This window comes from Mesocricetus auratus, unplaced genomic scaffold (assembly GCF_017639785.1).
Source record: "Mesocricetus auratus isolate SY011 unplaced genomic scaffold, BCM_Maur_2.0 Super-Scaffold_100011, whole genome shotgun sequence".
In the NCBI taxonomy this organism is placed as follows: Eukaryota; Metazoa; Chordata; class Mammalia; order Rodentia; family Cricetidae; genus Mesocricetus; species Mesocricetus auratus.
In genome coordinates this window covers 68,153,483-68,297,661 of record NW_024429195.1, presented here as the reverse complement: position 1 = coordinate 68,297,661, position 144,179 = coordinate 68,153,483, and the positions used below count along the sequence as shown (strand labels likewise).

At 40.5% G+C, this 144,179-nt stretch overlaps 2 protein-coding genes and 1 long non-coding RNA gene across 4 annotated transcripts; 2 read left to right on the top strand and 1 right to left on the bottom strand.

Annotated features, from left to right (window-relative positions):
• The first annotated feature begins 23,119 nt into the window (after nucleotides 1-23,119).
• Nucleotides 23,120-106,215, top strand: Kitlg (KIT ligand). 2 transcript variants are annotated; one of them, XM_040754986.1, is made up of 10 exons: nucleotides 23,122-23,316; nucleotides 58,585-58,698; nucleotides 69,862-69,924; nucleotides 79,790-79,960; nucleotides 84,713-84,869; nucleotides 85,581-85,664; nucleotides 92,652-92,761; nucleotides 93,432-93,499; nucleotides 95,054-95,129; nucleotides 101,941-106,215. In XM_040754986.1, the coding sequence occupies exons 1-9, from the start codon at nucleotides 23,302-23,304 to the stop codon at nucleotides 95,091-95,093; spliced, it is 822 nt and encodes a 273-aa protein (XP_040610920.1). In that variant the 5' UTR covers nucleotides 23,122-23,301; the 3' UTR covers nucleotides 95,094-95,129; nucleotides 101,941-106,215. The 2 variants fall into 2 exon arrangements, with proteins under 2 accessions (XP_040610921.1, XP_040610920.1); XM_040754987.1 differs by lacking the exon at nucleotides 85,581-85,664 and having other exon boundaries at nucleotides 23,120-23,316.
• Nucleotides 59,151-69,705, bottom strand: LOC121143301. Its single transcript, XR_005880508.1, has 3 exons — nucleotides 69,046-69,705; nucleotides 66,954-67,084; nucleotides 59,151-59,441 (listed from the first exon to the last, which is right to left on the bottom strand). It is a non-coding gene; the product is annotated as an uncharacterized LOC121143301 (long non-coding RNA).
• LOC121143300 (non-histone chromosomal protein HMG-17-like) lies at nucleotides 81,890-83,018 on the top strand. Its single transcript, XM_040754988.1, has one exon. The coding sequence runs from the start codon at nucleotides 81,941-81,943 to the stop codon at nucleotides 82,211-82,213; it is 273 nt and encodes a 90-aa protein (XP_040610922.1). The 5' UTR covers nucleotides 81,890-81,940; the 3' UTR covers nucleotides 82,214-83,018.
• Nucleotides 106,216-144,179: the final 37,964 nt, after the last annotated feature.

Sequence of the window (144,179 nt, the reverse complement as noted above, 5' to 3'; positions counted from 1 at the left end):
CCTCGAGGATGCTAAGGGAACAGGAAAGGATAGCAGTCATATCCTGTAAACTTGTGAATGCTGTTATAGTCCACATTGAAGCACAAGGTGCTGAATGAACTCACCTCTGGGTGACAGAATCTGTTTCCAGAAGAAGGCTGGAGCTGAGGGCTCATTGGTGGATGCCATGTATGGTCATGTGAAATGTATATTACTCTCTGTTTTCTCACCTCCCTGCAACCTGGCTATGCCTCTCGGGAAGGTCCCCAAGACTGCTAAATGCTGAACTTCACCGTCATGATGAGCGTATTTCTCAGCTGTGCTTTCCTTCTTTCTGCAGAGATGCATGTCTCTCTTCTGATTCTTCATTTTGTTTTTGCTGATCCCTGTGTAACATCCGAACTCCAGAAGCTAGGGTGTTTTTAGGTTTGTTCATCATTCTCCATCTGATAGAACTGATACAAATCCAGGTCTCAGAAATGTCTCCCAAATCTCGTCTGCCTTCCTGTTTCACTTTGAGCTTCCTCAGAGTCTCTCTCAGCTCACTCACAGCGTGGTGCCTTTCAAGCAAGCCTCCAAACCTCTCCCCCAAGTCTTGGCCACATGACTTATGGATAAGGAAATATGCCAACTGTCTGTACTAAAGGCTACATCACTATTCTTCACTGCTTCTCTTGCCTTTCTATTCACATCAGGCAATCACGGAATCCCAAGGAATACACTTAGAAAATACTTACCTGCTCTGCGACTGACTCAGCTTCCATCACTGTTATTGTGAGCTTGGACCACATTGAAAGATTTCCAAGTGAGTGTCCTAATGAAACATCTATTCTCCCTTAATCCCTAACATTTGCACTAAGAATGTTCATGCTTGTGAAAACACACCCACCTGCTCTGCCCACCTCCCCCAACACACCCCTACAGGTTTACTTCCTGCTTAATAGCCCTAAGTGATTTTCTATAACCTACATAAGATAAACACTTAACATCACTAAGATACTTTTTACCTCTGCCCCAGCCTCCGTTCCTAGCTTTATTTCTTATTGTAAACAAGAAAATTTCCTCCAAGACACCAGGATCTTTTTCATCTATGCTTTTAAAGTTGTTTTTAGATTTATTTTATTTCCCATATGTAAGTTTTTGCCTATATGTATGTATATATATATACATATATATATATATACATATATATATATATATATGTGGCAGGCCTGCTGCCACAGAGATAACAGGAGGGCATTGGATCCCATGGGTCATATGTCTTTCAACTGCCATGTGGGTACTTGGAATCAAACTCAGTACCTTTGCTTTTAACCACAGAGTCATCTCTCCAGCCACTTGTCTTTGTTTTGGACTGTTCAGTTTCCTCAGTCAGAAATGTCCCCCGTCTATTGTTAACTCCTTCAGCACGTATGACAAAGGTTTTTTCCTCTGTCCATCTGTGCCTACCCGGGCCTCTCTACAACCTCCTCAAAGATAGACCCAGCCTTTGTGTTGCTGCAACAGAGTTCCTTGTTCCTGATTTCATTCACTCCTCCTTTAGCCAACAGGTAATCAGGAATGCACAACTATATGGAGCAGTGCCATGGCCCATGTAATCATTTCTAAACCTTGATCATCCTAGTCAACTACTAATTAGGAACCCTGCATCAATCTGTCACATGACAAGAATGCCTTTGTCTACTCAAGGTTCCTAACAGCTACTGAAGCAATGACACGTGTCATCTGAACAAATTATAGCCCTCTCTCTATAAATGATGTTTATATTCCCTCTTACTAGGGTAACTGCTACAAAGTCACTTTTGGAACAGCATTGCCTCCTAATCCTGTCTTTTGGCATTTATTCATTAATTCTTTCATTTTTCCATATATTCCACAACTACTAAGTAGAGAGGGAATAAACATAAAAAATAGTAACAACCCCTATTCCTTAACTTTGAGTGAAAAAACAGTTCATAGACAAATATAGAAGAGTATTTCCTATTTCAAATAGTGGTGAGTGTTAAGGTGACAATAGGGACAAAAACAGGGACAGAGTATTAGGAAGCATGAGCATGTGCATTGTAGAGTAATGTCAAAGTACTGTTTTAGGGTGATATGGTTCTGATTGCTATTGTGCATCTAAGACAAGAAGGGTACATCATCTACTGAACCTGCTTTTTAAAATGGGGAGTCCATGAGAAAATGATGGTTGGAAATCCACAGTGGCCTCTATCTCACACCAGGTGGTAAGGCTTCAAGAATATGAGTGGAAAGAAATGGCACCAATCTGGAAATGAAGCTTTGGGTTCTCACATCCTCACGGGAAATCTGTGCATCTTTACAAGAAACACAGAACTCAGAACTTTAAAGAAACAGAAAGCTTAAAGCCTTGGGGCTCGTGGTTAGAGAAGAGCGAGGTGCATTATTTGGGACAGGTGTAGGCTGATTCCCTAGTCAAGCTGAGGTGTCCTGGAATGGCAGAGTGAGAAATTAAATGGGCTGTAAGATTGGGCAGAGTGACTTTAAATAAATATTTTAAGCTTTTATTAATCTTATTTTGTTCTACTCAGAAATAAATTTGAACCTGTACCAATTCTTTGGCTTCCAATGTTTTTAAATAATTAATTTTCTATATGGATCATTTAAAAAATCATGTCAGCAATTTCTATATCATAAGGCTGTCATACATCTTTAGACTTTACCCTACAGGTTATAGAAAATCAATTAAGGTTATTAGTCAGGAAGTAACATAGCACAATATTTTTAGAAACAAGAAGTTTTATTGCAAAATGCCTGGGATTGGGGGAAGAAAAAGACATCATGTAGCAACACTGGCATAAGGACCATTAATCTCTTCCAAATGAAAATGATTTTTCCAGATATATTTTCCAGGATTAAAGACATATGCCATTTAGAAAGTATTCACCATTATTTAGGACATACATTTCATTTGGAAATAAAATTATCAGATAATAATTATGTGATAATTCATGTTTAAACACTAAAACTTCCCACCCTGGCCTGTGAATTAAAGTATATGATATCCTATTTGTAAATGAGGCCACTTGATGTGATAGGTTGTCTTAAGGAAGCTGAACATTTACAGGAGGGAAGGAGGAAGAGAGAGCAGAGGAGGGAGACAGGCTGATTTATTTGAGTCATCTCATTCTGGAGCTGGTTAGAACAGACCACTCACTGTTTACACTGTTGGAAGCATTTCCATCAGTGACAGCATCTCCCTGCTCTCTATTTGTTGAGCTGTGTGTTTGTGAATAAGGGTTCATCAGAGGGAAGAGCCGGGTACCAGGGACAGGTACTTAGAAGGGTTCCTCAGGAGAATGAAAACATCAAATAACTCTTAGGCCCTTGGCTCCCTTTCTAGTAGATGCTCTTATTTGCCTTCCCCTTTTTCAATTTGTCTCATGGAGATTGGTTCTAGAACTTCACCGAAAGAACCGGGGAAAGACTACAGGTGGGACAATGATGAAGGACATTGCCACTTTGGTTTGCTTTTTGTTTGTCTGTTCATTTACTTATCTTTTGCTTGGTTTTGTGTGTCTTGCTGGAGATTGCAGGGGCCTCCTGCATGCTAGGAAAGGACTCTTCTGCCCCTAGACCAGCTGTCATATTATTTTCATACTTAGCCTGATATAAACCACCTCTCACCTTGTCTCTTGTCTCTGATCCCTGTCATTGCCTTCTCTGAAATACAACTCTGTAGATGCTGGTGGTAGCTGGCTCACATTGGCTTATTGAAATATAGTATGACTTCCAGCTTAGTGTTTTTAATGGGATTCCTGAGTGTGCAAACCAATGGGTCTCTGTTTCTTGTGCCTTCTCTTGGGTTCTTTTCTTCTGGTTGTTTGTTCTGTCCAATTCCAATGTTATTGCTGTGGAATATTATTTTAAGTAGGCAAACAAGTTACATTTGTTTATGATGCAAAATATTGCTTTAACTGTATAAAGGCATGTTACTTTTGTTTATCCACATTAGTTTAATGATGTAAGGATGTGTGCTTAATTATGTAAAGATGTTTTCACCTTGCCTGCCTACTGATTGGTTTGATAGAAAGCCGAATGGCCGATAGCTAGGCAGGGGAGAGACAAGACTGGCAGGTAGAGAGAATAAATAGGAAGAGAAATGTAGGCTCAAGAGAAGAAAGAACTAGAGAAGGAACAGGACAGAATGAGGGACATGCTCAGTGCAAGAAGCCGGGCAAACACCATCCAGTCAGTCAGAGATGCAGTGAAAGTAAGATACAGAAGTCATCCCCAAGGCAAAAGGTAGATTTTAAAAAGAAGCAGGTTAATTTAAATTAAAAGAGCTAGCCAGAACTATGCCTAAGCTAGGTCTAGGATTCAAAGCTAGTAAGTCTCTGTGTCATAATTTGGGAGCTGGTTGGTGGCCAGAAAACGAAAGCCTGGTACATATTACAGTCTATTCTGTTCTGTTCCATTCTATTCTATTCTATTCCTTTAGAAGCCTGTTTGTTTGATAATGAGAGATAGAAAAGGGATAGATCTAGATGGGAGGGGAGGTGGGGAGAAAATGGGAGGAATACAGGGAGGGGAGAGAGTAATCGGGATATATTATGTGAGAAAAAAACTATTTTCAATAACATATATGTGTGTGTATATATATTTTTTTCTTTATTGGTATCTATGCACACACACACACACACACACACACACAGATGTCAAAAAGGATGGAAATTTTAAATGACTCAAGTATCAGACTCAGCCTGACACATATAAAACACTATATTAACACTTTCAGAACATATGTTCTTCAATGTGTATATGAGATTTGGGTATATAAAACTTTTCTAGACAAACTGCAAACAAGTGAGGTTTTCAGTGACAGTTCTAGAAAACAAATACCGAAATACCTGAAGCAACTGGGGAATGGATAAAAACAACTTGGTCAAAGAGTTAAAGTATCTGTAGGATACTCACAGCATCTGTTTGTTTATTCCATTTTCAATTGCAGTAACATCAAGTCTCTTAATTCTAAGGCAGGGATTCTCAACCTTCCTAATGCTGAGACCCTTTAGTACAGTTCCTTATGTTGTGGTGACCCCCAACTATAGAATTATTCTCATTGCTACATTGTAACTGTTTTAGGGGGGTCCCTGTGAAAGGGTCTCAACCCACAGGTTGAGAACCACAGTTCTGTAAAGGTCAGGATGACCACAGGCAGCAGTTTCTTCTCAGTCTCCGGAAAGGACTTTGGCTGCTTCCACTTGAGGTCAAAAGCAAAGTGGCCTACATAAAGGACAAGGGACAGACTCATTTTGCAAATAATCTTCTCTTGTAGCTTCTCTAGTCCACCAAGAACAAGAGTTAGGTTCCTCAAGAGTTAGCCTAATCCCCTGAGAAAGTCCCAAGTCCATGTTAGAAAGCTAACCACTTCTTAATGCATCCCCCTCGCTTACCACCATACTTAGGTGCACTATTGCAACACATCACTCTGGAAATCCTATGAGATGCAGGAGTTTAATGGGGAAGTGGCATTCCTGCTGCAGCAGCGCTTGTTAATGTCTACTGTCTTGAAATTAGTCTGTAAATACAATGCAAGGATTTTGTTTTACATATTAAATCCAAAAAGGGCTGAAAAATCTGTGTGATAATGTAAATATTCCAAAAAAAGTACATGCAGACCTGAAGGAAAAATGGAACAAAACCAGATTTTTACAGTCTCAGCCTATCAAGACTGAGATTGTTGCTTTGGTAGCTTGACATTGGATATGGTGGGAGTTTTTATGTCAGGAGAACTCAAGCACACTACACACAAACCTTTTCTCTTCTTATGCTGACATGCTGCTCCCAAACTCCTCATCTAATAGAGTCAGTTGTTAGACAGACCTCAGATGTCAGCCATGGTATCCAATATCATCATATCCAGTGACTTCTCTTCTAATGATGTGCCCTTCATGTCAACTTGGCTGGGCCACAGAATACCCAAAATTACACATTGTCTATGAGGATGTTCCAAACAGAACCCGAAAATCAGTGCACTTAGCAAGGCTGATGTTTCCCAATGCAAGTATCTTCAACATAATTGAGGGTCTGAGTGAAACAGTACCAGGGAGAGAGGGACCCAGCCCTTGCTTTCTTCCTGATTGGGCTGGAAAATGAGACTTCTGCATTAGGACCTGAATTTACAAAACTAGCTCCTTTGGTTCTCAGCCCTCTAGACAAGCTAAATTCCATCATGAGCTTTTTTGGACCTCATCTTTCAGAATGTAGTTTGGAGGACATCTTGGCCTCGATAATCATGGTCAGTTCTTCATACTATATATAATGTGTGTGTGTGTGTGTGTGTGTGTGTGTTTGCCTATCTATTATTTGTACTCTGAGGAGAAGCCAAATAACTGAACAGTCTCTTAGACATGAAGAAAAGCTAAACTAATTAGTGTATGTCCATAATTTAAATATGGAGCAATCTGAGATATATTGAACTAGAGGAAACAAAACTTCAAAGATTTAATAATTCTTAGTTTACAGTTGTGTAAGAAGGCATTTTAGAGTATACCACATTACAATTTAAGATTGAGACCCTCATAAATATTTTCTATTTAGCAGTTTTTAAAAAATCCTTAAATAGTTATAGCTAATGTCTCAACTTAGCTACAACTGGGGCTGTTAGCACAGTATCCGGGTGCTTGTCTACCAAGCATGTGACCTTTCCTTCACTTCCTAGTATTAGGATGGAGAAAAGCACTAATATTTTTCTGTACTAAGAAATACTGTAAGACTAAACCCCAAAACTCATAGAAAATTAAAAAGAGGAGGCTATTAGAAGACAAAGGTGGTGACTACTGTGTTTTTGCTACAAGCTACAGAAAACTTGGAGCCAAGTGGCTTAAAGCAACTGAAATTAAAGCAAAAATTATCCCATAGGTCTAGAAGCCAGATGTCCAAATCCAAGGTGTCAACAGTCCCTAGGTGCCTTGAGGGTACGAGGTGAATGTGCTTGTGTATCTCTCACAGCTTCATGGCTCTAGCCTTTCTACTATAGCTACTTGTCTGTTGATCCTATTCCCTAATTTAGAGATGTTCAGGATTCTTGCTTGTCAGTGTACTGTCCAGAACTATTGCCATAGTATTGTTCCATCTGAGTGACTAGCTGTGAAACAGATTAGAAAAATCCAGTTTTTAATCAGGTGATAAACTTAGCTCTAATTTTGTATATACCTAGGTTTTTAATCAACTTAATAGAATTTACTTTTCTGTTTTATGAACATAGTTCATATTTATTGTACTAATGTTTTATTTTTAAATTAATATAAAATCACTATAAAATGTGTAAATACCTGGCACTGAAATTTAGAAAATGAAATATCCAACACGCTGTTCCAGTAGAAGCATGAACATCCTGCAGAGAATTTTATAAAATATGACACATCTTGCTGAACATCTAAATCTTAAGAACTACTCTTTGTGGATTTACAAGTTTTTATATGATTTTAAAGATTGTTTGAAATATCACTTTCTAAGCATCAACAAATGTCTATATAAATTCACTAGAATGACCAACATATTAAATATATTCAGCACAATAGAAATTTTCTCTATATAATTTAAATGTTGTCTCTTGACAATGTGTAACTGTATGCATTTATGGGGTTAAAAAAGTAACACAGCAATTTTTATTAGATATGGGATTTATTAGGGAACATATTAGGTGACTTTGGTGGAGTCAACATGGTATACATAACTTGTCACATGTCCAGGGGACCATGTGTGGGGATATATTTAAGCCTGTCAGTATTGTGGACAGGCTACATCTCAGCTAACATGTTCATTTTATGGTCATACAATCTAGCAAGCACGATACGCTACATAACCTCCTATTTCATTAGCAAATGAGTAACTATGCTGTAAGTAAAATAAAGGCATTAGTGACAGACAAACTGATTACTGGTCAACTTTTCACTATACAGTATTATATTGACTTATTTTTATAAATTAAGATAATAGAGCAATTTGAGATCTATAATGTCATCTCCAAAATTAGCTACCCACAGAAGGGCAAATGGATGCATTGCAGGAGGATGCCACATTTAATGCCTAAATATTAAGCAAAATTTGGAACTATATGCAGTAAATATTACGTAAAGCTAGTCAACTAAACAGAATAAAAATAAGGGCAAAGATTCTTTCTCGCATGGGTACATCCTAAAGTTAGGTACTAGAATATTAAATGACACCACATAAAAGCATAATTCTATAACTACTAGATGTTTTCATCTTTGTAATTAACCCTGATCTCTAAACCAATTGCTGAGTGTCCCCACATTGCATTAAATGAAATAAGTCACATGAAGAAAGACAACTGATATGTATTCTCTTTCATATGTGCAAGTTAAGAAAGCTGATCTGAATATAAACTAGTCATTAGTATACAAGGAAAAAATTGGAGAAGAGGGAGGAGATGATAAAGTACAAAATAAAAGAGGTTTCCATCACAAAAGGCTAGATAGAATGGAGAGAATTTACTCTTTCTTAATGTTTTATGCTTTCCTGAAATGTTTTAAATCTCCATTTGTGCCTCTATGAACTCCTATTTAAAATATTCTGACTTCATGTGCTTGGTGTACTTTTATGAAGTACAATTCCAAACATTATTTAAGATTAGAAGTTTTATTATAAAGCCAGCCCTAAGTTTAAATACATTTTGTTTATACTTGATCTCAATTTTTTTCAAAATAAAAGCAAGGCTGCTGTGTGAGGTGAGAGCGTGCAAGGTTGGATTTACTGGTCTTGGAAGAGTTTTGCTCTCATCATCGTTAAGGCATAGTCTTTTCTGCACTCCAGTGATCCTACCCACACATCATCTGTATGTGAACAAGAGAAGGCAGGAGAAACAGCAAAGACGATGAAAAGAAACAAAGTGGATTTATGCAATATTTTTATATTTGTGTTTTTATATTTGCATATGTATGTTCATCTTTGTGTCAATTAGAAAGTAGATTGAACTGTATTTCTAAGCTCTGTGTCTCCGGATAAGTTTCCTAATCTCAACTACTCTTCCATCATCTGTAAACTGAGATACTATCTTCAAAGAACTTTGCAGGAGGTTATTAAAAAGAAAAATGTGTGCAAAATTCTTGTCAGAGTAGCTCGTATGTATTAGAGCTAAATAGAAGTCAGCACTATACACACATGTCACCATAAAACTCAGACCCCGTCCCTCACATGCAGAGACTGTGGCTACCTCCAAGTGTTACTTGTTTGTTGGTATAGACCTGTAATGAGTACCTGGGCCTGAATTTAAATACGTCAATAGCACATAGCAATGCACTATTTCTCTCTGTATTTCTGTAGCTTTCTAAAAGTGTTTTAATATTGTTAACAAAACTTCAAAGCAGATACGAAAATATTTTACTTGTTAAAAATAAATATATTAAAGAAGCAAGACTTTTAGGCAATATATGGACAGTAATGATACTGTTAGAAATAGATATTTCAAAGAAATTTTAATAGGTTTGACATTCTACTTGCTGTGTCGCTCAAAATATTCCAGTTTTTCCCTTAGCTGTTTGGAGGTGAAAGTTTTGATTTGTTGTTTTAAGAGCTCATTTCAACATTTTTTCCAGAGACAGCAAAATATTTGGTGATTTTTTTTTCAACTTTCAAGGGTTGGAAATTAGTTCAAAGCTTAAAACAATAGTAGTACAGTTTGCTCAAATTTTTTGTTTTTTGTTGTTGTTTTTTGGTTTTTTTTTCTGTAACCAAATTCTACCCCCACCCTCTCTCTCTCTAAGAAAATAACAATTAAGCTAAGGCTATTGACAGAATCATGGACCCACAATAGAGAAGTCCATTTTCGTTGCTTCTCTCCTGTTCTTAGAAGTTTAGTCTAACTAAGCATAGGTAGGAAGGATGACAGACCAATGGGAGAGCAAGAATTTGGTGTAATTTGGACAGAATCTAGGAATTTATGGGTGTGCTCTGTTTTTCCTGTGTGTACACGTACTTGAGTATGTGTGTAGTGTATGTGCCTGTGTGTATATGGGTGTGGCATAATGCCCATTGTGTACAGAAGTCAAAAGAGGCTGTCTTATGCCCTGCTCTGCGTTTCATCTTCTCTTGAGACTGGGTCTCTCACTGGACCTAGAGTTACATTGGTGGTTAGTTAACAAGCCCCAATGGCCTTCTTGTCTCTGGCCCCAGCACAGGGGTTACAGTTGAATGCACTCACACCTAGCTAGAGATTTAAACACCGATCCTCATATTTGCATGGCAAGCATTCTTATCCCCTGAGCCATCTTCCCAGTAGAACTTAGACATTTGGATTCTATTGTGACTCCTCTACTGAAAATGAGATCTTCTCTAAATCACCAAATGTTTCTGGATTTCAGCCCCCTCCTTTGGAAAACAAAGGTGTGTGTGTGTGTGTGTGTGTGTGTGTGTGTGTGTGTGTGTGTGTGTTCTTGCTCATGAAACCATGGCTATGCTTTGAAATTTGGAAAAAAAGCCCTAAAGTACGGGATATTATTGCTGTATGTTCTCTGCTGTGGCTTACATACATTTTTTTCTCTACAAAAGTAAATATTGAGTAATCAGAGGCTTCCAACAGACTTTGCACAGAATTTATAATGTGATCCTAACACAATTGTGTTTATTACCTGGGTACTAAGAACTGGAGACCTCCAACATTGTTTAATCTTTAAAATGGTAGTACTAGATGGTCATTATTATCATCACTAAGGATCGTCAGCCCCATGAGTTTTGTCCCCATGTACAGGATGGAATTCTAAAGTTGAAGAGCATAAAGTGTTACTATCCCCTCTTTAGAGATGAAATTTCTGAGGCATGAAGTTTGAGTTGCTCAGAGTCACATACAAAGAGATGGGCGGGGTCCCACAGGACTTTGAGGACACTCTGAAGTTCTACTTCTCCTTCATAGAAAGTGAGGTACAGGCAGGTTAAAGAAGCTACGCCAAGTTTTCCAAAGAGGAAGCGGAGCGTGGAGATCTAATCCCAGGTCTAGCCCCTGCACTTCTGCTGCTCTTAATGCGGTGGAGGGGAAGGATCCACGTTAGATAATCAAGCCGCAGCTTCCCTTTTCATTTAATAAACAGCTGTAAAGTCTTGGTGTTGCCTTTTACAACGTCCTCGTTCACTTTCTCCTCTCTTCCTGGCTATGAAGTCTTTTACTCTTTTTTTCAGGGTCCGCTGGTCTCCAGGATCCAAACTTCTACTGTTTCCAGTAAAGAAGGGGTGTGGAACATTGCCTAAGCCTTTTCTCTTTTTACACCAGCTCTCCCTGTCTTTTCCTAGGAGTTCAAGGATTATCTTTCTAACAGTGTCGATCTTTGATGCATGAGTTTTAGTTGGGCAGCTTCAGCAGAAGGATGAATTGACAAAAACTTTTTAGTAAAGTTCAAATAATAAAACTTTGTACTTCTGAAAATAATCGGGTTTTTAGCCATCGCCCTTTGTTCCCAATGTCCTGGGTTGAAGGCTATTCTTTAGTGAACCTTCTCCCTAGGAATCCTTCCGTCTTCAAACACCTTTAAGTTCACTGTTGCTGCTTTCATATCTTATTTCTGCCCAACGCAAACTTTCTTTCATTTCTGCTTTTCTAGTTGGCACCATTGGAAGCGAGAAGAAGGCGGCTTCTCTCTCACTTTGCACCGAGAGTTCATCAAGATAAACCGCCAAACACAAAGGTTACAGAGATGATATTGTATAGGCCACACTAAGGTCGGGTAACCAGAAACCCAATATCAGGGATTAAGGGAAAAATCAGTACCAGTAATCTTCAGATTCCCATGTTCGCCGCCACGAAAGGGCTCAGTGCTGCCCTGACTATTGCCTTTACTCTACATAAAAGAAACTTGTTCCACTTAGAGACCTTCATTGTCATGAAATCAGTCATTTGAATCAAAGTCCTTAGGGACATTTTCCATGCTGAGAGCACTGCTTTGAAAGGTGTTTAATTATCCTGCAGTCCTGGGAGCTACCCAGCGTGCCTTAGGACTTGACAGGTTGCCTTTTTACCTTTCTGCCAGATAGGAAAACTCTGCAGTGGAAATACTGCACATTGTGTGTGTGTGTGTGTGTGTGTGTGTGTGTGTGTGTGTGTGTGTGTACAACATATATATGTATGTATATATATTCCCTTTTTAGTCCATCTATGTCTTGATTTGATATAAAGAATTATTACAGTGCATCATGCATCATTATGCAGTAAAACCTCACCATTAGATGACGGCCTTGAGAGTCCAATGGAATCCCAGCTCTATAACCTTGAAGTCACTTTACTCTCTTGTAGCTTACTTCCCTCATCTGTAAAACCCGATGTTCCTCACCCCACTGGTGAACACCATCATCCCATGTTTCTTTCTGTAAATAATGACCATGCACAAAGGACCTACCTGAAACAAAGTACCAAGAGGGTATTGTGTGGTATAACAGTTTCCTCCTATACTAAAATCCTGCAGGGGAGCTCCCAGAGCATGGAGGTAAACAACTTAAAACATACTTTAAAGAACTCCCTGAAACTGACCAGATTCACAGGCAATTTCCTCCCTGCAAGAGTAAACAGTAAGCCTCCACATGGGAAGAAGACACTCAGACAAGAAAAGCTGAGCTGTGAAGAAAACTCCCACAGAAGAAAAGCTACAAGGAAGACTGAGACCAGACCAGCTGCCTGGAAGAAGCAGAGACCAGCAGTGATGCCTGGAAGAGGTTTAGACCAACTGAGCCACCTGGAAAGGACAATCTTCAGCCTGTTGAGCTGCCTGCAGGCTGTGCAGTGTGCTCCAGGCTCCCAGCTTGGTGATGCAGCTGTCTTTGAGTCATTTCTGCTCCCGTAAATAACCCCTCATTCATATTCCTGCAAGTATCCCCAATAAAACATATTGGTTTACCGAGTTGGACTCTGGTGGTATCTGTACGTTGGTGTGTCCTGGGTTCCCTGTCTGGAGTGAATAGAGTTTCATTTTCCCAGGAAAAGTTTTGTCATACAACAGTTGAGAGGACTATTGTGCAAGAAATAATGAATGTTCACTGACACATATATAGTACCTAATGTTTGGGAGGTTTTCATAGACATTTGCAAACTGGCTTCAAGGTCACTAAGTATGCAGGACTCCTGGGTTCTTTGTGGTATAAATTGAAAGCAAATCATAGATTTAAGTGTTTCCACATATATAGACATTATAAATATTCTGATTATAAAGTATAAACTAGGTATGTAATGTACACAGTAAAATTTAAAAATAATTTCTCCATGTTTAATATTTTAATACATAGAATACATGTTTTTTCTTAATCCTCAATTGCAATGAATAAAGAGGACTTTCTACCATATAGCAAGTGAAGCCACTGTAGATTCTGGGAGAAGGATGAGGGTGTATGTGTGTTTCAGTGTGGATGTGCAGGAGCGTAGGTTCCAATGGCAAACATGTGGATGCCAGAAGCCAGCATCAACTGTCTTCCTCAATTACTTCCCCAGCTGGTTTTTGAGATGGGGTCTCTCACCAAAGCTGGAACCCTTGAATGGCTAGACTGGCTGGCCAGCAAGCACTAGGGACCTGGCTGCCTCCATCTCCCTAATGCTGCAATTATAGTCACTATAGGACTCAAGTTCTGATGCTTGCAGGACAAGCATGTTCTGACATAGCTAATGCTCCATTCCTCCATCAATATGGAGTTTCAACAATATGCGGTTGTGTAGACAAAGGTCAGGCCATATGAAAAATTCTTGGAAGATTAATTTCCAGACCTGGATTTGATTGAATCATTCCATTAAATTCTTGGATGAGCCAGCCATTTGTCTAAGATAAATATATCATTAGACATCTTCCCTCATCAGTAACTGGAGTATTAGAGACTATTTAGGGATCAAATCCCTAGTGTTTCTATTGCTAACATGTTTTGATCTCCTTGAATTCTCAGACTTTCTGGTTTGGGCTGTTTATTTACTTGCTTGTCTTTACATCCCAATTGCAGTTTCCCCTCCCTCCTCTCCCCCAGTTCCTCTCCTGCCACCTTCTCTCCCCCATCCACTCCTCCTCTTCTCTCAGAACTTTCTTAAGAATGACTACCTCTAAACAAATTTTAGCTAGTCCACCAATCCTCAGAGTTTTTGTTTACCAATGAAAGCTCTTTTTTGAGATTAATGATAATGACTGATTAGCCACTATTTTTCCCATCACAAACTTCCTACTTTCCCTTATAATATGCTCTTTGTCAATATGCCCACACATTCTTATTTGTAGTATATTTCCAGTGTTCACACATGAGATAGATCCCAAGATGGATTCATGTAATTGAAGTACTTACATTAGTGTGCTCTAGTACCTAGAAATTTCTAGTAAAACTTTCTGTCTACCTACCTATGGACTGAATTCTTATTTATTTATTTATTCATTCATATGTTTGTTTGTTTGTTTTTCGAGACAGGGTTTCACTGTATTGCTTTGGAGGCTGTCCTGGAACTTGCTCTGTAGACCAAGCTGGCCTTGACCTCACAGAGATCAGCCTGCCTCTACCTCCCTAGTACTAGCATTAAAGGCATGAGCCACCAACGCCCAGCTTATAGATTGAATTCTTATGTATAATTCTTCTAACAGTTGCTGCACACTACACAGTACCACTTTGAAAATGATAAGGGAAATGGAAGCTATTATAGCAACAATGAATCCAATGTAATCATGCGTCCTCTATCTTTAAAAAAATGCTCACTTATAAGTCAATGTTTATGAAAACAATCACCTTATTTTCATTCACTGTTTCACCTGGGTTATATGTGATTTTCCATGGGAGCCTCCAGAACATAGTCTGGATAGAACCAAAATGGGGGGTTCGTGTCACTAATGATGGAAGTTTCTGGAGCTGACAGTTCATTCTAAGCTTTAAAGCCCAAATACTATGACTTCCCTCAAGGCTTCTGGAGAGTTGGTTCAAGACTGGTCAAGCTGCACATAATCTCCAGAGAGGGAGCTCATTTGCTACCCTCTGTTTCTAGCTGAGAGAAAGTTCAGACAATAAGGCACATTGTTAACAAGTATCTTTTATCCAAACTGATAAGGGGTGTGATGACGTTGGAAGAACACATGAAAAATATGTTACTTGTCTGAGCAAGTTGCACATACGCTGAAAAGAAAAGAAAGAAAAAAGTGTCTACAGAGACCATTTCAGATTGTGGAATCCACAGTGTGATGTATAGCTGCTTTCATATCAGATCTATGCCCTACCCTACTCTGAACAAAAAAGAAAGAGAGCACCGCATACATGACATTGACCGTTTCTCTCTTCTCAGTTTACATTTTCTACTATTGTATTTATCTGCGGGGGTGGGGGCACCTGTGCATGCCACAGTGAGAACTTTCAGGCATCGGTTCTCTCTTTCTACCCTGTGGGTCCTGGGACTAGAGCTCAGCTCACCGGGTTTAACAGAACAATGCCTTAACCTTCTCAGCCACTTCCTGGTCCCACTTCATTTCTACAGGTAAATTACATCTTCAGCTAGCACATTCCAAAGTAGTACAATTATCTCTGCCCCTACATTCTTCATTAACTTTACCATTTCCAAAGTCATACACCCTGCGGAGACACTGGTGGCCTTCAATTGTCCTGATGAAAGAGCAATTTGGCTCCTGTTTAAAAAGAGAGAGAGGAGAGTCATACAGAACAAACTCATCAATTAGGTGATCATGCTCTGGCAACTTTTCATTTAAATGATTCTTTAGAGGACATATGTTTCAAATGCTGAATATGAGAAAAGAGCACTAGACTCATATGTTTCCTTATAACCAAATAATTGAAAACGGATAATGTCACTGCCCAAATAAATTTATCTAATGCACATAAAGTTTATCAGACATATAGAGGACAGAACTAAAATTATATAATAATGTGCAATTATATGATATGTCATAATGTCATACATGGTAATGGAGAAGAGTTATGTAATAAAACACATGAACGTTTTTGTAGAACTATAAGACATTTGAGCATCCAGAGTGTACACATACAGTTTTATATTGTGAGAAAATAAAACATATTAAAAAATCCTAGAATAACACATCATGTAGAAAATCAATTTCACCATTTCTTCTTTTCTGAAATTTGTTATATGAACAATCTTAAAATCACTAGGCCAGTGAAATGGCTTATTGTGTAAAGGCTTTGTCACCATGTCTGACAACCTGAGTTTGATCCTAGAACACATGTAACAAGGTGAGCATCCCCGCAAAGGCCAGGAAATCCAACTTCTTTGTACATGAACATACCTGCAGACACGTGTGAATATACTTCCACAAACACACAAATAACTAAATATTTTTAAAAAGAAACCATTCATTCCAGTGAGGTGGTACATGCCTGCTGTAGTCCCACCAATTTAGGAAGCTATTCACTGGAAATTAGGAACTTGAAACAAAAGTAACCAATATGAGGAGACCTTGTCTCAAAAAAATGTGCTTTTTGTTTGTTTGTTTTTAACCTCTTTCTGGAACAGAATGTTTTCTCTTTCATCTTCATTGTCAGCTTTACTTCCCGATTGGCTGGGTTAGTCCTCCTAAGTCAGGTCTAGACATGTGAATAGTGCCTTCATCCTACTATAAATGGATTCATCCTGGTCCCCAGAGTTTTGTTCTTTTAGTTGCTGGCTACTTGTGTAACTACATTTTACCAAAATTCTGTTTCAGGTTTTAACCTTTGTTCATGAAATAACAACAGTTTCTAAAATCTTTAAAGAGTAGAAAACAGACTACACAATAGGCAAATTAAATAAAATGATCACATTTCTTTTACCTGAAAACAAATTGTGTTAAGTTAAAAATAACATTACACTCAGTAGAGAAATGACATGAAGTTAGTCTTCATCAAGCCCTAGTTGTGTACTCTCTAGAATGTTTAATTCAGCTTTCCACAGCTCGTTTTATTCTTTCACTGTATCTCGAGCAATACTTGTTATTCTTCATGAAGTGAAGCTTATGTATTACAAATTAATGTTCCCATCAACAGTAAACCTAATTAAAGTTGTAAAGAATGAGCAACTACTCTGCTCCAAAGAGGAAGTGATATTTGAGCCAGGCTTCAGTAATGAAAAGAAGATTTCAGGCAGAAAACAGAAGAAAAGCTGCTTCGTGCTAAAGGAACAGTGAGCAAAGGAACAAAAAGTGTGAGAGAGAACAGTGTTAGATATCCAGTGGAACAGTTGGATGTCCAATGGAACAGTTGAAAGGAGGTGGATACAGCAATAGATGAACGAGCCCAGGAAGCCATCTGCACATACTGTGGCCAAATTGTGAGTCTTTACATTTTATTCCCCAGGTACCAAAATTAAAAATATGTGTGCTGGCAGTGAAGTGGCATGGTTGGATTTGCGCACATGTAACGATAAATCTGGCAGCAGAGTTGAAATGCTATCCACAGATAGGTGAGATTCACAAGACTTCTCTGAAGAAAGGCAGGGATAAGAATGGACAATGAGTTGGGAAAAATCATTAACAATAGTAAAATGATAAAAATGGACAATGAGTTGGAAGAAATTATTAATAATATTAAAGTGTCTTGGAAGAAATAAGTTATTGACTATTAATTGTTAATATTTGGGTAAAAGCAGTACCTTAGGAAAACATTAATTTTATGAAAATTTATTAATACTATATAGAGGTGATAAAGTATTTGCCAACTAAGAGAGCCAGTGAGTAAATAGCAAGTTACTTCTGTAAAATGGAATAAGTACTTCTGGTATGTACCTAGAATTTCTACACCTAAGACTCATTTCTCCCATAACTGGCTCATATCTGGTCTCTGTCACTTATGAAACTGGTATTTGGCAGTGTTGTACTCTCAGTCCTAAACACTGGAGATGAAATTATACACGCAGGAAGGTATGGACAGTCTTTGGTTTGGTGAAATGATCACAAAACCAAACAATGTAAAACTGCAGCTGTTTTGTGTAAGGGAAGGGATTCGTGATCCCTTTATAATAAGAGGTGTTGAGCAAATGGAAGCCCTCAGGAGCAGCTTCTCTGGGGAAGGGAATACAGGCTGCATTGATTCATCCCTAAATACTGAGCAGATACGTCCTAGGCGAAGATGAGAAGGAGAGCAAAGTGGTCTAAGCAGAGGAAGGGACCGTATGCAAATACACTAAGATTAGAGAGAACTGTGGGGAATAGGAAAATGGCTTACCTCTAGAGGACTTCAGGATATGCCTCGGATGCCTTAGAGGCTTTGCTGGGTTCTAGAGTCTTTATGACAAGAACAGTGGCAGCCACAAAAGGATTTTTAATAAAGGGGCTTCTCTTCTCAGAGAATGATTCTTTCCCTTTGGCCTGTTTTCCTCTTTAGTTATCTAAATTGGAAATGGATGGCACCCTTCTGGTGCAATTTGCTTAGGCAATGCAGATTTCAGTACAGGGTGCCATTTTTAAAAAGAACAGGTACATGAGGCTGGGGAGGTTGCTCAATGAGTAAAGTGATTGTTGCACATAAGTATGAGGACCTAAGTTCAAATCCTTGGTATGCAGGTAAACACGAGGCATGAACACATAAGCCTGTAACCCCAGCAGAGGGAGGGGAAGAGACAGGCAGATTATGGTGTTCAGCCAGGCTAGATGAAACTGGTATGCTTCAGGTTCAGTGACAGACCTTGTCTCAAAAAATATAAGCTGCCAGATTCCAAGTGTAGACCTCTGTCTTCCCACTTATGAGTGAGAACACCTCACACACGTGCATATATGAAAATATATCACACACTTGTGCACACACACACACAAATGTGCGCATAAAATCAATATACTATCTAAAAGAGGACAACCACAGATTGATTAAAGAAGAGAAGTTAGGTCCTGTGTTCAAGACAATGATTTGTAACATCTATTTTCTAAATTAAACATGCCTAATAGCAACAAAAATATTAAATTCCCCCAATTTTCCCATTAATTGTATTTTCTTTTAAAAATGCACAAAGAGCCAGGCGGAGGTGGCACACGCCTTTAATCCCAGCACTCGGGAGGCAAAGGCAGGCAGATCTCTGTGAGTTCGAGGCCAGGCTGGACCGACAGCCTTCAAAACAATACAGAGAAACCCTGTCTCGTAAAAAACAAAACAAAACAAAACAAAACAAAAAAAATGCACAAAGAACTACCCTACTAATAGCACCAGAAATACAGAAGACTAGATAACCACAGGAAGGTTTTCTGCCCAGCATGCTATTTCCTGAACTCTGAACTGTGTGGTAGGAAGCCTACTACTCCATGAGAACACACTCCTCTGGCCTTGTCTCCTGGGACATCATTGCCTCATCAATAGCTCCTTGTTTCTCTCATGATAAGGACTGCATGCCAACCTATGTCTGCTGAAAAATTCCAACTATAAAGGCTAATATTTCTGATCCACTTCTCAGCTTAGGATGAGCTGACCTATGATGTTCCATTTACTATCAGCTTTTCCCAATCCCTCTCATGTCTTTGTTCTATTTCCTTGACTTTCAATTCACTTGATTGGACCACGGAAATGACAGTGGGGTAACTACAGTTCCCAATGCGCTGTTTACTTAGACATTGCTAAGAAAGTAGACTTTAAATATTCCCAGACCTCAAATTATAAGTATTGAGAGTACAGACATGTTAATTAGCTTGATTTTAAAATTTCACTGTCATGTTAAAGAGATGGCTGAAATTTTAAGAATACATATTGCTCTTCCAGAGGACCATGATTCAATTCTTAGCACCACAAGGCAGCTCACAACCATCTATAATTCCAGTTCCTGGGGTACAAATGCCTTATTCTTGCTTGTCTGGTCACCACATGATGCACAAATGTACATGCAGGCAAAATGCACAGACATACATGCAGGCAAACACCCATACATGTAAAAAAAATAAAATTTAAAGTATATGTATATACATATATGTATTTATACATGATATATATACAATGTTTACTTGTCAAATATACTTCATTAAGAGAAATAAATACTTGACTTCAAAATGATTTTTAAATGTTTCCATTTATTGTTATCATGCATGCATATGTACAATGTGTGTGGGGGTGCACACATGCCACGGCAGCATATGGGGGGCAGAGGACAACTTTGTGGAGTTGATACCCACATGCCACAGTGTGCATGTTGGGGAGCAGAGACAACTTTGTGGAGTTGATGCCCTCCTTCCATTTTTACACAGGTTTCAGAGATTTAATTCAGGTCATCAGATTTGCACTGCAAACATTTTACCTGCTAAGCTATCACATTGGCTCACATAAAATTAATAATTCTCTAAAATATTTATTTTTACTTTTGTGCATGTGTGTGTGTATCTGTGGGTCTGCTACAGGTATGTAGGTGCCCATAGGGGTCAGAAGAGGGGGTTAGGTTCCCTGAAGCTGAAGTTACATCCACCTAATAATTCTGGGAACCAAATTTGGGTCCCCTGGTAAAGCAAGAAGGACTTTTAATAACTAAACTGCTTCCCCAGCCCTACAAAGTAACTTTAATAGAGGAAAACACATGCTTATGAGGAAAACACTTGCAAAGCACCAGCTATTCAAATTAAGCATTTCTTTTTAGTATCTTACATATTTATATTCATACCCCCCTTTCTTCTTCAACACAATCATACTATATAACCCTGTCTAGACTGGTACAAAGATTCACCTGCCTGTGCCTCCTCCTAAATGCTGGGGTTAAAGGCATGTACCACCAAGCCTGCTATTGCTTTATCAAGAATTCTTGATAAAGACAATGTATACAGAAATCATGTATTTGAAATCATTTGTTATATTCTGTTGATTATGCTATTATTAAATATACTTCTTAGCATACACTAATGTTGTAACAAAGTTCACCATTTTGTAAACCATGAACCATGTGAAGTCATCTCAGCGTTCCTGTGGCTATTTGTGCCTGCCTGGCTTTGAACCTTGGAGACAAGTTTTACAGTCTGCAGGGGAATCTGAAGGAAAATCAACTTTCCTCAACATCATCTCTCATTAGATCCTAATGCAAATTGTCGGGATAAAGCTCTTTTGTACATACAGCAGGTATTTGGGAGATTTTGTCTGATAAACCAAAGAGCCACCGAAAAGCTGTTTTAAGACCAGGATTGCCTTACTTTACCGATTTACCAATGTGGCTATATTTGGTGCCAATTTAGCTTTCTTGAGCTTCATCCAAATGGTTTGCTGCATCTTTTTGGTTGAAAGTTTAAAAAAAATCAACCAGTTGTATAATATTTTCAGCTTTTCTTCTGCCTCCCCCCACCAAAAATTAGTAATCTTTCTATCACTCTTCCAATTGGGAGCTCCCACAAAGGCTACACAGAGATTTACCTCTGCTCTCTTCTCCACAAACTTGTGGATGAGAGAAGTAGACAGGATATTAGCCCCTCAAGTAGTCACGCTCTGGTGTTTGGAATCTGCGATTCATGTTCCCTAGCACTTCCATCAAGAATCCCGGCTGTCAGTGGAATCACCTTTAAAGCGGAAAGATTATCCTGGATAACCCAGGTAAACCAATGCAATCTCCTAAAGCCTTAGAAGTGCCACAGGGAGGCAGACCAGAAGGTAAGCATTGTCTGATATGAGGCTCAGTTTAGCATTACTGGCTTTGAAGATAAAGGTGGCTGTGCGTGTACAAACCTGGGCAGCCTTAGAAGCTGGGAAAGACAAGGAAATGAATTCTCTCACTCAGCCTGCCTACAAGAATGTGTCTTGGCAACAGTTGACTTTTCCCTCAACAAGAGGCATTTTGGACTTTTGACCCCCAACACTAAGACTAACGTGTGATGTTTTACACCATTTTATCTGTGTTAAATTCTCACAGCCACAGTAGGCAAGAAGCACAGTGACTTTGGCATATTCGTTTTTTAACAGTGGCTACAGACCCAATCGGAGCACATTTGGAATACTCCTCTCCTATGAGAATGACTGGACTCCTAAATTTATGCAGCATCCTTGCTCCAAAGATTACTGATGGGGATGTAGGGTTAATAATATCGTCTTTATAAAAATAACCAAATATTTTTTTTACTATTTCTCAATTGAATGTAAAAATATTGAAGTGTTTTTGGAAAATCAAGAACATTCTTGTTTGGTTTTTTTTAAAGGCAATATATCCAAGGTTCTGGATTTAAACTATAACTCTGTACTTGACTGTTTGGGAAAATTAACGTCTTGAAGCTGAAGCTGTTTCTTATCTGTAAAATGGGAAACACACAGGCAAGCACCGCACCAGGCTCTACACACTAGGTCCATGGAAAAGATTTCAAGAGATAATTTATGCATAGTTCTTGCACAACACCTAGTATGTAATAATCGAGCCATCGCATAATGAATGGTGTTAGCTATTACTCTGACCATTGCATTATCGTTCCGAGTTTACAAAGTTTTCTAACCAAAAAATGGACCTTTCAAAACCCGTGCTGTGAGGACAGCTTGCGCTTTCAGTTACCTCTTTCAAGTTTGTTTTTTACAGGCAAGGTAGGAAATTCTTGAAAACAACATCTGCTTTAGTAACGTTTGACCTTGGCTCGATAATTTTCTCACTAAATGAGGGGGAAAGAAAGAAAGGAGGGAGGAAAGAAAAAAGAAAGAAGGGAGAGAGGAAAGGAAAGAAGGGGGAAGGAAGAAAGGAAGAAGGGAAGGAAGGAAAGAAGGAAGGAAAGAAGGAAGGAAGACTGCTTAAGACAATGGTTAAACCATATATTGTAATTAAACTTTTTTATTGTTGGTTCTATTTCCCCAAGGCGGTCACGGGGGGGGGGCGGGGGAAGGAGACAGGAGTCTTTGCTCAGAACCAGGTGAAGCCTGTCGCGCAGCACCGCTTCACCCTAAAGGACAGATCTGGGACCCTCTCTGAAGCCATGGTGTAACCTAGGTCCCCGACGGTGCGCGGTGAGCCTGCTGCTGAGCTGGGACTCGTGCCGCGCCGGCGGCCGCAGAAGGTTACTCAGCTGCGTCCCAGACGCCCCGCGCCCGGGTGGACTCTGGCCAGTACCCAGGCAGGGGACGCACGAGGCCCGATCTGTCCAACCTCTGGGACGATCCCCGCCCTCCAGCGCGCTGCTCGCCTCCGGGAGGCTCCGGAAGGGAAGGAGGCGTGTCCGGAGCGGGCGGGCGGGCCGGCTGGCCAGGGAGCTGTATAAAAAGCGCTGGCGGCGCAGCAGTCCCGGCTTCATTTGCTGTGTGCCACTGGGACCGGGAGTGCTGCGGGGAAGCAACGGCGGAGGACAGGGCGCTGCGCTCGGGCTACCCAATGCTGGGACTATCTGCAGCCGCTGCTCGTGCAATATGCTGGAGCTCCAGAACAGCTAAACGGAGTCGCCACACCGCTGCCTGGGCTGGATCGCAGCGCTGCCTTTCCTTATGAAGAAGACACAAGTGAGTAAGGCACGCCCGGGAGGAGCTCGAAGGCTTTCCAAGAAAATCGCGCCCGGAGTCCCGGGGAGCCCGGCGCGCCCTGGGACCGGCAGCCGGGCCATGTGGGGCTGCGCCCGCCGGGTGAGCCAGAAAGGTGCGGGGGAGGCAGGCGTGCTGTGCGAGCCCGAGCCTCCCCACTGGGGGGTGGTGACCCCGGGAGCTGGGGAGCGCCAGGGGTGAGAGGGAGCCGGTGGCAAGTTTGCAGCCACCGCAGCTAAGTTTGAAGCTGTCAGTCGCAAACTGCAGATGCAGGCTTCGCTCTTTGGCCCGAGAGTTCGAGTTATCACGGGGACGGCTTATTTTTTATTTATTTTTTTATTTTTGCACGGGAGGTCTTTCCCGGTGGATTCGGGGAGATTATGAAACAGCTTCCCACGCGCCACCCTCGCTCGCTCTGGCAGTCAGATCTATCTGTGCAGTCCCCAGGTGGGCGCGGGACGCGGTGCGGACGCGGGTGCAGCCACTGGAGTGAAGCCAACCCTGAGCTCCTAGGCGGCAGCGCCAGGCTGGGTGCAGAACCTGCCCGGCAGGCGGGGAAAACTTGGCAGCTGGAGAAGTCGGCCGGGTTCACAGCTCTGGGTGGGCCCTCCCGAAAGCTCTAGATGGAGTAGTAGCACTTCAACACTGCATAACGCCCTTTTCCATTACAAAACAGTAAAAGTTCTTTCTTCTTTTTTTTTCTCTAATGTGCACCTCCTAAGGATAGTTATTGAGATAATGCCCAGGATCGCTAAATTGCCCTTTATGCATAAAACATTGCCCGGGGGTACAATTATGTCTTTTCTTCGTTGACGCACATATCTGGCTGCGGGTTTGAAAGAGCCACTGTAGTATTCTCCTCTACAGTTCCTTTCACCGTCGCGGTTGCTACCTCTTCATGGTTCTTCCTTTCCAAATTGTTCTATTAGCTGCAGCAGGTTGGCTAAAGCTGCTTATTTACATCCCCACCCCCAATCTGTGGCTGATGGCAATTTCTGAAATGTATGGAAGGAGATGGGATTTGAAGGGTTTGTACTCATTTTCAGCTTTGACTACAGCATCAGTTGGTTGTAAGTAATTAATTAAATTACTCATATGGCGTCTTATTTTAAATAGATATCTAGGCTTGGAGACAGACCCATCAGGAAACACCAAGAATAAAGCACCTATCCCTGACTTGGAAAGGGATGGGGGAGGGAGCATGGCCTGGCATACCTGAGGTGTTCTCCCTAGAACACTCTCCCTGAGTCAGTGAGGTTGGGGGAGAAATAGAAGTCAGGAATCCGTTCCTGCTTGCAGGTTAGTTTTTACCTAGAGCAGCACGCCTGAGATTCCTCTGGTATCCTCTTTTGAGATGCGGATGTTAACGATTCCTGCAACAAAGAAAAGTTTTGCTGTGGTTGCTTGGTGTGTGCGTGCCTCCTGCTTTGTGCAATAATAAACAAGGGCGGGGTACCTATTTGTTTTTTGTAATAGCATCTGCTTGAATGAATAATAGTGGCGGGCCTGTGTGGAGCAGCCTCTGATTCAGGAAGAGAGCCCCAACCTTCTTATTTAAACAAGAAAACAGGAGACAGGCAAGGTTAATGTCCAACACGCCAAAGCCCAGCAATGTGCTATGGAATCACTTTGAGAGTCAGTAGGATTGATGATCCTTGCACCATCTTTGCAAAACAAGCCCGAGATCTGTAATCGCCTTTAGCGCTTTGATGAAATGGCTGTGTAAATAGGATTACATGGAATAATTCCATTGAAAACTAGAAAGAGGTAGGTCTAGCCTGAAATACTGTGGCACGAGTGACTCAGTGCTGCCGACCAGAGATATTTGAGACAACTTAAGTATTTTAGAAATGTGACCTGTTCGGACCAAGTTAAAGTGCAGGCCCTTTTGGGGGGAACTTGATGCTGATAAAGGGTTTGTAGGCAAAAAGAGGGCAGTGCGCTCATTGAATGAAGGCATTCATTTTCTCTAGTGACCTTCAAGGTTTCCTTTAAAGGATACTTCTAGCGATTCATATTCTTGTCCCTGAAAAAGAGGACATTGGAAATAGCACAAAAATCAATAAAATAATCCCTGGCAATGAAGGAGGGGATTAGATTCTCTTTCCCATTGTCACCTCTCCTAATCCAAGAGTTGCTAAGGAATTTTCTGCACAGCTCTGAATGTGTAGGGCATGGTTGAAGAGAACTGGATGCTAAGAAAGATTCAGTTTTCTTTTTCCTTTTAAATTTGGTGTTATCTGTGTCTGGAAGAAAAATATTTTTATTAAATAGTCTACTGTAAATATGGGATCGATACCAACTTCCCTTATTGCCTCCTTGTTCAACTTACCCAATAAGTTGAAAAAGAATTTAGTGATAATCTCTTAAAGGACTTTAATTGAAATTATATAGCTTTGCAAGAATCATGGGGACACCACGCATTTTGAGCCTTCAGTCAAGCTAAATAAGTATGAAATTCCATTAGCAGCCACTTGGGGCTTGATGGATGTCTCTTTGATTTACTTAGTACCAGTGATAGACTTCTGTATTTAGAAAATAAGTACACACAGCAGTCATGCTGAGCAATCAGGACAAGAAATTATGTCTTAAGTCTAATGAAGATTGTGGTTTGTATTTTTGAGGTTTGTCTGTGTGTGTGTGTGTGTGTATGTGTGTGTGTGTGTGTGTGTGTGTGTGTTCCCATATTGTATGAATTTATGGTATCTAAAGAAAATTGTGACCCTGGCTTAGAAAAAGTATCACTCTCAATAAGTAACTATTTTTAAAAACACGGGACTCTACATTGTAATTGAGAGGCCATATTGCAATGCTAGTCGTGTGGTCATTGTTCATGTTTATGCTTGTTATGCTTACATTTTAGTTTCCCAACAGGTTTCCATAGCTGTTGTGAGTACTGTCAATGTCACAACTACTGAGACAGGAAAGGTCTGTCTTGAAAACAATGCAGAAAAATCTATTTTAGGAACACTGAAGCTCTTGGAAGCAACAGATAGAATTTTAGCTTTTACTATACTAGAAAAATACCCTCTTGTTTTGCCTATGAAATATTTGTCACATGGGTGACAATGGCAGCTACAATATAGAAAAATTAACATATTTGTGAAAAGAGCATTTGCAGTCACTCAGTTTGCAGTGTGTGCTCCCAGTAGTCCTAATTTATGTAGCTTTTAATTGATACATTCTGCCAAGACTTCGAGACTCAAGTGCTAAGTCGATTACATTTAACATAAAACAGGGAAAATAACCATATGGAAATCTGAAAGTCGGAGCCAAACCAATTAAAATTGCTAAATTTTATTTATGTCTAACTGCTGATGGGAAGATAGCAAATTGTGAGTGAGCGTTTGTTCTTTAATGACAGGTGATTGAAATCTTAGCGCCTCCTTAAGTAACATTCAAAATAAAATCCCTGCCAAAATAGCTTGGGAAGTTTCTTTCATGTTCCTTTTCCTCTCTCTCCCTGTTGGTGGAGAACCTAAAATATGGTAGAGGGAGGACTCTAGGCTCTAACCTGTGAAGACGTAGGCTCTAATTCCTGTTTCACCACTTGGGAGATAGATGACCTTAGGCAAACCATTTTGGGATTTCCGTTTTGTAATCCGTATGATGCTGGTGAAATGGTTATAAAGATGTTTCTCAGATGGTGACTAAAAGGACCAAAGGGGATAGATAATAGTCCTCGTCCCAGTACAGTCGCCCACTGTCACTGCAGTTTGAAATACATTTCTGAGAAGGGAATGGTCTTCCACCACCTTAAAAGCCAGAGGAAAATGACCTCTAAGGATGAGGCTGAGCTGGCTTGTCTAAACCTTTGATTCAGTGCCTGGCCTCCCTTACAGGCTGACATCTGATTATCAGTTGTCCTTAACACGGGTCAAACTAGGAATGTCCAGAAACCAGGATGGTGTGTGGACCTGTGTGTGGGAAGTTCTGCTCAAGTTTTCTTTCAGGTTGAAAGTGAATGACAGAACTAAGGTGGGAAACAGAAGTGGGGGGGGGCGTTTCTTTCATTTACTCTCCAGTTTGTGTACTTTCGCCAAGTTCATCTTCTGTGGTTCTGAGGGTCTGTCTTCCTTAAGACTAAGAAGAACTTCTCAGCTTCCTCTCATGCTGTTGTCATTGCTCTTCTCGGTGAGGATGTACATTCATTCATTTCCTCTCTGTGGCCTCGACCAGGCAACGATCAGTGATATCCCCCCATATTATCCACGTTTGGAGACTCCACCCACCTTCATCTGTAAACCAGGGTAAGGCATTGGGATATAAATCTCTGAGTAGAGATCTGTTATCTGCTCAGGAGCATGAATCACCAACAGCTGCAGGACTTCTGCGTTTGGACTTAGTCACCTGTGTGGGGAGAGGGAACATGAGGACCAGATACCTGAGCAGTGCTCAGCTCTGAGGGCTCTTGTATGCATACAGTCTCTGCTTCATGGAAGCCTCGACTCCAGCCCTGCTGATTTATAGATGCGGTGGATGTTTGCCTTTTGACTTAATTATGGGCATACTGAAAACTGTTTACAGGAGCTAGGACTGGCAGTATCATTATCCCTCCCTACCTATTTCTGTCTATCCAGAAAAAAAGAAGAAGGTGGGGCGCTTTTCATGTAATTAGGCCTCCTGCTTCTTTCTCCCCACCCCCAAAAGCATGACATGTGTCATCCAAGGGAAGACTGATGTGCTGCCTGTGGCCTTTGGCTGTATTATACAGGTTGTTTCTAGGCTGACACACTGGCTTGGCTGTTAGGGGACTGTGTTCTTTTCTTTTTTTTAATCTATTTATTTATATTTCATATGAATTGGTGCTTTGCTTGCATGTATGTCTGTATGAGGGTGTCAGATCCCCTAGAACTGGAGTTACAGACAGTTATGAGCTGCCATGTGGATGCTGGGAATTGAACCTGGGTCCTTTGGAACCAGTGCTCTTCTGCTTTCTTTCTTAACCTGAATACTGAGTTGTCTTTGGGAAACCATTTGGACCTCTCTGAACCTGTGTCCTCAACTGGAAGAAGGGAAAGTAGGACCAGTTATTTCTAAGTCCTTCTGCTTCTAAAAATCCTTCTTTTCTAAAATACTTCTAAGAGAGACGTTGGAACCAGATGGCGTGGGAGCTGCCTTTGGTTATGAGATTTACGTGGCCATTGCTTCAGTGCGAATACTGGGTATTACCATTGTTTTATGATGATGCACCAGCTGATGGGGGAACATTAAGATTTAAGTTTAGACTTCTTCTTTAGGAATGCCTCCTGCTGCTTGCTATTTCTCTAAAACAAGGATGGTATTTCTAATTGAAGAAGACTTCCACTCTTGTCTCATCTTTTGAGTTCTCTGAGTGAGGAAGAATCCTAAAACAGAGTCAGACAGCCCCCACGGTGTACATTTTCTGAGGTGGTGCTTCCCTGTGTCTTCCTGCCATGTTCCAACATCTGTATGGGGTGAAAACAGAAAGACAGATCTGGTGATGTGGCAGAGAGAGCCAGAGGAAGGGGCTTTGTTGTCTCTAGGTACGTGACCTTGGACAAGGCACTAAGTCTTAATATCCTGAATAGCATCTGAGAGTTAATACTGAGAAGACAGTGGAAATGAGAGGCGGTAGCTGAAATGGACAGAGCTGGGAGCCTTGGGGGAAGGCTAGGTCTGTAGTGATGTTTGCCAAGTCCCTGCTTGCCTCAGTGCTTTCCAGGGTCCAGAGCGCCTCCAGAGCAATCCCCCTCCACCTCACTTCCTTGGCTAATACTGGATACAGGACGCATAGCTGGCAACAGATTTTCTTTAGATGTCAGAAGGCACGGTTCTCCTTGTTGACATCAGAATATTTAAAAGCCAGCTGGACCTTCCTGCAGCCAAGAGACTAGAGATTCCTCTGAAAAAATTGTGCCATGGCCATGGCAATAATGCTCAATTCTGAGTGCTGCCAGAGAGTAATGAGTTGCCTATTAAAAGAAAGCTTACAATCGAGGCAACACTCCAGACAATTGAAAAACAAAGACAGCAGTAGCAGCCCTTTGGTTATCTGGATGCAGACTTAGCCCTTGACTCGGCACCTGTAGCTCTTAGCTATGCTTGGCTCTCTGGAGGGCTGCGGATTAGAGCCTGGCTTTGTTGGAAGGGGAGTGATTAGGTGGCCTTTTTGTGTGTGTTCTCTGTACACAGACTGCAGCTGAAACATCTCCTAGTTGCCTGGCAAAGAATGCCTTTGCTCTCTAGGGTGACCATGAAAGAGGGTGGGAGAGGAGCACAGGGCAACCCATCCGTCCACAGTACCCACTTACAAAAGCAAGGCTGGGTCATCTTTGCAGAAAGGGCATCCCTGGTGTGTCACTGTGTCCCTGTGTAAACCCTGGAGGGAAGAGCTGGGGGAGAGGGGCTAGGGATTTGCTTTGTACATACATAATTCTGTTGCCAAAAGAGTTCATCTTAGGAACAAAAGCCCATGGGTACTTAGAACCTCTTTTTCACCTTGATATACATGAAATCCCTAAAGCAAATGACCTTTTCTATTTTAGTTTGCATACTAAACTCCATGGTGAATCACATCTCACACACAGATTGCTGACCTGTGTGTGTTTGAGTGCATATAGACAAGATTGCTACCCACACTCAAAACTGTGTCGTGGCTGACGCATGTGGAGGGGCCCTAGGTAGTCTAAGGTGATGAGCTATCTGCTGTATCCTGGGGTATCCTCACCCCCTCCCCATCAACAATCCTGGGAGAACACACCAATTGCCGGGTTTGGAAGGGGAAAGTTAATGCTTTTGTTCTAAAGGTCTTGTTACCTCCTGGGGTCCGTCCTGTGTGGACACTGTGTGTTAAAACTCAAGTCACTGTGGAATGATAGTTGGATGAGCCCTGGGAAGGGAGAGTAGAGGTGTTTTCATATAAAATAGTTTATAATATGATCTAGAAAACCCAAGCCCAAGGATTGCAAACCAAACCCCAGGAGTCATATGCAGAGCCATTATTTATGCTTCAATATAAACTCACACGTTAGCACTTATGAAATAATAAACACATGAGGCATTTCCAGTTTTCATGACCAACTCAAACCTCTGTGGCTGCCTTGGCCTGGATCAGTGACACAACTCAAAAGTTGTGTTTGGTAGGCCTCGCTGGAGACGTTTGGTGCCTTCTCCTCGGTGGAGCCCCATCACACAGGCCTCTCCTGTTGGAAGTTGCGACTGTGTAGATGAAGGACTAGCGGATTTTGTTTCCAGGTGGTCCGCATGAATGGCAATGGTCATGAGCCATGAACAGGAGCCATGATTAACATGAGGTTTTTAATGTTTAGATGAAATTTATTTTGTGTAGAAGTACAATTCGCATAGTTTTTCTGTTTTTGCAACAAATTAGCAGTTGGTTTTTTTGTTTCATTTAAGTCCTTTCAAGGAGAGTGTTTTTAAACCTTTTGTTTATGATTATAATGTCTAAAAGCCACAATGATCTATACCCTCACATACTTACAAAACAAGAGAAACCTCTTTTCCACTTTTAGGATTATGTTTGGTAATTTACTAAGCTGCAGTGTTTTATTTCATGTAAATGTACATTTCACTGTGAAGTTTTAACTTTCAAAAAATCGGAAATAGTTTAATACTTACAGCTAGTTTTGAAATCTACCATTCACAATGTGAGGGCTCTAAGTCCTTTATATGAGTCAACATTTTAAATCATTTAGACTTCTAAATGCAAAGCTGATTTGACCACTTATGGTTGGTACTTCTGTGCACATGCCCATAGAGGAATAGCTCAGCCTGAAGGATTGAAATTTGCTATAATTCATGTATAGTAATAAAGTGTGAAGCTATTTCAAAGCTCCTACCATTGTTTTAGAAAATTGAACCATTCTGGTAATAAATAAAACATGGCAAAGTGGGGCTTAGTAGGAAGTAGTTCCAGAATTAATTAGTTTATTTCACTTTTCTTCTGGGAGGTAGATGTCATTTCTTTTTAAATTTCGTCATGCAGATGAGGAACCTGAAATAGGCATTTCCTCCGTGAGTGTGTGATATTGCCACTGTTGTCACCCAAAGACTTAGTGTGGCTTGTTCAGTACTTTGGAGACACAAACTCTGTTTATAGGGACACTGAATAGAAAGCAAAAGCGATTCGGATAGTGAAAACAGCTGCCAGGAATAGAATTTGGACAAAAAGTCGTAGTTACTGTTGCTTAGCAGAGTGGCTCATGGTACATGCTCAGTCAACACACAATGAAATAAATGCATGTCTGATGATTTGGGTTGTTGACAATTGCAAGATTTTCTTTTTGAAAAAATACTAAATAAAAAAAATATTACTCATCTCATATGCAGGTAACTCTAGAGGCTACTCTGTCCACAACTTACAGCAATAATTTTCAGTGAGTAGGCAATTCATTCTTTACTAAGGACTATAATCCTCTATCATCAGAGACCATTTGAGTGAAGAGAGCTCAGGATGGGTTACATTGTTGTTTTCATTGTTTATTGGCTTTGTGGCCCTCAGTTAGTTTTTCCTCTCTGAATTTTACTTTCCCCATATTTAAATGGGCAGAAGTAACTACAAGGTAGGCATAACCATGGCAAAAATCGAATGATAGACTATCAGATGTTCTAGCAAGTGATACTTCACATATTAACCATTTCTGTGAAAGGTACCCAAAGGGTTAGCTGTCTGAGAAGTGCATGAACGGTTTACTGGGTAACGATAAAAAGACTAGTTGTTAAGTCAGTGTATGTTGAACTTAGCATGAAGGAGACATTGAGCCACAAACTACACGTGATTTTCAAGCAAAACTATTTGTGAGGTACATAATACAATGGCATGATGAACACCCCCATCCTTGCCTTTTGCCAGTCCTGACTTTTTCAAAATAAATGAAGTTCAGAAAGATTCAGAAGATCTGCCTGAGATTAACAGGGGAAAAAATAATGCAAGGAAGTCTAAGGATGTAGAACCGGAAGCCCCACCTATTAAATCCTAAAGACTAAATCCCTCTTAATCACGGACATGTCACACACCCATGTTTACACACATGCTTAGAGACACCACCTGTGCCATAGTGCTGTGTTTCCCCCCAGGCGAGGTTCTGAAGGCTGGGTCCCCAGCTGGAGTGCTGTTGGGAAGTAGTAGAGCCTTTACAGGGTGGAAGTTAGATCACTTAAAAGTCCATGTTCTCGGAGGGAGTACTGGGGCCCCGGAGCCCCCATTTCCCCTTACCTTTTGCCTTCAGGCAACCATAAAGTGAACAAGCCATGATATACTGTGCTAGCACAGGCCCAAAGCAAGGATGCCACGTGACCATGTGCTACATACAGTCTTGGAAACTCCAAGCCCAAAGGAACCTTTCCCCTTAAAAGTTGATCATCTCAATGTTCCCCTCCACAGCTATAGGAAGGAACATAACTTGTAAAGGATTGAGTGGCTGCTGCTGCTGCCTCCTCCTCCAACTCCTCCCCTGGTCCTCTTCCTCCCCTCCTCCTCCTTCTCCTCTCCTATATCTTTCTGAACCAGGGAACCTGAGAGCAGGCAAAGTTGAGTTAAAGCTTCCAGCTAAGTGGAAAATGTGTTCTGATTCTAGCTCCTCAGTGCTGGCCACAAGTGTCAATGCTTATGTTTGAACAGGGCTTGCTAGTCAGAGTTCCTGGTCTTCACAGGCAGTTCTCCAACACCACCACTACCCCCACCCCTCCCAACCATCATCCCCATACCCCCACTCCCTACCCCCCCCACACTCCCGGTTTCCGGAACTCTTAGATGGAAGCTCTGTACCCAAGCCTTCTGAAGATTGTGGGAGAGGCCCACTGTAAACCGTAAAAATGCCATTTTACTGGATGGACTTGGCATCTTCCGAATGAACAGTACTTAAAAGGCAGAAAGCAGATTTTTAAATATTTCTAAAATATGCTTCTAGATAACTCATTGGACAAAGAGAAGTGCTGCAGAGATTATGTTTATCAATTTCCTTGGACTCTACTTTCATGCTTTTTTTTTTTAAAAAACAGACAATCTTAAATGTCTACAGACAGATAAGGAAATTCTTTCATTAAAATGCCTTTATGATTATGTCTAGGTTTTAAATCTGTAATTCTTTTGTGTTGTGTTCTTTAGGATTCCTTACTTATTCAACAAAAGACCTCAACACAATTAATTTAAGAGATTTAAAACCTAGCACCCAGATTATGGGCCTGCAGCTCCGTGCCTGGCTTTTTATGTGAGGATCTGAACTCAGGTCCTCATGCTTGCACAGAAAGCATTATTCTGACTCAGTTTCTTCCTAGGCCCAAAGTGATAACTGTTTACAATTATTCTAATTCCTTAGCGACAGTATCACCATGTAACTAGTTTATAGTGTAATGCATGGTGTACAGAGGCTAGGCCAGATGGCAGCAGATGGTCTGCTCTTTCATGTAATCTTCCTGCCTCAGTTTCCCCTTTGTCAAAAGAGGGTGAACATTCATTTTTCATAGGACACCATGAAGAATGAACCCCACAGAAAGAACTTGGACCAGTGCCTGGTAAAAAGGAAGCACTGAATAAACACCCAGGGAAGTTACTATATTAGCACCAAGAAAATGGGAACGGCGTGTCCATCTGTAGTCATGGCTCATTACCTAAAGAAATCAGTTGTCAAGCCCTGACTGTCAGGGTGAACCGGAAGAGTAGAAGCTTTTATCCAGTCTCAAGAGAGTTTACCAAGAGCAAAGTTCCTTTTCTGTCACGTGCCCAAGGTCACAGAGCTCATCAGTGGTGGGCTGGCTTATGAACCAGAAGGTCTGTATCCAAAGTCCACATGGGTAAGCCTGGTGCCTGAAACCTGGGGTGGTCAGGGGGTGGGGGGGCTCATTGTTAACTTTTCCCATTTTGATTCAGAGTGTGATTCCGTGCCTTTTTTTTTTTAAGCTGAGAGATGTCAGTTTTAGCATCTGAAGAAATCTGCCTAATTGCTGAGGCAGAGTGGGAAGAATGTGGCTTTTGTGTTAAAGGCACCTGGGTTTTCCACTGGCTCTGACTCTAGGTTGCTGTGGGGTCTTAGGCAATGTGTTTAACTTTGTTTAACCTTTCTGTAACCTTAGGCGAAATGGAGTGATGAGACTTTGTAGTTTCCCTTTCTTCCTCCAGTTATTTGTTTTTCCTCCCCCCCCTTCCTTTCCTCCCCTCGTTCCTTCCCTCTCCACCCGCCCTTAAATTTAGAAATACCAGGTATGTGAGGAACTTTCTCAGCATTGTTCTATGCTAAGTATTTTGCAGAGCTGGGGACATTCAGCTCAGTGGTGGAGTACTAGCCTAGCCTGGGAAAGACCCTAGCTCTGTCCCTAGCCACAAACAAGTAAATAGAAAGAAATCTTTCAGCATTTAGCCTGCAAATTCTGTATTTGTGGTGTTGACTGGAGGAAAATGAGGGAGATTCAGAGCCACAATGAGGCATATATCCAACCTCTGTCGATCATTTATGCCATATACGATTTTCTTTCTTTCTCCAAGCCTCATAGCTTCATCTAGTTCAGAGGTTCTCAACCTTCCTAATGCTGTGACACTTAAATACGTTCCTCAGTTTTGCGGTGACCCCCAACCATAAAATGATTTTTTTGCTATTTTATAACTATGATTTTGTTACTGTTATGAATCATAACGTAAATGTCTGATATGTAGATGATCTTAGGTGCCCCCTGGGAAACAGTCATTCCATGCCCCCCCCATAGGTTGAGACCCACTGATCTAGATGAAGCATGATCAGGGTCATTTACAGTTAAAGCACAGGAGTAAATGAGGTAGTACAGGGAAATTGTCCGACTTAGGTGCCGCTCTCTGTAAGGAGGTGAATGGTCTACCTACTCTGTCAGTTTGTTTTGTGTGTAGGATGGCTGTCATCATTTAAAAGCTGTTCTCATTGAAAAGCAGAGCAAGATTGTGGGCAGTAGGAGATGTGGGCTGTGTCATTCATTACGAACAGCCTGGCAAAAGGCGTGGATGTCTGTAAGGATGCTGACATAATTTGTTGAGAGTAAAGAGAGCCAGTGATGAGTAGTAGGGTAGTGTTTTGTCCTATTCTAGGGCAAAATGGCAAAAGGTATATTATTGTGAACTTAGAATGAGAAGAAAAATTCAAAACGCTATTTAGATGCCAGTTCGTTAATGTCTTTCAAAATGAACCTTAAGTTTTTCTTTCTTTCTTTCTTTTTTCCTTTTTTTTTTTTTTTTTTTTTTTGGTAATAGAGGCTGCTCTTAAAATTGAGAGACTTTGAGACACCTTGTTTTTCTAATATTTAGATTTTCTCATTTGTAAAATGAGATAAGAGTCTTAATTCCTAAGGTGGGTTGGACCATTGAATAACTAAATACATAAAGGGTTAGAAACTGGCTACCAGAAACCTAGGTAACTTCTTCATGTTTCCAGTTAAATGTATTTTGGGCAGGAGTGTATTGTTGTTTAATTTTTACTGTGTTACTTTAATAACTGTAGGAGACATAGTTTCAAAATCTCCCTTATAAATTAATTCATGTTCTGTTTCTTCTCAGTGATTTTTTTCTTTTTGATGCTGGTGATTGAACCTAAGGACTTCACACATGCTAAGCACATGCTGTATCTGCTGTATTGTTGAAGTAAACTCCAAGCCTTTTGCCAGTGGCTCTGTTGAGAGCTTGAGGCCTTAATTGTGCAGGTTACTCTTGGAGTAAGTTTTGTATCAATCAAGGCAGACACAGTTTCTTTTATCAGTCCATTACTTCAGGTAAACAAGTATTCCTTTCTTTGACTGAACATTAAATTGTTATGTTTCTTTGATGGTGTGCTGACTTGTTCAAAGCACTTGTGAAAGAGAGAAAACGTCTCCTGCTTTCTAATCTTTTCCAATCTCAGTTGTTTTTAGGGGTTCTTGCCTGAATCTTTGACTACAGACTTAGGATGTCTTGGACTAAACTCACCAAGCCACAAGTATAAAGTCAAATTTGGCTCAATGCAGAGGAGGGTCTAACACAAAAAAATCCAACCAAGGAAAAACAGATGGGAAATCTCCCATGGATGGTGGTGGTGTGGTAGGGGTTGTGACTGGGGGTGTCATCGATGAGGGTGGTAGTGGGTGTTGTTGGCTGTGGATAGTAATGGTGGGTGGTCGTCTTGGATGTTGGTGAGTGTTGCTGGTGGTGGTGAATGGTGATGGTGGTTGGTAGATGTTGGTGAGTGCTGGTGGTGGTGGTGAGTGCTGGTGGTGGTGGTGGATGTTGTTGTTGTTGGTAGATGGTAATAGCAGGTGGTGGTGGTGGTGTATGTTGGTAGGTGTTGCTGTTGGTGGGTGGTGGTGGTGGTGGTAGGTGATAGTGGTAGGTAGTCTAGTTGTGATGTCCTCCCCTCAATGAAGAGAACAAACAAGACACTCTGACCATGTCTATAAAGGCCTTAGGAGCAGAGTGAGGTTTTTTTTTAAAGAGCTGAAGTTTCCACTTTTTCCCAAGGGTCTGGGTTGTTCTAATTTTTAAGGGAAAACTCAGGAAAAGCAGAATAAGAATTTGCAAGGCAGCACAGGAGACTCCCTTCCTAAATTCAAGTGTCTGGTATTGGCCTGTAGTCTGTCACAGAGAAGACATCCATTTCATTGTAGGCAAAAGGAATAATGGGTTCTGGAACCTTGGAGGTTCTCTGTAGCATGGACTGTGCAGGGTTGCCAAGGCAAGGCTAACCTATGACTAATGTGGCTAGACTCTTCCACTGGTCTTTGTAGGACCAGGATAAAATCCAAGTCTGTAGCACACTATGCAAGGTCTTCTGTGGTTTGGCTCTTGCTTATCTCCACCACACCCTGAGTAATAAATTTCATTTCGGCATCTTCTAATTATGACAGAGCGCATGAACATTCATGCCATAGCAAATGTTCTTAAAGGCTCCATGGCTCATTTGCCTAATGCAGATGAATCTTTCTCCAGGGAGGCATCCAGGGGGTCCATTTGCCCTTTTTCTTCCTCTGCTCTCTCTGAATTCCTGCACACACACACACACACACACACACACACACACACACACACACACACACATGCTATTCACAATAACTTGAAATTCTTTTTTACTTATTTGACTAAACTTTCTTATAGTAACACACTGCCAGCATCTTTGTGAAGATTTTCTTAACTATGATTGAAAAAAAAGATTTTACTACATTTATCTAGTGAGTGCATAGTATGGCGTAGAGGTCAGAGGGAAACTTGCCAAGCTTGGTTTTTTCCTATACACCATGTGGCTTCTGGAAATCAAACTTATGTTGTCAGTGGCAGCAAGTTCCTTTCCTTGCTGGACTCTCTCAACAGTCCTGAACTAAGATTTTTAGTGAATTATGCCTGGTTTCCCGGGGAAATCATCCACCTCCAGTAGTCTCGGCATATGGATCTGGGCATTTAATAGTTTCAAGCCCTTACATGAGTTCACACATCTTGGGCATCAAGGAGGCTAAGGTGGAAAGTAGGAGGAAGTGAGGCTACTACTGTTATGCATTAGTGTCAGTGGAGACACATGAAACCATGCACATATCAGTCCCCTGCATAAACACATATGTCACCCAAACATAATTCTGCTCAGAGAGAAAAATGATGAGTATTCCATTGAGGTATTGGGAGACAGTGGGCAGTTGTTTGCCTTTCTTTAAGGCACTGGTTCTCCCTCTAATGATGTGATCCTTTATACAGTCCCTGGTATTGGGGTGATCCCCAACAAGAACATCATTTTTGTTGCTACTTCATAACTGTAATTTTGCTACTGTTATAAATCCTGATGTAAATAGCTGTTTTCCATTGGTCTTAGGTAACCCTTGTGAAAAGGTCATTTAACCCCCAATGGAGTCTTGACCCACAGATTAAAAACCACTCCTTTAAGTGTGATAGCTTGAAAGGCGAGTACCAGCTTCAGCTGATTCGGGATATATGGAAGAGTTAAGAGCCAGTCAGGGTTTTAGAGTGAAACTGTTCATTTTGTATGCCAGATTCTTAACTGGGAACTAAGTGTGTCATATACTTTATGTCCTAATTTGCCTCATCTGTGAGAGTGACAGTGTGACAGCTCCTTTGTACAGGAGAGGAATATGGGTTCAGAGAGGTTGGGCAAGTTGCTCAGCATTTTATAACTGTCATCAAGTCTCATCTATTCTCAGTTTCTTGTTTAGTGGCGATACTGTGCAAGGCAGTTCCAGCAAATGGATCCCCTCCCTCAGGTTACCCGTATGCATCATGCTTCCTTCAAAAAATCCTCAATATGTTAGACTACATTGTAGGTATCCGAGGTTGCCAGTGCAGTAGACATGCAGACGATGCTGTGACTATATGTACTGGTTGTGATGCATGTAACTGGCAAATGGTGTGAGAAGTTGTAGATGGTTCCATCTGGGCAATATTTGTGAATGAAAGGCAGATTAAGGTTAAGGAGTCTATCAGAACAGTATTTCCACAGTTAAGATTAGAGATGACCTAAGTGTGGAGTGAAGCTCTCTGGAAAAGGGCTTGCAAGAAGGAATGTTTCTAGGTAGCATGTGCCCATAGAAGGCAGCATCTTAGTGATGGATATGGTGGTATATGCTGCAATGCCAGTACTTAGGAGTCTGAGGCAGGAGGATTGCTGCAAGTTCAAGGCTTAACTTAAGCCATTTAGCAAAACTTGGTCTCAAAACAAAGAAAGAAACAAAAACTTTAGCAGTTCCGAAAACAGTGCTTTTTCAAACTTTGGATACAAAGTTCAGCTCTTGCCTCAGTTTGCAAGCAGACTTCCAGAATGGACCATTAGTAAAGGAGGCAATAACAAAGAAAACTAAGCTCTGAAGCCTGTGTACAAGGTCAGCGCAGACTTGGCACTTGGACGCTGTAGCAGCTGAAGCATGTCGTCTTAATTTCATTTAGCTGGATGCTCTGCTCACAAGCCCATCTCTCCATTTCCTGAGGAAGGCGATCCCATCCCCATTCTCTGCCATCTGGTGAGAGAGTCTTTGCTTTCCAAACAGTCCCGTGTTTACATTTCTTTCTCCATCCTCTGTTGAATCCCCAGCAAAGCAGCTGCATTGAAGAGAAGCCGATGGTTTACCGTCTTTCCTGCCCATCAGAGAAACTTGCCTTCTTCTTCTCCCAGCAGGACTTAGTGGGGGGACTTGAACTCTTGAAGTCCGTTGTTCTTATTCTTCTCATTTCTAAACTTAGATTAATTGGTAATCTTCCCCAAGTAAGAAAGAACTTAGAATATCAGAAAAAGAACACAAATACAGAACCTTTGAGAAGTTTTGGTCATGCCTGTGAAAGCAGAGACAGGTGGAGCTCTGTGAGTCCCAGGCCAACCAGGGATACACACAATGAGACCCTGTTTCCTCAAACAAACAAACAAACAAACATTTAATAATAGTAATAATGTCTGCCATTACCAGCTGTGCTGATAGATTCTAAAACTAATGTCTACTTCTTTTTATCTCGGACATGCGTGACTTTAGAGTATCCTTTAGAATCTTATTATACAGAATGCTAGGTATAATTTCCCAGGTGTCATGGTGAAAAAGAAAAATGAATAGAAAAGCTTAAAAGGTGAGCTTGCCTCACTTAGTTATGCTTATTAGCATGAAAATGCAGTAATGCAGCCGTTTTTTCTATGGGGGGGGTGAGATATCAGCATGAATTATCTGGCATGCCACTTTCTGCTTCTTATGAGAAGTCATGTGAGAGGGGGTGCGTCAGCACACTATTCCTCATGACCTTGAAGAAAAGGTAGCTAGTGTTGTTCTTGAGTCAGAGTGAAAATTGGGCTGGCATACCAGCATGCTATTCTGAGTCTTTTTTTTTTTTTTTTTTTTGGCCTGCTTCTGTAGGGATGACAAATAGGTAAGAGTCATCTCAAGCTTTTGGGAAGGGATGTGATTAGCATTTAAAAGTTTAATCTGTGTCATCACTTCCAAACAGCTCTGTCTCTGGGTGAGATCTTGCTTCCTGTGTACTCTTCCTCTACAGAGTCACCGCCATGAATAATTTTTTTTAAATGAAGTGCTGCTTTAGAAATTTGGATCGATGATTGCAGCTCATTTATTTGCTTTATAGGGAGAAAGGTAAGAGCTGCATGGAATTGTAGCTTGCTTAGCAAGATACAATCACACTGTAGTGGCCTTATTTGCTACCACTGTGTTGAAATGATGTTCAAATGAACGAAGAAAGTTACTTTACTAGGTTGTCTTTGCCCACTTCTTCAGAAGGGGAACTCCAGACCTACCCTTGGATTTACTGCTTTCCTGCACCATCTACTAGAAGAGGCATTTTCCAATGGTTGTTTATTCATGAAAACTTAGTTTCTACTCTGTTCTGAAACCCAGAGATCCAGTAATAAGCAAAACATTTGAAATGTTTTTTTTTCCTTTTGGTTACCATGGAGTGTGCAATCTGCTTTTGGTTTTATGTACTGATTTCCTGTTTACCTAGATCAAGAGAAATTTCAAGGTAGAAGGAAAACTAGAGGTTCAAGCAGAGAAACAGTCTGTTAATTGATCACTTTGCTCTTAGAATTCTGCAGTGACTAGACTCGAGAGTAAGAGGTCTATATTCAACCATGAGAAGACTCTTCTGACATTCATTCATTCATTCTTAAAATATTTGCAAGAGGCTTTTTCAAACTTGACATTAGCCAACCACCTTCCCCAGAACAGTGAAAAATTTGAAAGCCCTGTCTTATGGTGCTGACACTCCAGTGTGGGAGACAGATAAGCAAAACTGGTTAGGGATGCTGCAACTCAACCCCATTGTGTAAATATGGGCACCATCTGCTAAGGAGTGAACTAAACACTATGAAATGTCCATTCTGTCCATTTCACATACTTAGGATTATTCTCAATATGGTTGTGTTTTGTTATATGTTAAAGTTTCTATTGCTGTTGCAAAACATCATCACCAGAAAGCAAGTTGGGGAGTAAAGTTATTTGGCTTACACTTCAGCATTGCTATTCATCACTGAAGGAAATCAGGACAGGCACTCAAACAGGGCAGGATCCTGGAGACAGGAGCTGATGCAGAAGCCATGGAAGAAGCTGCTTACTGGCTTGCTTCCCATGGCTTGCTCAGCACAAACCCAGGACCAACAGCCCAGGGATGGCACCATCTCATCCCTAAATGAGAAAATGCTTTACAACTGAATCTCATCAAGGCATTTCCTCAATTGAGGTTCTGTCCTCTGATGACTCTAGCATGTGTCAATTGACACACAAAACCAGCCAGTACAGGCTGATGAAGATGTTGCCACCTTCATGGTCTACACGGTATAAGAGAATTCAGTTGTAGGAGAAGAGTGTGTGTGTGTGTGTGTGTGTGTGTGTGTGTGTGTGTGTTGTTTTTTGATATAGTATTTTGCTGGCCTTGAACACATCATGGAACCTAGGGTAACCTTAAACTCGTGGCAATCCTTCTGCCTCAGACACCTAAGTGATGGGATTACAAGACTACAATATCATTCCTGGCATTTCACAACTCTTATAAGTAGTAGACATAGTGAATAATGCACACACCACTCACAAGTGTGAATGAGTATAAACTATAAGGAGCAGGTTAAGACAATAGGAATAGTAAAGCCCTCAATCTTAAATTGTATATAAACTCACTACAAGCGGCAGATGGCGGGTAGACCTATAAAGTTATCATGGTAATTTCTGTCATGGTTGTAACAGTGACAGAGTACCTACTAGGTATATTTTCTATGATGTGCAAAGAAGTAAGCAAAAAACAACCATTTATTTGAAGCAGATGTTGAGGCTGAAGCAAGATTGTCATGAGTTCGAGGCCATGTTGGACTACATGCCTTGGTTACAGAATGAGTTCTGGTCCCAGATATGCAAACATACATGGAGAAACACAGATATACATACACACTTGTACACAGACACATTCACATACAAGAGACATGCACACAGATACACATACACATATACACAGAGAGGTACACACACAGAGCCACACAGACGCATACATTATACATACACATATACATCATATACACAGAGATATACATATATACATACATATTATACAAACAGAGAGAGACATACAGGCACACATATGCATTATACACACACATACACACACATCATTTTGGGTAATGGAAATTACTTTACTGAGAAGAAAATTGGGACATGGTTGCCAGAAAGACCTCTTGAGATGCTACATTAGTACCTTTCTGTTGCTTGACAGAATACATGACAAACAACTGATGGAAAAATGATTTACTTTGACTTTCGGTCTGAGTCTTTCAGCCCATTATGGCGGAGTTGAGTTTATGGTGGCTGCCATGTGTGGCAGAGACTGTTCTCATCATGGCTGACAGGAAGCGGAGAGAACAGAAACAGGGGGGTTAGAACCTTTCAGGCTCCTGTCCTTAGCGATCTTCTGTCACCAGTTAGTCTCCGCCTTGCAAAGGTTCTAGAGCCTTCCTATAGAGTGCCCACGAGCTGGGGACAAGTACTCAAAAAAAAAAAAAGCCTGCATTGTACATATTATATTTAACCATATCTAAGAACCAAACATTGAAAGGTTTTCCTGCGAAAGTGGTTCTGATACCCATGCTGCAGATGAGGAAACTGAGGCAGAGAAAGATTAAATAATTTTCCGAAGGCCACAGGTTAGCTGAAGGCAGAACAGAGGAGTGTCTGGGCAGTCTGTTTCTGAAATAGGTGCTTCCCATATTCCTCTAATCCACCCCGCCACCTGCCACCCGCCACCCCCATGAAAGAATAAACAAACACTTGGTCTTCACAGGCTGTCTTGGTGTTGCCACTGAAGCTGACATTGACTTTTGAAGTTTCTATTTAGGCTAACATTCAGTTACTGCCCAAACAAAGCCGTCACATTTTTACAGCAGGTAGGCAGGAGCCTGCCTCCTTGGGGATTGCTGATCCAAATCCAAACCCAGCAGTGATTTCACAACTTTTTATCACTCCTAGGTGCTGGTCTTTAATCTACAGGGAGGCATAACCTGCCCAGAAAAGTATCTTTCACTTTAGGTACAAACTTGTAGATGGCAACATTTAAGGGATTTCTTACTGCTAATAAAAGAGCAATTGGCATTAACTGTCACATAATGGCCTCATACCTGCCACTCCTTTTATGGGTATTTTCCTATAATGCCTTTTTCTAGCTTTAAAAAAATTTTTTTAATGTCATTTCAGGAAAACCAAGGCCCAGAGGGGGCTTCATAATAAGCACAAAAGCGATAAAACCAAAATTTGAACCCAGGTCTTATTTTGATGATGCTCTACTTCAAGCACCATCACTTTTATAAAAAACAGAAACAGCACCAACAACAAATCCCTGCCCTTGAAATTCATACATATCCCAGGCATGTCAGTGAACATATCCCAGGCATGTCAGTGAAGCTCCTATTGAAGTGTCTCACCACAAGAACATGTCCCTAGCATGTCCCTAACATGTCCCATAAATGTGTTACTATGCTCAAGTAGCAGATGTGTATTAAAATCCTCGAGAATTGACCACCAAAAATTCCTTTTAAAAGCATTTCAAATGATCATTGTTTTACATTTTTAACTGTCAACTGGTGATAAAAAGTTCCCATGAAAAATTTTAGACCAAGTTTTTTGAGGCTAAATGCTTAATAACTTCGTCTTTCAATGTCAGATTTCTGCAGATAATGTACAATGGCTGGAATAAAACAGAAAGGGGCCTGCTGCAGTGCAATGGGTGATCTATAAAACCATTGGAAGGACTGCAGGCAAGGGGTGTGGGCTGAGCTTGGGAAAGCCTCCAACACTCAGAGCCCAGTTAAGTCCAGCGCTGTCAGTAAGGCTGTTAAACGCTGCCTACAGAGCTTTGGTCGCTGCCGTCTTGCTCAGGTGCGGCCACCAGGCACATTCAGCCTCTCTTCTCCATTTCCCCTTCTCATAAGAAATCTTGCAGAGCCATGTCCGATAACGGAAGTCACATCTGCAAGCCTAGCAAAATAAGCAAAGGCTCAGAGCTCTCGCTTTCAGCTTTCTAGGCATTTTGGACAGGAAAATGCTAGAAGAAAGGTACATTGGGATTTGAGAGGCCAATCTTGTTATAGTCTCCCACACTCACTGTACTTGTATCAAGTTGCTCTAATCTCAGGCATCCCCCTGGATGGCTTTTGAATGGGATGAAACCCTGTGTACCATTTTAGAGACGTGTGTGTATTCTCCTTAATCATATTATACTTACTATCTGCCTAAGACAGTGTCCCAGAATTCAGAGAACGTGTAAGAATCACATAGAGCTTGTGATGCACAAGCCTGAGATGCACCCTGTTAAATCTGGATACCCTGTGACAATCAGGAGTCTGCATCTTGAGTCAACATCCCAAATGATTCCATTTCCTCTCACCATAAGAGAGCCGGCTCCCCCTTCTCCACATGGGACACAATCTATGAAAGGGGATTGTCCCTGTAATTTACATAGCTCAGCAGAAGGCAGTCGGTGTGTCCAGCACACATTGAGCAATCTGGAGCGCTAGTCCCCCTGACTTGTGTGTGTCGGGCCTGTCATCCGATGTGATGGAGGAAATGGTCAGGATTGTGAATGTTCATGGAGTTCCTGCCCTCATCCCTGTCAGTTTGGGGGATTTTTGGAAAGTACTAAACCAGATTTTTTTTTTGATTTTTCGAGACAGGGTTTCTAAAGTTGATTTTATCATAATAGAGTGAAACACCCAGGAAACAGAAAACTTTGGGATTTTGGAGACTGCCTGATCTGCTTCCTGATGTGACTTTTTAAGTGTTTTTATTAACATCAGTAACCATATGCATAGCAATGGGTTTGACTATGGCATACTGCATTTTAGTTTATACCAGCTCCCCCTTTCCCGCCTTGTCGCCCCTCCTCTTGCTAGTCCCGTTCCTCCTCCCAACTAGCCCCTTCGGCTCTCACATCGTTTTCTTCCTTTTGGGGGAGGGTTGGGGGGCCACTCAATGTTTCATTAGAGTTGTTTACAAAAGTATGGGTGGGTGAGAGATTTGTTTGCAGCAGCTTGTCTTATCAGACAGCTACACTTCTAACGAAAATGTCTATCCCTACTAATTAACCATTAACTGCGTCTGAGTCCTTAAGGTTGATGTAGAGCTTGTTAAAAATGAGATGGCCCATGAGCCGCGCCCCCCCCCATGCCACCATCTTGGCAGCTAACCTGACAATAATTCACATTTAATTACATCCCTGGCAGGAAGCACAGGAGGTCCTAGTGTGTTCTGGGCACTTACTTCCAGACTTGGTGGGAGCTCACACCCCTTTCCCACCCGTGAATTGTTCGCAATTGGGAAGATTTTTTTTACAGATTTTAAAGAGTTTCAAGTTCTTGATTTTTCACAAGATAACTCATTTCAGGATCCAGCCTCCTCTGTAGGGTTCTGCAAAGTGCAGTTCATGATTTTGTTTGGCGTGGCTGCAAGCCTCAGGTCATTTGCACATCTGCACCGTTCAATTTAAAGAACAGCTAATTGGTATATGATTGAAGAGTGCCATCGTCCAAGAACCAGTGCCTGTGGGGGTCATGGACATTTCAGAAGGGTCAGGAGGGTTTTGTTTATTTGTTTGTTTGTTTTTAAATGTATTTCCATATTCTGGCCAACTCTGGGAACTGTTCCTCTGTTTTGTTTTTTTTAACTATATCCAGAATAGTCAACGACAGATGTACCATGCTGTGTTCAGAGTCTTCTTGGCTAATTCGGTCACATGAAAATGAGCTGTTACTTCCATTTTCTAGAGGACTACCCAGCAGAGGTCACCCCACCCCACGTTTGGTAGAACTGATAAAGAGCCGCTAGTAGGAGAATGTCATGACCTGCACCTTTGCTGTTGTCTTTCGTGGATTAGGACACACACCAGCACCAATGCTGATCACACAGGCACTGAAAATCACAGCGGCAGACCTTGAGCACTGGGGGGCCCTGGTGTCTGGTTCCTCCTCAAGGTCAAAACTTCTGAGCCGAGGTGCTTTTCCTAAGCCACAGGTGAGTCATCCCCTCTAGGCCATTTGAAAAAGAGAATTGCTGAGGCTGTCACTTCTGCCACATTCTTCCCCCTCTACCAAGGCAGAGGTGAGCTTTCTACCGTTCCAGATGCTTTGTCCTTTTATGACCAGCTGTGCCTCTGCTCACCTGTGGTCCCTCCCCCACTCAAGTCTGTGACCTCTCCTCTGTGGTCCGATTTCAGTTCCATCCCTGCACCGTCCTCATTCAAGGTCTTCCACGCTGTGATCTGGGTTAGGAACTGCCGTGCGTTTGACCTCTGTTCGTGCGTATCTTAGTCATCTCCTCCTGCGTGTAGCTCTTTCTTTTCTGTTGGCCATGGGCCATTCAGATCAGCTTCTCTTCTGCTCCTGTATGTGTCTATACGGCTCCGTGAATGCTGCCGATTTTTGCTCACTCAGCCAGTTTGTAACCGGAAAATCAATTGTACCTTCCCTTTGCCCCACTCACTATCTGTTGGTCAAGAAGGCCCTCCATTCTAGTTCTGTATCATGTGAAGCTTGGCCACTTCTCTCCACTATAACTGACACTGTCTCCCATCTTGCCCAAATATGGACCAAGTTGCCAGAGCTTTCTTTATGGACCCTCCTGCCTTTAAACTTGTGATGCCTGACCAACTGAGTCAGATCTTTGTATCTTTCTAGGGCCACCAGTCCCTTTATAGGGAAATCAGAATGCTTGTCTTTGCTTGGAGATGAACAGTACCCTTAGCCCTCATGAGAGAAGCTCCCAACTGAAGTAGGTGGCAGTTAATGCACAGACTCACAGCTGGTCAGTCTGAGGGAAGTAAATGACTTCGGAGTGACTGGCCCTGAGCGTGACATCTGTATTCATCCCCTCCAAGGCTCAGTTAACTCCTTGAAAGAGAGTGAGAAAAGAATGAAGGACATGTCCGGGAGGAATGCTGCCTCTTCTGGATTTGACCTGCCCATTGTGCTCACTGGAGCACCATTTCATCTTGTGTGGGAGAGGGGTCCACGTGGTCCCAACCCTCACTGAGGGATTATGGACAGCTATGGCATGCTGGGGGAGAGGGCATCATTTTCTTAAGTGTTGTAACCACTGATCAGTGGCCCACATTCCGTAACAGCCCCACCCCCACTGCCTCGCACAAGTGGCCATAACTGAACTCAGTTAAATCTCTTAACTCTGCAAACATGGCATTCTGTGACCATTTCTTGTCCCCTCAGATCTCTGGGTACTCTCCTCACAGCTCTTTTTCCCCTGGCTATCTCCTGTATACCTTTGAAGATAGCTTTGTCTCCAACAAGCCAGCTTAGAGGCCCTGTCTCTAGAGGATTTGCAGACATTGAACATCTCACTCAATTATAAGTTGACTGTGGTCCTCATCCCAGCCCCTCCTCCCTCATTCCCCACTCCCTGCCCTTTCCACTCAGCTACTTTGTGAGTACCTTGAGCTTTCTCTGGTAGTTCCTATCTTGACTGCTTCTATCTTATCTACTTTTCAGATACTCAGAAGTTGGCTTGTTAAATAAGTGGCTTTGAGAGGGTTTTTAGAAGTCTGTATTTGTTAGTCCCAAGATCCTTCCAATTTAAATTTTGGGTTTCTCCCTTGCCTCTAGGTATGTAACTTGTTTCTTTTAAACTACTGGCTGGTTTTTGAATACTCCATTTACCTGCCCTGCTTGTTTATTTCAGCCTTGTGGTTTTCTAGTGAGGAACTCATTAAAGAGTTAGGGGTGGAGCTTACTAGAGCACTTGCCTGGGAACTGATTAAGTTAAAGGAAACTGTATCTCTCCCACTGCACGAATCTTTACATAAAACTTAATGGTTCGTTGCATGTAAATGAAATCAACTTTATTATCACACTGGTCCAGTATTTTTCTTTGCAGCATAGTATAGTCTTGGCAAAAACCTAACAGTGATTTACCAGGGGCAGGGCCTTAAGGAAGTTACTTAATTTCTCAGTATGGCGTTTTATTGGCCTCCAGAACAGGGCAGTATTTACTTGACAAATGAAAGTGTTCTATACAATATTGTTTGCCAATTATTCATCCTGTGTGAAGGCCTCAGTAAACATATACTGAATTACCCTTTATATATAACATTATATATAACAAGGGCTTTTACTCCCCTTCAACAATAGACTAATGCTGTAAAGTTCCTATTAAATTCATCTGCCTTTTATATTCAGCAGTTCATTCTGGGTAATGCAGAAACGCTTGCTTGCTTATGAGAGTAGCTCTCTCATATCCCAAGGAGGGCCTGGGACTTTCTATGTAATCTAGGTTCCCACTCAACCTCCCAAGCATGGGGATTGTGGGTACCCACCACCATGCTAGGTTAGGTGTTAGGTCAGGGTTAGGTTGTTTTTTGTTGTTGTTGTTACAAGAGTTCATTCACAGCACACTTAACGTCAGGCTGGCATATGTTAAAACACCTTTAATTTTTCTTTTTCAAAAACATCTCTTGTGCATCTTTGCAAGAGGATGGAAAGATGCAGCAGAGTTACCCCACAGAAAAGTGGGGATCCTGCAGCAGGTTTCACTGAGCAGGAGCATCTAGAAAGGAATTCTGCTGTCTCCTTTCCTCCTTGGAAATGACAAGACAGCAATTAAAGAAACTGAGTCAGTGAACAGTGAGTAGCTGCACTTTGACAATATTTGATGCTATTTTTCTTAAGCAGTAAAAAAAAATCTGAAAAATGAAAAGGTAGTAAAACATGGAGCACTTGTTCATCAAGTGAGAATCCTGCTATTGGTTTACTTGGGAAAAGTCCTCACTTCTTATAACCTCAAAGAACCCGGGCTTAGGACTAATTGCTGTACCTGTGTCTTGATAATTTACTTTCCTGGCTCTGGGTGGCTAAGCCAGATGGCTCTGTTCCAAGACGCATTTGGGCTACAAGGAAACTGCTGGCTTCCATAGCGGGCTGGTGAGATTAAAGAGGAAATGAATGGTAGCAGCGGCTGTTTTGTTTTGTTCACGGCACCTTCTAATATCCATTTTGTTAGTTCCCTGAGTAGGGAGCATGAGCCTCTCCCCCCTCCCGTTGTAACATTGTGGAGTTCATAACGTGGATCCCTGTAATGTACAGCTTTAAAAATTCCTCGCACACATAGGCGCATGGGGAAGAGGTTTTTGTAGTTTGGGTTTACAGAACTGGGGTGTTCTGTTTCGTCAGCAGATTCCTGTCCCCAGTGATTCCTAGTGCCTCATAGGAGACTTCTTTGTCTCGGCACACGTTAGGGTCAAGTAAATACTTCGGGGGAGCAAACCGTCTTGCTGGTTTGTAGCTTTGGACTGTGTGGCAAGCTGCTTTCAGAGGGATGGGTGATAAGATGAATGTTCCACCAGAATCCTTTCAAATGTTCTCCCCAACACTGCTTTGTTTGGGAGGCAAGGGTGGGCTCCAACTTCCTCCTCCTGCCGCTTCCCTAACCCACTCTGACTGTGAAAAGTCTCAGAAAAGACCTGGGATCTGTCCTTTTCAATGGAGTGTGAATTGTTGTCTCTATTAATTACCTCCTTCTCCCAGGACTGTTTCTATTATGGAGCTGGGTCCTACTAGGACACGCTGATTTTTCTCTCTTTTCCCCCTGTTATGCCTGTAGCTTGAAAGCAATCTTTTGCAATGAAAAGATATTGTAGTAAGTTTTATGGGGAGTGTGTGGGAGATACTTTTGATCCCTACCTCTCCAAAAAAAAAATCATCACTGCTGTTAGTAAGATTTGTTTAGTGTGTCTGTGCAGTAAAGGTTATCTGGAGGAGGAGGTTATCACACACCGAGTGTAGCCTGGAGAGAAGACTCGTGAGGCTCTAACACAAAGTAGCCAAAGCAAACGCCACTCATATGGAGAGAATGTTACAGAACAAAACAGCAAGGTGGGTCTGCCAACCCAAGAGATACATTTAGAACAGAAGTCACATTTTGCTTCCACACCCTATCTCTACTCGGGTATGTGCTTACGTCTGTGTCTGTGTGTACGCCCCTGCCGGGAGGCGCTGCTGGACAGACTCTCCTTGAAGGTTGTGGAACTCAGTGAACAAGGAGGAGAAAGAAATGAGGACAGAGATTCTGTTTCTGTCTTGGCACGCTTCCCTGGATTTTCCCTAACTGTCTCTACTCTCAACACAGCTGAAAGTAAAGCATGATGTCCGGCCCCCAAAACAGTGTCACAATATCTGTGTATATAAGTTAGTCTCACCTTCCACGTGTCAGATCTATAATTTAAAGGCCATCAGGGTCTGTTCACTGTTAGTTCACTCTGTAAAGGACTTCCTAAGACGTTTTATGCAGGCTTTTCATTCTTTCTTATTTTATTTAACGTGTGAGACAAAATCCCACTGTGACACTCAGGGTGCCCTGAAACTTACTAGGTGGTTAGGCTGACCTTGAACTAACAGCAATCTTGCACCTCCCAAGTGATAGGATATATAGGTGTGAGCCAGCGCTTGTGCCTTATTCAAACATTCCTCAACTTTTTTCCCATCTAGCCAATCCAAAGTTCATAGGCACACAATGAATGGTTGTATAGTTCTCTGCTTGGAATAGTTCTCCATTTTATTTTTACCACCAGTTCATGAGAAGGGTGAGGCTTTTATTCATTTATTTTACTTTCTCATTTCATGTGTGGCTGATAAATGGGTATGTTTGCCAGGGCAATAAACTGGCGTGTTCAAGGTCATATGGTAAGGGGCTCAGGAGGTTTTGGAGTTCATGTGTTTTTTTTTTTCATGTGTAAGAGAGTTTCTTTACCCCTGAAAAACATTGTTCAAACCAAATCTTACTTGGAGGCATGATTAAACGAGACAGTACAGAAAGAAAAAGTTGAACTTCTTTGTTAAAATAGAGGTTAGTGATAAGCCTTGGATGGGTCCCCACTTATTGGGTATCCTCTGCCAATGCAATAAGCCAGTCAAACTAAATTAATGAGTCCAGGTTTAATAAACAGAGCAAAGCAACTCCTGGGTGACTCTGAGGCAGGAGAGAAAATCACATGGTGGGTCTGGTGATCAGGTCTTAAATACCCTGTAGGTATGGTCTTGGGCAGCCCTGAGGGAGGAGCTGACCCTTGGAGGGCTTTCTTTGGTCAGGGTGTGGAGAGGACAGCTCCAGGGGGCTGCTGCTTGGTGTGCTGAGGACAGGATGAGATTTGAAATGTCCACACCACTCCCAAGCTGGAGATCCCCAACGGATAGGGGCCTAAAATTCTGGTGGAGGCAGACCATTCTTCCCAGGAAGAATGACTTGGTGCGGCCACATTACATCCTTCACTCGTCAATTCATTCAGAAAACGTTCATTGAGGTCTGTTTTGCTTTTATCTTTTGGCTGTGAAAATCACTACCAATTCAGAGACTTAATGGAATGCAAATATATTATGATTTCTCTTAGTTGTAAGTCTGAAAATCAAGCATTCCTTTCCAGGGACTCTAGGGAAAAAAGCATTCCCTTCCATTTTCCAAGTTCTAGATGTGGCCTTGGCCCCCGACTCTTGGATTATTTTCTCTGTTTTCAATGTTGGCTGTGGTGAATTGTGTCTTTCACATGCCGTCATTTCTCTGACCAGAGATAATAAATATTTTCCATTCTTAACAATATGTAGGTAAATAATTGGGTCCCACAACCCAAGGCACATTCACAGTTTCCAGTATTAGGACAGTTACCATCAGGGTCAGTATACTGTCCCCATGAGTACCCATGATGGACAAGACCTGTAGTGTTCACACACCACAAGAAAGCCGTTAGCAGGAGAGACGAAGAAATGGGTCTTCCTCAGGAAAGAGTATACCAATTGGTTATCCAGTACCCAATGGTCAGCCCTGAAAACATACATACAAACACAGACTGAGCAGGTCTACTAATGTATCTAGAAATATATGTGTATATCATATACATGTGTGTATGTAACAACAATTAATGAAAAAAGAGGGCATGACTTGGAAAGACATCAAGGGGAAGTAAGTATATGGGAGGGCTTGGAGGGAGGAAGGGAAGGAGGAAGTGATGTAATTATATTAGCTCAAAAAATAAAAGTAGTAATGAAAAAAAATTTAAGAAGACCAAGAGCACACAAATGACCAAAAAAAAAAAAAAGCCTTCAGCAGGCTAGAAAAGAAACACATCTTCATAAGAATACAATGTGAATAATGACTGACCGACTGTGGGTCAGAGGACCAGAAACAAACTGCAATGAAAATTGAAAATCAGACATTCCTGCAAATCTAGCATTGTCACAACAGCATAACCTAGTTGCCTTAAAGGCTTCTATTGACTACAGGTTTAATATTTCTATTGAGGTTCCAGATATCAGGGGCTGAGCTGTACTAAAGAGTAAGCTCCTTGCAAGAGGGAGGCTCTTACTGCCATCAAAGTGCATGGGAAACTCCATTACAATGCAGATTTATTTGTAAGAGCTTTGAAGGAAAGTTCTTCAAGAAACAGGATTGTTTTTTTTTTCAGGTGACATTCAATTAAATTAGCACAGATTTGATTTATAGAAGTGTATTTCCATAGAATTAGCAAAAATACCTTCATAGACATTTGTATTTGACTGACAGAAAAAAATTGGGGCTGTGCAGGTGAAATTCTTTTGCAATTGTAGCAATCTGTCTTAGTTGTATTTTAAGAAACTATCAAAGGACATAGATTAAAAAATACAGTCATCTGAATGGTGCTGAATAGTCAGCTGTGCACGGAATATGAAACAAATGTGTTCCCATATGTTTGGTATTTGCAAAATTATTAAAGTACTAGAGATATGCCTTAATGTCCTCATAAATGATCTGACAGATTTCCTGTAGTCTTGGGATGGTAAATTGTGCTTAAAAGGACAGAAATTAGAATCAGAGAGACTTGAGTTGGTACACTGGTATCACTATTCTGAAATCACCTCAATTTCCCATCTTTAAAATTATGATACATTAAAATTATGTTTTATTTGTTATTAGATATACAAGATGCTTAATACATAGTAAATAAATAGCTTTATTCCTTGCATTGTTCCCCTCCTAGACAAAGGCTCTGCTTGCACTGACATTCCAGTATTTTCTAGTTTTGATGAGCTATCTACACTTCTATTCAAAGTCAGCTGCTGTACTTTAGACACAGGTCTTACTCTGTCTTGTCTGCTCACATATGCCACATAGGCAGGTCCCTTCTTTTGACCGGTATCTCCAGTTGTTTCTGCTCACTGGACAATCCCAAATCACACACAGATATGCTGATGTTTCCACTTTCTTTCAAATGCTCCCTCCATCAGCTCCTACTGCCTTGTCAACTGTCACTCCATTTTGTTTTTATTTTTGTGGTTTGTTTATTAAGTTTCTTTCCTTTGAAGGTACAGTCTTCAAAAGAGTTTCATATTCTGTCTGGTTCCCATTTTCTCATGCCTTCTTAAACCACTTCAGACAAGTTCCCAGGCTTCCTCAGTCAAAGGTATACCAATGGCTTCCATGTTGCTTAATCTGGTGGCTGATTCTCAGTCTTTAACATGATCTGGCCCAGACCCCTTCTGCTTAGCTTGTTTTTGTTTTATCTGGTTTTGTTTCTTATTGAGTCATGGTGTCACTGTGTAAATCCAGGGTAGCATTGTGATCCACCTGCCTCAGGCTCCAAGTGCTGGCTTGGATTTGTAGTCATGTGAAACCATCCTCTGCTCTTAGGTGTTGGTTATTCTTGTTTTTCCCTACTCCTTTGATGTCACCTGTGCAGCTCCTGCATGAGTTTTCTCATCTTCCATGGGACCTGAATTCTAACACTGTATGATGTTCAGTGCTTTGTCAGGTTTTCTATTTAGGATCCCTGGGTGACCTAATCCATCGTCTCTGTTTGGACTCCAATGTATTTATTGGAGGCGATTGTATTTTCATTTCCAGTCCCAACCAATCCCGTACTGCAAATCCAGATTTCAGTGTCCTGACCTGGTGTCATTACCCGAAGACCGCACAAGTTACCTTATATGCAGTGTAGCTTCTAGTCTGCCCTACACTCATCTCACAACCAATCGTTTGTTCAGGTGCAAATCCTTGAATTGACTTGAGTTTAAATTCACACTCCAGCTGGAATTCTCTGGACTCAGGGGGCAGCCTGCAGAGGCCCAGACTCTTGAGTGCTGGTCAGTGCATTTTCATTAGCATTCTTTGGTGGCTTAGAGGGGTGACTCTCCATTGTTATCTCCTTTCTTTCTTCTTTTCAAAATGTCCCTACCTTGTGTTACCCTAAAGCCATCACAGTGATCTTACCTATTTCAAGGAGTCTTAGTTAATGAAAGCGTTTATTTGCAGACATGGTTGTTTGTGTCCCAGGTTGGCCTCAAACTTGCTATCTAGTTGAGAATAGCCTTGGACGTTGACCCTTAAGCTTGCTTCCTTCTCTTGAGATACTGGGATAACAGGTGTGCAACAGCATGCCCAGTTTATGTGGTCCCAGGGATCGAACTCAAGGCTTTAGGCATGTTAACAAGCACTCTACCCCTAGCCCCTTACCTAACTTACTCCTGTTTTATTTTCATGTGAAGTCTGCTCATATCCCTCCCATGAATCTTGTTCAGTCATCAATGAATCTTGTCCCACTCGCAGTAAAACTGGACTGAAGACTACATACCCTTGATTTTTGCCTCCCCAATCCTCTCTGATGCCATCTGCCTCTCCCGTTTACTCTAGCTCTTTAAATAAACATGATCCCTTCAGTATACCTTCGGGACTTGGCATCCTCTTTTGTCTTTAGCAGCGATTTCCCACAGATGTCTAAGGGAACTACTTTAGTTTCACCCAGTCCTTTGGGAAACACCCAGGAGGCACCCACTGGTCTCTGCGTTTAAAATGTTGGTCCTGGAAGGACGAAGGTAAAGGCTAGCTCTAATGGTCTCTTTAGACTCAGGGATGCCAGGGAATTTGGTCCTCCCTATAATTTTTTTTCCAAACACATGAACTCAAAATATGCACGTAGCATGTCTGTATTTCATCCAAGAGAATATGGCTAAAGATATTAAGTAGCAGACAAAGTATTACTAGTGCTTAAATGCTCTGGTAGAAGGATGACGCTTCTCAGGGTCTCTAAAGGGCCACTGAACTGGGACTTTATAGCTAGAGGGGCTGACCTGCATAGCTGTAATCTGTCATTGTCATGCACATACCAAGTATGGAGTGACTTGCAGACATTAGAGATGGTCTGGAAGCTGTGGGATTTCAGCTCAGCTGTATCTGCTCTTTGCTGCCTGTCCTGAGTTTTTCTCTGAAGCTGGAGATAGTGTGGGTTCCATTCCAGACACTGTATCAAAAACTATCATGACAGTAAAGAAAGTCACTAAGTCATTGGTTTTCCTGTACTTATAACATGCATGTCTACACTACACTGAATACCACTAAGTATGTAACAGCATTATGTCTAAGTAAACAGTATGCACAGCTGAAGTAAAACACTTTACTGGGGGCTCAGTGCCCCTAGAATATTGGCTGCTCTTTCAGAAGATCCAGGGGTTCGATTCCAAGCACCCATGTGATAGCTGACAGACTGTCTACTAACTCCAGTTCCACGGTGTCTATCACCCGCTTCTAGCCTCTGTGGGCATCAGGATTGTATGTGGTACACAGATATACATACAGAAAATACACTTGTACACATTAAAGTGAAATTTAAAGTTACTTTATTGGTAAAAATGCTGAGGATCACCAGAGGTGTGGGAAATTGGCACCCATAGACTCCATCACTATGTGCTTGTTACAAACCTTCAGTCTGTAAAGACCACAATAGCTTTGAAGTGCAACAGAGTAGGGCCCATTGAAATTGAGTCCCATACCTAGGCCTTTTCTTACAGAAATCATGCCTATTTGTGATTTTTCAGTTCAAATTATCTCATTTTAATGGTTTTAGTACCAATCCATTTCCCTGGCTCTAATGATTCTTTTTCCTAAGTCCTTATAACAGGATATGTAATACAGTTTCATTCCTGATTTTTGTTCATGTACCTAAGTTAAAGGTGAGGTTTATGGAGGAAGAGGTATTTTGCCTTTTCAGTGTATACCTAGTATCAAGAGCATGGCACATGATATATACGCAATAAAGCACCCAGTAACTATTCACTGAATGAAATGAGAAATTTTTATTTCTCTCTATCTCTGTGCCTCTCTGTCTCTGTCTCTCTCTCTCTCTCTTTGCAACTTTTATTCATTCAGTGCCAGACATACTTACTGCATGGTAAAGACAAGAAACATCTTCTGCCTCCATGTTTACTAGGACCTACAGTATGAACATTATTCTTGGAGAGGTTGGCAGGTTGACCAGTTACCAAGGTCCTTAGGGAGGCTTCCCAAATCTTATCAGGATAAAGGGCCTTGGAGAAATAATTTTCAGGGGGAGTCACATCTCATCATCAGCAATATAAGAGAAAGGCATAATGCAATAAATACCCATGAAGGAAAGCTGTGATATTAAGCAGAAATGTGTGTGCCAAGTTATTGCCCCACACAGGGATCCCCAGGCAGGTCATTTGTACAATCTGGTCTTAGCTATGGGCTAAGGGAGATGGTATAATGAGAGTATGTCCCCACAGTGCTCAGAGTAGCCCTAAGTAAACTAAAGTATGAATCCTGCTAAAGCAGACCCCAAGTAGTGAAAGAAGAAGAGGTTTTAATTCCATTTGTAAGCCACTACATCCACCAAAGAGCTATTGTAGTGACATGAAGATGGTCATGTGGTCCAGTGTGTCAGTGTGCAGATATTTATTTAGAAAATGATAATTCACTTCCTTTTAATATGTGGCAAGCTACAGAAGTAGGGAAGATTTTAGTCATGGGCACCTGTGTTTTTGTATACTTTTAAAATGCCGCAGATGACTAGTTCACAAAAGACCTAATGTGTTTTTAAATGCTTTCGCATGCCTTTGATTCGGTTATTTATTTATTCTGCAATGGCCATTCTTTCTTTATCGCCGTTTACAAAGTCCTTGTGTCTTCGGATCTAACAGGAGTCACATTTTCTCTCTCAGTGGTTTCATTGGAGCTGCCTTCTTACTCCTTGTCTCCCCTTATGATTAACTGATTAATTGCGTTCTTCTCTGTGTTCCCAAAACATTTGTCATGGATTGAGGTATTATTTATTTACCTGCCTCAGCGTTTCAAGGACATCTTCATCATCTTTGTTTCCACGGTGACTGCTGCAGACACTGCCTGCTGACACTTGTTCAGTAAGTGGTTACTGGAGTAGAGAATTAAAATAGATTTTTTTTTGTCTTGGTCATGAATTCATCTGGCAAAGACACATTGAGGGATTTTTGTATGCAAGGCACTGGTGTGTGTGTTTCATAGATGCTTGAGGGAAAAAAAAAGGCGAATCAGATACTTAAGTTCTGAAAATTCTATGATATATTGTAAGAAAGAGAAACAAGTTGTGCATAAAAATAACTAATCCATGGTGAAAGGTGTTATTTTCTTAGGTGTGTGTGTGTGTGTGTGTGTGTGTGAGCGTGCACACGCGCGCGTCTGTGAAAGAGAGGGAGGAGGTGAGGGAGACAGACAGAGAGGCAGGAAGAGAGAGACAGAAGAGGAAGAGAGAGGGAGGGAGGGACGAAGTGGGGAGGGGCACGGGGTGAAAGAGGAAAGAGGGAGGGAGGAGAGAGAGAGAGGGAAAGGGAAACAGAGAGAGAGAGAGAGGGAGAGAAAATTTTCCATCAGAGTTAAGAAATATTTAACTATTGGCTAAGGAAATGTTTTCCCTATAAAGTGGCTAACAAACTGAGTCCACACAGCAGTTCACTTGTCTTAGAAATGAGTTTAAATTTTGCCTCCCATCTAAGGACACTCGAAGCCTCACTGTGGCGTGGTGTGCCAATGTAGAGGTCTGAATGAAAGTCCCTCTCAAGGTTGTGTTCCTGCTTGCCAAACTGTCTACATTTAAAAGGAAAGTGGTTCCCTTCAGCCTTAGGGTATGAATTTCATGCATTCCTACTTTTTCTGAGGTCCCCCTAAGAGATCATTCCTCCCCACTAAGTGATGATTCCCCCACATGTTGCTACAAGTTCATTCCTAATTGCTATTAGGAAATTGACTGTAGAAAGCTTACAACAGAAGGTAACAGTAAAGCCATTGAAAGAATAATTCAATCAGGATTGTATCCAGAAGTATTTTGTTGTTGTTGCTCTTTTTCTTTTAAGGTTGCTGAGAGCAGCTTGAATGCTTAACATTTAATTATGTTTAAGCCATCAGGTTTTTGAAAATGCGCTGGTATATTTGCATTTACCACATATGGTATAACGTGGTTACTGGTTTGCATAATTATGGAATTTTAACCAATGGGCTCCAAGAAATGTTTCTGTTTTTGTTTAGACTTGGATTATCACTTGCATTTATCTTCAGCTGCTCCTATTTAATCCTCTCGTCAAAACTAAGGAGATCTGCGGGAATCCCGTGACTGATAATGTAAAAGACATCACAAAATTGGTAAGTAAGGAACAATTTGGGCAGCTACAACTCTTCCCTGTGCTTGCTGACCATAGACTTGGGGCAGTCCTGCCTGAGTTCATAGTTCTCTAAAGAAGGATGGTGTAAGTTTGAAGGGCTTCTACAGAGCATGTGAGAGATGCTTTGGTCTTGGAGAGGTTGTCTGTAAAACTGGCCCACTGATCACCAATGCAGACTTTAGCTCTTTGCTAGTCTAGTCCCCTCAGTCAAAGACAGCGGCTGGCTTTTCCCCATTATCTGCTGAGTGAATTTTCCTGTGTGACTATGTCTGCTACATGCCTCCCTACTCTTGTAGGAAGTTTAGCCACAGGACACCTGTGACGGCCATGTTCCCCTATCAGCAAAAAGGTTACCATGTGTGGCAAGAGATTTGCTCCCAGTGAATGTAGCAAGAAGTGCTTCTCTCATGCCCTAAAACTACTCACCTCCATGCTTGTCACATTGGAGGCCTTCCCTTAGCAAAAGTCATTCTGTACACGAGTGGCGTGGCCTCCTGCTTTGTTTTGCTCAATGCTTCTGTCAAGACTCAAGTCAGAGCAAAGCACAGCTGGGATGCACTCTCATGACCTAGGAGAGATGCTTTATACTTAACTTGGGCGGCGTATTATGATTTCAGTATCATCAAAATTTGAGTTAGGCGTGATGAAGTACACATTCAGTGACTCAAGAAGCTGAGACAGGAGAATCATAAGGTGGATGACAGCCTAGTTCTATATGATGACCTGAAAGAAAGAAAAGCAAATTGAGTGAAAATTCCTTAACTTCGTGGCTAAGGTCTCTCGGTTATTTAAAAATGAGCTAGACAACATAGGTGGTACAAGAAAGGGGAAGAAATAAGAGTTGTTATGTGGAGAAAATGAATAAAGTACACTTGCTGGTATTAGAATATGAAACAGAGGAAGTTCCATCTTTAGGTACACATTGCTGGTTTATGGGTTGATTGTGTGTGTGTGTGTGTGTGTATGTGTGTGTGTGTTGTTGTTGTTGTTCATAACAGAACTTGAAAATAGAAGTTGAGTTTTGTAGTTAGGGTTTGGCTAATTTAGCTTCAGTGAATAATTAGAAACACACACACACACACACACAAACACACACGATTTATGCAGATTCCTTGGCATGCCAAGACATTCCAGATTTAAAAGCATTCTTGCCCAGTGTGCACAAGGCCCTGAGTCTGTTCCCTAGTGCTGAAAGTCATAAAACAGTTGACAGTGTATGCATGTTTCACTTGAAAGTCTAATGAGCAAAGTAATACCACTATTGGCCTTCCAGCTCAGTGTTGAGTACCAGATATATGGGGTTGAGGAGGAAGTAGTTTTGGAAACATAGAGCATGGTCCTTTTCTTCAAGTCTCTTGTTAATTGGCAATTCAAGAGATATTAAAAAGAGGATCTGTGTCTATGTTCTAAGTTTTTTCTAAGCTTTGTGTATATCAATAGAAGATGTTAATTTGTTGAACCACCCTTCCACCCTATGTGTTCGGAATGGTACATGTGGTATTAAGGCTTTCTGTTTGCTAAGTAAGTGCTTTATCATTGAGTTACATGCATTGCCAGCACAAAATTCAAGTATTTGGGATATTTGTTGTTTTCTTTTGTATGTGTGTGTTTTGTTTTGCTTCATTTCTTGAATTCAGACTTTCCTTTGTAGACTAGCCTGGCCTCATGAAAGTTGTGATCTTTTTTAATCCATGCCACCAGGCTCATTGTCCTAGTTTTCCTTTCCGTTTTTGTTGTGAGTAACAGAAACAACTTTAGAGAGAGGGGTTATTTGGCTCAGAATTCTAAGTTATAGTCCATCACTGAGGGGAAGCCAAGATGGCCGGGACTTGAAGCTCCTGGTTACATCACACCCCCAGTCAGCAGAGAGCAGTAAATTAGTACATAGATACCAGTGTTCAGTTCACTTCCTCCATTCTAATACAGTGGGCATTTCATGGTCCAGGGAATGGTGCCACCCACAGTGGGTAGGTCTTTCCCCTCCAATTGGAGCAACCAAGATAGCCTGCCACAGATATGCTTGCAAAGCAACCTCATGTTGAGACTCCCTTCCCAGGTAAATCTACGTGGCCTCAAGTTGATGATTAAAGCAAACCCTCACAGTCATCATCATCCAGTGTCATTGGGTGAATGTAGAAGGCACAGGCTGCACTTTGATGCACATCACCATTGCTTGAGGATCTTATGAAACACTGGGCCCTGATCCAGGGAACTGATTCAGTACATCTGGGAAAGGGTCCAGCACCTACATTTTTCATGAAGTTCTGCAAGGAGGTTTCAGAACAGCTTGCTCTAGACGGCCTATTCTGTCAAAAGCTCAAGGTGCAGCTCAGGGCTAGAAAACTTCCATGTTCGATGCCATAGATTCAACAATGAATGTGGCAAAAATAAATAAATAGACAGATAAATAAATAGTAATTTTAAACCAATCAAAAGGTCATTATCTTTGTTGTATATTCAGTCCCAATTCTTATCTCCAAGTGATTCTACATTATACAGATTTTAAGAATATCCGTTAACACAAAGCTCTAACTTATGCTTTAAAGTAGGTCACTAGAAAATAACCCTGCTACTATATTGGTGGCTGCTGAGAGTAAGCTTGGGGAGCCACAAATATCAAATAGGTGGTCACGAGCTGGAGAGGTGCTCAGAGGTCCATAGTACCAGCTGTTGTTCCAGAAGACATGGGTTCTGTAACTCCAGTTCTAGGGGATCCAATGCCCATTTCTGACCTCCTTGACACCAGGCATACACATGGTGCAGAGGTAAACATTCAGACATGTAAAAACACCCATACACACAAAATGAAATACATTTAAAAACAGGTGGTCCATTTGTCGGAAGATGAGGTATATCCGACCACAGGCTGAACGTATGATGATGAATGCAATGCTTAAGAGAAATTCCTTGCAAATGAATTAGTAAACACCACTTCTTGTAAATGTCAAAGTGGTATTTTCAAGTAGCACAGGTGGGTATTACAAATACCTTCCAAGACTCTCTGTTCTTGTCTTTGTCTGCCGAGTATTACCTTATAATAATAAGTTGATACATTAAAAAAAGAAAAACTCCGAATACGTTAAGAAGCTGAGAAAAAAAGGAAAGAAGAAATGCTTGGAAAGGGGCACTTGTTAATATTGACAGTAAAATATAATTTCTCATTTTGAGCACAAATGTTAAAAATCACTGAACAAGAAAAAAGGTTTAATAGTTGGGTGATTGTGGCACACATCTTTAATCCCAGCACTCACTCAGGAGGCAGAGACAGGCAGATCTCTGTGAGTTCAAGGCCAAAAGCCAGTCTGGTCTACAGAGAGAGTTCTAGTACAGGCTTCAAAGCTACACAGAGAAAAACGCTGTCTCAATAAAAGGGGGAAAAAGTTTTCTGACTTCCAGCATTTGACTTGGGAAAACATCCACGAGTTCCTCTAGTGAAATCAGTGCTTCCTTGGACATTTTATATTAAGACATTTGAAAATAAGTCAAGTAAGGTCACTTGTAACTGAATTAAGACCTATACAATTCACAGCCTATATTTTATGGAGAAGGAAGCTAAAATGTATAAAACAACCCCTGAGCACAGAGAATTATTGATCAAGTTTGATAGATATGCTCTCCGAATTACAGTGTGAGTGCCCCACTGTACCTGTACCAAAAAAATAAATAAATAACCAACAGCAGGGCCAGCAAGATGGCTTGGCAGGTAAAGTCACCTACTGACAAGCCTGCCCACCCGGGTTCTATGCCTGGGACCCCATATGGGAGGAGAGAACTGCAACATTAGATAGGTAATTACCTTTCTAAATCTCAGGTTCTACTTCTCAGTTTTGTGGGAGATATTAAATAAGGTAGGGTTTTTTTTAAACCAGTAATTATCACAGTTTCTCTCCGCCTCAGTTTTCTTGCCACTTACAATAAGTTAATTGTGCTTAATCTTATCAAATGATTGTGAGAATTGAAATTAGGAGAGTGTCTGGACCAGCACGTTCTGATGCTCAGCCATTTATGGTGGTGGTGGTGGTGTACAGGATGTAGGAGGGAATGTAAAGATGATCCAAACAAGAAAGAAACTGGAGTGTAGGAGAGGTGAAACGCAGCTCTGGGGCCCTTAACCTCTCCTGTGCCCTCAGGAGCAGTAGCAGTCAGTGGTCCCTAGAGCCACCAAGACCTTTGACTTTTGTTTAGAGATTTGTGCTTCCAGATAAAACTTGGCTTGACGTAGGCGAGGTTTTGAAAGATTGCTCAAAAGCCACTGCTGTCACCAGAATTGGTAGTCTAGAACAGAACAGCCCCACCAGTCTCTAGGGCAGCTGTGTGGACCCCACTACAGAAGTGCTGGGGTGTGACTCCTGCGTGTGGGCCTAGGCTTGCTAGGCTACAAAGTAGAATAGAGGGTGAAAGCCGATGGCAATTCACCGGAAGCTACTTTTAGCCACAGGCTTATGTAGATTTGTTTCATGCGTGTGTGTGTGTGTGTGTGTGTGTGTGTGTGTGTGTGAGAGAGAGTGTGTGTGTGTGTGTGTGTGTGTGTATGTGTGTGTTGGTAAAATTAAGCATTTCCTGTGCTAATCCAGCAGCCTGATTCCTTCCAATGGGAGGTCCTGCACAAAATTGCAGAATTTCTATTAAAGAAAGGCAGGGCACAGCAAACTGGTAGAAGGTGGGGACACAGGATAGTTTGAATACCATTGAATAGCTGTTCATCTGTCCATAGGCAGACTGCTGGACCCTTCAAGGATTCACTTTTCTGAATGCTGAAGTAAGGAATATGGGCATGACAGAATCCTTAACATTTCAAACTCTAAATTGTACTTTCCTGTCCTTTGTGTTCATTTCTGAGGGAGCTTTCCTCACTTCTCAGAGAAGTCCGGGGCGTCAGGAAGATCTATTATGACTAGAGAATTTGGCAGCCCTTCTGAGCTTTCTATTATTTTATTCTGCAATGAAGCCTCATTAGGTTGTACCACCTAGAATAAATCAAACATGCCCAGACCAAAGGGAATTGTATGGAAGAAGAGGTTTTGCAGGCGTAACCCTGGTGCATTTGTTGTGACGGAAAGAACGTGACTCTCACTATGTTTTTGCTTTGGGCTCACAGCTGTTTCTCCAGTGGAGATCATTCCCTTGTCCACTCTGCCAGCTGTGTCCTTACAGTAGGTGACAACTTGCACTGTGCCCACAGACCTAAAAAATGTTTGCTTGGGTCATTCTCATGCCTTATGAGCACATGATTTATAGCTTTACATTTTTTCTTTTAATTTCTTCTTGGACATTTTGTACTGCCTCTATGGTCCCCACAGCTTTTATTTGAAATCCTTCTGGCATGTTTACTTAGCATAATAGTCCATCTATTTACAGAACATTTTGCTCTGTTTTTGAAAAAAGTTGCAAGACTTGTTTTAAATGGCAAACCCAGACCTACCCAAGGAAAGAGTCGAGTCCTCGGGAAAAGGAGGGACTTGAAAACTTCTATGGACAATCGGGATATAGTGCTTCATGCTTGTCACTGCTAATGTAGGAAGGTGTCCAAATATTCAGAGCGTTCAAGGGGATTCTTCCTATCTTTTCTCTCTAGTCTTCATCTGTGGTAGTCTTTTCCCTTCATTTGGGAGAACTTAGTTAAATGTGCATTTTTAGTTCTTTTTACCTGGTCTGTTTAATCTTTGAATATCTGCTAAATCATGATTTGTCTTTCTCAAAGGATTTTTTCTTGGGGTAGATTGATATTCATAATTGATAAGGCTTTGCCAGTAGCCTGTGGTAAATGTTTCAGCTGTTGTTTGTGAATTACTAGGGTAAGACAACAAATTTTGTGTCTTGAACCACATTTTCTCATTGTGACTGGAAGCTATTACATTTAGAAGCTATAAGACTATAACTTAACTGAAATCATCATAAGGGGTATATATGTATCTTATTCTGTTTCTGTTGCTAATAGCACAGTATCTCAGACTTGGCCATTTATGAGGAGTTATAAATTTGGCTCATAGCTTTGGTCCAAGTCAAAGACTGTATTCTGTCTGCAGAGTCCTAAGGCAGAGAAATGACACAGAAAGCAAAGCTAAGACCTAGTCAAGCTGGCTTATATGGCAGTCATACTCTTGAGATAGCCCATTAATCTATACATTATGTCAAGAGAGCAACCCACATTCCTAAGGACAGAATCCTAGCTACCCCTTATTAAAGGTCCCACATGTTCCCACCACCTTTCACAATTAAATCTCAGCAAGAGGGACTGTTGAGTTAGTTTAGTGAACAAAGATGTTTGCCTGAGGACCTACGTCGAAACCCTGGGACCTCCAGGAGGAAGGAGAGAATTGACTCCCACAAACTGTCTTCTACCTTTCACACATGTACACATATGTTGGGGGGGAAAGAGAAAGGAGGGACAAGGGGAGTTTTCTGAAGTCATCATTTTAGTTTTTAAAATGATAATTGAAATCACCCAGACAGATACCCTTGAAAAATTAATGGTAGCTGATCTAGTTAATTAAATTTATGGGGGAAAAGTTGTCTAAAGACACCAAAAAAGTGTTTTTCTTGAAGTATACTGAAACCAAAAACTACGTTAGAGAAAGCTGACCAAACTGAGATGGACATGTTAAGAATTCTCTGCTTCAGCCATGATTCTTAAACATCTCTGCTTCTGATGAGACCAAAGATGACCTTCTTTCCCAGAGAGGTCAGAAAAGGAAAACATTGCATAGATGGTACCAAGGAAACCATGAGTCACTACTGTGAACTTGAAAGAAACACTGAGACCATTAGGGTCTTGTCACAGATGTCCAAGTACCCATTGATTGCATGACTTTTAGGGACCTTGATGGCATTTGAGTCATGAGAGCCAGGCATTTTAGATCAGTGACCCAGAGATGGAGTTAAGTGTACCAACTTTGTGTTCTTTTCTCTTGAGTCCAAATACCTGCAGGGGCTGGTGAGCAGCCAGTGCCAGCTTGCCTTGCCAAGACTTTTTTTCTTGGCAAAGTTTTGAGCCTTTCCGAAAACTCTTCACCTTTGCTGTTTTTTTCCTATGTCACTGAGTGTGGTCAATCCTCAGCTGTCCAAGGAAGACTGCAAATGATTCCCTCTAGTACAGTTAGTGCATGTGGTCCCTACCACCATCATGCTACTTCTGGAGAATCCAGGCCATGTATGTTCCTGCTTCTCTTTTCCCTCTGCTCACCTTCTTTCCCTCTTTCTCTTCCTTCATTCTTCTATCTTTTCTTCTTCCAGTGGCATTTCAGGTAGCCCCAGCTGGCTTGAATTAGCCATCCCTCCATGTAGTCTATATCTATGACTTTGAACTCCTGATCTTCCTATCCTGACCTCTTAAGTGCTAGGACCACAGGTGTGCACACCAGCACTTAGCTTTAGCTCCTGCTTTTCTAGAGAGTTCCGTTCTGTGTGTAAATGTTGAACAGATGTCCACCACATCCCTAGTGTCTCTGTAACGATCTGCTGGTCTCCGACATTTCCATTTTCCCATTTGCACTTCTAGACTATTCATCCTGAATTTACTGCCCCTTTCCTTCCCTGCTTGCCAGAAAGTTAAACCAGACTTAATCTTAGTAATTATCCACTTAATCCTCTTTCACATACAAAATAGAAAGCCCATGGAGATAATGTGATGTCCCTAAGGGCTACTGTTCCCAGTGAGTGGTGCTGTCTCTCACAGGGATCTGTTTGCCCAGTATTCGGCTGTCCCTCTAACGTGTCTCTAATTCAACGTCTGTTTTCTATCCAGTCCTTCAAATATACCACAAGCTTTTCAGTCCTTCACTTACATATGATAGTTTTGTATGCAGTATTCCCCAACTTCAGTGCACTCTTCTATACACCACGTCTAAGCACTTCCTACACTCCCTCCCTCCTTAGTTTCTTTTCACCATTTCCTTTCTTCCACTGTGGATTTGATGCCCTGTAACCTAGGAGGGCTGCATACACATTGTGTATCTCTGGGGTCTCACACTCATAACTAACCCTGTGCTTCAGCTCCCAAAGCGCTAGAATCACAAATGCATCGCCATGCCCAGCTAGCCCTTAGTATGAATTATGTAATCCTCATAAATCCTTTAGCCGCAGTCTAGTCTAATTTCCATTTATGTACATGGAAATGAAAGATGGAGTAGTTGAAGTAACTTCCCAGACCTGAGTTAGCAGGTGGCGGGCGAGCATCCAATGTAAATGTCTGTCTTCAGAACCTGCGCCTGTTGGCCCCAACTTCAAACTCCTTACCTTCAAGCAACATCTGTCTGTCAGTTTCAAGTCTCTCTCTTCTCTATAAAACTTTCCCCAGAGATCAATAAACACAGAGACATGGAATTGTCATTCATGTTTTCTTGGTCCTGTTTGACATGCTGCAAGTGCTGAGAAAGTAATACAAGGACTTATGAAATTATAATTAATATCTACAGCTCAGTTCTTGGAATTCTCTTCCAAAGGTAATTGGAAAGCAAACAAGGAAAGCCAAGGGCTAACAAGAGCCTTTACTGGAGGTTGGTGGGCAGACAGCAGCTCAGTTAGCCAGGGTTTCTTCCTTCCTCCAGGTCCTCCCGGTACCTCTGACCTTGGAGGAGCCACTTAACCTCCATACTTAACCTCCATACCCTCATACTTCCTTCCCCATCGTTTGTGAGATATGCCTAATAAGGCATGTCTCGTGGGGTTACAGTAGTGACAGTATGAGAACGCACTATGAATTGTAAAGCTGTATTCAAATACAGTTGTCTCTTTCTTTCTTTTGGTCCCACCAGGAGTCAAATAGCTTAGTGTTAGCTGCATCCTCTCACTGACACAGTGGACATGCTAGTGCCCTGGACATAGACGTTTTCTGTGAGCTTTCCTTAGTTTCTTTAGGTCAACTCTTGTGTGTTAATTTCTCATAAAAATGAAGCTGCCAGCATCTCCCTTACCTCTATCCTTTTGGTATACCCTGATCCTAAGTTTTTAAACACTGATTCTGAATTTCCACTTTGAAAAGTGATATAAACCAGCTCTTCAGCAACCTGTGTTCAGCATGCTTACCATTCCTTGTGTGTTCCTTGTAGAATGACTGTAATCTACATGGTTAGTCCATCATGAACTATAAATAATTTCTCAATCTCATGTCTGTTAAGGTATATAAGGCATACACTGTGTCTTTTGTTGATAGGGCTTGTGTACAAGGACTAGGTTGCTTTGCTTTTTGAAATTGGGGTAAAGATAGGAAAGGCAAATGAAGTAATGAAAGCATGGTAGGAAAATTGGTTGAGGAGAAGAAAATCAAAGTGTGTAATGGAGCCGGGCATTGGTGGCACATGCCTTTAATCCTAGCATTTGGGAGGCAGAGGCAGGCGGATCTCTGTGAGTTCGAGGCCAGCCTGGTCTACAGAGCGAGTTCCAGGACAGCCTCCAAAACAATACAGAGAAACCCCATCTCGAAAACAAAACAAAAACAACAACAACAAAAATAAACAACAACAAAAAAGCATAGAATGAAAGAGTTAACTCCTAAAATAACCAAAACAGCACCACCTTCTACAAAAGCTCAGGTTTATTTCCAATTGACAGTGAGAATAGTAAAAGATGGATAATGGTGGAGATTCACAAGGAGAATTTGATTTGCTGTCTGGCCACTAAGCCTCACAGCTACTAGGGTTACAGCATGTGGCACCATGCTAGGCTAGTATGTAGTATTTGACATGTAGACTGTTGGGTACAGCCTGTTCCAGTGCACATGGGGCCAAACACTAGATGGCCATGTGCAGCTGAAACATACAGCAATGTATCTTCCATTCCTGGAAAAGCCTGGATTCTAGCCCACAAGTGACGTAATTCAGGTGATTAGGTCTCACTTGTTAAATAGAGATACCATGGCAGAGAAATGGTAATACCACTTGCACCCTTAAGAGTATGGTGCCTAGAATCGTGTGAATATTTGAAAACTGCTAGACCCCTTTGTTATTAATCATCACATAATGTTGCAGAAAGTGCAATTGTTAAATTTGTCCACCGAGGCTGAAACGGGTGAGCGGTGGAATAATGCCACTCTGAGACTAATTACTATCTTAACTTTGCTCTGTTCACTTGTGTTTGACTGGCGTTTTCTCACCAAATTGCTTTCAGATTCTAAAAGCAAGACCAAGAAGCAGCATATGTCTTATGTCATAGAAAACTTGTCGGAGATAACCTACCCTTGTAAATATGCATGTGATCCCAGCTTCCTATAGGAACAACGAAGACAGCAGAGGATAAAGACATTATGCGCCTTTGAAACCGGTTTCCTAGCTAGTTCTCAATAAAGAACATGGGTTGCTATTTTACAATTGTGTTTGGCACATTCACTTACCTAGTATCAGGTAACTGGATCTGTTTTATAAATGAAGGAAATGAAGAGAGTTTAGCTTAATTCCAAGCTCTTTTAGTATGATCAGTCAGCCCATTGCTTATTCGTTCGTTGATACCAGGCCTGTTGCTTTAAGCATGTTGGATGTTTTTTCAAAGCCTTTAGAAGTTAGCCAGGTAGGTGAAGCATGCCATGTAACTGAACCAAGTCCTGTCCCAAAACTAAACCTTTCTAATTCCAATGTCCATTTCTGACAAGAGTAGCCTTGTCCTCGCGAAGCTTTCTTGCCTCTTCCTAAGGTCAACATGGAACCCTTCCAGCTTGAGCGTTTGTCAGCATCCCCGCAGGACTTGTTAGATAAAATGCACATCTGCTGAGACTTGAGACCTCTTGCCCTTCTAGCAGTTTCCTTCTTCGTCATGACCTATTGCCTTGAGAATTACTGACGAGAAAGGCGTAATAGCCTTACGTAGAAACAAACTGAAAAGTTGTCCTGAAGGGAAATTCTGGGGCTATAGTGGGAAATGAAGATTCTTGTTATGTTTTCCAAAACTCAGTAGAATTAATAAAGTGGTGGTTTTAGGTTGTCCCCCAAGGTTCGTGATTTCGCTAGCCATGGGTAATTGGCTAGGTTTCCAGTACCAGGTATGGAATCTACTTAGCCACCCATGATCAGATTGAGAATTCAAAAGGTTTTGTTTTGTCACTGTGTTTTGGATGACAAAGGGGAATGGAATGTAAATGATATGACAGGTGGAATGTATGGATTGTCTCAAGGAATTCTTTTGTATTTACTTACTTATTTATTGGTCTCTGTAGGTGGCAAATCTTCCAAATGACTATATGATAGCCCTCAACTATGTCACCGGGATGGATGTTTTGGTATGTAATCTGTACATTTCTGAGTTGTATTTTAGTAGCTAATGGGGGAAATGGGATCATCCACACTAAAGAAATTCTCTGCTCTTTGTCTTGATTTGAAGATGATATCTGTAGGTTTTGAGTTATACAATTTTTAAAAATTTTTTCCCTCAAGCCATTGCTAGATTAACAGTGGGCATTCTAGCTTGTGTTTTAGGCCTGTAAACTAAAAGGAAACAGACCATCTTCATTAGACTTAGCAACTTATGTCCCATTTTCCCCTCAACATCTGCCAAAGGGGCTTGAAAGTAAAGTCATGCTAATTATTTTTTCCTTGACAATGTCTACTATATAATAAATGTGTGTATATCTACTTATATATATGTTTATGTATGTGTATATATCATTCCTATTTTATTTAAGAGCATGGAATATTTTATTTCTGGACTTATTAGCCATGCAATAGATATTTGAATAAAAGTATGTGGTGGTAATTAAAAATTCTACTCTGTCACTAAAATGCTATTAACTATGTAGTGTCAGAATTTGTGAGTATGAAATAAATGTGGTATGTATAGCCTCCTCATGGAGCTTGTCACACGTTGGCATTGCACAGTATCTGCTTCAGATGTATCTCCCCGATGGGAAAACACTCGGCCTCATAGTATACTTCCCCCATCTCCGTTACTCCCTGAAGTGTCTCTTAGTGGTACGAGCTACTCTGAGCTGGAATTTTCTGTTTTGATGGAAGTTCTTAGATGCTAGGCTGTGGACAAACTCCAGCAGACTTATGTAGACCAAAAAGATGTATGGTAACTCTGCATGCTTTTATACACTAATAAGACCTCAACGTTTGCCATACTAAAAGATATAGTATTAATGCTGTTATACTGTGTGCTACTGCTTGCAACTCAGTCACGTGTTTTCAACATACATGCTGTGCACAGCGATTCACTGTAGCTGGTGTAACCCTGAAGTAAATTTAAGGCCTCTTGGGCTGCTCTCTCCTTTGCAACGCCCATATTTCCCTATACCAAATGCTGACTGCATGTTGATGATACATGTGTTGTTTCTGGGTTCTGTGCATCAGTCAATCAAAATGATAACCAGCTTAGCATATTAGTACTTTCTTTAAAACACCTTTCAAATAGTACATAAGGTTTTCATATCAAGAGACTGACCGTGGCTATACTTCCTTTACTTGGTAATCATTTTAGCATGTTACTTGGCGACCATTTTAGCATGAGCTACTGAAAGTTCTTTAGAACTCCCTAGAACATGGATCTTCAAGCTGGACTACTATCCTTGAGCCCGGCCACCATCTGTCAATTCAGGTGATAGAGCTCTCTGCGAATAGAGACATAAAGTATAGCAGTTTGAAAATTAGTCAATGCAGTCATTTGATCACGTAGTCAAAACTGAACCTGTGCTCCCAAGGTTACAAATTCTACCCTGAGCATTCAAGTACTTGCCCAGCATATGTAAGGTCCTGGATTCCATCCGCAGCATTACAAAAAGCAGATAATGAAAACGTCATAATAAAAACTGAGAAGCGTATGTAACCCTTTTGTAACATTTCTCTCTCATTTTCGAAACAAAGGATGTCACTCCCCCCAACAAAGGTGAGAGAGAGCCTGTAAATTAGGCAGACTACTCTTATTCATATTTTATGAAAGACTCAAGGAGATTTACAGCCCAGACTTATTTTGACCAGGGTTCTACAGCTTGAACATGACAGACCTAAGAAGCATACCCCCCCATCCCACCCCACCCCACCTCACCCATCTGACTCTTAACCCTGGGTTACTGAAAATGGGGACATAAATAATTACAGTGGTGAGCCAAGTGTTAGAAGGAAGTTTCTAGGTAATAAAGACTCCTTCCCACTCTTGACTGCAGTCCCCTTGAGCCTGGCAATTGCCAGACTTGTTCAAAGCAACCCTGAAGCTCTTTTCAAAAGCAAGTGTTGAGCGGGAAATAACTAAATAGATGATTTTGTGCTGGTCTCATCATAGATGGTGCTAAATCATAAATTTCAGTATGGGCTGGTGATAGCTAAAGCCAAGCTTGTAAAAATAAAGTCGCCTGATTGCCACATATTTTGTGCGTGTTTCTGCAATTGAGAGAAGCCTGCTATTATTTGGTCTTGGCATGCTATCATGGAACTACTGAGAAACATTGTTCTTGGCCACCACCGTTGGCAGGAAAAGCAAGCTAGTGTGGAGGGCTTAGCATAGAAACTGGGGTCTTAGCCTTTACCTTCGTTTTAAAGGGTTCATCTCTGCCAAGACCAGAGGCATTTCCCAGTTGAGTGGCCTGTGGTGATTTGTTGGTGGTCAGAGCCCCAGCTGCCTAATCTTTTGTCTTTAAACAATGGAGGGTGGAGGGGGACTTGATGCCAGAAAGATTCCCTGGGGCCAAAGCAATAAAAGTCAGCCTTGGGCACTGGGCAGGATGCTGTTTACTTTTCACTTTTATTGTAAAAACCAGCTAAATACTGAAAAGGAAAAGTCTACTTTCCTCCCTCAAGGGTCTTAGGAAGTAACCCAGCAGATTGTCTCTCAGAAATAGCATGTTGTGATCATCCAGTTAGTATTTGAGTCTACTGATAATCACCAGTTCAAAATCTTCACTACTGGAGGATGGGTAGGATTTTCCCGTCAACCTATGAAGCTTAGAAATACCTGAATGAACGTTGCTGGCTCTTTCATTCACCCAGCAGTTACTATAGAAATAATGGACATGGGGTAGCTGAAGCTCCTTACTTAGCTATGTGTGTTCCAAAGTGTGTATCAGTCCATATACCAGGAGGTGCTGGAATACACACACACACACACACACACACACACACACACACACACATACACACACAGAGTTTTCTTTTTCTTTGGAAATGCCTTTCCTTATACAGAGTAATTGCAAGAATATTCAAATATGCTCTAATCCAGGTTCAAGTGTTTGTTTTTTTTTCTTCAACATCCATCTGCTTTATCAAGGCTATCTTTTCCTATATAATTATGTCTTATATTAGCTTTCCAAATAAATTGTGTACATCATGGCCATTTACTTTTGAATACTTTAGGTTTTTTGTTTTGTTTTGTATTTTTGGGTTTTTCAAGATAGGGTTTCTCTGTGAAACAGCCCTGGCTGTCCTGAAACTCACTCTATAGACCAGAGTGGACTCGAACTCACAGAGATCTGCCTGCCACTGCCCAGCTAGTATGTGTTTCTTACGTAGAGGATAATTATCTTACCTATCAGCAAGGCATTTTCAACTCTAGTAAATTTAGCAGCAGCCATTATATTTTAATGTATTGTCTGTCTTCAGTTTTAATTTCGCCGTGTTTTCATTTTTGTTCCTCTGGTAAAGGTTCATTCTATGATCATGATTTACATTTTAATTTTTAAAGATGTATCTTTATTAATTTACATTGTGGGTACATACACATACACATACACATGCACGTGCGTGCATTCACATGAGTGCAGGTGTGCAGGTGCTATGGAGACTAGAGGTATTGCTAGGTATGGGTACTGAGAACTGAACTTGGGGCATGGAACAGTGCTGAGCCTCCAGTAGCATGATCTTAATATCAAGACTAGTGATCACCCCCCAAGGTATCATAGTCCAGTTAATTTATCTCACTGCAGGGACTTTGAAGAAGTAATTCAGTTAAGATTTCGAGATGAGAAGATTAGCCTGGACTATCAAGAAGTAGTTCAGTTCAGATTTTATTGGCAAGTGGGCTCAGCACCAATGAATGTGATTGCATCCTTATCAAGGAATCTGATCTGAGATACAGAGGGAGATTTGCAAATACTCTGCAGCCGGCTTTAAAAATGAAAGCAGTGGCTACAGGGATACTGGTGGGTAGCCTGTAGGAACCAGAAAGGGCAGGGCAAAGTTTTCCCTCAGTACTGGTGAGTGACTTAATTTTAGCTTAGTAAGATTTATTCCCTATGTCTACTAGCTCTGCGGTAATTTGTTCTAGCTACAACAGGAAATCAACCGATCCTATCTTAATGTCCTCTTCGGAAATCCCTCAGCCTTTGTCTTCGCAGCAACACAGCCTTCCTCCTGGTAAAGCCTTCAGTTTCAAATGTGATTGATAGCTCCTACTGATTCTGTGGAATTTAGGCATTCTAAGCCTTGGTGTCACGTGACACTTGCTCAGGTTGTCCTTCCCAGGCATGCTTGCCATCTCCCACAAGGCGGCTTGTTTCTCTCCTCAGGTGAGGTTGTTCACCTGATTTCTGTGCATGCAGTCATTCACAGTCTTGGAGACACTTTTGAAGCCCATGTGAGCCCTGCTCCTCATCACAGTTTATAGCTACTGACCTTTACTACCTGAGCTAATCTCCACCGGTACATCGTTTTCAGTTTTTGCTTGTTTTGGTGTTTAGGATCAACCCCAGGATTGTGCTCATGCCAGGCACACCGAGTCAGAGGCCCAGTTCATAAAGCATTCTTTTAAAGGGACAGCTAAGAGGGAAACGATTGGTTGAGGACCTTTATTACTACTGGGACAGTAAGCCTCCTAGCTGCCTTCCTCTGTAGCTCTCCTCAGGCATGAACTCTGAGACTCTTTCATGTGTTTTATGTTGTTTTCTCCTTCACCATTCCAGTATTTTGCTTCCTGGTTTGACAGAGTGACTTAAAAATGATTATACAATTGTGGATCTATCCTTCCTTCATATCTGCTGAATGATTTCCCATTCATCTTCTGAAACAGGAAAAGGCAATATTGCATCAAGGACTCAGAACCTTCCTGAATGGATACAGGGCTATTTGACTGATATCTTCCCCTAGCCTACAAATTTTATAAAAATGAAGACTATACATACACGTTGTTTTCTTTCGCTGTGCTGTTCTATACCTGCAGTGGCATCTCGGTGGTGGGCATTTAATAAATACTTGATAGAAGGATGTAAGGAAAGGAAGTAGAAGTATTCCCTGATGTATTGTCACTTGTCATTTCCTAGAGGCCCCAGGTGATGTGATGGCTGGATGCCTGCAACTCACCTTGAAGTATCTGAACCTCAGAAAGGCTCCTACCTCAACTCGTGCACATACCATGAGGTCTTGGTTTTAAAAGGTTCAAGTTCTGCATTTGAGCCTTCTAATCTGTTTGTATGGAATCGTATGGAATCGTTTCTGTTCAAGAACTGTCTCCTTGTTCTAGTTTGCTGAAGGCTGAGAGCCAAATCCATAAATCTGATTAAAAAAAAGACTCCCCATAATCTTGGCTTGCCATGGTAATACCATTTTTCCTCTACACCAACTCATCACCCCAGTCTGATGCATCACTGCCCCCAAAGTCCTACCTGTTCTCTGTTCCTGTGTTATGCTGAAGCTGCTTCCCCTTTCTAGGCATGTCCTTCCTCCTACCCTACCTTGGTATTGTGACTGTTTGGGAACTGAACATATCTTAGCTAATGGCTCTTTTAAGAGCAGATCAAAGTCTTGTTTTCACACAAGGCCTTTATCTACACTTCTAGACTATGCTTTTTCTTCCCCTTTCAATATGAGACCCTAGGAAATTAATACCACATAGAGTCTGAACTAAGTGTTTTGATTAATGCTGAAGACACAGTGGTCAGTGCACTAACCCTGTGGGTGCTGAAGGAATGTTGTCTTATCTCTTGATTTCTGTGTAATTTCCTAAAAGGTATTCATTGTGGGTATAACAGCCTATTACTTTCAGGGCAATTGAAGAGTATGTAGTATGTACTCAATCTCAGAGTGTTGTGAGGAATAATTAAGACATTTTTAAAAGCCTTATGAGTGCCATATGAATAACAATTGTCATCGTCATCATCTTCGTCATTATTATTATTTTGATGATGACAACTTGGCAGGTCTTACACTCAAAGTCCTCCTGCCTCAGCCTCCCATGTGCTGGCTGCTGTTTCATGGGTGTGCCACTATGCCCAGATGGCATGATTATGTTGTTTTCTTTGTTTAGTCTCTCCTAACTACAGAAAGAGCAGGAATGGCCTCTTCACCTTGTTCCATTCCTTTCCATTCTCTAGATGAACCAATGTGTATAGTACTTACTCAGAAACTACTTCCTAGATAACATTTAATTGTAGTGAAAATGCCAGGTTTCTGAGTATTGAAGAAGCTTTTCTTATCACTAAGAACACCCTTGGTCCTTTTTTAACAATAATAAAGTTAAGCTTAACTAAGAAAAGAAGCTGGGTGAATACTCCTTGTGAATATCATTCATAGTTTACCAGCTAGGGCTTCTCTCTCTCAGAATCTGATTGACATTGGCACTATATCAGATTTAGGCTCCCTGAGAAAGTACGTGGCTACCAAGTATGCTTTATTTACTGTGCGTCCCATGAATTTTATGGTGACCACAAAGAGACTGTACTTCTGAAACTGATACAGAATCACATGTCAGATTCTGAGAGAACAAAATATGCCAGACTTAGCAAGCCCCAAGGTATTTCTACCACATTTTCTTCATGCATGGCTCAAATTGACTAGTACTGATACTGCAGAGTGGCTCCATCACATATCTTACATGATCCACGCGTCTCCTTTCGAATATTTGTCTGGCTTTAGGATTGCATGGGCATTTTCATCATTGCCCCTCATATTGCCACTTGTGTTTAGAATACTGATAACATACATGCCTTTCATTGTGTCTTATTTTTAGTCATGTAGGGAAAGCACGATATTTGGTGCCTACAGTCCATTCAAATGCCTAAGAAAATTCATAGCTAAATCAGTAGTGGTAGTGATCTGCTCATGGTCCCAAGATGTTGGTTTAATGTCGTAAGTTCAATTAGCATTTTCGATTAATGCAGGTTAAAAATGCGTATGAGTAGGAAGTGCAAGCTGTTCCAGGAGTCTCAGACAGGACTGCTCTGATTAACCTCCTGTCATCTTCCGAGTGAAATGCTTAGAAAACGGAAGCCAGAAGGTAACAGAAAGGAAGATAAGGTTATATGCAGTGTGGAGTCAAGGAAAAACTCAGGCAAATCTTCCTGTTCTAAGCAGTTTTAATTTTCTCTTTTGATCCATATATGTACATATTAAAAAAAAAGGAAAACCAATCAACTATATGTCCTTCAGACTTGTACAAACTATGTGTTGTCTCTGACATCTTGGGTTACTGGTAGTTTTCACAACCCTTTGCATTCTTTGGGCAAAAGAGAGCATTCTATCTCCTAATGACTGCTGTAAGTTAATATTTGTTTTCAAGTATTAAAGTTTTAATGGCCTCAGAAAGATAAGAAGCAGTGACAATACCATTTTAAGGCAATGGAGAAAGGATTCTGTTTGTGAATTTGACAACACTTAATCATCTATTTCATAATCATACTCTTGGAAGAGTTGAGAAACAGACTTCCTATCATCTCACAAATGAAATGCTTAGTCCACAGTGCTTTGTTCCCGTTGCAAATCATTGACTATATTTAATTAAAAAGAAAAGAAGAAGGAAGAGAAACTGCTTGATGTTCTAGTCAAAACTGGTTCCCCCTGCACTGCCCCCCTCCCTCTCCATTCCTGGCAGGAAGGTGAAAAGAGGCTGACAGTGAATACAATTTGTTTACTTTGGTTGTCTCTGCAATAGATCCAAGAGTCTTAAAAAGTCGCTGCCTAGCTGAGTAAACAGATTAGTAAATGCATGGTGCTGGGGTAAAGATGCAGTCTTTTCAAGAGAACTATGCCACGAACAATAATGACTGTTGAATAAATACAGCAAGGGCTTCAAAATACGTGCGTTTTTAACAGGATACCCAAAAGTGTATAGCAAGTCTGGCATATGGTGGCATGTTTCTCTAACCCGAGTACCTGGGAGACAGACGAAGGCAGGAGGATCACAAAGTGGGCATTCATCTGGACTTCATAGCAAGATCCTATCTGTGTAGCAGGGTGAGGATTGAGGATAAAGAAATGAATGAATGAATGATTTTTTTTTTGGTTTGTTAGTTTTTCAAGGCAGGGTTTCCCTGCTCTGGCTGTCTTGCAACTCCCTCTGAAACCAGGTTGGTCTTCAACTCACGGAGATCTGCCTGCCTCTGCCCGCTGAGTGCTGGGATTAAAGGTGCACCTCAACCGCTGGGCTGAATGAATGACATCATGTCAAAGAAATTGTTATAATTAAGACAAGGTGTTTGAAAGGATAAGCTCTGGGCTATCCCATTGCTCAGACTTGATTTAGGTCTGTGAAAATGAGAGAAATCACAACTAAATAGAAAGGAGATGACAAAATGTCATAAGTGGAGCTGAACAGAGCAGGTAGTGAATCTTCAGACATTTCCCCAGGTCTAAAGAAAGAAACAAATAAGCATAGTCTGCCACTGTAGCCAGGAGGTCTTGGGTAGGGGCATAGAAAGAGAGAAGAGAGAAAGAACACTTTTATTTTTAAAAGAAACCACCACATGATGAAGGGGGTGCCTTAGTTCGAAACAAGGGAATTTAGTTATGGCAGAAGATCCAAGAGGATAGGCAAAAATATTGGTAGCATGGTATAGAGCTATATTATCACTGGAAATTTGCATAGCAGCAGCTGATTGTCCAGGTTGGTGACGACTGTCCTACTCTATAAATGGTATGGTAGTGTGCTGTGTTCCTAGCCTATCAGCCCTTGTTCAGAAGGGTGTACCTGAGTGGAGTCCTCAGGGCCGGATGGAAGACGACACCCACAGAGTGGATCAGCTAGGAAGACTGACAGCTATGAAAGGGATTTCTTAGTAACCCAAGTAGGAGCTTGTAGGTTTTGGCATTTTTATGTTGAGTGCTTGCTTGCATGTGTGCGCACTATGTATTTGCCAGGTCCCCTCGGAGGTCAAAAGAGGTCATTAGGTCCCTGGAACTGGAGTTACAGATGTTCCTGAGCTATCCTGAGGATGCTGGAAAGTAAACCCAAGTCCTCTGCAAAAGCAATTAGTGCTCTTAACCACAGAGTCATTTCTCCAGCCTCTAATTAATTCTTTTTTTTCCACTCATTCATATACATAGTTTCTGAGCAGCCTCCACATACCCCAGAATATTCTGCAGTAGATACCCCACAGAGAACAAAAAAAAAATTTAAGGTTGCTCTTGTGCAACTTATGTTAAATTATCCACATTATCTCCTTTATTTTCATGCTACACACATGCAGTGTGTGATTGGGAGTTTATGTTGTTTGCCTGGTGGCTCTCAGCTAGACCTGAGTGCAGTTAGGCCTGATTCCAACTTCTAGGGGTTATCTAACAAGTGGGCAGAGCTGGCTCCGGGGCTCAGCTTACTGTTCGACTATCACAACCTTGAAATTTTAGATAGTTTGTGAACAAACAGCTGAATGATAATTTTGAACAAGAAATACACTTTCACTTTGCACTTACTCCCACAAATAACACAGCTGGTTCTGTCACTAGGCTGAAGTGCTTCAATTCAGATCTCAAACCACGTCCCTACCTATGTAATCTCTCTGTTTAGAAGCCTTGAAACCTATCAAGACCTTCAGGTTAATTTATCTAGCCTGGGAGTTCCTTCAGAGCCAAGACTCCCTTCCCAGTAACTTTTGGTAATCCAACCTGTATCTATTGCTCATTTGAGGACACAGTGAGTAGAACATAAATAATCTTCCATAGAATTTAAGGCCATTAATAGGTGAACTTTGTGTGGGGTGAGGCTCAATGTTGGCTTCATTTTCTTCTGTGGAAGGGCAAAATCATTGACCGTTTCCTCTAATCTCCGTGCATTTGTTTATTTTGAAATGTTTGTTAAATCTGACTTGATCAGGACAAGAACTGACCTGCTGTATTCTAAGGAAATCCTTTGTCCTGTAGCCAGTGACTAAGGCACCGGCAAATTTGAAGAACACTCTGGGTCTGCTCTACTTTATTCATGGATGCTTGTTTTTCTCTTTGAATGTCTTCCAGCCCAGTCACTGTTGGTTACGAGATATGGTAATACAACTGTCACTCAGCTTGACTGACCTTCTGGACAAGTTTTCAAATATTTCTGAAGGCTTGAGTAATTACTCCATCATAGACAAGCTTGGGAAAATAGTGGATGACCTCGTGGAATGTATGGAAGAAAATGCACCTAAGGTAATATGGTAGTCAGAAGAATTCATTTTCCTTCTACATCTCTTAGGACCTTTCCTATTCCATGGTATTGGTAGGATGAGAGCATCCTTATTTTGTGTTCATTTGAATTGTAAACTTTTAATTTAAGAATAGTTTGAGATGAGTCCATAATCTGTAGTTCTATTGTAATGCTAAAATGGATATCCAGGCCTAAATATTGCCACCTGAGGTGAAAATACAGTAATGCTAAAAACAATTTTCCTTTTGTATCTTTGTTTCATACTCAGTGAAGTTTGTACCACCTTCCTAATAAGTTACAAGTGTATTTAAACCCAGTGTTGCTCTTGAAAAACTCGGTCAACTTGTCCTGTTATCTGTGATGTAATTACCACACAGTGACAGCAGCAGTGCACTTCAATTCTTCGGGTCATTGTCCATCTTCAGGGCCGTGACATGACTCTGCTCCGGCTTCTGAGGCTATGAAATAGTAATGTGCCCCAAGACTTAAAGAATTAACAGCAAGAGGTTCAAATTCTAAGTCTGTCACTGATCAACCTTACATATCTTAACTTTTCTATATTTTACTTTATGTCTAAAATGGGGTTGGTGGTACAATCCCTCTCCCAAGGATCAACAATAGAGTGTCTCTGATGAGTACTTTAGTGACATATCAGGCAAAATAAATGTAGATGCATCTTGATTTTGTGATTTGTAGTACTATCTTTGTAGTAGATTAGGTCTTGAATGATCTTGTTAAGAGAAGCTTTTTCTTTGCTAGCTGCTTTGGTTTATCCCCCGCCAGTCGCCTGGGCTCTGCCGCGCCAGCCTGGTTCTAGATCCGCATGAGTCCCAAATAAACACACAGGAGGCTATATTAATTATGAAGCTGTTGGCCTTGTTTGTCTCTTACTGGCTAGCTCTGCCTTAAGTAATTACCCCATAATTGTTAATCTAAGTATGTTTCTTACCGGAGAATATTTCCCGGCGTCCTACCCCCATGGCGTCACATGTTGACTCTCTTGTGTTTCCCCTTCCCAGAATCCTCCTTGACTCCTAGTCCCTCCTATCTAGATTTTCTATCGGCCAGACAGTACTTTATTGACAAATGCACAGGCAAATAACAGGACTTCTCCAACATCTCCTCTTTTCTGTTTAAACAAAAGAAAGGTCTTAATTTTAACATAGTCAAATTGTATATGACAGAACAGTTATCAAGTAAGAACATAGTTACAATATTTTAGCAAGATTTAAAGAAAATATCATCCATCCCATCCTTGTGAGTCCAAAGTCCTATATGTAGCTTATCTTTTATCATAACTAAGGAAAACTATAATTATAACTATCTGTCTTCAACTCCATCAAAGACCACAGAAGGATAATATATAAACACTAGGATTGACAGAGACATCTTACTGCCTGGACAGTCACCCGAAGTTCCTCTGTAACGTTGGGGCATCCATCTTCAGCCCATAAGCCACAATGTGTCTGGAACACTTCTCAGCAAAGCAGGAAATTTCAAACTGTCCATCTGCGTTGGCCGTCTGTCAGTCATTTTTCTTTGTCCTGCAGAAAGTCTCGTAGACTCTTCATCAAGCAGGAACCCTGTAAGCCTGAGTTCAGTAGTCACTTTCCTGTGGGTCCTGCATGTCCAGATGATACAACAACAGTCAAACAATCTAGGCAAGAGCAGTTTCTTGCCCAAATGGCTAATGATCTAATTCAATGGTTCTCAATCTGTGGCTCACAAACCTTTGGGGCATTCCCCTTGTACAGGGGTTACATATCAGATACCCTGCATATCAGATATTTATATTATGATTCATAACAGAATCAGTTATGAAGTAACAACAAAAGTACATTTATGGCTGGGGGTCACCACAACATGAAGAACTGTATTAAAAGGTCACAGCAGGAGCAGTGTGAAGAAGCAGCCAGAACGACCCCCAGACGGACCAAACCACTGCATCCCCGCGTTCTGCGCCGACGTCCCCCGCCGCCGCCATGCCCAAAAGAAAGGCTGAAGGGGATACTAAAGGAGATAAAGCCAAGGTGAAGGACGAGCCACAGAGAAGATCTGCAAGGTTGTCTGCTAAACCTGCTCCTCCAAAGCCAGAGCCCAAGCCTAAAAAGGCCCCTGCAAAGAAGGGAGAGAAGGTACCCAAGGGGAAGAAGGGGAAAGCAGATGCTGGCAAGGATGCAAATAATCCTGCAGAAAATGGAGACGCCAAAACAGACCAGGCACAAAAAGCTGAAGGTGCTGGAGATGCCATGTGAAAATGTGTGCATTTTTGATAACTGTGTACTTCTGGTGACTGTACAGTTTGAAATACTATTTTTTATCAAGTTTTATAAAAATGCAGAATTTTGTTTTACTTTTTTTTTAAGCTATGTTGTTAGCACCCAGAACACTTCATTGTTTTGGGGGGAAAGGAACATGTGTCACTAACAAAATGTCTCCTAAGCTGGATTGATAATAGTGATGGAAAACATCTTTCCCTGACAATTTAGAAAGTCTCCTCTTGGCCTAGGAGAGACGTCCTGGTGTTGACATATGTAGCCACCATGGCAGAGAACGCCTTGTGTGGGAAAACTCTAAATTCATTTTTATAACCTGTTCCCCCTGTACCATCAACATAGACTTAACTCCCTTAAAACCAGAGACCTATTGGAACCTAACCCCCTAAAATTGGTTTTGCTGGTCTATTGGGCAATCTGGACTTTGCGGTGAAAATGATAACCTCAAAAGAGCAGCGTTCCTTTTATATACAAGATTGTGGATCTTCAGATTGATATTTCTGCCGTTTTCGTTTCATTTCCTGAAAGTCAGGGTCAGCTTGTGAAAAGTTGTTAAACAACATCCTTAATGTGAAATGTCAACCCTCACTCTAAGCTCTTCCCCTTTTCAAAACATTGAATGAAGACCGAGTTTTATAGTGACTTTCTGATTTTGGTAGTCCATACAAGAAGGGAGTTTGGAAGTTCTTGTAAACTGTTAATGATTGTCTGCCCATGTCCTGCCTGAAAATACCATGATTGTTTATGGAAAATATCTTTAATAAAGCTGGATCGGTTTGGCTTGGAAAAAAAAAAAAAGGTCACAGCATTAGGAAGGTTAAAAACCAGTTACCTAAACTGGCTCAGCCAGTTTAGCCTATTGAACTTGTAGAAGTCTAAACACATTTTTTTTAAAGTCCTGAATATTTTTTCTCCCTGTTTTAATCAAAACTCCAGCTGCTTTTCAAGACTCAAGTCCTATTTAATATGCTGTTTTTGTTTGTTCTCTTCATGACATTTACCACTTCTGTTGTTTCACTATCCAATTTCTGAACTTAGTACATACCTTGAAATTCACACTGTCTTAATACTGCCTTATCTACATAGTGCTCTTATAGATAGAATGATATTTCATTCATAACAAGTAGGAATCATACAAGAATGGGTCCATCATGAGTTTATCACAAACAAAGGAAATATGTATATTGAGGATTTGAAGATTAATTTTGTTGAATAAATGGCAGTGTTGGATAGAGCATTATAAATAACAAAGAATATGCATTTTCTAGTTATGACATTTTTACTAGAGTCAAAGAAATTATAGATGTGTGCTATTAAACTGTAAACATTGTTTATGTGTTACTAACATATAGGCATGATTTGAATCTTCAAGCTTTATGTGAGGCAATCATACTATTTTTATGTGCTTCTTTCATCCCATATTGTGTATAAGATGTACTTTCATACACATAACAGTTGATTTTTTGTTTATAGAGTATTCCATTATTATTTAGAATATTACTATTTATTAAGCCACACATCCATTGACTGATGCAAGGGTTATAAATAGTGCTGCCACAGTTTATCTCTGTCTTATGTTTTGTGTGCATAAGAGTTTCAATAGGGAGCTAACCTATGAGTAGAATTTCTAGATCAATGTATAAGAATTTCCTGAGGGGCTGAGAATGGCTTGGCAGTTAAGAACAATTACTGTTCAGGCAAAGGGTCCAAGTTTAGTTTCTAGAGCCCATGTTCAGCAACTGAAAACCATCTATAATTTCAGCTCCAGGGGATATGAGACCCTCTGCTGGACTCCATGGGCATCTTTACTCAAAGATGCACAGACCACCACTAACAACAACACATACGTACACATAATTAAGAAATTAGAAAATTAAAGGAGTTTCTTTCAATTCAAATCCTCGACTTTATTTGGAATGCCCAGATGTAAACTCTTGGAACATGTGCTATGGAGGAGTCTTGTAAAGGCTAACACTCACTGGGTATGGTTTAACATGCCTTTAATCCCAACACTCAGGAGGCAGAGGCAGGTGGATTGCTGAGTTTTAGGCCAGCCTGGTCTACAAATTAAATTCTAGGACAGCTAGGGATATTACACAGAGAAATATTCTCTCAAAAAGTCAATAATGATAGGAATAGTAATAATAATAAGCTAGCACTCATCCTTTAGTACTTTTTAAATTCTTAATTAGTTGTTGGGATCATTTCATTGCGTTGTATTTCATTGTTTCTTCTGCTCCTGCTAGTTGCTTAGGTTATAAGTTTGTGTCTGAGACTTATCTGATGCCATCCTTATCCTCCTTAGCCATTTGAGTTGTGTCTGTTAGAACAGCTGCTCAAACTGTTGGCTTGTAGAGTTCAAATACTTGAATCTTGATGACATAGTAAATTGTCCATTATCTTGACATCAATCAAATCTGTGTGTTATTTGAAAAGTAGAATCTTGTTTACTTACTTTATTTTTTTTTTTTGCTCTAGAATGTAAAAGAATCACCGAAGAGGCCAGAAACCAGGCTCTTTACTCCTGAAGAATTCTTCAGTATTTTCAATAGATCCATTGATGCCTTCAAGGACTTTACGTTGGCATCAGACACTAGTGATTGTGTGCTTTCATCAACTTTAGGTCCTGAGAAAGGTAAGGCATTTCAGCATTTCCAATTTCAATGTACATAAAAAGCTAGGGCTTCAGCTTACACTCTACTAAATCAGCTGAGTGTGTTGCTACAGTAAGAACATGTGTGCTTTTCTAATAAAAGAACAAATATTGATGACCACTAATGATTATCATCTATTAATAATTAGAGAGATGTCAGTTTACAAGACCAAAACAATACTTGGTATTTTTTAATTGAAGAATTGTGTGAGTTGCCAATACATGATGGGAGCTCACATTTTTTTCTTATCTGATACTTGTTATAGAGTAGAATTATGCTATTCTCCATCTCCAGTGTCCCTAATGCTCACTTCTCATATCTTTTTCTTTAAGACTTGAATTCTGATCCTTACGTGTTAATTCTAATCCCTATTCTCCCTGAGCTGGGTCCCTATGATAGAACTAACTTTGTTGCTTTCTTTGAAAATGTGACCAATTACCAACAACTTTTCATCATTCACATTTCTTAGCATGTGTATGCATGCAATAAATCATTGTCCTTGCAAGATAACTATGGTGGATATGTTTCTGAAACTGAGCAGCAGGGCTGAGTATGGAATAAATAGGAACTGAATGATCTAGATTTGGGGAGTATGCCCAGCACATACTCCGGTATTGCACTTCACCTTTTGGGGACTCTGTAATTCATATAAATCACCATGTAACACTGACACGTTATTGCTTTCTATTTAGATTCCAGAGTCAGTGTCACAAAACCATTTATGTTACCCCCTGTTGCAGCCAGCTCCCTTAGGAATGACAGCAGTAGCAGTAATAGTAAGTACACATATCTGACTTAATGCATGCATGGCTCCAAGTAGCCTCTATAGGAGTATTGCATGGACTTTAAAGAAAATTTATACATTATTACTAATAATACTGTTCTGTTACGGTTATTCCTTGTATGGTCTTCTTGACAATTAGATATCTGATTTATAGAATTGGGTTTCCTTAGAGTTTAAGATAATGATGAAGGAATTAGGCCAATAAACTTTCTGTAAGATTATTTTAAATAAGGCATGAAATTAATTGTAAAAATATGATAAAGACTTTTTTTAAATCATGTAGGCTTAAAATAAACTTTGTGAGGAATGTCCCTGACCAAAATGGAGTTTTCAGATTTTAAATGCATGTGCTAAGTCTCTTCAATTCCCAGAATATTTTCATTTTTGTATCTCAGTATTACTACTGCATGTTTGGGAAATTGGTGATGTTGTTATTTTACCTAAGAATGTATGTTGGAGGAGAATGTACTCCTTTCCCTAAAATTTCTGTCCTCTTCACCCAAAAGCCCAGGTTCCTGGAAGCCTATATCTTATTTTCAAGTCTGTGCAATGATAATTACAAATGTTATTGAATGTGCTGTGTATACTTGGGCCTCATTTTTTTTTACAGATTTATAGTAACTTACATCATTTTAAAAGAAAAACCTCTGAATCTTAGAATTTTTTCCATCAAACCTTGACCTGAACCTAAAATAAAGCTATATATAGACTTATATCCTTCTAAAGAACATCTATACATTTCAGAGCATAGATGTTTAATACATTTGATGGAAGGATGCTACCAGAGCTCATTGGCTGGCAGTCTACAATGTCCAGTCTTTGCAGGACTACAGTCTTCAGAAACCTAAAATTCTGAACTGCTTGCGTAACACATCGGACCTGATAAGTTTCTAAAAGGGACTGGACCTTATATGCCTGTGTCATCAAAGGGTTTTCTACTTATCTTTTCAGAGAAACCACTTTTATCATCTTATACCCTCAGTTCCTGTCATTGACATTAATACTATTTCCATCCTCCTTAATTTACTTTTAACTTACTCAACCTGTCCCAGACTCTTAAATTTGGAAAATTGCATCATTTATTTTAAACTGATTTTTTTAAGGGTCAAAGTTCCTTTGTATGCACTGATGTTGCTGAGTCCCATACATTTTTGTATATTGTTTCTATGGTGTTTTCAAAAGTATGCGTACGTGCGTTGGTTTTTTTTTTTTTTTTTGGAAACAAATTCTTCATGTGTAACCAGACTTGCTATCTGCCTGTCTCAGCCTCTGAAATGCTGGGATTATAGGTATGCGTACCACACCCAGCTGTCTCTGGTATTTCAGCGCTTCATATGTAAAGTCATTGTTGTGGCTGAACTTGGATCTGTCACTTTTTCCTTGCTTCCTTGTTCCAGTTTTTGTTGTCCCTTTCTTCATTCTGTCCCCTTTATTCTGAGGTATACATTTCATGTCTGTTTGACCTTCAGTATCTCTTTGCATTATTTATAGTGATTTTGGGGAACTAAAATAAACATCTAGGCCGGGCGGTGGTGGTACATGCCTTTAATCCTAGCACTCGGGAGGCAGAGGCAGGCGGATCTCTGTGAGTTTGAGGCCAGGCTGGACTGACAGCCTCCAAAACAATACAGAGAAACCCTGTCTCGTAAAACCAAAATAAAATAAAATAAAATATACATCTTGACTTGTAATATTTTCCTTAGAGTTAATATTGGTGTACTTCAGGAGAACACAGGGACCTTACCCAAACCAGTCTATTGTGTTTATAAATGTCATACCCTTAAGTCAAAAACACTCATAGTTAGAATTTTCTAACTGCTGTTCTAAGCAGCTATATATCCTTTCAAGTAGAAAAAAGTATGTCACCTTTTATGTTATTTTCATACTTTCCATTCTTTCCTCAATCCAAGTTTCTACTTAACACTAGTTCTTTTCAGGAAATAGAATCACTTTAGCACTTTCTGTAACACAGATTTGTTGGCAACATCTTTTTTTTTAATTTGAGAAATGTTTGTAGCATTTGTTGCATGTAAAGGTACATTTTATTAGATAATGAATCCTAGGTTAGTATTTTTTTTCTTTTATTCCTTTAAAGACACCATTATGTTTTCTTTCTGTAAATACTATATCTGAAAGGCAAAAGCAACCATTTATGTTGTTTTTCTCCATGTACTTTATATTGAACATATTTCCCTTTCTTCTTTTTTTTTTTTTTTTGAGACAGGGTTTCTCTGGCTTTTGGAGGCTGTCCTGGAACTAGCTCTTGTAGACCAGGCTGGCCTCGAACTCACAAAGATCTGCCTGCCTCTGCCTCCTGAGTGCTGGGATTAAAGGCATGCACCACCAAGGCCTGGCTCCCTTTATTCTTTTTTGAGTAATGTGTAAGATGCCAATGAGGGGCGATTTTCTTTGTATTCATTTTTCTTGATGTTTGTCTAGTTTATTGGATTTCTGTGTCTATTTCAAATCCCAAAGCTAGGGAGAGTTTGCTCGTAGTTTTTACAAACATTTCCTCTTTATTCTCTTGTTCCTCTCCTTCTGAGATAGCCAGTCAGGCATAATTTTGTCTGTTTGGCATTGTGTTAGGTGCTGCAAAACTTGTGTTGCTTTTATCTTTTTTTTTACTTCTCTTAAGAAAGATCTCACATAGTACAATCTAACCCTGAATTCATTGACACACTGGGATGGGTTTCTGATCATCTGCTTCCCCTTCCCAAATGCTGGGATTGCATGTATTAATTTTATGCATTAATTTTATGAAACCTCTTTATTGTGCTTGATCTCAATATATAATTTTCACTTGAATATAATGTCATCTTGTCATCTTTACATTTAATGTCTATAGATTTTTTCTTTTATTTATTTATTTTTTGTCTTTTCGATTGTAGCCAGATACTTCTCTAAACATTCAGTATTGTTTTAACATATGCCTAACATTATGACTGTTATATTGTTAGATAGCTTCTGGGTTTTGTAGTATTCTTTTAGAGGCCATTGAGTTTTGTTCGGTTAGAGGTTCATTTATTGATTGACAAGCTTCACCTTCCTTTCCAGACTTGTTTTAAAACATGGCTAGGGACAAGGAAAGGGTAATGTCATTCTTAAAGCCTGGGCTTTCTGAGATATCTCTAGAGTATGGTGAATACTGAACAATCTGTGCCACAGACCTCCATGTCTTACCCTGAGAGTATCATTGTGTCGGCTCCTGAGTTTCTGTGTTCTGGCCTGCCTTTGTTACATCTCTCCCTGTGCATGTGCAGATTATTGCTTGTCTGATACCTATAAGAGACTCAACAAAAGGTTTGTGGTGCTTCTCATTTGCACAGTCATTTTCCATAAAGTACAACTGGTCAACCTTACCCAAGTCAGTCACCCTGAACTTCCATCTCTCAAGAGAGCACTGAGCCTTGTTGATGTTCTGTCTTCCCAGCCCAGAGAAGCCAAAAGCTAGAAATGAATCAGCAGTGGGTCTCACTTTGTGTATTTCTTTCTATCAGCAGGCACACTTTTGTACTGTTTGTGGGATCAATTGTGAAAATAGTTGTTTCATATGATGTGTCCAGGATTATAATTACTTATTGAGAAGGCTATCATCCTCATGACTCAAAGCAAAGAATTTCCTACTTACCAACTTGAAAACAAACAAAAAAAACCTGGATGCAAAGTCCAGAACCTATTTGAGCCTTAAAAATAAAAAACAAAGTAGACATTCCTGTCTAGCTTTCCTCTCCTTCCCCTTTCCAATTTATTATGCCCTTTTTCTTTCTTTCATTAAGACATAGATTTTACATGCTACTGCTTGGCTAGCTGTAATGTCACTCATAAGTTAGCTACCAAGGCATAGAATGGTGCTCCCATTCTAAGAGCTATGAATGAAACACAGTATATAATATGAGTCACCATAGAAGTTTTAAAATGTTTTTACTGGTAGCATCAAGGAAATTAAACTTTTTAGGAAGAATCATTAGGAAAATTTGAAAAAAAAAGCACCATAGTCTGTAGACATAAGAGTTATTAGCAGCTGGTCAGTGGTGACACACACCTTTAATCCTAGCACTCAGGAAGCAGAGATAAGTGGATATCTGTGAGTTCGAGGCTGTCCTGGTCTACAGAGTGAGTTCCAGGACAGCCAGAGCTACACAGAGAAACCTTGTATTAACCCCCCCCCAAAAAAAGAAAATGAAGACGAGGAGGAGTTATAAGTTGTGACAATCAGAACACCAGGATATATGACAGATGTGAATGGATAGGGGAGAGTCATACACAGGCCTACTATCTATATGAGTGGGATTATAGCTGCAAACTAAATAGTATCATTCTTTATACAAAGCAAAACAGTGGTTCCAGAACACTTGTTTGACAGCCTTCCAAACCATGTTGAAATAGTGTAGAAAGAAAGCCTTGCATTGTGATCAACTATATATCTCCTAGAGATCTATTAACAATCAGAATACATGGACAGATGAGAGCATGCTGGGTGACCTTGGGCTAGTTGCTTGGGTGACCTTGGGCTAGTTGCTTAGGTTTCCTAAGCCTTTAGTCTGGTGTGTAACAATCCCTCCTTCACAGTACTTCAGTGAATTTAAATGACTTAGTATGCATGTTCGTGGAGCCCTACTTAATGTCTAGTGAGAGTTAGTCATTAATATGAAGACAAGTAGACACTATGGGACACTGAGACTGTGGGGCAGTGATTGTTGAGTTTGGGATCTAAATCATTTGTCTGTTTCCCAATCTCCAAGAGAGCCATTGTCATGAAATTCCTAAGCAGGCTAATGCCCTAAAAAGAAGCCAGGCTAGAGTAACACAGTTATCGGAGTTCCAGGTGTTTTCCAGATGTTGATTACTGTGATTTGTAACAAACAAATCGATCCATAAGCTATTTCAACTATGGACAGGTTTTAGTAATAATGCAGTTATGGCCCAGGGACTGAGGATGACTCAGATCCTGTCTGGATCGGCTCTCTCTCTCCCACAAGGTCTTGGCAGGCAATCTCTGTACTGAAGCAGAGCTCAGCTATGTGCATGGGCTTTGGTTCAGATACTCTTTCTGTGGGCTCTGAGGCATTCGATTCTGGTGGAGAGCCACGGTGGCGAGTGGCGGTGCTGAGCCCTCCCAGATTTAGTGCAAGTGAGCCTTTTCTGATGACTCTGTCTTCTCTGCAGGGATTGGCATGATTAGTATACATGGGAGAACTGAGGCACGGTTTTCAAGTGTGAATTACCAAAAGCAACATTGCCCTCTGAAGAAGGAATATCATCCATGCCTTTTCTTCCCCCTGTCTTTAGGATCTAGAGAAGGAATATCATTCTTCCACTTGTCGTCAGGGTCACTTTCTCTTCCTCTCCTACAGAAGGAATGATTCTGCATTTTAGACTGCACAACTTGTGTCTACCAATAGTGCTAGGGTGAACACTTCGAGTAGACAGTGGGGGCAATAGCTGGTCATCCTCTGCAAAAGGAATGCAAACACAGATAACCAAGTTATTTATTTGTAGACAGTAATATTGAAATTCCTAAATTGGCAAAAATTGCTCGTGATGTACATTACTGCTTCAGTTTCTAAGTCGGGCTGTTTTGTTTGGAGAGATTAATGCATATTGGTCCCTAACCTAGGCTGCCTAAAGCATGTCTGTCCTGAGACTGTATGATGTAGCAGGACAGAGCACTGTTAACTTTGTCTTGATGTAGTTTTATTATTGTGTAAGTGGATGATACCCTTCCCACAATTCCCCACACAATCCCTGCGCTTTGTAATGAACACGACCCTTAGCATCCCCTCTAACAATGCGTGTGCATGAGCTCACAAGCAAACGTGAGGTTGGAAGTACAGGAATTAGAAAATAAAGAAATTCCCTCCTTGTGGTTCACATGTGCTAAAGGAATAGCAGATTCCTGTTCTCACTATAGTAGATAAGATTTATTTCTTACCTTTTAGATAAACCTATGAGTTTCTCCATTACCTGCATCTGTTTATAAATACAGTGGATCTGTTCCTTTATAGTAATCACTTGGATGGGTGGTAGATGTTAAGTAATTGTAAGCTGACCTTGTGACCAAATTCCTGTTTAAGGTTAGCTAAAAGCAGTCACTTTACCTTGGTCCTGTTTTAATTTGAGTCCTGTAATGGCTGGAAATTTCTAATTGCTTTGAAAGGAAATTCCAAGGTAGCAAATGTGCCAGTGATTCCAGATAACTAAATTGTTCTTTGTAAGGAGTCCTGTAGGAAAATTAAAGTCAGTTTGACTTTGGGAGGAAGAGATCATGGTGCAGCTCATTCTGTTTCTCAAAGAAAGGTGAAGCAGGACCAGGGATCGACAGTCAGTGCCATTTGTTTTTGTCCATAAGTCATTAGAGTGGGGTGACACTGGGGGCTTCAGTCCTTCTTTGGTGTAGTTTCAAACTTTGTCAAGTAGAAAGTAAAAAATCCCATTCCCCTGTGTGTACTGAGGGTGTGAATAAGCAAAGAGCCATAATTGTAAGACTGCTTAGAGTGTTGTGTCTGCAGTGTGCATTCAGTGATTTACTGTCGGCAACAGGTTAACCCAGCTGAAATCAAGCAGGATCTGATCTACCTTGTAGGGCTCTTTAAAGGGGGGAGGGCGGTGTCAGAATGCTAATAGCAAGAAAGCTAGATAAAATCAGCCAATTAATTAGAGAAGAAAGATTTGCTTGATGGGAGAAATCCTTCCTGCTGGGGAACATACCAAGTCTGTGTTCCAAATATTCATGAACCTTAACCACTTTAAGTTTCCTTCTGTCTGTTAGCTCTCTTTCTTTTTTTAATGCCTTCATCTTTTAGAGATTGAATGGATTTATACTGCTAGCAAAATTAAAATTCTACAGAAGGGCTGGCTTTTTGAAAACTGTGAAGGGTGTGCACGTCAGTACGGAAAGCTTTGGGAAAAAACACAGCCTAATGGGGCAGACCTCTAGAATGCAGCAGCTGTGTTCACCACCATGCTCTTTGAATTGCAGGGAAAGCTGCAAAGTCCCCTGAAGACCCCGGACTCCAATGGACAGCCATGGCATTGCCGGCACTCATTTCTCTTGTAATTGGCTTTGCTTTTGGAGCCTTATACTGGAAGGTGAGCATTGCTATTCTTCCGACCCCATCATCAGTTTTACGTGTTTGCTCATACCATATAAACATATGTACATGTGATGAACATATTCCTGTTTTCCAAGAAATAGTTCTATGGAGAAAAATAAAAAAGGACATTCTTATAAGGTAGAGCCTTGATGAAATCCAAGCTTTAGAAAAATTCTCATCATTCTTCACCGTGTGTTGGAGCAGTCCTGTAACAGAGAATGTACACTTAAGGGATGGGACCCAGTTTAATGGTCCAAATTAAATAGAAAAAGGAAAGAAAATATATTGAGAAGCATATGCTGTGCTTAAAAGCCCAACAGAAGTGTCTTTATATGGCTGCTACTTTGAATGTTACCTCTTTTGTTCTCTGACTGAAGTCTGCCCAAAATTTTGATGCGCTAAATCATTATGACTCGGCTTTAAGAAGCTATCATTTAAAATTGATAACTATTTATAGAACAGCCTAAAAATGTTGAGTTGATAATGCTTGCTTAGCTTTCATGGCACACGCAAGCAAAAATATTTTGCATACTTAAGAAAAAGCACCTGAGATGGCATTGGTTGCCTTGAATGGTACAACTGAAGCCCACTGACCTCAAGCATTGCAGCGGTCATTGGTGTTTTCACAATACATGTAATTGCTTTTTCATTTTTATTTTTCCCAGAAGAAACAGTCAAGTCTTACAAGGGCCGTTGAAAATATACAGATTAATGAAGAAGATAATGAGATAAGGTATTTTATTCTCTAAACTGTGTGTTCAGATAAGCTTGGTGTTGTCATTTCTCTCTCTGTGCATGGTTGTAAACATCTTTATGGTGTTGTTCATTGTTGGGTTGCACCTCCTATTCATCATATTCCAGATCCCTTACTGCTTCTGACCTTCCATTGTCTCCTCAATCCTACATCTTAACCTGTGAACTATCTCTGAAAGCACCCTAACCCTAACCCCTAACTCCTAACCCCTAACCCTAACCCTTTAACCCTAAGCCTAACCCCTAACCCCTAACCTTAACCCCAAGTCTAACCCCTAACCCTAACCCTCTAACCCTAATGCTAACCCTCTAACCCTAATGCTAACCCTAAACCCTAACCCTAACCCTAACCCTAACTCTAACCCTAACCCTAACCCTAACCCTAACCCTAACCCTAACCCTTTTCCACAGATGCTTACGTCCTTTGGAGACAAACCTTTTCACCTGTGTCTGGTGTCTGCATTGTATCTGTCACCTGAGTTGCTATCACAGAATCTTTTTTCAAGAACTCTTGTAAACACATTCCTTGCCATGTTACTTCTTAGATCTACTTCCTGTTCAAAACCCTTTAGATGACTTTCTCTTGCAGCCTTAATGGTACTTTTTGTTTCAGTCTGGTTTTGAAGCCCTGAACTTTGCTCAATATGTTTAGTATTTTATCTAAAGCTAAACAAAGCCATTATTTTAAATGTTTTCCAATCTTTTGTAACTGACCCAGAAAACTCCTCCACCTCTCTCCCCAGCACATAGTTTTATCTGCCTGAGATTATAATCTTCAACATGATATTTTCTCTTATGATGTTTGTAAGCACACACACATATAGTGATACATCATTTATGATTTAATAAAGCTTGCCTGGGGATCAGAATGCAAAGCCAGTCACACTAGTTAATCATACAGGCCTGTCAGGGGTGACACACACCTTTAATTCCAGGACTCAGGAGATAGAGGCAGATGGATCTCTGTGAGTTCAAGGCCACCCAGAACTACACAAGAGTGAATCAGTCTAAAAAAGTAACAGAGCTCACACCTTTAATCCCAGCACTAGAGAAGCATATAAGGAAGAGGCAAAGATTCAATTTCCAGTTAAAGGGAAGACAGGATCTTCGTTTCAGCCTTAGTAGAGGTAATAGCTACTGGCTGGCTGCTTTGCTTCTCTGATCTTCAGCTGGAACCCCAATACCTGTCTGGTATCTGGGTTTATATTATTCATGCTACACACACACACACACACACACACACACACACACACACCACTATATATGTATATATATACATACATATATATATATATATAATCAGCATATATTTTTTAACTGCTCAGCTCATGATGCTGGGATAACATCATCCCTCTCCCTATAGGACAGACATGAAGATAAGCTTCTTAATCGATTGCATTATCCCCTTCCCACCCTGCAAGGCTTTGCTACTCCACTTACTGTGTTTCTAGATCAGCCTGTTACAATGCCAGTCTGGTGATGTACTTCAGAATCTCTCTAGAAGCAAATGAGGGTTTTTCTCGTTGTTTTTCAGTATGTTGCAACACAAAGAGAGAGAGTTTCAAGAGGTGTAATTGTGGATGTATCAACATTGTTACCTTCGCACAGTGGTAAGTTGATGGAAAGCAAGCTACAAGAGCCAACAAGAGCCATAGAGGATCTTAAAGGCCAACATTTAGAAACAAACTTTATTGTTATGTCCTTGATGGCATTGGTGTCTAAATGTTAGGGGAAGTTGTTACAAAGTTGAATTGTGCCTCTCTAGCAAATTGTCAGGTTTTGAAAGGTAGGTAGTATTGGTCCTCATTAGTGGATTCATTTTAGATGGGAGATAGGTCAAACACTAATTGTTGATGGTTGACTTGAGGTAAAAGGAAGTAGAGAAAATTAGGAATAAAATAAAATAAGAAACAATAAACACATCTAATTTCATTTAGGTGTGTCCACTATCAAATGACAGTGATCCACTTGCTAGATATTTAATAAATTGAAAACCCCAAACTATTTTCCTGCCATAGCAAGAAAACTATCAGCGTCTTATAGCCAGAATAAAACTGTCGAGGCAAATGCCACTCAGTGCAGGCCTGCTCCATATACTGATTGTATAAACCAAGAACAGATACCTGATGTGGTTGTGCAAGAAAGGAGAGTTTGGCATGGCTAGAAGGGACAGATGTTCATTATCTCTCATGCTATCTTCGTTTCCTGCTCTCAGGCGTAGACATGGTTGGTGGGACACCCAGAAAGTCATTAACCTGGTCCAATATCAGTTCAACCCTTGACTCACTTTCACCTCAGCACCTGGTCGTTAATAATTGCTCTCTGAGTCTTGGGTCCATTTTCCACGGCTAGTAGGAATGTCCCCTCCCCTCCCCAGAGCCTCAGTACTTCCTAAACCCTTCATGTCAGAGGACCGTTTACTTTTTATTTCTGGATAAAGTGTCTGCTGGACTCTCCTTTCCCTTTAGGGTCACTGTCCTTCCAGCTGTCACTCTGTCCTAGATTCCAAAATTATCTCCAGAATGACTCTTCCCTGGGGAACCTGGGTCATAGTCTCTCCCTCTTGCTCTAATAACTCACGTTGATTGGTATAAAAGACCATTTTTAACAACTGGACTTAATAGGAGACAGCAATTGCTCCATATACATTTGACGTTTGCCATCAGCTGCCATGCTGACTACTGTGTGCAGAGAGTATGACTGTGACTCTTGCCTGTTCCCATCCTAGCCTTCAGAGGATCCTGTTTCCCCTCTCTAATATGAGGAAGTAGAATGTCTTCTAAAACAGTGTTCTTTAAGATGAAGTCATTGTCCTTCCCTGAAGCCTCTTTCTCTGTCCTTCAGCCCCAGCACAAGCTTCACTGTTTGTCATAACTGCTATTTTATGCCCTTTATACAAGTCATTTACCCACCATCCCTTAAATGGTTAATTGTATCCTAAAAGCTCAGGTGATACCCACTGTTGTTTGGATTGGAAACCACATTTTGGGGATCCTGTTTTGGTATGTGGTTCTTCATTCCTGTGGTTTGGATTGTGGTGTTTGCCCTGTGACATTTGGATTATGATGGGGGAACCCAAGCCACTGCTTAGGAGGAAAAAATTGATGACATTTTTGAACCAACATAATCAAAGGAGTTATGCACACTTCCACTGGTCTCATCCCATGCAAGGATGGGAGCTAGGTCTGTCTGATTCACACCGTATCCCCAGAACTGAGTGCATTGCAAGTACAATACAGATTCTTGATGAATGTTTGTTGAGTGGTCAATTAGTGAGGCTTAAATTATTTTAACCAAGTGGAAGAGAAAACACTGAATGGTTAATTCTCCAAAGGAAATACAATTTGTAGACCAAAATAAGACTAATGTTTTAAAAGAAAGGAAATAATGTGAAAGGACATTTACTTACATTAAAAGCTTCATTTATGTTAGTACATCATAGGGAAGTTGTCTTCTTTATTCTTCTTACAATGTTACTCCAACAAACTGTAAAAGGTACATTGGTGCATGCCCAAAAGAATAGCATAGCTGTGTCCTCATGTGAACTATGGCCTACACATGGTAATAATACAAGATCATATTTTGAAGTACATAAGTTTACAAAGTTCACAAATAACTAGTGGAGTTTACAAAGGATACACAGTAAGAAGTTAAGAGACGAGGCCACCACATATAGAAGATGTGAACTTGTCACAAGTCCAGATATTGATGTGGACAATGGAATCTCTTAGTGTTGTGCCAGTGCCAGGCCCACTCAGAGGCAATGTCTTTATCTGAGGGGGTGGAGAAATCACTCAGAACAGAAGAAAGGCTTGGTTCTGTGATTGATAGAGGTGATGTTTATGCTAGATACATCAAATGGTGGCTGGTGTTATGAGCATGACAGAGGGTTAATGTGATACTTCACATGGCATGAACAAAGTGAGCAAGGACTCAGAGTACAGACTGTGTTACAGAGTCCTACAGCTGGTACAAATTGACTCAATGGAAGTCTCTCTCTCTCTCTCTCTCTCTCTCTCTCTCTCTCTCTCTCTCTCACACACACACACACACACACACACACACACACACAGTATCTCAGTTAGGGTTATTATTTCTATGATGCAACACCATGACGAAAAAGGGAGTTGGGGAGGAAAGGGTTTATTAGGGTTATACTTGCACATTGCTGTTCATCAAAGGAAGTCAGGACAGGAACTCAAACAGCACAGGAATCTGGAGGCAGGAGCTGATGCAGAGGCCGTGGAAGATATTGCTTACTGGCTTACTCCTCATGGCTTGCTCAGCCTGCTTTCTTATAGAACCCAGCCCAGCCCAGGGATAGTAATGCCCACAATGGGCTAGGTCCTCCTCCATCAATAACTAATTAAGAAAATGCCTTACAGCTGGTTCTTGTGGAGACATTTCTTAAATGAGGATCCCTCCTCTCAGATGACTTTAACCTGTGTCAAGGGGGGGGTCAAGATCATGATGGAGAAACCCACAGGGACAGCTGACCTGAGCTTGTGGGAGCTCATGAACTCTGGATGGACAGCTAGGGAGCCAGCATGGGACCAATCTAGGCTCTCTGCATCTGGGTGAGTTTGGTCTTTTGTGGGGTCCCAAGCAGTGGAGTCAGGACCTGTCCCTGATGGATGAGATGGCTCTTTCGAATCTATTCCCTATGGTGTGATGGCTTGTTCAGCCTTGATGCAGAGGGGAGGAGCTTGGTCCTGCCTCAACTTGATATGCCATGCTTTGTTGACTGCCATGGGAGGCCTTACCCCTTCTGAATGGAGAAGGAAGTTGGGGGTAGGGGATGGCAAGAGAGGAGGGAGGGGAAACTGGTTGGTATGTAAAGTAAATAAAATGATGAATTAAAAAAGAGGGAAATAAACTGGCACAGAGGTTCAATGTTGAAAAGAAAGAGTGGGTATCAGTTTGAAAGCAGGTTTGCATTCTGGGAGTATAGCTTATGTTGGATTAGGTAATCTAAAAGCGGTTTGAGGGCATGGAAAAGTGCTAGTGATGCCATGAAAGCAGACACTTAAGAAAAGTCTTCAGATACTGGTGTGGCCAGAGGGACAGAGATTTGAACTGGAGGTAGAGGTTATGCCCAGGAGAACTGTCTTCCATTCAAATGGGACAGAATGAGAACTAGGAAAAGGGGCCATTGCAATGAAAACAAAAAAACAAAGATGGACCACTTTGGAGATACTGCAGTAGAAGAATCAACCAATCTTTACTGGTAGACTGAACACTTTGATAAGTCTCTGTGATGTTTTGGAATGTAAGAAAGAAAGGATGGTGGTGCTATTAAATGAAATTGGGTGTCTGGAGTCAAGAGAGAGCTCTTGATGAATATTGACAATTCTAAGAAGTTGCCACATATAGTGACCTCACAGTATTGGGGCTGGAACTACAGATTGGAATTTGAGAGTCATCTACACAGAATCTTACTTAAGACCTTGGGGAGAACAATGTTGGCTCAATTAGCTACTCTCAGTCATTTCACTATGGTAATAGTAGAAAGCAAATTATTATAATTTCAAAGTCTTAAAATTACATATTTTATATATTATAATCCAGTGTGAGAAATTTTAAGTATTTTTGAAATATATATTATTATTTGTATATGTAAATATTATGCATAGAAAGCCATAAAGAAAGATTCAAAACAACGTAAGCTAAAATTTTCCTGTAGATCTTAGCTACACTGGGAGAAATAGATCTAAGAATTGGTAGGAGAACAAATTCAACCATGCCTGGACATTTAGGGTGCAGGTTTGGAAATGGATCGAGGTCCCTGATTCCTTTAGGAGATATTTTCTAAAACTGCATGGGTTTGGAGAGGGTTCTTCTTCTTCTTCTTCTTCTTCTTCTTCTTCTTCTTCTTCTTCTTCTTCTTCTTCTTCTTCTTCTTCTTCTTCTGTGAGTCTTCTTTCATTTCTGTATTCTAAAGCAAAAGATTAGAGATGATTAGGTTAGGCCTGAGCTAAGCTGTGACTCTGCAGCTAGTTGTAGCATCCTGGATGATTTAGAATCTTGTCACCTCTGTGTTTTCATAGGCAGGCACAGAGCACATGCTGATGTTTCAGCCAGTGTACCTAATTTAGGGTGGAATTACAATATAATCCTACCGTTGTAATATAACCTAGCTGTGAAACACGTTAACCCATCTAGATTTGTAGACCTTATACTATTTCTACAACAACTTCACCTAACGTGATGGTACACACCTTTAATCCCAGCACTGGGGAGGCAGAAGCAGGTGGAGGTCTGTAAGTTCAAAGTCAGACTGGTATACAGAGTGAGTTCCAGGAGAGCCAGAGCTATTACACAGAGAAGCACTGTCTGGAAAAATCAAAATACACAAACAAGCAGACAAATAAATAAATAGTGCTCATTCTATTTATTCCCATGAGTGTGTTGCAAAATCCATGGTTATTTTGTTTGATGGAAAAATTGTCGTCAGCCTTCAATTTTATTTTCAAGGACAAAAATCCAAAATAGATTTCCAATCCGGTTTTTCTATACTTAATTAACTCTAGAGTTTCAAATTATGCATAGCTTCCTTGCTTCCTGTTATTCCGATTTGCTTGTCTTGCCATGCTCTATTTTTTAAAAAAATCAATGTATTCTTGGTCTCTGAAGTTTTCTTTTAATCTCTCTTCATTTATCTGTGGGGATTTAAATTTGCTTTCCTAAATTACTGGAAAGCAGAAATATCCGAGCGTTCATTGGTTTAAAAACAGCACCGAAAAACTAAAAAAAAAGTACGCCTTTTGTGTTTCATCAAGTACAATAAACTAGACTGAGGCCAAGTGAATGCTTCAGCGTCTGATACTGGGCTTCCGGCAGTTCTTCCTTGGTTTAGAAATACGGAGTGCAAGCCTGCTGCTGGGATTTCCTCAGCTGGGAGAAGCGATTGCTTAGAACTAGGTAGGCAGCCAGAACGCTGGAGCTGCTCAGCCATGAGGCTGGTACGGTGGCCTCTAGCCAGCTGCACCACGTGCCCCACCTAAGTCTGCTATGCTGCCCCTTCGAGCTCTACCTCTGCACCTCGCAGACACTTCCATGCGCTTCCAAGCTTCTTAGCTCATCATCGCTTACTACCCTGGGTGCTAGAGAACTTCAAAGCTACATAGATTGCTCACTCTCCTGTCACAAGCCGAGATAAGTGGTGGTTTGGGGGCATGAAAGCCACGGGATAATAATTTATTCGTTCTTTTTTTTTTCCCTTGTGCATGTGTGTTCGTGTGCGCGTATGCATGTTGAGACAGGAGAACAACTTCGGCTCTCAGTCTCGGGGTGTCAGCCATCTTGTTTCCTGAGACTGTCTTTTATCAGTTTGGAGCTTGCCAAGTCACCCGGGCAGGCTGGCCAGTGATGTCCAGGATCTGTCCATCCCCGTTCTCCCTAGTGATGGGGTTACAAGTACATGCCACCACATCTAGATTTTTTTAATTGAATGTTATTTTGATTAGCTTACAAAGAAATGGTCATATGTGTGGGTATGCATATATATATATATCTGATTTTCAAAATAGTTTCTGGTGACCAAACGCCGGTTCTCATACCTGACTGGTAGACACTTTATCAGCTGAGCTGTCTTCCCAGCCCACTTATCTATTTATCATTATTTTTCTTTTTTTTTTATTTTTCATTTTTAAATGACCATCATTCTGGTCTTGTTATTATAGTATTTTTGAATAGTTGACTAGGTTTTATCCGCGTTTGCATCCATTTGTGTATGCGTTCGTCAGTGCCTGTGTGTGTGTGTGTGTGTGTGTGTGTGTGTGTGTGTGTGTGTGTGTGTGTTTGGGTCTTTCTTCCTTTCTTTCCTTCTGAGTTTAGGTCACCTCACTTAATATTAACATATCCTAGATACAACCATTTTCCTGCAAATTTTGTAATTTCCCTTTCTTCAGTGACTGAATACAGTTCCATTGTGTATAGGCACCACATTTCAGGCTCCATCCTCCTGTTAATGAACATCTCAGCTGGGTCCATTTTCTTGCTCTCATGAATAGAGAAGCAGTGAAGTTTCATCCATTCTTACGTCCAAGAAATATTTGCTGCATGTATATTGGTATATTGTGCTGTGTGCCAGGTCTTGTTTTAAGAGTTCTGTTGCAACCATGAAAATAATAGACAAAGTCATCTGACCTTATAGAGCCTGTAGTCTAATGAGAAGAAATGGACAACAGACCACAAATAAGATCATTGGAGATAATATGCCTTCCCAAGGAGACAGTGGCTGATCATCACAGCTGATTTCAAAACAAAACAAAGCAATAGAACCTGTCCAGTTCTTTAAGGCTAAATGTAACATATCATTACTCTGTTACTCGTTTTGGGGTTTTGTGTGTATTGTGAATTGGCATAGAAAAGAAGGTGAAAAGACACATCTTAATCCTTCTCCTCTTTCTCCCTCTCCAGGCTGGTGACAGTTCATGTTTGCTTCATAAATGAAGCAGCTTTAAACAAATTCCTATTCTGTCTCAAGTGACAGACCTCATCTTTACCTGTTCTTGCTACCCATGACCTGGTATGGATGATTCAGAAGTCGTAGCAGAGTGCTCAGCTGTGAAACGGCACTGAATTTATCATCTACAAAGAAGAATTCACAAGGAGCACGACTCGGAAGGTTTTGCAAATGATGACGGAGAGGCGAACACACGTCTTATCCACTCTTGACATTTGCAAGGCTTGGGAAATGTCTAAGTGCCGACACCCACACAGCTTTGTTCTTCAGTTACAACCTGCAGTCTGTAGTTAATTCCAGTCTCTGCAAGTAGATCACAGCCTGGATAGTGGGGTGGGGGGATTTTTGTTTTTTACAAAGGGATGTAGAAAGAAGTTTGAAAAACAATAACTCCATAACATCAGCCACTGTATGGAGTTGAAAGGCACAGGGAGTATTTTTTAGTTTTATTTTTTGCCTTTGAGCAGGTATATCTGCTCTGTAGTTGTGGTTAACAAGAGGAGCCTAAGCTTCTGATGTAAACCACGCGCACTATATCCCGTCAGGAAAATGGACATGGTTGGCTGGTTCTATCCATGCAGCAGAGCCAGCACTGAACTGAAGTGTGATGCCATGGTGTACAGAAAACTCTCCAGTGCAGTCATCACAGCAGACACTGTCAACGTGGACCAGCGGAAGAACATGCCCAGGAAGAAATCTGGCCCCTAGTGAAGCTGGTCCCTTCCCTTGACCATCACTCGAGTGTGTAAATCATGTTTGCAAAAATAAAATGTGACATGTTTATGTTTTGAAACTACTACAGAGTTATGGAAACAGACTTGGGAGGAAATGCTGAATGTGTAAGGGTCCCACTGTTTAAAAAAATTTCATCATGGGAGAGAATAAAAATAAATGATGGTGTGTAGTACCTAAGGTTAGGATTGTATACTTTATGCTAATATGGGTGTTGCAAACTAAGTAACCCGGATTGTACAAGAATGCAAGGAATCAGAAAAACATTAGTTATTTACCGTGTAACCATAATCTCTTTAAAGTAGCCATTTATTTAAAATCAGACACTCTATATTCATTAAGGTTTATGAAATGAAATAAAAGAGGGTTTTATGTAGTTATGCATGTCAGTTTGCTATTTAAAATGTGTGACAGCATTTCTCATATTAGACAGAAATTGGCAGTAATTCCACAATGAACATTGCGCTTTAAACACCAGAATTTAAAAGATGTGTTGTGGATTCCCCTGGTCCTTTTTTTTTTTCAACAGTGAAAACAATTGGTTAAAATCAAAGAATGACTTTTCTTCTCCTTTTGTTTTGGTGAAGGTTCTTTTAACCTACCATAGACATATACGAAATTTAAAGCTTTTTATTCTAGCCTAATCCTTGTAATAATTTTATTTGCCCCGTGCTAAAACCTTAAGACAACCATTTTCAATGTAATTATACAAACATGCATGGAAACCTAACTGCAAACTTCTATTCTGTCTTGAAAGTGCATGAAAACTTCTAGCTTGCATCCAAAGCTAGTTGAAACACAACTTCAGTACATGGCCACTGCTCTTCTTTATACCAAAGAGTTCAGATGGTTTTTAAAGTTCCTTATCTAAAGCTCCAAGGTTTCTCCAATGCTATCATTCCTGCAAGATGAAGTCAAGTGCATTGAGACACTGCATTGACTTACTTGTTCAAGCCCTCAGATATCCCAGGATGCAACCTATTAGTAGTAAACTAGAAATGAGATTAGTTAGTGAAAGGGCCTATTTTGTTGTTTGGCATTGATTGCTTTGAGAATAACAATAGGTGTAGGGTAGCACAGATCATAGGTGTATGTAGATTGAGGCTGCTGTTATTTTTCAGTTTTGTGGCCTGATTTATTTCTCTGACCGTTTCATTTTGCTCAGGCTTATGACAATGCTGTTTGCTGAGCTTGAGAGTACAGTAAGCATACATTGGTTCTCAAAGCTAGCACTGGAATTTTAACACTCAAAAACATGGTCTTAATCAATAGTGACAAACAAATTTAACAGGTTATAAAGTCTGATGTGGTATAGTGTGGAGGATGTGTTCTGCCTATTAAATTTGTTGGTTCATTGAGGGTTACATATATTGCCAATTTTTAAAAAAGTACTCAAGTTCAATAAAATGCATGAACAATAGGAAAATGCTGAACACTATTTTGAATGCTAGCTGCTCGGACATTAACTATGGCATATCTGCTTTCAGATTACAAATACATATCTTTGCATATTTTATTCCATGTATGTTCTGAATATTTTTCTTAAAATTATAAAAATCCAACTGAGAAGATAAAGTGTTAAATCACCTCTCAAATTGGCCCATTTTTCTGAGAGTTCTCTTTTGTAATGTTTAAAATTTGCTTTTTAAGGAAAACTAAGAAATCTAAAGAGTGTAAATTTTATTGAAAGTTTTGTATCTCCTCAGGAGAAATCAAGCCTACAACAATACTACGTGTGTGATCAGTGGATTGTGCTAGAGCAGTCCTGGGTTTTGTATTGTTCTCTAACATGCTTAACACACTGCCACATCGTAATGAATCAGAGAAAAAAAGAATTTTTTCTATACAATTATTAAAAAGAACTTCCATACAAAAAGTATTGAGAAAAAGTGGAAACATGTAAAAGTATGTATTCATAATGAAGTGTGTGCTTCAGTTATGAAATAAACACATTTCAGTGAGCTTTCATGTGCTTTGAAAAAACGGTGTGGCATATTTTGATTCTTTAGCTCAATCTCAGAAATAAATGAACAGGAAAATCCATTGTGGAATCGTGATGGTTTCTACTGTAGGTTTTGATTTCATTATTTAATTGTCATATGGAGTCTTAGCTGTCCTATACACACTCTTGAAGAAATATATTTTTCAAATTAAGCAGTTAAGTGTAGTTGAGAGACTACTGAGAAAGACTGTCAGGGAGCTCTACTTGGCCACCTTCGGATATAATAAAGCCACCTCCTTCTTTGGATCTTAGTTTTGTATTTATGTGAGGTAAGCTCTGAGGTCACCCTTCAGGAGTGAGCCCTTATGCCACACGATTAACAAAACAGAGAAAACAGCAGAAACAATCCTATGAAAAATGCCCAGCTCTGGCTTCTGCACAAGCATTTGGACCAGTAGAAGTCCTTTCTGTTTTAGTTTCTAATGTAAATAGGGTCCATTAGTAAAAATGAAATTCAGTCTTAAGTAGGGTGAATTGGATAACCATTTACACGTGAGATGGCTTTTATCTTTGCCTAAGTGAATATTTGGGATCACCTCTGAGGAATGAAAACCAGTAGTAAATTTTTATCAGGAAGAGATACAAGATGTGTGTAGCATCTGGAAATGTGTCTGAGAATGAATGTAAATGTTCTCATTTTGTTGAAAGCTAAGAACAGAAAATGTAGGGTGCTATTAAGGATCTTGGATGCCAGGAATAAGTAACATTTAAAATTGGAAAAGTAGGACAAGAATTTTAAAGTAAGTCGGTTTATCTTTGGAATAATATTTTGAAATTGACTTTAAACGTCACCATTCAGATCAAAAATTATTTATGGGATCTGATTACACAACTCATGTTCCTGCCTTCCACTAACCAGTCTTAAAATGCCTTTGTCAGAATAGTTAGCAGCACCTCTTTCATAACAGGTGTAGGTTTAGGAGTGATCCATACTAAGGTGGATATTTATGATTCTGGAATGTTTGCTAAGTATTGTAAATGCACAACTGCCATCTCCAAATATTTTCTTATATACTGTTTTTAGAAAATAATTGTTTAAAGAAAAAAACATGGTATTTTCATTTACTCAATTTCTAGGGTATAAGACTTCACTAAATAAAACTTTCCAATCAAAATTCCTATAGTCTTATTCGCCAGTAGTCTAGGGATTGGTGTGTGATTATTGTGTCCACCTGCCACTGTTTTTTTTTTAAGTCAATAGACTTGAGAAGTATTCAGACATTTAGATGGCTCCACAGATAAATTGCTAGTTCAGTCATAGATTGGAGTTTGCATAATGTAATGTAAATGTATGTCAACACTATTCTAAATAGTTTATGACTGAAGTTTAATTAAATAAAAGTTGTAAAATGTGATGTGTATGTGTATATACTGTATGTGTACTTTTTAATAGGTATATGTCCTGACCCTTTTTATACAGGTTGGAATTTGAAATTACATTATATAAACATATACTTTATTGTTCTAAATAAAGAATTTTATGCACCCTCATAAATCTGCCCTCTCATTTGATATCTTCAGGTTATTAAACTATTAATAACATGAATTAGCATTTATTAAGCCAAAAAATCTATTTGTATGTGGACCCTTGTTGTCAAGCCAGTATTTCATAGAAATATAAATGCAAATAGATAAGACTTTTCATTATAAAAATAGGCAAAGATAATCAGGAATAAAAAGTACATTGCTTCCAAGAGTTTTATAGCATAAGTGGGGAAGAGAAATGAAAGCCACCATAATGTGTGCAAAGTCACACTGAAGTAACTACCTACACACTAAACTGGAGCCCAGCTAACCTGTTTATGGTACACAAATGGATAAAGCGGGAAAGTTTTTTTTAAAAAACTTACAAGGATTAGATATTCTCATACTTGAAAGCAAAAAATGTAAAAACCTCTTAGCTTTTTCCACCAAATCAAACAAGCATACCCTGAGCATATAGTATATAAAAAATGACACATAGAGAGATTTGGATGGTATACCAGGTAATGAAGACACAGTCCTAGTGTCCACATTCATGCGTGTTTTTTGAGAAAATCATTGGCCAATTAAACTCACTATGATGTCTGTGGTTTAGGCAGCATATAAATATCTTATTCAATCCCTGGCTAGCACTGACTGGAGACTACGCAATGATTAATCTCTGTGTCAGTTTGACTGCATGCAGTTGCCTAGGAAAAATCCCACCAAGTGTATCGTAAGGACCTTTCAAGACAGTTTAAACTGACAGTGGAAGGCCCACCTTGAATATGATGTGAGCTGCACCATCCCCTGCACTGGTGCCCCAGCCTAAATAGAAGTTGGATGTTTAACGTCTGTTTTCTGACTGACTTCACATTCATGCTGCCATTCCTTCATCATCATGACTGCACTTCTGAAGAACCAAGATAAACCCTTCCACAAGTTGTTTTTTATCACATCACAGCCACAAAAGTTACTAATGCAAAATAGTGGCACCAGAAGGAAGTATCTCTGCCATGCTTTCTCTCTCACCAGGTATAGGGGAGGACTGCTGAAGAATTTGGAGATACGGACTCCAGAAGCCTGTGCTTGCCACAAGCTGGGTTTAATGGGCCAGTCTGAGAGGAGTTTTGAATACCAGAGAATGAGAGAAGTGCAGGCAGTGAAAGCCTGGTTCATGAGATTTCAAAGCAGAACTGGGCTAAGCCACCTCTGCTACATCCTGACAAGGAATCTGGTTGCTTTCTGCTGGTGTCCTGAGAACTTTTGTGAGGCTGAATTCAAGTGTAATGAACGAAATCATTTAGCGGAGGGAGTTCTAACACAGTATAACATCATGAGGGGTGCAGTGGTGGTGCACAGAACTTGGGAGGCAGAGGTAGGTGGATCCCTGAGTTCAGGGCTAGTATGGTCTACAGAATGAGTTCCAGGACAGCCAGGGATACACAGAGAAACCTTGTCTCAAAAAAACCCCCAAACTGATATAACACCCAGGCTGTGATACTGTGACATAGTGGTTATACATCTCCCATTTTCTTTCTACTAATATCTAAATGACTAAAAATCCAAATGCCATTATGGCTCACCAATCTTTCTTTTATCTGTCACATAATTTTTGAGGGAGTTGATACACTTGATGTGGGATGTCCTTCTGTATGCTGTGAATATGTGTTGCTTTTATTTGTTGATGAATAAAGCTATTTTGGCCAAAGGCCAGTAAGAATAGGGCCAGATGGGAAATCCAACAGAAATACAGAGAGAAAGAAAGTGGAGTCAGGGAAGCAAGATGTGAGGTAACAAGCCATGGGCATCATGGTAAAGTATAGAATATTGGAAATGGGTTAATTTATAGGAGGTTTCTATATCAAGTCGCTGTATATTGCATCCTAATGACAATAGAACACAAGATACCATAGTTTTGTATATTTGCAGCCATCTCCATTTATCAGTAGCTGTTATGATAGAGGGACCACTTCCAGTGACAGACACTAACCACCAGCTCACTAACATGTCATGACCCAATGATGCATAGCCAGATGCTATAACTTGGTAGAAATGTGTTCTATGGACTCGATATCTGAAGTATGTTTTTGAGGGATGAGGAACTGCATGGAGCCAGAGACACTTTGTAGAATACTTTCCTAATCACTAATTTGCCTGCTGTGTAAAATTAGAAAGGGAGACTGGTTCCATCCAAGGCTGGCCAAACACAGTTTCTCCTTGTCTGGGAGACAGTAGGGGCAGTTTACTTATTCCTTGATTCCAGAGGGTTGTTCTGGGAATCTGCTGCCCATACCCAACTCTAAGATGCCCAAGTCTCATGTAGATAACACACAGTGTTTTCACATGTGCACATCCCCCATATGGAAAATCATCTCAGGAAGTCTTACAATCAAATAAAAATGCCACGTTAATATGTGTGATACTGTGTTGTTTAGAGAATAACCACAGAAAAAGTATTAACATCCAGGCCTGTAGAGACACTTGAAAAATTATTTTTAACAGAAGTTGATTGAATCCATGGACATGGGACTTATAGACAAGAGGGCTGAATGGATGGAGTTATACACAGAACAGACATTATTTTTCTCTAAGCAATAAAATTGAACAAAATTGGCTTTTTTAGAGGAAAACTTTTATAACAGTTGTGTGTGTAACACCATATCCACGTGAAGATCTGAGGTCAACATGCAGAGTCTGCTCCCTCTTTCACCCATGTGGGTCCTGGGGTCTCTTTCAATAATTCCATTGTATGAATATCACAGTTTTTTTAACCCATTCATCTAATACAGGACATCGCGATTGATTCCAGATTTTTAAACATTATTATTGAAACTACCCGAAGTGCTACTGTGCAAGCTTCTGTGTGGGCCAGACATTGAATAAACGTCTAGGAATACCGTTGCCTAGTTATATTGTAAAACTATGTTTAGGTTTGGAAGAAACTGCCAAACTATTTCCCCAAGTCATGATGCCATTTTACATCCGTGGCCTCGATGAATAGGACTTCCTGTGGCTCCCCATCCTTGCCAGCAACTGTCATTGCCAGTTTTGCCTATTAATCTGGGGTAATAGTCCATCGTCATTGTTCAGAATGCAGTCCCTTCGTGACAAATGATGCGGGTGTCTTTCATATGCTTATTCACCATCTGTATATGTGCAGGGAGGGTTCTGTTCACATCTTTTGTCTGCTTTAAAGCTGCGCTGTTTGTTGTTGTTTTTTAAATCTAGAGTTTTAAGTGTTCTTTGTGTATTTTGGAAACAAGTTCATTGTTAGATATGTGGTGTGCACACATTTTATCCCAGCTTGTGGCTCGCCTTCTCATTCTCCTCAGTGTTTTCTGCACTTATGACCCTGCTTTAAAAACATGTATGAACAGAGCACAGCTCAGATGATGAGCCCATTCCTTAATCTCACAAAGCAGTCTACATGGTACCAAGATTTGATTACTCCCATGTGTCACATCTGTCCTGCGTTTCTCATGTTGAAGGAGCATTTTTAAACACTTGAAAACTTGGGTTTTTAGGAGATTTCAGAATACAATATACCATCCTAAAGATTTCTTGAATGTATTTTTAACGTGTAAAACAAAAGCCAAAACAAATAAAACATTGGCAAAATTTATCCACATTTATTTCTAATTCGGAATGATGTCTTGAAATGTATCATAAGAAGCAATTTAGAAATTATTAAACCCTGATTTCAACATATAAAACAGATTTAAAAATCCATTGCTGTCTCTGTATTCATTTATAGATAATTGAGAGAAAAATTTAAATAAACGAATAAGTAGCAAAAATCAATAAAGATCGCAGAGGAAAGAAAATTGCATTGTTTTCTTTCTGAGAATCGAATTCTAGCAAAAACATATCATATACAACCAGTAATTTTATATCCTTAAGGCCTTTTTTCCCATCCTCACAGGCAGCAAGGCGGGAGATATGTTTGGCCTGGCATACCACCATATGGTAGACCAGGGGAGTGTGACCAGATCTCCTAAGCTGAGTTTTCCCGCCAGTTCACCTACTCCTGCGAGTAGGGTGGGCTCTGCTGTGCTGCCCAGGCGAGGTGTAGGACCCACTTTCCCGAGTGCAGCAGTTGGTGAGGGAGAGGGTCAGCTCCCTCGTTCACCACTGGTGGCGGGGACAAGAGTGGGGAGGGCATTTTTCTGTCGCCCTGTCTACCACATGACAGAGGAGGAAGTGGAGCTCTGACTCTCACACCCTCGGGGCCAGCTCACCTGCGCTTCTGCCCGCAGGGTCAGCTCTACTGTGCTGCCCAGGCGAGGTGCAGGGCTCGCTTTCCCTAGGGCTACAGCTGGTAAGGGGAGGGTTGTCTCCCTCCTCTGGAAGGTAGAGAGGAGTAGAGGGGTCAGATGGGAATCTCTCTCCTTCGCTGTTGCAAGGCTCTCCCACCCTCACAGCTTCGGGGCTGGACTGCGCCCTGCCTGTGGCAGGGGGACAGCTGGCCCTGAGGTCATGAGAGCTGGAGAGCTGTCCCTGCCCTGCACCAGCTTGCCTGTGGCAGTGGGAGAGCTGGTCCTGATGGTCCAGGTGTGGGGGAGCTGACCCAGAGGGCATGAAAGCAGTGGCTCCGCCCCTTGCTCATTGCTGCCAGGGGTGAACTAGCAGGAGGTGAAAGGGCGGTGCTGGAGAGCTCACCCTGCTGATAAGGATGGTGGACAGCTAGCAGGCTGACTGGATCACGAGGATGCTCATTATATCAATGGAGTTCAGGAAGAGCAGCCGGTGCTCTTAACTGCTGGGCTACCTCACCATCTCTCCAGCCCCACAATTCTTTACGTTTTATATATACAATCCAGTCTTCCCGCAGTTACCCTCCTAGCGTGGATGATATGACTGATGAATTTCTAAAACTGGATAATATAGTAAGTTTCTTTCATCATCATGGCTCATTTTTGCAGTGTCATGTAAGTTTATACAATTATCAAATTGTGAAAATCCTATGTAATTTTTTTTCTTATTCGTGAGGTGTAAGAATTTTCAAGCATCTTCTTTGATATGTCTGTATTAGTCAGACTTCAATCGCTGTGACAAAGTGCCTAAGTTAACTTTAAAGGAGAACTTATTCTTGCTCATGTTTTCTGTTAATATTAGGGGATCTATTATTTTTCAGTCTGGGGTGAGGAAGAATGTCACATCAGTGGGAGAATGTACTAGAGAAGGCTGTTCATTTACTATAGGGCAGAAAGCTAAGAAGAAACAGAGATGGTGGAAAAGGGAGGAGCAGAGTAAGAGCGGAGTGATCTACTTCATTCGACTAAACCTTCCTCAGTCAGCTACGACAGGCTGATCCCCCACAGATCTGTGTTGAATTTCAGCACACACATGAGGTTATCCAAATGGCTTCATAGAATTGCTAAGAATTATGTCCTAAATTGATATCTTTTAAATGAAAAGCCTCCCATTACTGTATTATTTGCTCTAGCAAATACTCTAGTAAAACATCGCTGGAACTGGAAAGATGGCTCCATGGTTAAGGGTGCTTGCTGCTCTTCTGGAGGTCCTGAGCTTGAACTCTTTGACGAGGATGCTAAGTGTTGATCAATGAATGACATCAAGTTACTGCTGTGTAGGAATAAGGTATTCTGATGTACCATTGCACAGTATTGTAACCACAGATGTTAATAATGTATTGTAAATTTAAATAACTTTAAATTGTTGTGAGATTTTACCATAAAGAAACAATAAATGTTTGAAGAGACATAGCTATGTTTAACCTGATTTGAACATTATACACCACACAGTAAATTTCAATATGTACATTTTTGTCATTTAAGGTTAATTTGCTTAAAAATACTTAACATAGCACATAAGTAATATTCATAATGTGACTTAAGTGTATCTGAATAGGAATATTAATTTTAGTATTTACTTATATATCCTAATTTTCATTTTGAAACTATCCCAAAATACAGCATTTATTGGGGAAGGGTCTGAAAGGTTCTATAGTATTTTATAAGTAAAAGAAAAAAGTTATCTAAGGAAGTATATCCATACTAATGTGAATATAATATAAAATATATTAGTGTAATGTCCTTCCTGAAGCTTTTAGAAACCATTGTAACTGAAAGACTACTTAGGAGGGTTAGGCTCGGCTGTCAGCTTGACAGACCATGGAAGAGGAGGTAAAAAGCGTAGGAATACTTCCTTTGTTTTCTTTTATGAGGACCCTAATCCCATTTGTGAGGGTACGACCTTCATGACTTAATCATTTCCCTAAAGACCCCCTATGATTACCATAGCATTGAGAATTAAGTTCCCACATACACATCTGGGGAACACCAATATCAATATTCAGACCCTTGGCAATTTAAACAGCATACCTATTGGGAAGGAAGGGCCAAGTCAACCTAAGATACAATTCCTTCTGTATCGAAACGCTAGACAGATGGCTTCCCAACATCACCACCGTGATGGAATGTGCCCAAGTGCAGGGGTTTGCCTCTGCTTTGCTCTCTGATACTCCAAGCCATTGAATAGTCATGGTTTTCAGTACATGTTTGGGAAATGGATGAAAATGTTTTCTTTTCTGTGTATTTCCTGTCTACATTTTTGCTGATTATGTTTTAAGTGTCTCTCACTGTTTTTGTGGGTTTGTGAATATTTTTACTCACCTAGAAATTCAATTCTTGTTTTTATGTTGAGCAGACAGATATTCTTACCAGCTTATTTGTTTGTTTACATTTTAGTGATAATTTCTTTTCTATCTCTTCAGTTAGGTGCTGTGTTTTATATAATTCTGTGATATGAAATTTCAGTTTTTATGTAAATTCTGTCATTAATTCTGTATATCCTGCATGTGGTGGTCTATTTTTAAAAATACATTACCTGTTTCATGATAATAAAAAATTATCACTTTTTAAATGTTCCTTTAGTGTTGTTAAGCCATTTGTTTTAAAACATTTATTTCAGTTCAAAAATGTAGAGTTCACTTGAACTTCAACCAAATGGCTAGCCAGCTGTTTCACCCCTACTTAGTAAATAATTGATTTCCCTCACTGTGTTGAAGTAACAGCTTTGCTGCACACCAAATCCCCATGAGAATTTTGTATTTATTTCAGTAACTGTCAATTCTGTTTTATCTGTCATTTTAATGCCCTCTCAAGGACTGACTATTTAACTCACTATGATCCTGAAAACAGTTTCTAGTTTAGCATTGTTTATTTAATGAATATTTAAGTTGAGGTTTGAAGCATAAAACGTTACCCTTCCAAACTCTCTCTAAAAAGCTAATTCCAACAAACAAGAATTGTAAATCAATCTGTTGTCTGAACAAATGTTCTCCAGGAGACTTCTTTTTCAGCCATTCAAATGTTTATCACAGTTCCAGGCATATTGTCAGCACATCGGATTTTAACGAATCAATAACTTCTAACACTGGAAATGAGGTAGCATGAGGGGATTTCTTATTAATGAAGTATAGAAATGTCTAGCAATGACTTTTCTATAAATAGCCATCTACCTGATTAGTCAACTGCTATTTAAAATTTTTGATTGGGCCATGAATGTTGCTTGAAGTGATGCATTTAAACAGAATACATCATAACAACAGAACAAACCATTCTCTAAGGACAGCACCTAAAGACTCATGTAAAACTTGATCTAGCTATACAAATATCCCCCAAAATACATGAAAAGACATATGCTACTAATTTAAGGTGCCTTGGGAAAACGTTAATGTTATCCTTAATAATTTAAGCCCAAGTTCCCAATGTGCTTACAAGTGATTAATTATTCCTCCCCATTGCCTTTCACTCTACATAAGTCCAGGGGAATCAGGAAGGACCTAAAAAAAAGGAATTAAGGCTTCCTTTGCCCACCCCTGCCTCCACCGTCAAATCCATGTGAAACATGGGGGCTTTTGGCTGGCAGTATGCACAAGAACTATTTTCTCTAGTTTTCCTTTTGGCCATACAACATGCTTTCTTGAGCTTATGAGAAACCATTTCTTGGGAAAGCGACTATAATAACCCTTTTTAGTTACAGCAAGTGGTGAACAGATTAAACTTGTGGGTGGGGCCCAGTGAAGGTGCAGAACATAGAAACAGAAAAGTCCTGTGTTTGGCTTTCACCAAACATAAATAGCTATATTCCAAACACCTATTTTATTTAATCCCCAGTCGCTGAGGATTTTTTTTTTTGCTTTAAATGACTTACATTGTCTCACGAGACAGTTGAAGACCAGCTAACTTATTATGTGTTACTTTGCTTCCAAAGTTGTCATTGAAATGTCTGGAGCATTCACACCATTGAAAGTATAATTCTGTCAGCATAGTCAGGTAAAAGCGTTTCCAACTTGTATAGAAAACAGACAAAGCCAGGATGTTTCCTGTGCCAATTAGCAGTTTTGCTGAGCAAGAAGGAAGTGTGTCTAAAGATGCCTGAATGAGAACCCAGCAAGCTTAGTATTTGAATGAGAACAACGCAGCAAGCTTCCGTGGGCTTTTGGCGCCCATGCGGTCTGCAGTAAAGAGTTCCCAGGAAGGTCATCCAATCCCACTGAACCATAGGGATTATGTGGGAGGGAAGTTGCTGTATGGTTTATTTGCTTCAGCACATGTCCAGGGGAGGACATTTGCCAATGCCTGGCACCATGCAGCTTATAAATATTTTCCAGTGATTTCATGAATACAGCTTTTCAAACACCAGACAATTGGTATAAAGAATAAGTTCAGCAAAACCTATCAATTGTCTGACAATTCAATGAAGTTGCAAGTTTGTACTTGGAAATAACAGATGTGCCTGAGGCACACATTTGATTTAGATTCTGGGGACAAGTTTCTTTAGCTGTGGAATACTTACCTGGTGATTTGCCTTGAACAGTGATTCAACACAGCCATTTGAGTCTCTTCCCAGGCTTTTAGTAACATTTAATTTTAAAAGAAATAGGCTGCGTTATAGGGTAATTGTCCTTTTAGATATTGAATTGATGCATTTATTTTACCATAATCCTGAATTCGTTTAGGACCTAATTCATTTTGGAAGCTAATAGCATTTTGTTCTATTCTTTGTTTTAAATCTGTTACCTTCCTATGTACAAGCTTATGTAGTTTTCTCTTTTTCCCTACTTAAATTTGCCTGCCTGTTTAGTTTTCATCTTCTATGAAATATGCTTAGCATACCTGTTCAGATTATATTTCATACATGCACATATGTGTATATACATTACACACACACCTTACGACTAATGAAGAAATAGAAAAAGTCAACAAATTGATAACCACTTAGCAAGTCAAACAATGTTGAGTAACATGCATATCAAAATGAGCAAGCTTCAATCTTGATAAGGTGGAGGAATGCTAGAAACCAATAGACAAGTTAACAATCACAGCCTAAGAAATATGCCCCCAAAATTAGTTCTCAAATCAGCAACCAAGGGAAGCTTTTAAGTCAGAAGTCAGAACTTCACAGTATCTGCCCAAATCCAGGTCAGGGTCTTATAAGATGCTGTGCACCTGACTTCTGCTTCCCTCTTCTCTTCTTGCTGTCCTAGTCCCACTGTAGCAGCTGACCTTCTCAATTTCTCTACTCTTTCTCTTCCATGACACACTCATGCTTACATGGCCAATATCCTGTCTCATTTTTTTTTCAGACGGTCTTGCTACATAGCCCAGACTGACATCAAACCTGTGATCCTCCTGTCTCGAACCACAAAACTCAACAAACCCACATGGAACTTATTGGGAAAGGGAGTGAAAGGGGTAGGTGTTGGCCAAGTGGGAACAGAGATGGAAGGGGGAAGGGAAGAGAAAAAGAGGTAAAGAGACACAGAAAGGGCAGGAGAGAGGAGGGAGATAGGCAAAGTCATGTCTGTGCTAGGGGAACAGCAGGAAAGACAGGAGAATGGGAAAGAGAGTGGAAAGACAGGAGCAGGAAAGAGAAGACAGCAGAAAGAAATGAGCAGGCAGAAAAGACTGCTAAGTGGGCAGGGTCTATCGCTTAAAGGGGTCCTTTGTGCCGCCAAGGAACCCTGGGCTGACCAGGGTACTGCCTGACTGCATTCTGCCAGATGACAGGGCAGGCCAGCATAATGCCTGAATCCTTATAATAGAGAAGGCTTAATGGAAGATATGATCATTTAGTTTGGCTTTGAATGAAGAGTATTTTCCATTTATATAAAGGAGAGAAGGGACTACCCCAATCATAGAGAACGGTGCATTACACTGCTCTGAATGCCCTCGTAGTAGAAGTAACTTAGTGTTTTAGTTTATGAGGGCGAGGGTCGGCTCATGTCATAAGTCCTGAAGTCTAACAACCTTGAAGTTGACGTTATCCAATAGTCTTTTCTGCCCTTTGTCATCTCTAGAGTGGCTTTCTCTTTGGAGTAGTGTTGTTCACAGAATCAAAGGAGCACCAATAACTCAAAGATTCAAAATCCAACAAAAAGCTCTGATAATGCAGAACACGCCTTTTTCTCTGTTCCAGACCAGTCAGTCATTTGACACATCGTATTCAGTAGACTACTTGTGGTCAGCCAGATTTGCATGTGTTAACTGCTAGGAACCGGAAATTTATTAGTATTAGTATTTTTTGATAAAGTAATAATCTAAAAATGTGTAAACGTGGAAGGGTGCTTCTTGAGAGGAAGAATGCAAATCATGAGAGTGATTATGGGACCATTAGGGCCAAAATCCATGACATCCAAGTGTAGAAATGCTATGATGAAATTTATCATCTTGGACATTTTCTTTCTGCTTTCCCCTAATTTATTGAACTTCTTAAAAACTTCCAACACACCTGATTCCAGACCCCTTAAAAACTTTTGTTCTTTGCTTTTCCTGAAATGCACTTCCCTAAATATTGGGAGTTAAGATTCTTTTCAGTCTTGACACTCCTCAAGTGTCAGGTATCCTTTGGTGGGGTCTCCATAATGCAGAATTCACCAATATAAAGAAGCACCTTCATATTCTGACACTCCTAATGGTTTCCGGGCATTGCAGGCTTATAGATGAGCTTTCTTTCTTATTGGTAACCTCTTCATTAAAAATATCACAAGAATAGAGGTTTTATCACAATGGCACACACTCGCTGACACTGAGTAACGTTACCAGGTAGTCAGCAATGTCCATGGTTAGAAGTCAGTGAGCACATTGGCAAAGATCTCCATCCCATTGTCTAGGGGTCCTCCACAAAATGCCAAAAGAAGACAGTGTTCTGCACCAATGACTGGCCCATGTGCTTCAGAGGGTTGGCACATGAGTCCATGTCAACGCCAGGTTTGGGAAGATTGGACTAGGCTGGGAGGAAAAAAAACCAACTGGCTGGATTTCCTTGTAGCCAATCAGGGGCCACACATTTCACCTCCTCAATCTCTTCAGGAATTTGAGCATCACATCCCTCAGGGGACCTTAAAGTCTCGTCTTTCATGGCAGACAAACCTGTGATCTGCCACCAGGACCAAGTCCCAAAGCCTGCAATTTGGAAGGCCAATAGCTGCTCATCTTCTGGCATCTGCTGCTGTCCCATCATCATACTTGGCAGTCACAGAGGGAAGGGTAGGAGAGAAATCTTGGTTTCCTATCCAATTTGATAGAAAATAACAGTCAAATGTTAGCCTCTGATTCTTCCGTGCCCAGGATTTACTCAACCCAGCATCTTCTGAAGATCAAGTGGAGGCAGCCAGTCCCCAGGCACACACATTCTTGGACTTCCCTCTCACATAATTGCCAAACTCTTGGCACACTGATGCTCCTTCGAGAGCTTTTGTGAGCATGTAATGGGTTTCTGCTGCAGTTTGGGAGGGATCTAATCCCTTCAGCAGGATGGCTTTCATAGACTTTTCCCAAAGAAGAGCCAATAAAGGACTGTTATTACATGAAAAAAGTATGCTGTGGCACTTAGAAATAATATTCTTTAGCATTTATTTACCAATTATTATCTACCAAACAGTATCCTGAATACATTGATGTTTATTGAAACATTCCTATGATTTAAGATTTAGATACTATTATTAGTCTACATGTAACCAAAGAAGTTAGCTTCTTGATTAAAGTCATGTAACTGACAAGTGAATGTGTGGGGTTGACTGACACCTTCCATAGCTCACATATACTTGAAAAATCAATGCATGCTGTCATTTTTTAATAGGGTCTGCAGATAGATGGGTATCTCTGTGATATGTTCATGCTGAATTGATGACTCTAAAATTCAATGACTAGAGTTGAAAGAAGTTGCAGGAAGATAAAGTCAGACAAAGAAGTCCGTGTAGCAATAGGGCCAGAGAAGAGAGTGACACATCACAAGTTGAGGATTCGTACAACTACCAGAAGTCAAATCAAAGTCATAGAACACATTGGCTTTCAGGGTTCCCAAAAGGGTCTGACTGAGTAACTAATGATTTCACTGTATTAGTCTCAGCATATCCTTTATACATATCTGTCCCAATCGTCCTTTATGGCAGTTACTTGAAATTAAGGATAAGAAATACATATTTTTGTTTGGTTTTTACGTGCATTGGTGTTTTGCCATGGGTGTCGGGTCCCCTGGAACTGGAGTTACAGACAGTTTTGCGCTGCCATGTGGGAGCTGCAAATTGAACCTGGGTCCTCTGGAAGAGCAGTCAGTGCTCTCAGCCACTGAGTCATGTCACCAGCTCAATATGTTTATTTTTAAATGCTTTTAATCAAGATGTAATTGACAATGATTATATACAGTCATTCCTTGGTATCTACAGGACATCAGGAACCATGTAGATAAAAAGCCTCAGATGCTTAGGTCACTTAAACAAAATATATCTGTCTATACTCTGTCACATCTCTAAATACCTTTATATCTAATGTAATTCAAATTCTTCATGAATGTTCTGTTTATAAAGAAAAGGAGGCAAATCTGGAAGTACAAACATAACCATTGGCCCTAATTACTTAGTACAGCAAGTATAAAACTGAACATTTTTGAACCACTGTTGCTGGAACCCAGGCACAAAACTGATGACTAAGGAGGGCCCACAGTTTATTATACATGCAAATATGTCTTACTCATCTTTTCATCCTCAGACTGTGCATAGTGCATGACTCAGTTTACACAATTAGTCATAAATAAATACTCTTTTCTTATTACTGGAAAACCCTTCTTTCTTTTCTAGCTCTCTCATGCTTTACACATTAAAATAAAGGGCAGATACCAACAACGATGAACACAGTAACAAGCATAATCTCTGTGTTAGATACGTTCCTATAGTCGTTGGGTTTATTAACCAAGCCCTCGGTGTTAAAGTTTATGTTCTGTAAATTCAGTGACATATTAAAGAATATTAAGCAACCAGATGAAGACATTAAAGCTCAGAAGTATCCTGAGCATAAGAGCTGCTACTCCCAAGGAGCTGCGGTGAGTCGTGGAACGCTGATGTCATGGAATGCTGATGAGTCCTACTCTGCTTCTCGGAAGTCTCTGCAGTTCACACACACAGATGCTCTTTGAGTCTTCTTTGGAGTTTCTAATGACAACTTTATTGAACAGGCATCCTTGAAGCTTGAAAGTCCGTGTGTAAATGTAATTGGACAAAGGGGTATGATTAACGGCCACTAAACAGAAGACAGGGGGCCATGTATGACCTGACCTGATCCTTAGTGGCTTCTCTCAGCAGCAGGACTTCTCCCTTTATATAAGCAAAACCTCTTTTGACAGGAAGGCCTTTTATCTACTACCAGGGAAAGTAGGTCAAATAACATCAATGGTCAACTCTAAGATAGAATTTCTGGGAAATGTGGCCTGCTTTGGAGAGGGAGTTGCGAGCCAAGAGCTCTAGGTAAGACATGTATGTCTTTATGAATTGTAGGTCCCATAGTGTTAGAGGAACAAACTGAAGAGTGAAAGAAAAATTAGTGAAAGTAAGAAATGAGATTTGAACCAAAAAAGAAAGCTTAAAATAGATTTTTGATCTAAGAGGAGATTGGTCAGAAAATTGATACTAACCCTTGTAACAGTAAAATAAGACTTGCTCAGTGTGTCTTTAAGTATAAATATACAATTACTCAGGATGCCTTGTCTTCACTAGAGATCAAGATGGAGATGTCTCCCATGACTCCATATAAAGAAAGGAACTACACACATGGATCTTCATCTGTGCTGTTCTGGGGACAGAGCACTGTCCCTGAAGAAACACAGATTTTATGTTCATACACAATTGGGTTCCAACTGTATGTCATTAAAAATGTTATTATTTCTATTACAGTAACTGGGGATTGTTGAGGGTGAAGGCTTTTCCTTGCCAGCTGCTTTGGTTTTTCCCCACCAGTTGCCTGGGCTCTGCCGCGTTGTAGTCCCCAAATAACACACAAGACACTGTATTAATTATGAAGCTGTTGGCTGTTTGCTTGATTTCTTCCTGGATATCTCTGACTTAAGTATTTACTCCATAATTGTTAATCTAAGTATTTCTCTTACCGGAGAAAGGGTCCGGACTTCTTACCCCTATGGTGGCTACATGATGACTCCCTGTGTTTCTCCTTCACAGTCCTCTTCAACTCCTAGTCCCACCTATCTTGCTTCCCTATTGGCCAACAGTGCTTTATTCAACAACCAAGAAGAAATAGGTTTCAGAATGACATCTCCCAGCAGGGGATAATAAAAGTTACTTCTTTCTGTTCCTTTGTGGGTCAAAAGATGTAGGTTACATGCAGTTTTTGGTGGGGCAGATGCTCTTTTTAGTTTCCTTTGATGAATGACTATTTTGCGATAGACCTCACAGTCCTTTGTGAATTATACATTGCTTTTTTCTATTCTCGATCAAAACTGATATGCATCTGTCACAACTCTTATAGGATACTGAACTACAGTCCTATAACTCATAGCATTTCCATGCACAATAAATTTATAAATAATCAGTTTAATTAAATTTAAAGCAATGGAGGAGAGGAGGCTGGGAGTCCAGGGAAGCAGCTGTTCCTCGGGCAGCATCAGGTAAACAGGCCGGCTTCCCGGACTGTGTTCCAGTGCCTGCAGATCGCCTGGGAACTGCACAGAGCTCCCAATCCCGGCAGGAGCCAAGCACCCCAGACTCCAGATCTTCTCTCCCACCAGCGAGACCGGGAAAGGAGAGGAGGCTGGGAGTCCAGGGAAGCAGCTGTTCCTCCAGCAGCATCAGGTAAACAGGCCGGCTTCCCGGCCTGTGTTCCAGTGCCTGCAGATCGCCTGGGAACTGCACAGAGCTCCCAATCCCGGCGGGAGCCAAGCACCCCAGACTCCAGATCTTTGCTCCCACCAACGAGACCAGGAAAGGAGAGGAGGCTGGGAGTCCAGGGAAGCAGCTGTTCCTCCAGCAGCATCAGGTAAACAGGCCGGCTTCCCGGCCTGTGCTCCAGTGCCTGCAGATCGCCTGGGACCTGCACAGAGCTCCCAATCCCGGCAGGAGACAAGCACCCCAGACTCCAGATCTTCTCTCCCACCAATGAGACCAGGAAAGGAGAGGAGGCTGGGAGTCCAGGGAAGCAGCTGTTCCTCAGGCAGCATCAGGTAAACAGGCTGGCTTCCCGGCCTGTGTTCCAGTGCCTGCAGATCGCCTGGGAACTGCACAGAGCTCCCAATCCCGGCGGGAGCCAAGCACCCAGACCCCAGGTCTTCTCTCCCACCAACGAGACCAGGAAACCAGAGGACCCAGGGAGACCAGGGGAGTAGCTGTTCTGGATCAAGTACAACAGGACCCAGCATAGGGTCCAGGGGACCAGGTAAGAGGATAAGCGCCCCAGATTCCTGTTCTTCTTCTCCACCCACGGGACCAGCATTCGGACAAGGAATAGAAGAACCACCAGATTATTGGACTTGCTAGCACCCACCAAAAGGGAACTCTGGTCCCCAGACCAGTAAGGGGCTCTTTCTGCACCCACTAAAAGAAGAGATGGGAAAGAGACAATGCAAAAACACAGTCAGCAACAGAAAAACAAATATGACACCGCCAGATTCTAGAGACTCCACACCAGCAAGACCCCAACATTCCAATGCGAACGAAGCAGAAGAGAACGACCTTAAAAGCACTTTCATGAAAATGATAGAGGCCCTAAAAGAGGATATTGGAAAATCCCTCAAAGAAATGGAAGAAAAAACAAACCAAAAAATGCAAGAAATGGAAGAAAAAACAAACCAAAAAATGCAAGAATTGGAAGAAAAAACAAACCAAAAAAGGCAGGAAATGGAAGAAGAAATGAAGTAAAAAAAAATGCAAGAAATGGAAGAAAAAACAAAGCAAAAAATGCAAGAATTGGAAGAAGAATCATACCAAAAAAGGCAGGAAATGGAAGAAGAAACAAAGCAAGAAACAATGCAAGAAATGGAAGAAAGAACAAACCAAAAAATTCATAAAAGGCAAAAAACGGACGAACAGATAAACAGAAAATTGCAAGAAGCAATGCAAACACTGCAAGGGTTGAAAACTGAAATAGAGTCATTAAAAAAAACACAATCTGAAGAAAGGCAGAAAATAGAAAAGCTGGACAGTCAGGCACTACCAATACAAGCATTACCAACAGAATAGAAGAGATGGAAGAGAGAATCTCAAGTGTTGAAGATACGCTAGGAGAAATGGATTCATCAACCAAAGAAAACCTTAAGTCCAACAAATCCCTAACACAAAACATCCAGGAAATATGGGACACCATGAAAAGACCAAACCTAAGAATAATAGGTATAGAAGAAGGAGAAGAAATCCACCTCAAAGGGGCAGAAGGCATATTCAACAAAATCATAGAAGAAAACTTTCCCAACCTTAAGAAAGACATGCCAATGAAGGTACAAGAAGCCTACAGAACACCAAATAGAGTGGACCACAAAAAAAAAAATTCCCTCGCCACATAATAATCAAGACCCCAAACATACAGAATAAAGAAAGAATATTAAGAGCAGCTAAGGAAAAAGGTCAAGTAACATATAAAGGCAGACCTATCAGAACTACACCTGATTTCTCCATGGAAACTCTGAAAGCCAGAAGGTCCTGGATAGATATTCTACCTACACTAAGAGACCATGGATGCCAGCCCAGGCTACTATACCCGGCAAAGCTCTCAATCACTATAGACGGAGAAAACAAGACATTCCATGACAAAACTAGATTCAAGCAATATGTGTCCACTAACCCAGCCCTACAGAGAATTTTGGAAGGAAAACTCCAACCCAAGGAAGATAACTACAACCAGAAAAACATAAGCATTAGAGAATCCCTCTCAACCAACAGCCAAAAGAACAAAGGGGTGAAATTCCACACATAATTCCACCACCAACAACCATCGCAAATCGAAGAAGGATGAGCAATCAATGGTCATTAATATCCCTCAATATTAACGGCCTTAACTCACCCATAAAAAGACACAGACTAGCAGAATGGATTCGAAGACAGAACACTTCCTTCTGCTGCATACAAGAAACACACCTCACCCTTAAAGACAGACATTACCTGAGAGTTAAAGGTTGGGAAAATTTTTTTCAATCAAATGGACCCAAGAAACAAGCAGGGGTAGCAATCCTAATATCTAACAAACTAGACTTTAAAATAAAATCAATCAAAAGAGATGAAGGAGGTCATTACATACTCATCACAGGTGAAACCCACCAAGATGAAGTGTCTATCCTGAACATCTATGCCCCAAATACAAAGGCATCCACATTCGTTAAAGAAACATTATTAGAAGTTAAATCTCATCTAAAGCCCCACACAGTTATAGTAGGAGATTTCAACACACCACTCTCACCACTAGACAGGAATACCAAACAGAAACTCAACAAAGAAGCAAATGGTCTAATAGAAGTAATGACCCAACTGGGATTAACAGATATTTATAGAACATTTCATCCACATAAAAAAGAATATACCTTCTTCTCACCACCACATGGAACCTTCTCAAAAATCGACCACATACTTGGCAACATATCAAACCTCAGCAGCTACAAAAAATTGGAATAACTCCATGCATCTTATCAGACCACCATGCTTTAAAATTAGAATTCAACAACAACACAAATTGCAGAAAACCTACAAACTCATGGAAATTGAATAATGCTCAACTGCACCATCCCTGGGTCAAAGAGGAAATAAAAAAGAAATTAAAGACTTCCTCGAATTCAATGAGAATGAAGACACAACATACCCAAACCTATGGGACACTTTGAAAGCAGTGCTACGGGGAAGTTCATAGCGCTAAGTGCTCACATGAAGAAACAGGAGAACAGTTATACCAGAGAATTAACATCACAGCTGAAAGCTCTAGAACACAAAGAAGCACACTCCCCCAGGAGGAGTAGACACCAGGAAATAATCAAATTGAGGGCTGAAATCAATAAAGTAGAAACCAGGAAAACAATACAAAGAATCAATGCAACGAAGAGTTGGTTCTTTGAGAAAATCAACAAGATAGACAAACCTTTGTCCAAACTTACCAAACAGCAGAGAGTGAACACGCAAATTAACAAAATTAGAAATGAAAAGGGGGACATAACAACAGACTCTGAGGAAATCCAGAGAATCATTAGGTCATACTTTGAAAACCTGTACTCCACAAAATTCGAAAATTTAAAGTAAATGGATGACTTCCTGGACAGCTATCAATTGCCAAAACTAAATCAAGAACAGATAAGCAATTTAAATAGACCTATAACCCCTATGGAAATAGAAGCAGTCATCAAAAGTCTCCCAACCAAAAAAAGCCCAGGTCCAGATGGCCTCACTGCAGAATTCTACCAGAAATTCAAAGAACAGCTTATACCAATTCTTCTCAAAGTGTTCCACACAATAGAAGCAGAAGGGTCTTTGCCAAACTCTTTCTATGAGGCTTCAATAACCTTGATCCCCAAGCCACACAAAGATACAACTAAGAAAGAGAACTTCAGACCAATATCCCTCATGAACATTGATGCAAAAATACTCAATAAAATACTGGCAAATCGGATCCAAGAACCCATCAAAACAATCATTCACCACGATCAAGTAGGTTTCATCCCAGGGATGCAGGGATGGTTCAACATACGAAAATCCATCAACGTAATCCACCATATAAACAAGCTGAAAAACAAAAATCACATGATCATCTCACTAGATGCTGAAAAAGCCTTTGACAAAATCTAACACCCCTTCATGATAAAGGTCTTGGAGAGATCTGGGATAACAGGGACATACTTAAACATAATAAAAGCTATATACAGTAAACCAACAGCCAACATCAAACTAAATGGACAGAAACTCAATGCAATTCTTCTAAAATCAGGAACAAAACAAGGCTGTCCACTCTCTCCATACCTTTTCAACATGGTACTTGAAGTTCTAGCTATTGCCATACGGCAACGAAGGGGGATAAAGGGGATACAAATTGGGAAGGAAGAGGTCAAACTTTCACTGTTTGCAGACGATATGTTAGTTTATATCAATGACCCAAAGAACTCTACCAGGGAACTCTTACAGCTGGTTAACACCTTCAGCAAAGTGGCAGGCTACAAGATCAACTCAAGAAAATCAGTAGCCCTACTATATACAGATGATAAAAGGGCTGAAAGAGAAATCAGAGAAACATCACCCTTTACAATTGCCACAAACAACATAAAATACCTTGGGGTAACGCTAACCAAACAAGTGAAAGACCTGTATCGTAAGAACTTTGAATCTTTAAAGAAAGAAATTAAAGAAGCCCTCAGAAAATGGAAAGATCTCCCATGCTCTTGGATAGGTAGGATCAATGTAGTAAAAATGGCAATCCTGCCAAAAGCAATCTACAGATTCAATGCAATCCCCATTAAAATCCCAGGACAATTCTTCACAGACCTTGAAAGAACAATAATCAATGTTGTATGGAAAAACAAAAGACCCAGGATAGCCAAAACAACCATATTCAACAAGGCAGCATCCAGAGGCATCACCATCCCTGACCTCAAGCTCTATTATAGAGCTATAGTCCTGAAAACAGCTTGGTATTGGCACAAAAATAGACAGGTAGACCAATGGAATCGAATTGAAAATCCGGGTATTAACCCACACACGTACGAACATCTGATCTTTGACAAAGAAGCTAAAAATATACAATGGAATAAAGAAAGCATCTTCAACAAATGGTGCTGGCATAATTGGAGACGGGCATGTAGAAGAATGCAGATCGATCCATGTTTATCGCCATGCACAAAACTTAAGTCCAAATGGATCAAAGACCTCAACATAAATCCAGCCACACTGAACTTCTTAGAAGAGAAAGTGGGTGGTACCCTTGAACGAATTGGTACAGGAGACAGCTTCCTGAACATAACACCAGGAGCACAGACAGTGAGATCAACAATTAATAAATGGGACCTACTGAAACTGAGAAGCTTTTGTAAAGCAAAGGACACAGTCAGCAAGACAAAAAGGCAGCCCACAGAATGGGAAAAAATATTCACTAATCCCACATCTGACAGAGGGTTGATCTCCAAAATTTACAAAGAACTCAAGAAGCAAGTCTCCAAAACACCAAAGGACCCTATTAAAAAGTGGGCTGCAGAACTAAATAGAGAGTTTTCCATAGAGGAGTATAAAATAGCTGAGAGGCACTTGAGAAAGTGCTCAATATCCTTAGCCATCCGGGAAATGCAAATCAAAACAACTCTGAGATACCATCTCACTCCTGTCAGAATGGCTAAAATCAAAAACACCAATGACAATTTATGCTGGAGAGGATGTGGTGAAAGGGGGACACTCCTCCATTGCTGGTGGGAGTGCCAACTGGTTCAGCCACTTTGGAAATCAGTATGGAGATTCCTCAGAAAAATGGGAATAAACCTACCACAAGACCCAGCATCTCCACTCTTAGGCATATATCCAAAAGACGCCCATTCATACAACAAAGATGTCTGTTCCACTATGTTCATAGCAGCTTTATTTGTAATTGCCAGAACTTGGAAGCAACCTAGATGTCCCTCACCTGAAGAGTGGATAGAGAAAATGTGGTACATCTACACAATGGAGTACTATTCAGCAGAAAAAAATAATGGAATCATGAGATTCGCAGGCAAATGGATGACACTAGAAGAAACCATCCTGAGTGAGGTAACCCAGTCACAAAAAGAGAAACATGGCATGTACTCTCTCATATATGGATTTTAGACAGAGACCTGGGGAGTGCCAGCCTACAATCCTATGTTCAGAGAGTCTGGGAAACAGAAACTTTATTTAGTGACTGATCGAAGAAGAGGCACACTCCCTTGGTCAAGTACTGAGCTGAACTCAAGAAAGCCAGTAACAGAGAGGGAGGACTGATGATCAAAGGGATTAAGACTGGGTTGGTTTAACCCCCAGAAACAGCTGACCAGACAAAGGTTAACTCTTGAATCCCAGGCATCAGCCTGGGAATCCAGCATGGGACTGATCAAGACCCCCTGAATCTGGGTGTCAGTGAAGAGGCCTAGGGAATCTATTGAGCCTTGGGCAGCAGATCAGTACCCATCCCAATTATACACACGGACTTTGGACTCCCATAGAACAATGTGAGGTGCACTCTCACCCTGAACTCTTGGGGAAGGGTCTAGGCCCTGCCCTATATGAAATGACAGACTATGGACACCCCCATGGAGGGCCTCACCCTCCCTGGGGAAATGAGTGGATAACGGGGGGGGGTGGAGGGCACGGGAGGAAGGGAGGGAATGGGAGAGGGACCTGGAACTGACTTGTGAAGCAACCTTGTTTCTTATCTAAATTTAAACTGGAAAATAAAATTAAAAAAAAATTTAAAGCAATGTTTACACTAATTCTTTGAGAATTTCATACAATGTATTTTGAACATATTTAACACCCCCCCACTTACCCAAGGACCCTCTTCACCTTCTACCACTTCCCACCCTATTTTGAGTTTTTTTCTTCTTTCTTCCATCAAATCCAGTTTGTGTTGCTCTATTAGTCTTGGGAGTGGAGCCTTGCCTGGTTTGTAGTTGACTTACCAGAGGTCACAACATTAAAGAAAACTGAGTCTCCTTCTCCCAGAGGCTATCAAATTCCAATAGATTCACAACTGGTGGTAGGATTTTGTATCCACCCCACCCCCCCCCCACACACTCTGGGATTTTGACTCGCTTGAGCTTGTGCAGATCTCTCACATACTATCACAAAAGCTTTGAGTTTACGTGTCCAACTGCCCTGTTGTGTTCGGAAAACACCATTTCCTTGATGTTGTCTACCACCTCTGCTCTCACAACCTTTGTTCCCTCTGTTCTTCAAAAATCCCCGAGTCTTAAGGAGCGCATGGGATACGTATGGGGGTGAGCATGCCATGCTCTCTTGTTCTCTGCACATTGACTATTGATGTCCTTTTTGTTAAATGCCATCTACTGCAAGGGGAAGCTTTTCTGATGAGGGTTGAGATATTCTCTGCTAGGTAAATTTCTTAATTAAAAAGTTGAAAAAATAGTGCTGTTCAAAGTGTGAGATTGTTGTGCACCACTCAATGAGCAGGGGTTGTAAGTTGAAAGGAAGATGGCAGATTGGATGCTGCTTTTTAAACCTAGAAATCTACCATGACTTCCAGTTGTCTCACTGGCAAAATTTCTTGTACAACGAACATGATTCAAATAGCTAAAGACAGACATGATTGGAAAGGTCGATTTCTTCACTGGGTGTTAGTCTATGAAATCAGAAATTCATTCATTCTTGGTGGAGAAGCCAGCTGCACTGAACTCATCAAGGGAGAGTTCTTTCCTAGTGGACCATAAGCCATACTTTTGATTGTAACCACATGTAAAATCTACAAGCATATTTTAAAATTTAGTTTGCGCCAAAGTCCAGCATTGGCTTCAACAGAGGTTGAATAAATACACATGAAAATAAAGAGAGGAAGAGGTAGAGGGGAAAAGTTTAACACAGACAACCTTGCTGGTTGTATACAAACATGCTTTATCTTTCCATTTGTGTTATCAGGATTCTTCTGGCCTCCTCCTCCTAGCTGGGCGGTAAGGCTCTCCAGGGAAATTCCTCCTATCTGTTCTCTTCTTACAGGAACTAAGGGTACCCACCCCACATTCTTTTCCTAGATTGTTGGACAGAGGCAGCCTGAGAGAGCTAGAGATAAAAGCACTCCAAGATAGGGTCAGGAGGTTTGAGACTGAATTCTACCTCCTCTAAAAATTGCGCAACCCGTGGCAACAAGCTTTCTCCTGGGCCTTGGAGCTCTCCCACGGTCACTGAGTGCTGCATCTGATGACCATCATTCTGCCACACTGATGAGTAGGTTTTGGTCTTTGATCCTACTATTTAGAGTGTTTTCCTAACCATGAAGAAGGAGTACTGTCTTTACTAAGGACCCCTGATTAAATTTCTTCCCATGAACAATAAAAACTTTTCTCTCTTTCCAAAGATAAGAGTTCATAATTTCATGGCAAACATGAGAGATTTTTGCTTCTTCTGGGGAAAAAAGAAAGAAAAAAAAAGGGTTCTATGTTTTATTGTCTTGTATACATGTCTAAGAATTCATGAATATACAAAACAATCCTCTGAATTTTTTTATAGTTACCTAAATAATAAACAAATTAGAAACATATTTTACCAATATATCCTCAAGGTTGTTTTATGTGTTGTTGTTGTTTGTTTTTCAGAAGGGTTTGGCACTTGATGATATATTGCTTTTAGAAAGGGTTGGATTTCAACCATGAAGATTGGCCGGGGTTTTGCTCCATGGCTACATCTGACAGAAGTCATCATTGGCTATGTTCTGGCATCTTCTCTTCTCTATTAACACAAACCCTAATAAGTTCCATTAACATGTTTAGTACAGGGCTCCTGAGAAATCTGATCCCCAGACCAATTCTGATCTAATGTAATATAATATCATTCCTCTTCAGCACTCACTTCATGATGGCTTATCTGATCTCTTGAGTCTTATGTGACCCAGTTCTGACCAATATAATAAAAGGACAGTGGAGAGACACAGCTCCTAAGAAATGTCCTCTTGATTAATACGGTGGGCTCAACTGGCTCTTCTGTCTGCTGCTGCTCCTCTCTTTCTGCCTAAAGAGACACACACCTTCAATGTACTATAGACTCCTTGTGATTACATGGCAATAAAGAGAAGGGAAAAGTCTCTATACAGGGAACTTGCCCTAACAGCCTTGGATGTCCATTGCTGGACTTCTTTCCTTGTAAGATTTGTTTTAGCACTCCAATTTTGTCTATGCTACTTGTAGCAGAGAAGCCTCCTTTAAAGGATCCCCAACCAATGTTAGGCAGAAATAATTAACCATGATAACAAGGCCAGGATACTAAGAGTCCAGCTGCTTAAATCTCTGTTTTCATTTGTTTGTTTTCGTATCTTTTTGTTTCTAGCTCTCATATTCTAGTTAAGCAGTTTGAGCTTCTAAACCCTGAATTCACTTTATTAAAGTTAATTTTCATCTCTTCTTGATGACTTTCAAGGTAAAGAATTTTGCAATGTGTCAGAGACTGAGCTTTTGACAGCATGGTTTCTAGCTTCTCCAAGCCTGTGTATTTTTTAACCACTTTGCTGAGATGCACTTACGGTAACTAAGGTCCTATCACAATGCAACTGTTTCTCATTCTCTCCCATGAAACTCTTTCCTTTGGTTCCTCTTCCTAACTACCGGGAAGACCCGGAAAAAGCTACCATCACTTTTATTTTGGGGTTTTCTTTAGACAGGGTCTCCTACTCAGGAAAAGCCATAATTTCTTATCCTGTTACCTTTCTCCAAAATGATAGAGTCTGGTAGAGTAAACATAAAATCCCCACGTACTCAGTGCCTCAGCTGGCTCCTAAAGCACATACATTAGAGAGGGTGTTTGTCTAGCTCCTGATCTTGCAGCTTATCTAGAGAAAAGACCACAAATGACTATTTCCTGTTCCACTGCCTCGGGCTAACTAAGGAAATCCGTGAATGACTATGAATTGATTTAAAACCCAACATAATAGACAAATGCCTATCAAACATGGAATTTGCTACTGTTCAACTAGCAATTTTCCACTTACAGTGTGTATGCCTCAAAAATAAAAGGCTTATACTTTAGTCTTTCTTTACCCAGAGTCATGATTTATAGCCACATTGAGCTGCTAGCAGTAATAGATAATTTATGTCTAATACACATGCAGACCCTCACTGAGTGAGAGAACAGAATTCATTAAAAGGCTTATAAGATTGGATCTGATTATATACAATAGTGTATGGCTTTGTAAAACATGCAATATGAAGCTTCTACACAAAGGATTACTAAAAAATTAAGCTTTTTTTCTTTATCGGAAGCTTAAAATGCACCATGTTGGCAGGCAGTAGATAAGAATGTGAGGTTGGCTGTAATTCTGACTGTGATGCTACAAGGATGTGGATCTTGAAAACAAAATTTGTTGCTAATGAAATTGATTGCTGAAACAAGATCAATGTATGGGTTACTGCTTTTCCTAAGGAAATCAGACTATAGAATTAGAGATTATTACTTCAGGTGAGAGAAATATGTCTACACGTTAATATTACTTATCAAAATATACAACTGGAGCTAGAGAAAAAATGGTACAAGGGACAGGGGATGGCTCAATGGGTACGCATTTGCTGCTTGAGCATGGGCAGCTAGCTGAATTTGGATTCCGCAACTGGTAAATGCCTCCTTGTGTTTGGAAGCCCACCCGAAATCCCTGTGCTCACACTGCAGAGATTTGGGGAGGGGATCTCCAAAGGCAAACTGGTGGCTAGATTAACCAAATTTGAAGTTCAAAAGAGACTCTGCCACAATATATAACATGGAGAGCAATCAAGGAAGACATCTAATGTCAACCACTGGGTTCTGTATGTACAGGCACACGTGCATGTGCACTCACACAAGTGTGTGCTCCCATATACATGGGGAAGACACATACACACTAACATATGTACACCACATACTAATACATGTCACCCACACAATCATGGGATCCTATATACACAGGGAACACACATACACTAACATATGCACACCATATACTAACACATGCACACCACCCACACAAATGGCCCCTCCCAATAAAAATAAATTGTCACACAATGATCTCACTCAACTTAACATTAAATAATCTTAAATAAAATGAATATAATCAAACTTAGGTGATACTGGTTGAGAGGGAGGTTGCCAGTTAGCATGGATCACCCTGACAGAAACAAATTTAAATCAATTTAAATGTATCTGAGTTGCAACTCTTTTTTTTCCCCTGCAAATGTTCTCCATTTTAACCACCAAATTTGAGTTCTATTTCCTCCACCTTCAGCATTTGGAGACTTTCTTCTCCAGCATCTTAAAAGCCAATTAGTTACCTAATGTTTTTTCAGTGTTGTCAAGGAGCAGCTACACCCATCTGGCAATAACTTAATGTTATAATGTTAATAACTAGTTAGAAATTTCTATCATTTATCTTTTATGGCACATTTCTGTTTTTTCCTTCCTAGTTTTCAAATCCAGCCTGTAAAGATTATGAACTAATAAGAAAGTTGGGTGGTGGTGCTGCATACCTTTAATCCCAGCACTTGGGAGGCAGAGTCGGATGGATTTCTGTGGATTCCAGGCCAGTCTACTCTACAGAGCAAGTTGTAGGATAGATCGTCGAGACTACACAAAGAAACTGTGTCTTGAAAAAAAAACAAGAGAGAGAGAGATTTCAGTCATTTACTAAAGAGGAATATCAATCTACACAAAGTGTACAGCACCAGATTAAGAGAATATTAAACTGCACAAAGTACACAGGGAAGGGATAGTGTATGATACTTTATTAGGGAGAAGTCACTTACATGAGAAGCCAAGAACCTGAGGTCAGTGCTCTGCTGATCTCCGAGACTCCACTGGAATCTCAAGAAGGATGTCTCTTTTCTCCCAACTCTTATCTCCCATCCCTACTACTTACCTGTTGTGACCACGCCCTCGGGCGTGGTCAGCAGTACAGGTAGGTACTTAAGATCTCTCCCTACAATTTACCATGCCATCTGAAAAAGAAGCTGTTTGGGAGGGAGTTGCTCCTTTAGTAAGAGTATAATTTTTAAGGGGTAACAACTTGAACTATGAGTGAGGGTAACAGGCAGGTGTGACAGGCCTTAAGAGCAAACTCTGGTGTCAGAATCTGTAGATTCAGGTCGTAAGTCCACTGCTTGCTTCCTAAATGCAGAAGCCACTTTCCTCCCTTGTCTGTGAGGATGGCAAAGTGCCCAGCCCATGAAACTCTTGCGAGCATATGAAGAGCCTCACACATCACCAGCAGTAGCTGTATCATCATTATTGTTCTTATTAATTATTCAAAGTTAGGCTCAATTTTAAAAGATCACAGTGACTTTCTGAGTGTCTATATGCTTGGAGCTAAGACTAAAGGTCAAGTGAAGGAAGGTGATTGGAATGGCCTCTGGAGTACAATTAATTTAGAGAGGGGTGATTGATGGTCAACCAAGACTCTTGATTCTTGCCTGCTCTTAGCTGGTTGGCTCTTGATCCTTCATTTCTGCTCTCTACCACTTACTCTCCTGAGCTCTAAACTCCAGGTGTTGAACTCCACAATTTCTGAATCTGCTGATTCTTGCAACAGGACAGCAAGCAAGCAATGTGTTGGTTGAAGTTGATGGGCATGAAATTTAAAGAAACAAATGATGGCCAAAAATACATGTACTCAACAGCTGACTTCAAGTTCCTGTATTAGATACTTATCGGTCTTTGGTGACTTCACAAAAGCATTCCTCCAGCTGTTTTTAAGTGAGGCCACCAATCTTCCATGACAAAATGCTGACCAGTGTTGCCCTTGTAGGAGGCAAGCTGGCAAAGGGGACCAGAAAATGTAGATTTTATTTTGGAAAACTGGCTGACATGCATAGGAGTCACATTCCAATTCTGGAAGGCATGACCCCTACAATGTCTGCCTTAATACAATTATACTGCAGGTGAAATACCCACTACTGCCTTTTTGTTTGCAAATGGAGTTCAATGCCCAGATTTATGATGGATGTTGCCCCCGACTGGTGCAATGACATAATCTTAGCTTGTAGGTAACTACAGTGTACTTGTTGCTTTGCATAGATTAGTTATTTATAATAGAAAATAAATCTATTTTGATCTGAAAAATAGTGACTTGTATATTTCTTTCTTGTTTGGACAAATAAATTCATGGGTAGGCTTTCTGTAGCAGTATGAAAGTTCATGCTATCACAGACTCAGGAATCTCGAATCTTCCTGTGTAAATGATTGTGTTCATTTTTAAAAACTTACCTCAAAAGACTTGCTGTAGCTCCAGCATTACATTTGATTTCAGGGAAACCTGAAGGAACAAAAAGTTGAGATGGTCTTAATTCATTACGGATAATTATGAGCAATAACACACAGCTATTTATCTCGCTTGAAAACTAACAGTTAGCTCCATAGTAGACTGGAAAGTTTGCCCTTTTATCTGTGTAACAATGTGGCTAACTAAAAGTTGACATTCTCATAGCTGTGGTAAGTATCATATGATGTTGTAAGCTAGCCAGTACACTGCTAGTCTTCTTCTTGTGAACATATCCCTTCTCTGAGGCTGTTTTCTCCAAACGGGGATAATATTGCCTTTCATATAGTTTGAATTTGAATATGAGAAATAACACAGTAAAACAAAACAAATAAACAAATCTTCAGTGGTTCTTGTCAACTGGTTGGATAATCTAAAGATATCCTGATGAATAGCATTAAGATAATTCAAGTTATTTAATTCTATATTGAGGCATTAAATGAATCTCTGTATTGCACATAAACCCTTTATGTTAACCCTAAATGAAGTACTTCTTTGGGTTGTAAAGAATGATACTCAACATAGACTATCTTAGACTGCTAAAATTCATTGGTTGGGTAACCATCTTCTCTATGCAATTACTCCTGATCTAAGTGCTTAAAGATCCATGGTAAGTACAAATGTTTGTCTCGACGTTAGGCAAATATGCATTATGGCTGAAAGAGATAAAGGTTCCTGCCTACCCTTTCAAGGTGTAAATTAGAGCCAAGAGTCAGAACAGATAAATAAAGAGTCGCTGTCTGCACAAGTGATGAATTGAATCAAGAACTATGTCATGAGACTGAAATGCGGAAATACTGCTGTTGCGTGTTTCCCTAAAAGCTCTGCCCGGTTCGACAGCAAGTGGCAAGAGAAAAGCCATTAAGGCCTTGAAGCGCTGCCAGTGCTGCGGCATCAAAGCTTAATGGGTGCCTCCCAGCTGTGTTCAGTTGGTCATCCCCTAACAATGGTCGATAACAAAACCCAGACTCTTCACCAGCTGCTGTACGCCGGGCTAAACCAGAAGGTCCATGAGGCAGGCTGATGAAACTCGATGAAAAGTCACTGAGGGAAAAGCTTGAACAGTGCCGACTGTGGGAAGACCATCGCAATGACAAAGGAGCCAGAGTTGGTGTGAGTGCTGTTTTGACAGTAATTAAAGAAGAAGCACTCACTTCCAAGAAGGGCGATGAGTGACCAGTGAAGCAGAGGAGAAAGCAGAGTGAGCTTAGAGAGGAGCCGATGGAGCGGGAGTTCATGAGTCCCTGAAGGCCTCAGCAAGGGGCCGGCATTTGGCTTCACTTGGCCTGGTGTTCACCTAAGTTTCAAAAGGATGGTAGCTTAAATAGCAGTTGGTTGAGAGCATACTCCTCACTCTCTCTGTAGCTCGCCTCCCATCTCTCCTGTGTGGAGCACGTTAGCGCTGTCACAGGTACTTCGAAGATCCTCCTTGAGAAGTGCTTTATGTATTTAGTGTGCTTCTAGTAGGATGTTTTTCTCCTTTCTGTCCATATATAAGTTCTGCCAACTGTCCGGGTGGAAGAAATGTCAGAGGGTTCTCCTGCTGCCTGTTTGGTAGGCTTAACCCCAGCCTTAGCATAAAGGGGTTCTATTATAAACAACCTTTGTGCAGAGTTTAAAACATTCAGTTAATTTACATGGGACAAGACTAGATAGTATGTAGGAAATTCGTATTGTTAGATTCGGGAAATTCAATTCCTTCCTTCCTTCCTTCCTTCCTTCCTTTCTTCCTTCCTTCCTTCCTTCCTTCCTTCCTTCCTTCCTTCCTTCCTTCCTCACTTTCCCTCCTCCCTTTTCTTATCCCATTCTAGTCCAGGATGGCTCCAATCTCCTAACAGTCCTTTTGCCTTAGCCCCCCCAAGAGCCAGTGTGACTTGAACTATCAAGTCTCACTAAGATATGTGAATTTTCAAAAGGAGAATGCACAGCTTAAAACTTCCTAGTCAAGGGCTAGAGAGCAGGCTCTAATGTTAATACCACTTTGTATTCTTCCAAAGGACGTGGGTTCAATTCCAACACCCACCTCATGGCTCACAACTGGCTATAACTTCAGTTGCAAGGAATCTGATGTCCTCTCTGACTTTCTCAGGCACCGTGGTGCACAGACATGCAGGCAAAACACCCAACCACATAAAATTAACAAAACAGTTTTTAAAAGACTATTAACAGTTCGTATCCAAATGGGAATTCTTGGCTGTTGGGACAATGAATATATGTTATAATATAATATGCTGATAAATGATCAAAAGTGCCACACAAGTTAAGGAAATTGAAAGAAATAGTGTTTGTCTGGATTCCTGTGATTGCTCTCAGGCCCAGGTTGTTTTGCAGTTTGTAATACAGCAAACAGGAAATATCTGCTTATGAAACCTTCACATTTCTAAGATTTATTTTAATTTTAATTATGGGTATGTGCAGATGCCTCTGACGGTCAGATCCACTGAAACTGGAGTTACAGGGAGTTGGAAGACACATGCTATGGGGCCCAAAAATGCAGTTATTCTGCAAAAGTGACACACACTTAACTCCAGAGCTACCTCTGCCTCCCATACCTCATTGTTCCAAAAAATGCAAATTGCATCAAAAGTCTGAAAGAAAAAAAATCTCATATCAAATATTAAACATCCTGTATTAAGAGACAATAAATTTGTGTTTGTAACATGTAGGAAAACACATTTTATAATTACATTACCAAAAAGTAACAGGACTATTTGTCATATTTTGTGATTCTCCCCCATTTTACGTATTTACTTTGTCCATTTAGTTTTTTAGACTAGGTCTCATTATCTCAAGCGAGCCTCAGACTTACTATGAAGCCAAGATGACCTTGACCGTCTGACACTCCTGTCTCTGGTTACATGGATGCTATGGACTGATCTTATAGTTGTCTGTACCTACAGCCCTGTATTCTTTTATTTAACAGCTGACTGCTGCAATAAGAATTTTTCAATATTTTTATTGAATTTCCATTGAAATTTCATTGACTTCAATGAATTTTTATTGAAATTATATTCCTTCTGTTGATTTGCTAAGAGTTGTGTTTCCTTTCATAAAACAGGTGTTGCCAACCTTTGCAAGAAAGATGTTTGTTTATAGAAGATGATTACATGTATAAAGTCTAAAATGGCATCAAAGTACAATGCATATTTTAAATAGAGAACAAATATAAGGACATATTTGATTGAATTTTCACAAACTGAAGGTACCTTTTAATCAGGCTAGGGCAGAATATTTGCACAGGCTGCTTTGTTTCATGTCTTTACTTCCCAGCAAAGAACAGTCTCTGGCATGACTTGCTCTAATGTCATGTGTTAATCGCTTTCTGAAGGCATATAAATGAAATCAGGCAGTATGTACTGCTTTGAGTCGAGTATTTAAACATGCAAGGACATGCTTGTGAGAGTCAACCTTGCTTGTATGTCATTGCTCATATTGATTTACGAGTTTTATTTTTGAGAAACATTTCAGTGGTCTTTAGTTTGGAATGCAACAATGCTATGAATGCTCTTGCAGTCATGTGGCAATAAATGCACACCTTTCAACTGGCTATACATGTGTAACTAAACTATTAGCTTATAAATGTCAATAAAATTTAAAAAAGTTATTTGCTATTCTAATTACTTCTGGTATTGTTACTTTAAATCTCAAACTAAAAGTTCTAAAGAAGTTGAATATCGTAACAGCACTATTCAGTTAACATTTTATTAATGTAGCCATAGGATGGTACATTTTAATGCTTCAGGACATAAACAACAAAGAGGCATGGAGGGAGCATGAATATCACATAATTCCTAGTCTGGAATATTAGCTCCTTTTCTACAGATGGTGAGGGAAGGTTGGGCTGAATAGGGAGATCCCAAACCTTATTGCACCTGTGGTCTTGACATACTTATTATTAGGATTCCACTCTCCTGTTAGGTCACTTAGGATAATTAAAGATCCTTGAACATCTGCTGTTACTACTAGAATGCCAAAGAGGAAACAGTCCTTAGTTAAGAACATGAGCAGGAAACCCTTTTGTCTTCAGTGGTTGAAAGCTAATGAATGATAACTCACTGCTATGTGGCTTGTGCAGTGTACCAAGTCTGGGCAGTGGTATGCACTCTGTGCTGAGAGTGTGAGTATACAGTTACAAGCAAAGAAAGGATCAGTCGTCATCCCAGACTCATCATGAACAGCCATGGAACAGCAACATGGCTATCAGCAGTTTGGGAAGGGCAAACATTCCAGGCCTAAGACTGTTCATTAGCAGTGGAAAATATTAGCCATGAGGACAGAGGAAGTAGACAGCTTGCAATACAAACAACAGAATCAACTTTAACTTTGATTCAGGATTAGCTTCTGTGGGATAGTAAGTAAGGGAAAATTAATTCTGAGCTGTTTTCCTTGCCAAGGAGTTAAATACTGGAGTTAAAACAGCGCAGTCTTAAAAATAAAAATAAAAAAGAGCTTGCAAGACTCAAATATTGCAACGACAGAAGCATGAATATACAGTCTTAAGCTCACATATCTGTGGGATACAGTTATATAATGTTTCACTTAGGACCAATGACCCGAAAGTCATCTTTAAAAACACTTTGTTACTTACACAATAGATTCCAGTTTCTGCTTTTTATTGTGTAGATTAATATTACATACTGAGAAAGAAATTGAAATATTATATACTTATCTTTAAAGCCTTAAGTTGATGAAAGAAAAAAATCTATCCTGGGTGACATCCAAGAGTAGGTAAATACTGTAGAGGTACTGTATGTCATGGTTGCTCTGTGGATTGCAATGGGACAGCTCTCTGCAGCAAGTACACATTACAACTACATCTTATGGATGAAGAGGGAGGGGGGAGAAGGAAAGGAGAGGAGGATTTGAACAAATTTCCGTGTCCACATAGTTCACAGGGGATGAGGCCTCTCTTCACACCCAGGTAGCCAGGCTCCAGAGACAGCATGTCCAGTCACTGTGATGCAGTTGCAGGAAGTAAACTGCTACAGGTGAAGGTTCTGGAAGTCCCTACAGCAAGTAGGGTGCAGAAAACAAAGTAGAAGATGAAATGGAAGAATATGGGTATCAGAGTCAGACAATTCATTCCTTCCTCTACATGTATGTTTATTTTCTGGGCATCCATTTCCTCTTCTATAAAATAGGACTCACATGAGCATTCCACACAGAACCATACACATACCTACATTCCAAATGGACACTATAGAACATACTTTTAGTTTTTGGATGCTTCCTCTCACTGTCCCCCAAGCAAAGGAAGAACTTCTGGACTTTTCTCACCTGAGCTCTTGCCTCAAGGCAGCTGGAACCTGTCCCCGCACGTCAGAACTGGTCCATTACCTGACACCCAGACCATCTACTTGACACAGGGAATTCAGATTCCTAATCATGTTTAAGCATCTTTCTTGCTAATTTTCACCCAGCACAGAGGAAAAAATTCTCTTACACAGGTCTGTCCCTGTGCCTAATTCAAACTCATTCATGAGTTACTTTCATTCATCTCATACCTTACAATTCCTTTCTTCCATGTTTTCCATGTCTATATCATCTAAAAATTGCATATTTTTAAAAAAAATCCATATGTAATAATCCACTGTAGTTTCATCTAGACAAACCTCCAATGCAATCCATCACTAATTTGTAAGTTTTTTTTAAGGCCTTCCCAGGAAGATTCTGTAGACTTTCCTTTGAGAAGAGAACACTTGGTAGATTTGATTACACCTTCTGCCATAGGACTGTAAACAACTTGAGGTCAAAGATAGTATGAAATCTGTAGGCTTTGCTTCTTGTCTGATTGTTTATGGCTAGAGTGTAAGGGATCAATAAATTAATTTTATCAACTTAATAAATGGCTGTATTTTTGTTAAGAAAAATTAGTAAGTTTACCATATAGACTGGGGAACTTATTTTTCCTGTAAGCCCGACAACTATGTTAAAATTTAATATCCAGCCTTTCCTTCAGTCAACACTAGGTAGGCAAGTATATACAAAAGGATGTGTGTGTGTGTGTGTGTGTGTGTGTATGTGTGTGTGTGTATGTGTGTGTGTGTATGTGTGTCTGTGTGTCTGTGTGTTAGGGACAATGAATTCAACCATTACTTAAAGTCTCAATGAAGACATGGGTTTCTTTCTCTTTCATATAACAATACAAGATGCGTATCTTGGGTCTCCTCCTGTTGAGCAGGAAGTGATGCTGGTGTAGATTGACGGCTTCAGGAGAGTAACATATCAAGGAGGAGAATGTTCCCACTCTTAGATTAGATGGGCTAGAAGAATGAAGCGATATCACTTCTGTATATATTTAAGAGTAAAATGGCAGCCATCTGCCAACTGCTAGCTCAAAGGGAGGCTGGAAAACGTCTGTAGTTGAATAGACACCTTCTGGTTATCTTTATTGCTGAGCACCATGGCTGAATTGTGTAAACCCCAAAAGCATATGTTAAGCCCCACAAATCTTTGTAATGTAATTATATCAGGAAATGGGATTTTTAAGAAAAGAAATCAAAATGATGACTTTAAGTGGATCTTAATTCACTTAGCTGTCCTGAAGAGAAAGACAGACATACACAGAGGGTTGACCACACAAAGACACACATTTACAAACTGAAGAGGCATCGGGTTCCAAATGCCATGCCTTGATTTTGGCCTTCTGGCTTGCAAAATGGCAAGAAAATAAAGGTATGTTTTTTAAGTCACTTACTCTGTGGCCCTTTGAATGACAATCCTAGCAAAGTAGTTCATTAAGGGAGGATAGGTCTTAGAAGACAAAGCAGTTGTAGTTCACTACAAACTTGTGTCCCCGTCCCTCTGATGCACTAGTCTTTAAAGCAAGCATGTACCCCAAGGCCTTTACACTTGCTATTTTCCTTTTAAAGGAGTATCTTTGCACCAAAAAGCAACATAACTCCTTTTCTAAGTATACTTTGCATGTCTGCTTAAAATCTATTGCAGCAGAGACTGCTGTTGACTTTCCTACATGAATTAGCACCCTCCTGCAAGCGTCTGCACACTCAACTCACTCTGACCCTGCATTGTTCTTTCCACATCATTTATACGTTTCTGTGCATGGCATTCATACAGTGGAATTTTGTTCGCTTCTGTTCTCTCAGCCTTTAGAGGAGCTCAGACAAACCTCTGCTGCTAGTCCATGTCCATCAGATATTTTCAGACATCTACACAAGAATATTTTGTTCTGGAACACAAAATTCTGTATTTTGGGGCCCAAACATGAAAAATGTTAAGAAGATATAGAAAGGAAGTAAAGGAATTTGGGTGGGATAAAAAGAGGAATGTAATTTAATACTTCCCAATAGTTGCAATATCTTTTTCTGACCCCATTGCTCTGTAAATCAAGCCGAAAGCAGCACAGTGGTGAGGATATTTGTCTATTTTTATATATAGGATGTGTTTAAACGTTCTTTTTCAGTCTTGTATCTCAAGGTCTCTGATTGCATAATTCTTGTGCCTTAATCAGCAAGACTCTTTGCCTATCGATTGTTCTGTTCTCTAGCTTTGCCTTAATTCTACCTCTATGATAGTTGGTATTTATTCCAAGTTGAAGTTTCCTTTATTGGCCAATTTCTACTGATGGTCTTCTTTTTGCTTCAGGTCCTCTAGTCTTCAAAATTACTCTCTTAAAGATAGCTTCCAGATCTTTAAACACAGCTTGATTCCCTTCTTTCTAAGTCTAAGTCTCATATTAACCGGCCCTGTTTTCACTTCAATCTGACACTTGAACATCCACTTATAGTGTGTTGGCCTTGCCATCCTCAAATGGTACTGAGTAACATAGCAGCCCAAACATTGGTTTTCAACTTGGAAACCTCTTTGTTTTGTCTATGCTAGCATTTGATTTAAAAATCGCTTTGCATCCAGCTCTGTTTTTCTGGTTACTAGTATTCCTTTGCTTTACATATTAAAACACATCGTGAAAGAATATCAGGACTGCGGATGTAACTCAGTTGGTAGAGTGTTTACCTAGCAAATATTGAGTCTTTAGTTGGATTCCCAGTAGTACATGAACTCTGTGTGGTGCTTTGGGACAGTGGAGGCAGAAGGATAAGAAATCCAAAGTCATCCTTGGTCATATAGCAATTTCAAAGCCATCCTGGGACATATGAGAAAAGAGAGAAAAACAGGAAAGGATGTATTAAGCAATATCACATACCCCCTTTCAGAGTGTCTGCAGGGAGTTACCATGTGTTTTAAGTATGCCAACTAAATTGTGCTTGACTGTGCTAGTGTCTTAATATTCCTGAACCAAAAGTTACTGATAAATCTTGTAGGAAATGAAGTCCTTAGAATGATCTCATTGCAATTACAGGCAGAAATATTTTCACCAGGATATTCAACTGTAACAAAAGCTGTAGAGTTACACCCTGACCTCTAACCTAACCTAGAAACTCAGTCAGTGTCAGTATTGATGACAACTTTGGCTAATTCATCAAACCGCACCTCAAACCCTTGGCTTATAGTACTTTGGGCCCTATTTCTCCAGAGTTTTGAGTTCTCTATCTTTAATATTTTCAGTTGTGCTGTCTTTTCTGTTTTGGGGATTAATTTGCACACATCATCAATGTGGTCTTTAGCTGTATCAGTTTTGTTCTCTGACCCTGTGTCTGCATGTGTATCTGGGGTCACTTGATTTTGAACTTGTACTTGTTTTTTTCTAAGAACTAGAAAGTTCTTGAATTGTGCCATTTTTTTTCTTTTTTTTTAAAGCAGCTTGCACTTTAGTAACCTGTTCAGGTTTTCCAAGGGGGAATTAAAATGTTTACATTTCTTACAGGGTAACTGTTTTGTTGGGCCATTTTTATCATGTCCCCTTTTCTTTAATGCATAGATACTATTTCTCCTTTGCACAAAAGTGCAAAGAAATTGTTAGGAATATCATGTAAACACATTTGACTTGGCTTAAAAGTCATATATATCTGATTCTCACCAGCCCACCTGTCCTAAACATGGGAATATGATGGGACCCTGAATTTCAAATGGCCGGTTTTGTGCCAGATTTGCAAGCAAGGCTGGGCTTCTGTATGCAAAACATGAAAAGAACTCTAACATTTGAGCACATTGCTCTGCTGTGTTGAGCCATTTATCTTACTCCCCCACTGTCTAATGGGCTTAAATTTTGTCAAACTCTGCAGCACATTCTTCTCAACATAAAGATAATATAATATTTATAGATCTTTGTACTGTCATCTGGGCCTAGAGATTTTCACCTTGTTTTGAAGACCACTAGTATATGCTTATATCCCGGAAACAAATGTCTTAGTCTGTTGGCTGAAAAGACTTCATTCAGTTGTTTTAGAATCCTTTAAAGCAGTCAGCCTCCACCTTCCTAATGCTGCGACCCTTTAATGCCACTCCTCATGCTGTGGTGACCCCATCAGAAAACTATTTTCATTGCTACTTTCTGACTATAAATTTGTTACTGTTATAAATTGTAATGTAAATATCTGTGCTTTCTGATGGTCTTAGGTGAACCATGTGAAAGGGTTGTTTGATTCCCCAGAGGGATCTCGATCCACAGGTTGAGAACCATTGCTTTAATGAATTATTGTACTCATTATCATAGTTTTTAATTCTAGCCAGTTTATTCTCATTTGAATCCCACCACTGTCTCTCAGGCTGATTTCTAGTTTGTCTGTATTTTCTAATCTGGAGCTTAACACTTTTGCCTTTCAGCATCATTATGGGTTTGAGAAATACAACTCTTTCATTATTTAAAGAAAAAATGTTGGAACATGAAGATACCATGTGTATGTGTTTGCTCTTTATC

Bases quoted from the DNA above. Each gene is read 5' to 3' on its own strand.
- Kitlg (XM_040754986.1), top strand. The intron at 84,870-85,580 runs GTAAGGCATTTC...CTTTCTATTTAG, and splicing joins AACTTTAGGTCCTGAGAAAG to ATTCCAGAGTCAGTGTCACA. The intron at 93,500-95,053 runs GTATTTTATTCT...GTTGTTTTTCAG, and splicing joins GAAGAAGATAATGAGATAAG to TATGTTGCAACACAAAGAGA.
- LOC121143300 (XM_040754988.1), top strand. From the start codon at position 81,941: ATGCCCAAAAGAAAGGCTGAAGGGGATACTAAAGGAGATAAAGCCAAG.